General features: G+C 41.5%; 1 protein-coding gene across 2 annotated transcripts; it reads right to left on the bottom strand.

Annotated features, from left to right (window-relative positions):
- Positions 1 to 63,855: 63,855 nt before the first annotated feature.
- Positions 63,856 to 127,086, bottom strand: LOC140464456 (interleukin-21 receptor-like). Of its 2 annotated transcripts, none has more exons than XM_072559523.1 (9): positions 126,851 to 127,086; positions 124,514 to 124,595; positions 120,814 to 120,928; positions 110,141 to 110,337; positions 107,353 to 107,504; positions 103,367 to 103,535; positions 97,017 to 97,122; positions 91,194 to 91,278; positions 63,856 to 66,423 (listed from the first exon to the last, which is right to left on the bottom strand). In XM_072559523.1, the coding sequence occupies exons 2-9, from the start codon at positions 124,581 to 124,583 to the stop codon at positions 65,467 to 65,469; spliced, it is 1,851 nt and encodes a 616-aa protein (XP_072415624.1). In that variant the 5' UTR covers positions 124,584 to 124,595; positions 126,851 to 127,086; the 3' UTR covers positions 63,856 to 65,466. The 2 variants fall into 2 exon arrangements, with proteins under 2 accessions (XP_072415624.1, XP_072415625.1); XM_072559524.1 differs by having other exon boundaries at positions 120,814 to 120,922.
- Positions 127,087 to 141,121: the final 14,035 nt, after the last annotated feature.

The raw sequence follows: 141,121 nt of genomic DNA, 5'->3' as shown, positions 1-141,121 counted from the left end.
ACTTCATCAACCTGTCTTTGGCCCATATCCCTTATAACCTTTGCTTAATAGTTCAAAACTTTGTTTTATATGGGCAAAATATTGTGGATGCTGCAAATCTAAATCAAACAGAGAAAGTACTGGAGAAACTCAGTAAATCTGGCGGCATTTGCGGAGAGAAAGAGTTAACATTTTGAGTCAGTTCTTAAACCAGATTCGATACATTAATTCTGCTTCTCTCTCCACATGCTGCCAGACCTACTGAGTTTCCCCAGTATTCTGTGTTCATTTTAAACTTTGTTTGGCTGTCTATGTAAAGATTTTTCTAAACTGTCGTATAAACAGCTTTATTTTATTTTTCTGTTGTAGAATAAACTTACTTTTTTTGGTGAAAAGTATTTGCAGCCTCATTGAATATGTTTAGTGATGAACTATCACTGTCGTCTAGTGCAGAAGTTAAACTTATGACCTATCCAGCCAAATTTCACTTTAGAATCTGATTTATCCAGTATTATCATTAACTGAGATCGTACTCCTGTGTCCCATTACTGCCCTGCCCCCTGTAAAGATGGCGATCAGGATTTTTTTTGTTCATGTGAACTGATGAACAGCAGCATAATTATGTAGCACCAGGATACCAACACTCAGCTCTTCACTTTTAGTCGATAGGAGATTAACCACCTGTAGGAGTTTAACTTCTTTTACAGATCCTTGCCATTCTTACTATCCTAAATTTTAAAATCATCTTTGATCTTGAAGCTCTCAGTGGCTTCTTTTTTCCTTATCACTATTACTTCTTTCTCCCTGACACCTTCTCCAGTTCTGCCCTCTTGTGTACAGTCCACAAATGGCTGCATGTTTCGCTGTCCTAACCTTCACCACTGAAATTCCCTACTTAAAACTTTTCTGCTTCTTGGGCCTCTTTTAAAACCTACATGTGGAATCATATACAGAATTGGTATGGATTATGGCAATAAATCTGGACGAATCTTGTTAGAAGGCCTTTCTTAATGTCAGAAGCAACCCATTACATTTTCACCAGAATTTTGGGCATTGAGACAAGACTCATAGAGGAAACTTGAGATAGAACATAGAACAATACAATACAGGATTGTATTGGCCCATGATATTGTGCTGAACAATATCATGCATATTACAGGGATTATTTCTTGTTAACAGTCTCATTAATACTGATTTTCTGTTTCAACAGTGCTTCAGCCAGAGCCTGAATGCTCACTGTTCTGTCATATCAACTTGCTATTAAAAATCATTCTTACATCTATAGCATGTGTCAGCGGCCTGTGCGACACACACACTACATGATATTTGAAGCAAATGGCCATGTCCAATGTATGTGAGGGTAAGGGTGTTTTGCTACATAGGAGAAGGTGATGGCCCACTAAGTTATTAATATAGGAAGCTCAGCTAGTGTTCTGGGGACCAGGGTTCAAATCCTGCTACAGCAGATGGTGCAATTTGATTTCAATAATAAATATCTGGAATTAAGTATCTACAGATGACCATGAAACCTTTGTAGATTGTCAGAAAAATCCATCTGGCTCACTAATGTCCTTCAGGGAAGGAAATCTGCCTGTTCTAGCTTACATGTGACTCCAGACTAACAGAAGTGTGGTTGAGTCTCAGCTGCTCTCTGAATTAGCCTAGCAAGCCAATCAGTTGTATCAATCAATATGAAGCTCAGCACCGTCCTCATGACCTGTCCTACCTGCCAATCTTCCTTCCCACCAATCCACTCCACCCTCCCCTCTAACCTATCACCCTCATCCCCACCCCCATCCACCTATTGTACTCTTTGCTATCTTCCGCTACCCTCCTCTCAGACCTATCACCTCCATCCCCACCCCCATTCATCTATTGTACTCTTTGCTACCTTCTCCCCAGCCGCTCCCCCCCCCTCTCCATTTATCTCTCCACCCTGGAGGCTCCCTGCATCCATTCCGGATGAAGGGCTTTTGCCCAAACGTCGATTTTCCTGCTCCTTGGATGCTGCCTGACCTGCTGTGCTTTTCCAGCACCACTCTAATCTAGACTCTGGTTTCCAGCACCTGCAGTCCTCACTTTTCCCTCAATCAATATGAAGTCTCAACAAACAACTGAAACCAGACAGGCCACCTGGCTTTGACCCAGGCATTGAAAAAGACAATAGCAGAAACAGTCCTGTCGACACTGTAAAGTCCTCTTCACTAGCATATGGGGCCTAGTGCCAAAATTGGGAGAACTCTCTCACAGACGAGTTAAGCAACAGCCTGACTTTTTACACTAACAGAATTACAGCTTACAACGTCCAGGCACCAGTCCAAACTGGTTGCCACATAGTGGTATGCAGTTAGGGGGGAGTTGCCTTGGGAGTGCTCATCATTGACTCCAACAATGTTATAGCTTCAGGTTAAACTGAAGGATTCTGGTTCTAATATTCAGAAAGGAGCCCTGGAAGATGGAAGGCATATCAGGAGGAAACAATTTGGAGATAGTGACGATAACTTGGTTAGGTTTAGGGTAGTTATGGACAGGGATGAGGATGGGCCAAGAATAAAAGTTCTAAAGTGAGGAAAGGCTAATTTTACAATGAGAACATACAAATTAGCCCAAGTGGACTGGGAGCACTTAAAACTATGTCAGAACAGTGAGAGGCATTTGAGGAAAAAACAGCAAGAGTACATGGCAAATATATTCCCATAATGACAAAAGAGTGGGACCAAGACTGCAGAACCCTGAATGTCAAGGATAATGAAAATTAGGGTTAAGATAAAAAGAGAAACTCATGTGGATATTAAAGTTTCAATACCACAGGGTCCCTAGACGAAATTCAATAATGCAGTGGGAAACCTACAAAGGAAATTATGAAGCAAAGAGTATACATTAGAAAGCATTTGGATGTAAAATAAAAGAAATCTTCGAGGGTTTTTAAAATTACTTAATGATCAGGACCCTAACTAGCGACAGAGTACAGTCATGGAGATAATATGTGTCTGGACCTAGAAGATGTGGGCACGGTTCTCAATGAATACCTTACATCAGTCTTCACAATGGAAAAGGATGACACAGGAACAGAAATCAGGGTGGAGGACTGTGAAATGCTAGAAGAAATTAACACAGAAAGAGAAGAGGTGCCAGCAGCCTTAAAAGTGGATAAATCTGCAGGCCTGGATATGTTGTATCCCAGGATATTAAGGAAGCAAAGGAGGAGATATCAGGGGCCTAGGTAGTTCTTTTCTGGCCACAGATGAGGTACCAGAGGCCTGGAGGACTACTAACATTGCCCAATTTTTAACAAAAGAAGAAAGTGATAGGCCCAAAAACTACACGCCAGTCAGTCAAACCTTGGTGATGGGAAAGTTATTGGGAAAGAATTCAGAGGAACAAATACATCTGCACTCGGAGAGACATGGATTAATCAAGAATAGTCAGCTTGGTTTGTTAAGGGATGTTGTGTTTGACAAGTTGGATCACTTTTTTTGTAGAGGTAACCATGAGTGTCGGTGAGGGTAATACATCTGATTTGGTCTATATGGGCTTTAGCAAGGTGTTTGACAGGGTTTGTCATGGCAGACTCATCAAGAGTTTAAGAAACCATGGAAACTGAGGCAAAGTGGCACATTGGAACCAAAATTGGCTGGAAGCCAAGAATCTGAGTGTGATGATAGAGAGATATTTCTGTGTCTGGAAGTTGGTTTCCTGTGGGGTTCCAAAGGACTCAGTGTTGGGTCCCTTACTGTTTGTCGTGTACATATTCATGATTTAGACTTAAAACATCATGGGTTATGATCAAGAGTTTTCAGGTGACACGATAATTATCTAGCCCTAAACTGAAGGAGGATATCAATGATCTGTCTGCATGATTGCCTGTCTGTCATGGTCTCCCATTGGACAATGACAGGATGCTGATCTGCAGAGGGCTCTGAAGACAGAGCAGCAGGGACTTAGAGAGTTAGTTAATGAGATGTGGCTCTAGACAGATAAGCGGTCTGGCCTGTTGGTTTGATAGCGACTGGGGAAAAAAAGTGACTGGGGCTGCTTGTGCCGGGTAGTGTCAGCCATGCCCGCTATGTGCCATAAGCTGTGTGAATTTGGGATTGAAGTGCCATTACCTTGTTGGTAAAGAGCAATTCCATAATGCCAATTCTTGGCTAGGTGCTCAGCTGAGATTTAACAATGGTGTTGATGCCAGCAGTGATGGCCTATTCTGTGATATCCAGTGAGTGGCGAGCTCTTCTAGCTATGGTAAGTGGTCAAATCATGCTAGGATTGGACAAGAAGGGAGATAGTTAATGAGGAGAGTTTGGGACAATTGGGCAAGAAATTGCGCAAGGCCTCATAAATACAAACTGTCTGTGAAACTTGACAAAATTGAAGCAGACAAAATATAAGATTCAGCCCAACTTCTTTCACTTTAGCTTTGAATAAGGTCTTCTGCCCTAACACATTCCTTACAAAAGCCAGCGTCATATTCTTTCTTGATCATGGGGTGCAAGAGTCTCTGGTATGGTCCACATATTAATGCCCATCTACAATTGCCATTTTGAATCACTACGGAGCTATGCTGGAACACACACAGTGCTGTCAGGGAAGAAATTTCTGCATTTTGGTAAAGCCCTAGTTAAATGATTTGGAACGTTTAGCTATGTTAAAGAGGCTACATAATGAAGTTGTTTTTGTCGTTATTGTCCTTGCCTGTGTAAGCATGTGGGTTGCCTGACTCTTTCATGGTCTGTGATCCTGCATGTATAGGAAATACCAGGCAGTAATCAGAAATGGAAATCTGAGGTGATCCTGCTTTCCTTTTTGCAACTTGAGAAAATGCAGAGCCCTTTACCAATCCTCAAGCAGGCAGGTCCAGTGTGAACAGATGCCTGGAACTTCCACTCCCAGACAACACTACTCAATAAGCTATGGCATTTAGGAGAAAGTAATCTCAGGTATGAGCATAATTACATAGAGTATTACTGTATTTACCTTGAAGTTTCCATTGTGTTCACTGTAGAGTGGCTGGAAAAAGTTGCCTGGGTTTGGAATATGAATCCATACCTTATTCACAATACTTGAAATGGACAAAAAATTAAAACAGAAATTAATGCATTCAATTTACATCATTAGGATAAAAAAAATTGTATATTTATTGTTGGAAGATGCAGAAAAAAAATTCCTCTAAGAAACAGGCAAGTGAGAGAAAACATCAAGTCATCAAAACAGAAAGAGAGAATGAGAAACAATGTTGTGCACAAAGTGACTGGAATATGGGATCCTTTCCCACTGAGCATGATGGAAGTTGAGTCATTTGTTGAGAAAGTTAGAGAATAACTTTCAAAGGAAAAATAGCAAAGAGAAAGAGCAAGAAAGCAAGACAAGATGGTTGATATGAGGAGGTTAAGGCAGTGAGATTACTATTCCCCTTTATCACCTTTCAGTTGCTTGCAACAAGCTATATTTTAGAAGAAATATTTGAAATGTTGTGTGTTGTGATTTTCAGTTCTAAATGTGAAGGAAGCTTTCAGGTAAGTTTAAATCAAAAGGAAGAGTAGTGTATATTTCTTCAACACCTGGAACCATAATGAAACATCTGACTATCTCATCGACACAGAAATATATAGGCAAAGATGGATTCTAGAGGCAAAGTTTTACGCTATTGACAAAATAAAGTACAAGGAGTAAACCACTTGTTCAAATCTCATGTGTTTAAAAATATACATGTATGGATCAAGCCCACATAGATGTTGTTTTGTGGTTCTTTGGATGAATGAAAGTTGTAAACCTCTAAGTTCTTGATGAAGTTATGGCCAGGTTTCACTGGGATAGCTGGTTGCTGGCAGTGTTCTATGTGTCTTGCTGCAGGAAAGTCAAATCCTTTAATTTAAAAAAAACTGATCTATCCCTTTCAATTTCTGGAAGCAAAAGAATTTGACATCTGGTGTTGGTATTGGTCAAGTAATTTCTACAATGCTATATCTCCACTTGCTGTACAGCTGGTTTGATGTTAGAAGCCACTGCTGCACAACAGGATTTTAATGTTGGCCATTGGGGGGTGTACTATCATTGAATATATTTAGAACAGAGATAGAAAGATTTTTTATTCTCCCAAGGAATAAGAGATATGAGGAGAGGATGGTAAAGAGAAACTGAAACCTATGATCTGACATGATCATATTGAATGGCAGAGAAGGCTCAGTGAACCATATGCTCTGCTGCTCCTATTCCTGGTGTTCTTATGGGACCAAAGTAAAGAGCTGTCATGTGACAGAAGCTCTAAAACAAGCATGTAGTGCTGAATAGTCTCTGTTGTGCTGTGATTTGTGCATTTACAAACATACTGACCCTAATAGTCACTCAATGTGAGGAGTTGATATTGACTCCAAAAGCATGGAAAAACTGTCAGTGGTTCCAGTGACACTGGGATAGATTGTTATCAGTTATAGTGACACTGGGAAAAACTGTAACTGACTCTCGTGATAACAGGGAAGAACTGTTGCTTGCTCCAATGATATTGGGATGAACTGTTACCATTTACAATGAATACTGGGAAAAACTGCTACCAGTTAGATTACTTACAGTGTGGAAACAGGCCTTTCGGCCCAACAAGTCCACACCGACCCGCAACCCACCCAGACCCATTCCCCTACATTTACCCCTTCACCTAACACTATGGGCAATTTAGCATGGCCAATTCATCTAACCTGCACATTTTTTGGATTGTGGGAGGAAACCGGAGCAAACCCACGCAGACGCAGAGAGAATGTGCAAACTCCACACAGTCAGTCGCCTGAGGTGGGAATTGAACCCGGATCTCTGGCGCTGTGAGGCAACAGTGCTAACCACTGTGCCACCGTGCCGCCATAAGAACCGGGATAGACTTTCCAGCACCAATAGCATGAAGAGAGACAGTCACTAGCTCCATTGACGTTGGAATGGGCTATTTTGGGCTATTTCTGGCTACAGATAGCATTGGAATTGTCTATTATTAGCTGCAGTCAATGGATATGGGTCAAATTATATAGACTTACCGTATGTGAATTCTGAAGTACAGAAGTATGGAAATAATGATAGCCAATGAGATTGGAAGCAGCACAACAAACAACAAGCTGCTCTGTTTGGAAGGACTGTCCGTAGCTTTAAAAGGAAAAAAAACAGAAATAAAGTTTATTATTCGGGTAGGTCATGGGCCAGCTTCACAAGGTAGAATATTTTAAATTGGGCTTCGAGAGAAGTTGTGATGAGAAGTGAAATTGTGGATTTTCTTGAGACACTCTGTGAACGGGTAATCTGCCCCATATTTCATTTGTGACTTGGGCTGCTACTGTGATGGTTTTGAGAAATTTCAGATTTCCAAGAAACATTCATTAATTTCAGAACTCCACGTGTCAACATTCAAGTGTGGCCTGAAGCATCTAATAAAACGTCCTTAACATTGTCCCATCAAGTACCTTCAGGACAGAAGCATCAAAAAGTACATCGTGAAAAATTCTATCACTACCCATTCAATCTTCCAAAGGCAGGAATACTACGGGTTAGATAAAGAGTAAAACTATCCCTACATTATTCCGGCATGAATTAGATACAGAGTAAAGTTACCTCTGCATTGAATTTTGAAGGTTACCTAGGTATAGAAAGGAAGGTGTGGAATATGTTAAATACAAGGTAAAGTTCATACAAACATAGAAACCTAACCAGGAGCAGGCCAACTCGCCCCTCAAGCTTGCACTGCCTTTCAATAAGATTACAGCTGATCTGATTGTAACCTCAAATCCACATTCCCACCTATTGCCAAAAATCTTTCACTTCCTTGCTTAACAAAAATCTATCTACCTCTGCCCTAAAAATATACAAGGGATTTGCTTCCAACACTTTTCCAGGTAGAGAGTTCCAAAGACTCATGAGCCTTAGAAAAAAATTAATCTAATGTGTTTTTAAAAAGTGGAATCCCTGATTTTTTTTAAACAGTGATCATAGTTCAACATTCTCATATAAGAGAAAATGTCTTCTCCATATCTACCATGTCAAGTCAGCTTTAATGTGCCCCTCATTGATAAATTATGTGTTTTACAATATCATGACCTCATTTAATTTATTTAATTGCCTTATGCAGTCTTGATTACTTGTACCCCAGACTCAAAACCCAGGACCAAACTCCCATTACACAAACTCAACCTATTGCCTAGGATTTCGATGGTCAGTCAACGCACTTCAGGGCTACATGAGTTAACTATTTTTACTTCATATTATTGGAGCTTTCTTTTTTATTCACTCATTGACTTGAGCATTGATGGTCAGGCCAGTATTTACTTCCCAACCACTGCAGTTTATGGTATTGTTAATCATAATGTGTGGTTGGGGGAAATTCCAGGATTTTAATCAAGCGACAGTGAAGGAACAGTGATATATTTCCAAGGTGGGATGGTTTGTACCTTGAAGGGAACCTTGCAGGTGGTGGTATTCAGATTGTTGTGGACTAAGCCAGACAACTCAAAACATTCTCAAGCAGGCAGTCCAGACCATAACTTTGCAATTTGTTTCAGTAAGTGTACAGTGAAAATTACCTGGAGTAAGTTAGCTAGGTTTTAAAACAGACAAAAATTTATTCGCAAAATTACAGAATGGAACACAAAGAACAGAATAAAGAACACCTACAGAACTCGGTCTATCCAAACTAGACTTAATTATGATGTTCCAAATATGCACAACAGTCCCAATAAACAAACCCCTTAAACACGGAGCAAAAAATAAAACAAAGGCTTCTAGGTCAAAGTTAGAAGGACAGAAGGAGCGAGAGTCTAGCAGCCTGTTTCCATCCATCTCCACAGGTGAACTTCTCTAACTGAAATTCTGAACTGAATGGCTCAGCTGGACAGCTAGCCACGCCCCTTTGACTTATACAGGTTACTTTTAAAGACTTAAGCTTTGGACTAAAGTCTCATCTGTTTACGTATAAACCACAAGACTTTTCATCTCTGTACAAAACCCAGCCGATTTGGAGCCCAGCCTGTTTATGATCCCTCTGAAAAAAACCAAGGACACAGTATCCTTGATAAAATGAACAGCTTTTAGAAAAAAGGACCAGCTTTGTGACAAGATGCAGTTGCTGCCTTTGTCCTTCTCGGTGGAATAGGTACCAGGTTTGGAAAGTGCTGTTGATATAGTCTTGATGAGTTGCTGCATCATGTAGATGGTACACACTGTTGGCAATATGTTGGTGGTGAAGGGAGGGTGAATGTTTAAGATGGTTGATATAGCGTCAATCAAGTGAGGTACTTGGTCCTGTTCTGTGTTCCTTACTGTTGTTGGAGCTGCATTCATCCAAGCAATTGGAGAATCTTCAACTGTGCAGACTTCTATGTTTGCATATTTCTATCCACACAACATGCTGTATTCTGTTAAATGTTGATTCACCAACCCACTGAAAAGCTCTGACATATTTAAACAGATTTTCAGTGTGTAACTAAATGTATGCCTGCTCGAATTTGCTAATGCTGTATAAAAGAGGACATGACCTGTCCTCCCATTGATGATTCAGTGCTGTATAAAAGCTCTCTATAGGTATACTGCTCTACATTTTTGAAGAAACTGGCATTGGAAGGCCCCAGAAATGTAAATGTTGTAGGTTACAGAGAGACATAGATAAGCTGCAGAGCTGGGCGGTGAGGTGGCAAATGGAGATTAATGCGGAAAAGTGTGAGGTGATTCACTTTGGAAGGAGCAACAGGAATGCAGAGTACTAGGCTAATAGTAAGATTCTTGGTAGTGTAGATAAGCAGAGAGATCTCAGTGTCCAGGTTTGTAGATCCTTGAAAGTTGCCACCCAGTTTGGTAGGGTTGTTAAGAAGGCATGTGGTGTGTTAGCTTTTATTGGTAGAGGGATTGAGTTTTGGAACCATGAGATCATGCTGCAGTTGTACAAAACACTGGTACGGCAACATTTGAAGTTTTGGTCACCGCATTGTAGGAAGGATGTGGAAGCTTTGAAAAGGTTTCAGAGGAGATTGACTAGGATGTTGCCTGGTATGGAGAGAAGGTCTTATGAGGAACTTGAGGCTGTTTTCATTAGAGAGAAGAAGGTTGAGAGGTGACTTAATTAATCAGAGAGTTAGACAGGTGGGACAGTGAGAGCCTTTATCCTCAGATGGTGATGGCTAGCATGAGAGGACACAGGTTTAAATTGAGGGGTGATAGATATAGGACTAATGTCGGAGGTAGTTTCTTTACTCAGAGAGTAGTAGGGGGTGTAGAACGCTCTGCCTACAACAGTAGTAGACTTGTCAACTTTAAGGACATTTAAATGGTCATTAGATAGGCATATGGATGAGAATGGAATAGGGTAGGTTTGATGGGCTTCAGATTGGTTTCACAGGTCAGTGCAACATAGAAGGCTGAAGTGCTTGTACTGCGTTGTAATGTTCTAGGTTTTATAACATCTTCCTCTCAAGGTAATTAGAAAACATTCTCTATCAAAGGTACCTTTTCATGTGAAACATACTCATAGTAAAAAGAAAGATGACGATCCAGGGAAATCAGCAGCTGAAAGAGTGAAGACACAGAAGAAGACAGAGACTGTGTAATTTTGAAATTAAGTTAATGTACACTCATGGGATCTCCGCTATATTCATAGCAGAAGCGGTAATGCAAAGGCTAGAACAAACCAATCATCAAACCAAAAATCTGGGTTCGCTACGTAGATGACACCTTTGTCATCACAAGACGAAACAAGATAGAAGAGACATTTAACATCATCAACAACACCCTCACAGGCATAAAGTTCACCAAGGAGGAAGAAACCGACAACAAACTCGCATTCCTGGATGTCACAGTAGAAAGAAAGGACAAGGGAGAATTACAAACCTGCATATACAGAAAACCTACAAACACTGACCAAATACTCAACTACACCAGCAACCATTCCAACACACACAAACGAGGCTGTATCAGAACACTATTCCAATGAGCCACCACACACTGCAGCACAGACGAACTTCGAAAAACAGAGGAGAACCACCTATACGACATATTCAAGAAGAACGGATACTCAAAAAATACAGTGCGCAGATTCCTCAAGAACAAACTACGACAAGCAGACCAGACAACAGCCAGAAACCCTAACTACCTTACCATACATCAAAGAAGTTTCAGAAATGACAGCCAGACTACTGAGACCCCTCGCAATCCTAGTAGCACACAAACCCACCAACACTCTCACACAAAAACTAACAAACTTAAAAGACCCAGTACAACCCATGGACAAAACCAACGTCATCTACAAAATTCCATGCAAGGACTGCCACAAACACTACATAGGACAAACAGGAAGAAAATTAGCCACCAGGATACATGAACACCAGCTAGCCACAAAAAGACACGACCCTCTTTCCCTCGTAGCCCTACACACGGATGAAAAAAAACACCATTTCAACTGGGACAACACATCTATCCTGGGACAGGCTAAGCAAAGACATGCCAGAGAATTCCTAGAGGCCTGGCACTCCAACCACAATGCCATAAACAAACACATAGATCTAGATACCATCTATCAACCCCTCAGAAAACGAACAGGAATGACATCACCACAAACCCCAGGAACCCCATCCAAGAGAAAGATATAAATAGAAAGCAGGAGACAACAGCTTTGCTTCACTCGGAGGTCGCCACTGATGATGTTACCTAGCCAGGTAATGAAACGTCTGGATATCAAACCTACAGCTCAGCGAGCAAGCCTACACCCCACCCATAATTTTAATAAGTGTCTTATTGGAACAGCATATTATTTTTATCAAGTTGGAATCAAATAGCAAGTGGAAAAGAGAAGGAGGGCTTGGATTTGTGAAGTTTTTTTGTTGTTTAATGCTCTCTATTAGAGTTAGAAAAATAAATTGTTCTTCTTTTCTTTAAATAGTGAAATTTAGGAGTTCTCTGTCACTCATATTTTAATAGATAGCGAGGTGAGCTTTTCTACGTGTTTGGTTTAATTGACAAAGAGGTTTGACCACCACTTGTAACCATGGGAAAAGTCTGAAATTGTGCTTTTTTTTGGTTTGGAGTAGTATGTTTCTTCCATCAAAAATGTGTAAAGATTAGGTTCCACTTCTATCTTTCACCACCTGGCTATCTGTGATAGAAAAGAGAGAGTGAATTAAAATGACAGATAAACCAAGTAAAAGACAAAGAAGCAGAAAGCGAGAAATAGACATAGCTAAAGTGAGGGAGACAAATTCAGAAAGATTGAGGGATCAGTCAGATAGTATTCTAAACATAATTTCAGCAGCAGTATACTTGCCAGAGTTTATCTTCCATTTTATTTCTGAACTCCACTTGCTCCATCTGCCGTTATAACCTCTACTCCTTGAAGGTATACTGCGAACTCTTGCTTTATAATCTGTTACTGGTTTCAATTCTGACTCCTCAATAGCCAGATGCTGGATATCATTAACTATCTTTTTCACCTTCACATCCTGCTAAGGAGAAAAGAGTTTCATGTAGGATGTATGATGGAACATAGCATAACAAGATATTTCTAAACAGAAAATGTGGATATCATAAGTTATACTTTTTCAGAGCAGTGCTGGGAGGTTTATTCCATGTGAAAAATTTACAGAGGGTAAAATTGAATGTAAAGGTCAAACAAAGCTGTAAAGCATATTGACAAGGTGGGGAATGGTCTAATAAGTGGCAGGTGGATTTCTATATCTTTTAGTCTGAGGCAATAAATTTACACTGTAAAAAATAACTCAGTAATGATGTCCCTAGGATGTTGATGTTTTAACGTATATTTACCAGGATACTGCTTGGTATGAAGGGACACAAATAACTCTTGAAAATTGTTCCTGTTTGTGTTTTGCAAATTAAAGGGCAACATAGCAGAATTTTTAAAATTATGACATGGTGTTCCCACCTAACTGTAAAGAATGCAATAATAATTGTGTCCACTGTTTCACAGGCATCCCAAAGTGTACAAAATCCCAAATAGCCCATCAAAATGACCAGTTTGCCTGACTGACTGCTATTCAGGACTCAGTAACAGAAAAATAACTATTTACTGTAACATACTTCACTTTCCCAAACAGCAGAAAAAAGGATTCCTAAACTATGACTATGAAACTTTAACTATACCCCTTCAAAAACCCTGAATACATACACAGGATCAATCATGAAGATGGTCAAAAGACAAATGTTTTACCGTATGTACCTTGGGTGGTAAAAGAATATAGATCAAGTAAAAATTATTCAAATTCAAAAATCCACATCGCAAGGTGGAAATTTATTTTTATCACAGTCCTTTTAATCTTATCAATGATACATTGTTATCTGTAACATGACAGTCACTGTTGGATTCAATAGTTGATCAGGTGAACCTAGTTTTTTTTTGTTTTAGAATTTTTTTCTTTTAAACTTTCTCGGTTTTTCTGACCTTTCCACATGAGACAGCGAGAAAGAGAGAGATGAATAAATGCATGCTTTCTGTTTGCAGGGTCTGAAGGTCCTTTCTTTGCTACCCCAGCTTTAACATTCTGCAGCTCACTGAGAGGCAGAATTTCTTAACTCAAAAAACTCTTCAATGCTGCTTAATTCCAAATTTTCCCTCTTACTGCTTCCAAAAGCAATATTGTAGTGCACAGCGCAAAAACAATCACTTGATTTTGCAAATATCTCATGGTACTTGGGCGCAGTGGTTAGCACTGCTGCTTCACAGCGCCAGAGACCCAGGTTCAACTCCCACCCCAGGCAACTGTATGTGTGGAGTTTGCACATTCTCCCCGTGAATGCATGGGTTTCCTCTGGGTGCTCCAGTTTCCTTCCACAGTCCAAAAATGTGCAGGTTAGGTGAATTGGCCATGCTAAATTGCCCATAGTGTTAGGTGTAGGGGAATGGTTCTGGGTGGGTTTCTGTTCGGCGGGTCGGTGTGGACTTGTTGGGCCGAAGGGCCTGTTTCCACGCTGTAAGTAATCTAATCTAATCTAAACAAGTACTTCAGTTATTATGTCACAGTCTAATCTTCAGTTCAGTTTATAGTCTTTAAATTGAAAATATATGGTCTCTTATGTTTTCAGCGGTTGAGAGGGACCTGACTGAAGCATGCAAATCCTAAGCTCCAAAGTAAAGTGTTGAAGGGCTGAAGTGGTGTTTGAATTGGTCCAAAAGTAGCATGATAATGTGGTGATTTGTCAATAACAACTTTTGTCGATGAAAAGTCAAGGAGGGTGATGGCTATGCAGCATGGAGGGACATTGTGCTGAGGTCACAGTTGGATGATGACCAGGACATCCCAGATCTAACCCTCCAACTCGACACCACCCTCTTGAGTTATCCTACCTCTCCATCTTCCTTTCCATCTCTCTGCCCCAACCTCCCCTCTGATCTATCACCACCCCTCCAACCTGTGTCCACCTATCACCTTCCCAGCAACCTTCCCCCAGCCTCACCCCTACCCTCCTACTTATCTCTCAGTCCCCTTTATCCCCTACATTCCTGGTCCCAGATGCTGCCTCATCTACTGTGCTTTTCCAACGCCACACTATTCAACTCTGATCTCCATCATCTGCAGTCCTCACTTTCTCCATGATGACCAGGACATGCAATTGGAAGACTGCAGCCACCAGGTATCTGCTCTGACTAGTGTGTCAAAGTAATTTGCACTGTCTCGTTTCTCAGGGAAGGAGAGGAGAATTGGGAATGGCATATAACTGAGACAAGTTGGGGTATTGATGAGATACAAATACTTGGAAATAAGCTGATTGTGATGTTCTGAAGTTGTCAGTTAAAGAAAAATTCAAAATATTTTCTTGATGATGTTTAGATTCTGATTTTTTTCATTTTTGTCATATTCCCCCAACCTTTTCACCATTGTTTGCGCTATTCCAGGGGGAGGAAAACTTTACCCCAGGGTGACATCAAAAAGTAGAGCAGATGAAGAAAGACAATATAACCAGTTTCAGAAAGATGAACAACACTTAAAATATCAGGTAAATAAGCAGCAGATTCATGGATACAAAAATGCAGAATAACATAGTAGAAATTTCTATGAGCTGCCAGGGAAAGTGGTGGAGGCTGATACAATTGCAACAGTTAAGAGGCATTTGGATGGGTATATGAATAGAAAGGGTTTGGAGGGATATGGGCCGGATGCTGGCAGGTGGGACTAGATTGGGTTGGGATATCTGGTCGGCATGGACGGATTGGACCAAAGGGTCTGTTTCCATGCTGTACATCTCTATGACTATGACTCCATAAGTTCACTTGATATAAATACTCTAGTCAGGGCAGGGGATGACTTTTTTGTGCAAATCTTTCTCTTTTTCCCAACAATTATGTTGGATAATTTGTCATGTGTAATGAATGAGAATGTGGGATTTTATTTATAGAGATGTGAGCATCATTGACAAGGCTAAAATTTATTACCTCCTCTTAGCTGCAGATAACATGACAAAAGTGCTCCCGCAGTGTTTTTATTCAGGAAATTCTTGGATTTAGACCCAGCAACAATGAAGGAATAGTAATATATGTCCAAATTACATGAGTGTATCTTGAAGAGGAGTATGAAGGTAATAAAGTGCCATGTGTCTCATGTTTTGTCCTTTTAGGTGATGCACGTTGTGGGTTTGGGAGGGGCTGCTGAAAAAGTCTTGGCAGGTTGTTATAATGTATTCTGTTTACAGTTGAAATTGCTTTGAGTTGATGCTGGATGGAAGGGATGTTGAAATGTCTCGGGCTACAGGATAGAATCTCTGGGGTACTTTGTGGGATGGTAATTGGCACAGGGTTGAAGCCAGAGTCATTCACCTCTTTTGTTTCTCTGCTCCAAAATTCGACTTCATGCTCCAGACAGTTTTTCAAATACTGGCTTACATGGTTCTGCCATGTGATGATAACCTTCCGTGTTGTTGAATTAACTGTCACAGACAGTTGCTGAGGTGCTTTCAAATATACTACAAAATAAGAGTTATCCAAGAGTTACACAATGAGATATCACATTGTTATAAGAAGATGATAATATCCTGTTCAGAATGAAATGGAGAAAAATTAACTTGTATATTGTGGGAATAATTGATAACAGTTGAAACTCTTCCCCTTTCAGTCAGACACCTCCAGAGAGCACTTTACACTCAGAAGTGTGGTGTATCTCTAAAGCTATGATTCCCTTCAAATATACACCTACGGTTACATTATACCCCTATAAATACACAGTTATGGAGATAGTACTACTGTGCTATACACAATACCCTTTTGAGCACTTATTTACTCATATGGAGGGATTGCCATTTTAAATACACAATGTTTTGGAAGGAGTACCCTTTAAATATTTGCCATTATGGAAACAGTGCCCCTTTAATTACACAGTGTTATGGAGGGAGTATCTATTACAATACACACTTATGGACAAGTGCCCCTTTAAATACACATTTACAGTTTTGGAGGGAATGCCTCTTTAAATACACAATTAACACTTACTGTTCTGAGATGGTATGAATTCCTCAATGATGCAAGTTTGCGATGTGTTAGCTGGGCTGTTTGACTTAAGGGTGATTTTAAATTTATCGATACTCATGAACATCTGAAAGTGCATGATACAAGTGTAGTAGTGAACCCATCTCTCGTCCTCCATTGGCAGCATGGAATTTCTTGTGAAAGTACAATTATTCTCATGAGAAAAGCGGTTTGACACAACCCTGTTTGGAAATGGATTGATTAAAAAGTCCATTAATGCTTATAATAAGGCCTAGGCCATTTTCAGCCACCCATCCACTGACATCCATCACTGCCTCCACTGTGGAGCATTTTAGCTGAAGTGTGTGCTATCTATAGGATGCACTGCAGGAACTCACCAAGACATTTTAGACACATTACACAAACCTCTACCACTTAGCAGGACAAATTCTGCATGCATTGAGTAGGTCAACTGCTTTACGTCCTTCTAAGATTTGTTAATTTCCTCTGTGGCTGTGCCATTTGACCAGATGATTCACTTCAGTCTCCTACTCTTGTTCTCCAGTAATAGATAAAATTATAGTATTGGATGCAGGGTTGACTTCATGTACAACATGTGATCAGGTGCCATTAAATCCAATTACTGTACTGTTTTGGCCTGACTACTGGGAAATTGCAGAACCAATAAGACAACTAGGGATTGGATAGAGAATAAAGGTTCTCTACTTTGTCCCATGAAACGTTCCCAGGTCATGGTCAGCACAGGTTAGATACAGTGTAAAGCTTCCTCAATACTGTTCCATTCAATGTTCCCAGCATGTGTCCAGTACAAGTTTAATGCTCTGTCTGCACTGTAGCATCAAATACTCCCAGTGTTAGACAGAATGCATTAAGTACAGAATAAAACTCTCTTCTCAGATGTGTTTCAGGAAAGTGAGGAGGACCATACATTGGTTCCTGAAACATGGCACAGCAGCAGCAAAGAGGTTAATGGCTTGGGAGAAAACAAAATTGCAGAATGACTTCACAGTACAAAGAAGTACATAATACTTGAAGCTAGCATGTAACATTAAATCGTAAGGTAAGTTGACTTAAAATTGTGTGCCAGTGTTCTTCCATTCGAATGTATGTTGAGTTCTTGCTTTGCATCTCAATTTCTAAAATGGAAGAAATGCATCTGTGCCATTTCTGTGTTGACCCAGAGGTGATTAATCATATAGTGGCTAGTTAGCTCAGCTAGTGCATGACTAAGGACCTTCTCTACTGTATCAAAGGATTGGTCCTTGGATGTTATGTAGATAACATCAGCGCAGAAGAAACTTTCAGTTTGTGAATAGATGGGCTTGCCTTTGAATCAAATATTGAACAAGAAGGGCATGTGAACATTACCTCGAGCTAAGCCACCTTTCTGTCTGGATCAATAGTTTTGCTGGTCATTGGGGTCAACAAAACAAAATCTGTTGGCCACCAATTTACTTTATCAATCTGGTATGATTGCACAATGTTCAACATCATTTGCAATGTCTCAGATACTGAAACCATCTATGTCCAAGTTCAGTAAAACATGATAATATTCGGGCTTAAGCTGACAAGTGGCAAGTAATAATTGTGCAATAGAAATGCCAAGCAATTACTCTCTCCAACAAGGGAGAGTCTAACCATAGCCCCTGAAATTCAATGACATTGTCAATACTGAATCGCCCATTATCAACATCTAGGGGTCACCATTGCCTAGAAACTGAACTGGATAAGCCATATAAACACAGTAGCTGTAAGAGGAGGTCAGTGGTTAGGAACCCTGTAGCGAATATCTCACCTTCTGACTCCCCAAACCCTGGCTATACAATCTACAAGGCAGAAGTCTGGAGAATGATGGAATACTCCCCATTGCCTGGATTTCTAAAGCCCCAACAATACTAAAGAAGCTTGACACCTCCTTGTTGGCACCACATCCACAAACATCCACTTGGTCCACTACAGGAGCTGCAGTGTATACCAAGCACAATATGCACTGCAGACTTTTATCAAGGTTTCTTAGATGGGCCTGCCAAACACACAATCACTGCCATATCAAAGGATAAGTGCATCAGATATGGGAACATCGTCACTTGCAGATTCTTTTCCAAGCCATCCACCATCCTAACTTGGAAATATATTACTGTTCCTTCAAAGTTTCTGGGTCAAAATACTGCAGCTTCCTTTCTGGAATTTTCCTGGCCCTCTAAGTAAGACACACAACTTCTCCTCTTCTATGTTTGCACTTGAGAATGTGAATTGAAACAGCCTAAGCTCTTTTCACAATTACAGATTAATGCTATCTATATATTTGATTTGAACCCAGCTCTCCAAGGTGAAACTGGCTTATGACTAGCTATCAGTTTTAGGGGTAGTGAAACTAAATGCTATGGGATTGCACAAAAGCTGATTAGTCAGTGGAAAGTGCTTACCTAAAGACTTGCAGAGTGATGTGGCTGTTGTTGTTTCTCTCTTTCCATGTGCAATCCATTGTCTGTATATAGTCAACATAACAGCGCAGTGGACCTACATAACAAAAGATATTCCCAGTAAATACAAAAAAATATGTTTGGGTGATTAATACATTCAATATGCAAAGTCCAATGAAGAAAATATTTGTAATTAATCTACGTTCAATCAAAATTAATCTACCTTTAATTAATCTACCTTCAATCTAAGCTTTCTCTTGCTTAGCCCCAATCTGTGAAATGAATAGGTCACTTTAAAGTTTGCTTCAAAATTCAGTTGCAGACTGTATGGTGTAACACTCTGATTAACAGTATGTTGAAACTTCCTTTAGGCATTAAAGAGCCTTTAGTGGTATTTTTGGTTGTATAAGGTAATGGTTCTGAAAGGGTTAATGTTGGAGACTGGCATTAAGATCCACCAGAATTGATGATTTCATCAGGGCAGGGAAAGGAAGAAAATCATAGGATCTTGTAAGGGGAAAATCTATATCCACAAATTTGTCAATAGCTTTAGTATTTGATTGCTAAAATGCGATAAAATGCACTTGTTTTCTTTGACCATAAAAAAAATGATCCTTCGACCAAATCGTCAAAAGAGGATGGTGGCAGCACAACACCATGGGGATCAGTAGTAATGTCACCATACACATGGTATCGGAAGTGGGCTTCATTGCTTATTCTACAATATAACAACAGAGGATCCAGGAGTAGAGAATTTCAGTGGACTCAGGAGCAATATTGGATATTTAAAAACAGGACTAAATTTAACTTTTTTTGACTATGTACAAGTTGCATTGAGTTTGCTGGAATGATTCTTGCAGCAAGACAAGTGAATTTTCTCATTAAATCTTACCAAACTCACAGAACTAATTGCCATTCTTGCTCCTGCAGCATGTATCACGATTTCTGGCCCATCTTACTACATATTGTTCCCAGAGCAACTTACTGCTCAGTGGATAACCCAGAACTGGCCAACCTCCCTGAAGCTAACATCACCTTTAAAGGACTATTCAACATTGAGACAAGCACTGTCAGTCCAGAACTACACGGTACGGTTTGCAACATTTGCTCCAGATATTGCAAATTAAGAAAATCAACACCCTGCTTTTTGGGTAAAATCGATGGGCTCTGCTTAGACAGGGTAGTGCACAGGACCAACTAATGTCTATGGATTCAGGACATGGTCAGAAGGAAATTGCCTGGTCTTAGAAATCCAGAATACTAGAAGAAAATACCTATTGTATCATTTGCAGCTGTGTTTGATGAAGGGAATTCATGAGATAAAAGAATGCTAGATGATGTTAGGGGCATCTATCTAATTCAACAGGGAAGAGTTCCTCTGTAAAAGAAATTCAGGAGATTAAGGGGTCCTCCATGTATGGGATCCTGCATTAAACTCCACTCAATTTGATGACGTCATAGAACATTGGCAAGGAGAGGCAGAACAGCTCTGGATCTTGGTTATGTGAAGACCTATATCCACAGGACCCCAGTAGTTTTAGTAACCATATTCATCTCAGTCATGTAACTGATATCTAATTGCTGCCATGCGTGAAATAACGTCTTATGGAAGAAGATCGTTTTGTTCAAACTCACTAGTGCTTTTCTTGCTACCACTGTCAACCATGTAGGCCCTTAGACTCAGTCAAGGAAAGAGGATGGTGGCAACAAAACACCCCAATCACGAGCTGGTGGTGGTTAGCATCACAACAAAAATGACAAATACATTTGAACCTATTGGGAACAGTAATATGATGGATCAGAACAATTACTAGCGATAGATATCAATGGGAATGAAATCAAGTAGGTTCCACCTGAGGGCTAACACAGTGGCTCAGTGGTTAGCACTTCTTCCTCACAGTGTCAGGGACCTGGGTTCGATTCCTACCCAGGAATCTGTCTGTGTGGAGTTTGCATGTTCTCCCCGTATCTGCATGGGTTTTCTCTGGTTTCCTCCCACGATCACAAAGATATATAGGTTAGGTGAATTGGCAATGCTAAATTGCCCATAGTCAGGGGTGAGGGGAATGGGTCTGGGTGGGTTACTCTTCAGAGGGTCGGTGTGGACTTGTTGGGCCAAAGGGCCTGTTTCCATACTGCAGGTAATCTAATCTAATCAAAATTATCCACTTCATCTGTTTGGCACTCAAGTGATGAAGGTGAAAATAATCCCCTCTTTGTGTCTGTATGAGGTGATTGATTTAGGAATAAGCTCTTTGTACCCAAATATAATATGTTAATTTTCCTGGATTAATTAGTAAGGGTCTTGACACTATTTACATTCTGATTATTGTATTCTGAAACAGTGGGGAAAGAAGAAGAGATGGTTGTAGTACATAACTTTGGACACTTCTGGCCTCTCAGCAGTGGAAATATGAAATTGACATTGATATAGACATCCAAAGGAACTCAATGTCACTTGCATAACCTTGCTTCTCTGCTCTCTCACCATTTGACTGCTTCCTTCTGTCCAGTTTTGTGGATTATAGAGATGTCATCTATGCAAGGACAGACTGATTAGTTAATACTTAGACCGACAAATTGTTGGAACATCTGTGGGTCAACTGATGGATTGATCTATGAATGGCAAATGGATCAATCGATACAAATACATGGACAGGCTGATCAATTTAAATGTAGAGAAGCAGTAGATGAATAATTTTCAGGTCATTGTCAGTATGATTTTGATTTTGAGTGTATATCTGGCCCTTATACATGACTGAAGACTTCTGACTTACCTCAAATTTGGCCCCAAGATACTTTTTGAATGGTCCTGGTTCATTGTTCAGTTCATGTTGACTTAGCTGATTTTTGTGTTTGCAGAGGTGAATGATTTGCAGTGTTGGCAGAAATGGTGCGACATTAGGACTTATTGTTCAGGGAGGAAAATGATAGTTGCCATTCCTGTTCCCTACAGTGGCAGGATCAGACAGTCAGCATGGCTTTATAAAAGGGAAATCATGGTCAACAAATCTCCTGGAATTCTTTGAAGATGTATCGAGCAAAGTTGATGAGGGGTGACAGTGGATGTCGACTTTCAGAAGACTTTCAGCAAAGTTCCTCTTAAGAGATTATCTTATAAAATTAAAGCATATGGGAATGGATAGTGTATTGAGATGGACAGAAAACTAGTTGGAGGCAATGACTAGTGGGCTGGAACCCCAGGTGTTCACAATGTATATTATTGATTTAGATGAAAGACCTAAATAAAACATTTCCAAATTTGCAGATGATACAAAACTGGTGGAAGGATGAGCTGCAAAGGGAATATAGAATGCTATTTGAACAAACTGAGTGAGTGGGCAAATGCATGGCAGATGCAGTGTAATGTAGATAAATGTGAGGTTATCCACTTTGGTGGCAAAAACAGTAAGATGTTATTATTTAAACAGCTATAAATTGAGAGAAGGAAGTGAGCAATGAAATCTGGATTCCTTGTGCAACAGTTACTGAAGGTAAACATGCAGATGCAGCAGATGGTGAAGAAGACAAATGGTATGTTGGCCTTCATAATAAGAGGATTCAAGTAGAGGAGTAGAGATGTCTTTGGCAATTAGACTACACTTGGAATATTGTGGTGTTTTGGTCTCCTTATCTGAGGTAGGATGTTCTTGCTATAGAGGGAGTGCAGTGAAGGTTTGCCAGACAAATTCCTGCGATAGCAGGACTGACATATGAGGAGTGGTTGACTTGATTGAGATTATATTATCTGCAGTTCAGAAGAATGGGGAGGAATCTCTTTGAAACCTATAAATTATAACAAGACTGGATAGGTAGATGTAGGAAGGATGTACCCATTGGCAGGGGAATCCAGAACCAGGGAAGACAGTCTAAGGATACAGGGTAAGGTATTTAAGACTGAAATGAAGAAAAGTTTTTTCAGTCAGAGTGGCAATTCTGTGGGATTTGTTCTCATAGAAAGCAGTCGAAGCCAAAATATTGTATGATTTCAAGAAATAGTTGGATATAGCACTAGGGCTAAGGGGATCAAAGAGAATGGGGGAAAGCAGGAACAGTTTAGAGAGTTGGCTGGTCAACCGTGATCATAATGAATGGCAGAGCAGCCTTGATGGACAGAATGGTCTACTCCTGCTCATATTTTGCATGTTTCTATTTCCTGAATTATTGGGTCAGCTTTTCATATAAGTCAGGTCTAAATTTGGAGGTGTGTAGGTGTGCAAGTTCATGCTGGTGGCTAGTTCCGTGCTATCATCTCAACCCCAAGCCATTTTCAAAAGGGTGACTTCGTGTTGGATTGCTTGTCTGCTGCTTCCCAGTAAGCAGCCAATTTAGGGTGCTTATTGTCAACTAAAGACTACTATGGCCTCAGTTTTTTGCTGATTGAGATTTTCAGCTGGCAATGCAGGCCTGTGCTCCTCACTTTCCATTACACAGCGGCAGCTCTCATTTGGCTGGTAGGGCTGCTGATAGGTCAGTGTGAGAGAACCACCCATTTATCGTTAAGTGTTGGGAGCCTACCCTTTCATAGAGATTAGAGTCTTAGAGTCATAGAGATGTATAGCACGGAAACAGACCCTTCGGTCCAACTTGTCTATACCAACCAGATATCCTAACTTAATCTAGTCCCATTTGCCAGCATTTGGCCCATTTCCCTCCAAACCTTTCCTATTCATGTATGTATCCCGATACCTTTTAAATGCTGTAATTGTACCAGCCCCCACCACTTCCTCTGGCAGCTCATTCCATAGACGCACCACCCTCTGTGTGAAAAGTTGCCCCTTAGATCCCTTTTATATCTTTCCCTTCTCACCTTAAACCTATGCCCTCTAGTTCTGGACTTGCCCACCCCAGGGAAAAGACCTTGTTGATTTATCTTATCCATGTCCCTCATGATTTTATAAGCCTCAATAAGGTCACCCCTCAGACTCCGACACTCCAGGGAAAACAGCTATCCTTCATTGGATGGCAAACCTGATCCCTCCCCATTAACTTGGCAAAATTTCTGGTGATCATGTATGGAACTCATCACGTGGGGTTGGGTTCCAGTCTGAATCACTGCCCAGGATCTCAATCTGGCATTGAGAATCCATGCCATGGACTCCCCTGGAAAACTGATATCGGGCACTAAGAAGAGGGCTTAGCTGTGAACATATCACTAGCCAGCTACCATTTATAGCAGAGGTTCCAGAGGGTTGTCAGACTGAGAAACATAATTTGGCATAATTCAGTGGTTTCAGGGGAGATAGGGATCTAAGTCAAGAAATAAGGGGAGGAAACTAGGAAAGAAACAGATAAGTTGAGGATGGATTCTGATGACGACAAAACACTGAATACCTACATTGTTTCTGAGCTTTGGCAATAAAACACAGAAGTGGAAGAAGGATTAGCTTCATTCTGATGGTTGCCATGGCAAAAGCAAATCTACGGAATAAAATTTAAAAATATCAATAAGCATATGAGCCTACAGAGTAGAACAGCCCATAATTAGAACAACAGTTAGCAATATCACTTCGAAATTCCACAGATCAAGAGCTGGGAATGTCACATGGGTTCAAACATTACTGTACCTGCCCTGAGTGTCCTTGATGGAAACAACATAGAGGGTGCTCTACACTGTACTGAACACACAATGTATCTGCCCTAGGATTGTTTGATACTTCAGTGCAGAGGGATATTTGTTCTGTATTTAACCTGTACTGTAGCTGTGCCAGGAGTGTTTCATTGAACAATTTTGGGTGATGAAATCTGGTTTCTAATCCATACTGTACCTGCCTTGAGAATGTTTGACAGGACAATGTAGATGAAGTATTACTCTAACTTGTTCTGTATAGGGTTGGCCAGCGGGTGGAGGTCCTACGGTGGGTCAGGGTGGCGGGTTTGGGGGCGGGTGGGGCACGGAAGGGGGTGGCAGGTGGGTGGCGGTGTTGGATGGGGGTGGGACAGACAGGAGGGGTGGGGTGGGGCGGGTGGGGACAGACGGGGGCAGATGGGCTTGGCTTTGGGCGGGGGCGGAGGCGGACAGGGTGAGGGGCGGGTTGGGGCTGAAGGGAGGCACGAGCAAGGGTTGGGGTGGGGGCTCACGTGTGGTGTGCTGCTTCCTAGCCTCCTGAACAGGGAGCAGACTTCACAGAAAACTCCGAGCCCCAGTGAAAAATTAATTAACCAAATAATAATTAATTATCCAAACGAAATAGCGCCCGCCCATCTCGTTCAGATAATCGAAGTTCCACTGTATATGTTGTAAGCACTGTGGTATTTGTATTGACAAGGGATTAGAAAATGTTACCTTTAGTTGCAAATGTCTCCCACACCATAACCAGTTATGCAGAGCTTGAGTTTGATCTTATCTAGGAAGTGCCTGCATTTGAAACCAATGTGATAGTAATCAATAAGAATGCATGGAATGACTAAATCTGATTAATTATTATCAGCTATGAATCTCAGAACTGAGCTGAATGCTGTTGCTGCATATTGCAGCATACAGATCTATCTTTAGTCCATAGAGATTTTACTCTGTTTGTTCTGTCAAGGATTAATTCTGAATTCAAGCTTCTCACTGAGGCATGACAGGTAATAAATAAATTCAATGACCTTTTTAGTTCTCTTGGAATGTGATTCTAATTTAAAGCTGCAGTTTTTACAATATCTTTTCTACCAGTGACAGTTGAAAGTAGAAGATGAGGGCAGATTGGCTGCACTCTTTTGCAATGCTGATGGAAGATATTCTATCTGATTTAGAAACTGCAACCTGCTGTTCAAATCTTGATAATCAATTACATGTGAAGGGAGGAAATAGATCTAAATACAGACACCTAGCACTCTCCTCTTTCTCTCTACTCCTGCCAATATCCTGACAGAGTTGCATTATTATGTTTTAACACTTGTGCATGGACTTTGTCTTGTATTTTAAAGAAGGAGGCCTTCACCACTTCCGCTGGCAGCTCAGTCCATACACACACCACCTTCTGCTTGAAAAAGTTGCCTCTTAGATCCCTTTCAAATCTTTCCCCTCTCACCCTAAACCTATGCCCTCTAGTTCTCTACTCCCCCAACTAAGAGAAAAGAGCTTGTTTATTTACCCTATACATGCCCCTCATGATTTTATAAAGCTCCCTAAGGTATTCTGCTGGAGTTGTCTAAAATAGCAGAGAATGATCTTTTGAATATGGAGGCTGTTGGGGTGGAAAGTGAGGATAAGGGGGACCTGATCAAGCTGTTGAGAGTGATGGGAAGGGACAAGGTACTGTATGGCCTACGTATACCTAAATCATGTTATCTTATATGTGTGGACAGTACTCAGTGAGTAAAGGGAAGTGTTAGATTCCCACCTGGTATTTTATAGCTCATGTACAGTGCTCCACAGCCACGAACAAATCTCAGCTTCTGACATGCCAGAAAAACAGCCCCAGCACATTCAGCCTCTCCCTACAGCTCAAACCCTCCTACCCTAGCAATATTCTTGTAAATCTTTTCTGAACCCTTTCAAATTTCACAATATCCTTGCTATAGGAGGGAGACCAGAGTTCTTGGATATGTTCAAAGAAATCCTGACATCTTCAATATCATGCAATTTAAAAACTCAGGTTAACTCAAAAGATGTTTATTATACGAGGTTAAGTCATGCATATAAGAAATAAGGATTTGTGTTGGTTTTATATTCAGAGTTAATACAAGAGTGGTGTCCTTGATATTGAGATTGGAATAGACTTGTGTGATGGTGATGTATGTAACATGCACTTTTGCATGCATCTAGTCTGAAGCTATGCATAGAGAGAAGAAGCTCAAAATTCCTTTCTGCCACATGGCTGATAGAATCTCTCCTGCTCTTTCCACATCCTATTAGTGGGAGTTGGAGCAATTTACATGTTGTTAATTACCCTGATTGATCCATCTTGAAAGAATAAGCACTACTGCTGTTAGGTGGTAGTGGGGAAAAGTTAAAAAAAAACACCCTCCTTGACTATCAAGTCCTTGGATTTGATTTCAACTGAAGTCTTTTACTCTGAGACAGGGATGCTGCCCACTGTGCCACAAGACTGGCCATAGACATGTATTTACTATAAATTTACTGCTCATGCTCAGGGTTATCCATAATGTTCAAATATATATGTAAGCAAGTGGCAGATGGAAATTAATAAGAAGTGTGAGGTGATCATCACTGAATTGTTATGATGCAAAAGGAGGCTATTCAGTGCATTGTGCCTCTACTGGTTGTCCTATCATTTTGACCTACTGCCAGTCTCCTGCCATTTTTGTGTAACCCTGCACATGGGGTTTCTATTTAAACAATCATCCAATGCCCCTATGAATGTCTCAATTGACCTTGCCTCCATCAAACTTTTCAAGCAGTGCATTTCAAATTCTAACTACTCACCATGTGAGCAAGTTTCTTTCTCACTTAACATTGGCTTTTTAAAAAATAAAATGCTTTAAAACCAAACTCTCTAGTTGTCAATCCTTTTCTGAGTGGAAACAATGTTTCATCATGTTGAAAACTGCTATCAAATTTCCCCTCAGTCCTTTCCAAGGAAAATATGTCCAACATTTCCAATCTTTTCGCATAACTATCTCATCCCAAGAAACCTTCTGCTAAACATCTTCTGCACTCTCTGCAATGTAATCAGCTGCTTACTAAGATGTAGGCGGAAGTGGGTACCACAGATGCTAGAGATTAGAGTCAAGATTAGTGTGGTGCTGGAAAAGCACAGCAAGTCAGGCAGCATCCGAGGAGCAGGAAAATTGACATTTCAGGCCCTTCATCATTCCTGATTCCTGATCTCTGCTTACTAAGATGTGGCATTTTCCTAAATGAAAATACTTAATGATAAACGTCCAAACAGTACAGGGTATTAGAAGGTTTGTGTGCACAAATTTTTGAAAGTGGCCAGATATATTGAGAGAATAATTAGAAAAGATTTCACAAATACAGGTATTGAGTACAAAAACAGTGATGTTCTGTTGCACCTTTATAAAGCTCTTGTTAGGCAACAACTAGAGTATTCCGATCACCACATTATTGAAAGGATGCAAGAGACTCAGAGAGTGTGCAGAGAGTTTTTAGAATTCATTTTTGATCTTTGGCTGGGCTAGCATTTATTGCCCATCCCTAGCTTCCCTTGAGAATGTGGTGGTGAGCTGCCTTCTTAAACCATTGCTGTCTATGTGCAATAGGTAGCCCCATGTGACATCAAGGAGTAAGTTCCAGGATGTTGACCTAATAGCAATGAAGAATGGCGATATATTTCCAAGTTAAGATGGTCATTGGCTTACAGGGGAACTTGTAGGTGGTGGTGGAGTTCCTATGTATATGCTGCCCACAGCAGGTGGGTTCAAGAAGGCAGCTCATCATCATCTAATCAAGAGTGTGCTGCTGGAAAAGCACAGCATGTCAGGCAGCATCCGAGGAGCAGGAAAATCAATGTTTCAGACAAAAGCCCTTCATGAGGAATGAGGTTGGGAGCCTCAGGGATGGAGAGATAAATGGGAGGGGGCTGGAGCTGGAGTCAGGTAGCTGAGAGGGCGATAGGTGCGTGAAGGTGGGGGTGGAACAGATGGGTGGGAAGGGAGATGGACAGGTAGGACAGGTCATGAGGGTGGTGCTGAGCTGGAAGTTTGGAACTGGGACAAGGTGGGGGAGGGAAATGAGAAAACTGGTGAAATCCACATTGATGCCATGGGGAGGAGGGTCCCGAGGCGGAAGATGAGGCATTCTTCCTCCAGGCTTCAGGTGGTTAGGGAGTGGCAATGCAGGATGCCCATGTCCTGCATGTCCTCGGCTAAGTGGGAGGGGGAGTTGGAATGTTCAGCAACCAGGCGGTGGGGTTGGTTGGTTGGTGCTGATGTCCCAGAGATGTTTTCTGAAGTGTTTTGCAAGTAGGCGTCCTGTCTCCCCAATGTAGAGGAGACTGCATTAGGAGCAACGATTACAGTACGTGACATGTGTGGAAGTGCAGGTAAAACTCTGATGAATGTGGAAGGCTCCTTTGGGGCCTTGGACGGAGTTGAGGGGAGAGGTGTGGGCTCAGGTTTCACAATTCCTGTGGTAGCAGGGGAAGGTGCAGGGATGGGAGGGTGGGTTGTTGCGGGGGTATGTGGACTTGACCAGGTAGTCATGGAGGGAACGGTCTTTGCAGAAAGCGGATGGGGTGGGGAGGGAAATATATTTTCCTGGCATCAATATGGATTTCACCAGTTTCCTCATTTCCCCACCCCCACCTTACCCACTTCCAACCTTCCAGTTCAGCACCACCCTCATGACCTGTCCTACCTGTCCATCTTCCTTCCCATCTATCCGCTCCACCCTTCCCTCCAACCTATCACCATTACCCTACCTCCATCCACCTATCGCACTTTCAGCTGCCTTCTCCCCAGCACCACCCCGTCCCATTTATCTCTCCACCCCCGAGGCTCCCAGTCTCATTCCTGATGCAGGGCTTTTGCTCGAAATGTTGATTCTCCTGCTCCTCGGATGCTCTTGACTTGCTGTGCTTTTCCAGCGCCACACTCTTGACTCTAATCTCCAGCATCCGCAGTCCTCACTTCCACCTATCATCTTCTCAAGGGCAACTAGAGATGGGCAAGAAATGCCGGCCTAGCCAATGACGTCCACATCTCATGAATGAATTATTAAAGTGGTATGGCAATGGTTGGGATTGCAAAATTGATCATGGAATTAATTATAACAGTGAGGAACAATGATATCTTGGGAGGATCATCAAATGAAGGCCATATATGTTGAGGTTAGAAAACACAAATGCCAATAATGCTGTTGGGAGTGTGTTGTAGGCCACCCAAGCTATCAGGGAGAGATAATGGATCCATCAGGGAGACTGATCAAGACAACAAAGAGCAAAGTGGCACATTGGATCCAATACTGGCTGAGAGGCAGGAAATAGCAGTGATAATTGAGGGTTGTTTCTGTGACTGGAAAGCTTTCTACTGTCATTCTACAGAGCTTGGTACTGGTAAGAGGATTTCAATAGACTGGTCAGGTAGGAGAGCAATGGCAAATGGAATTTAACCCTGCAAATGTGTGAGGTAATACCTCAAGGAGGGCTAACAAAGCAAGAAATTACAATATAACTGGTAGGAACCTGGAAAGTACTGAAAATCACAAGGGTCTTGATGTATATATATCTACAAGCACCAAAAGTAAAATCCTTAAATTGCATCCAGAGAACCCTTTTAGCTCGCATATAAAGAGGCTAACAAGGGAGGGGTCAGTTCTCAACTTAATATTTGAAAATGGACCTGGGCAAGTTGCGTGAAGATAGCACAACAGGTAGATACAGTTGTTAAGGCGGAATTTGGGATACTTGCCCTGATTAGTCGAGGCATAGAATACAAAAACAGGGAGGTTATGCTGCATCTGTATAAAATGTTATTTAGGTCATACCTGAAATACTGTGGGAGTTCTTGTTTCCACATTATCGGAAGAACATGATTGCACTCGAGCAGGTGCAGAGGAGATTTACCAGGATGCTGCCTGGACTGGAGGGTCTGAACTATCAGGAAAGGTTGAGTTGTTTTTCTTGGAGCAGGAAAGGTTGAGAGGGGACTCATCTGAGGTGTTTAAGATCATGAGGGGCATGGATAGGGTAGCTAGGAAAGCATTTTTTCCACAAGTAGAGGGGTCAATAACCAGAAACTATAGATTTAAGGTAAAACATAGAACATTATAAAGGAGAGTTGAGAAGAAATGTTTTCACCCAAAGAGTGGTGAGATTCTGGAACTCACTACTTGAAAGGGTGGTTAATTCAACATTCTTGTAGTATTGAAAAAGTAGTATTTAGATATTCACTTTCATTGCCAATATCTTGGAGGCTATGGGCCAAGAGCTGACAAATAAGCTTAATGTAGTCAGATCTTTGTTGACTGGTGCAGATGTGATGAGCTGAATAGTTTCTTTTTTCTATTTTGCTATAAATATCTGAGTGTATGGCTACATCCATTTACAATCCCCTCACCATCCAACACTGGAGAGAAAGAATATCTATCCCTTTACACCCACTCTGAATAACTGCAAGTATACTGAAACGCTTTATTTACATCAGTGTTAGCCTACTCTGGCTTACTAAGTATAAATAAAGGGTTGGACAAATACAGATACAAGATATCCACAGATACAAGAACATCTGTGAAGAGAAAGAGTCAGAGTTCACATTTTCAGTTCAGCGAACCTTCAGAAAATAATAATTCAATTATTTCTGATATGCTTTGTGTTATTGTCTCCATGGACTGTGCTGCTCCCATGGACTCAAGTCTGCATTATTCTGCATTCCTGGATTCTAACTACCTTGGGGTCAGAGCTATAGGTGGCTGTACTGCTTGAGGCTGTTCTAAAAACTAGACCATTCCTTCTGAGTCGGCTGCGTTGCTGTTTGTAATTTATTGAAAAGTGATCATTAACTAACTCTCAGGAGATCCTGTAATCTCTGTTTATCTTGTGACATTGGTAAGAGCCCTCTGCAGTTTTTCTCTCTCTTCCACAGTTCATCTGCCTTAGAGTCTCAATAGAATATGACTGTTGAGATCAGAGTTACTTCATGTTTGTTAATATCAGCAAATTCATTTCCATTATATACAGTTTTTAATGTGAATGAACCCTCTCTGAAAACACAGATTTAGGCAAATCAGTGAAATATTTCTGATGGGGGTAGAATATCTCAGTCAATATCCTGGTCATTGAAGAGTAAGATCTCTTAACAAGCCTTTTTGGTTTCACACACTCACTAATGAAAGTGACCAACCACAGGAAAGGCCATAAATGAGAGAGAACTCTCAGATCCTGGATTACAAGAACAATGCAAACTTGAGCAGCTTAAGTGAAGACTCTCTGTTCATCATGAAATGAACAATTATCTGAAGAAAAAAGGTTATGTATTTAGACTCACAAGATTACACGACACATTCTAGAAAAAAAGACCCCTGTTAAATTCACCTTACGGTCACTTCACAAAATAAAAGCTAGTCTTCAAACATGAGCCTTGTTCTGACTCCTCACACACAAACCATTTTATCTCAGTATTACAGAATTATTATAGTGCAGAAGGAGGCCATTCTGTCCATTGTGTTTGCAAGGACTGTCTGAAAGATTGTCATGATTTAGTGCCATTTTCTCACGCTTTCACCACAACCCTGCAAATTATTTCTATTTAAATAAGCATTTAATGCTCTCTTTAAAGCCTCAGTTGAACATACTCCAACAACAATTTCAGAACTGAACCACTCGTTGTGTGATAACATTTTTTCTAACATTGCCTTTACTCATTTTGCAAATCATGACAAATTATACCCTCTTATTCTTGAGTGGGATCAGTTTCTCTGTCTGTTCTGTCCAGAACTGTCAGCATTTCTATACAGCCTCCCCTTAGCCTTCTCTTCGGGAAAACTGTACCGACTGGGATTCAGATTTTTAGATCATTGGGGTCTTTTCTGGGGCAGAGGTGTCCTGTTCAAGAGGGACGGGGTTGAATCTGAACTGGAGGGGAACAAATATCTTGGCGGCCAAGTTTGCTAGTGCTGCAGGGGAGGGTTTAAACTGGATTGACAGGCAGGTGGGATCCTTAACAGCAGGGAGGCAAGTGTGAGGCTGGAAGGAGATACAGTAATCAGAAATAGTAAAATGAAAAGAAAGATCAGGCTGGAAAATGACAGGGAGCAAGGAATGCCTTTTTTATTAAATTGCATCTATTTCAATGCAAGAGGGCTCACAGGTTAGGCCAATGAACTGAGGATGTGGATAGGTATGTGGGACTGGGATATTATAGCCATTACAGAAACATGGCTAAGGGAGGAACAGGGCTAGCAGCTTAATGTGCCAGTGTACAGGTGCTTTAGGCAGGGCAGTGGTGGTGGGAGGGGGGAGTTGCATTTTTGATTAAAGCGAATATCACAGTGGAAATCAGAGATGAAATAAGTGAAGAATCATCCAGTGAGGCTTTGTGGGTGGAGCTAAGAAATAAGGGGAGGTAACATTTTTGGAGTTGTACTATAGGCACCCGAATGGTCAATGGGAATTAGAGGAACAAATACGCAGGGAGACTGGGGAGACTTGCAGGAGCAATAGAGCTGTCATAGTAGGGGATTTAAATTTTCCTAACATTCAATGGGACTGCCATTGCGTTAAGGGCTTAGATGGGGTGGAATTTGTTAAGTACATTCAGGCAAATTTCCTCAAGCAGTATATCGAGGGTCCTACTCAGGAAGGGGTAAAACCCGACTTACTCTTGGGAAAAAGGGCAAGACAGGTGTTTGAGGTGACAGTAGGGGAGCAATTTGGGACCAGCGATCATAGTTCTATTAATTTTAAAATACTTATGGAGAGGACAAAACTGGTCCACATATTCAAGTTCTAAATTGGGGCAAGGTGAATTTTGATGGAATTAGACAGGAGCTTGCAGGGATTAATTGGAATAGTTTGTTTACAGGTAAAGGAACCTCCAGCAAGTGGGAGGCCTTTAAAAGTGAGATAGTTAGAGTTCAATGTCTACATATTTCTGTGAGGGTGAAAGGCAAAGTTGACAGTCATAGAGTCATAGAGATGTACAGCATGGAAACAGACCCTTTGGTCCAACCTGTCCATGCCGACCAGATATCCCAACCCAATCTAGTCCCACCTGCCAGCACCCGGCCCATATCCCTCTAAAACCTTCCTATTCATATACCCATCCAAATGCCTCTTAAATGTTGCAATTGTACCAGCATCCACCACATCCTCTGGCAGCTCATTCCATACACGTACCACCCTCTGTGTGAAAAAGTTGCCCTTTAGGTCTCTTTTATATCTTTCCCCTCTCACCCTAAACCTATGCCCTCTAGTTCTGGACTCCCTGACCCCAGGGAAAAGACTTTGCCTATTTATCCTATCCATGCCCCTCGTAATTTTGTAAACCTCTATAAGGTCACCCCTCAGCCTCCGACGCTCCAGGGAAAACAGCCCCAGCCTGTTCAGCATCTCCCTGTAGTTTAGATCCTCCAACCCTGGCAATATCCTTATAATTCTTTTCTGAATCCTTTCAAGTTTCACAACATCTTTCCGATAGGAAGGAGACCAGAATTGCATGCAATATTCCAACAGTGGCCTAACTAATGTCCTCTATAGCCACAACATGACCTCCCAACTCCTGTACTCAATACTCTGACCAATAAAGGAAAGTATACCAAACGCCTTCTTCCTATCCTATCTACCTGCGACTCCACTTTCAAGGAGCTATGAACCTGCACTCCAAGATTTCTTTGTTCAGCAACACTTTCTAGGACCATACCATTAAGTGTATAAGTCCTGCTAAGATTTGCTTTCCCAAAATGCAGCACCTTGCATTTATCTGAATTAAACTCCATCTGCCACTTCTCAGTCCATTGGCTCATCTGGTCCAGATGCTGTTGTAATCTGAGGTAACCCTCTTCGCTGTCCACTACACCTCCAATTTTGGTGTCATCTGCAAACTTACTAATTATACCTCTTATGCTTGCATCCAAATCATTTATGTAAATGACAAAAAGTAGAGGACCCAGCACCGATCCTTGTGGTACTCCACTGGTCACAGGCCTCCAGTCTGAAAAACAAACCTCCACTGCCACCCTCTGTCTTCTACCTTTGAGCCAGTATCCAAATGGCTAGTTCACCTTGTATTCCATGAGATCTAACCTTGCTCATCAGTCTCCCATGGGAAACCTTGTTGAACGCCTTACTGAAGTCCATATAGATCACAACTACTGCTCTGCCCTCATCAATCTCCTTTGTTACTTCTTCAAAAAAACTCAATCAAGTTTGTAAGACATGATTTTCCACATACAAAGCCATGTTGACTATCCTGAATCAGACCTTGCCTTTCCAAATACATGTACATTCTGTCCGTCAGGATTCCCTCTAACAACTTACCCACCACCGAGGTCAGGCTCACCAGTGTATAGTTCCCTGGCTTGTCTTTACCACCCTTCTTAAACAGTGGCACCATGTTTGCCAACCTCCAGTCTTCCGGCACCTCACCTGTGACTATCGATAATACAAATATTCTCAGCAAGAGGCCCAGCAATCACTTCTCTAGCTTCCCACAGAGTTCTCGGGTACACCCGATCAGGTCCTGGGGATTTATCCACTTTTAACCATTTCAAGACATCCAGCACTTCCTCCTCTGTAATCTGGACATTTTGCAAGATGTCACCATCTATTTCTCTACAGTCTATATCTTTGATATCCTTTTCCACAGTAAATACTGATGCAAAATATTCATTTAGTATCTCCCCCATTTTCTATGGCTCCACACAAAGGCCGCCTTGCTGATCTTTGAGGAGCCCTATTCTCTTCCATGTTACCCTTTTGTCCTTAATATATTTGTAAAAACCCTTTGGATTCTCCTTAATTCTATTTGACAAAGCTATCTCATGTCCCCGTTTTGCCCTCCTGATTTTCCTCTTAAGTATACTCCTACTTTCTTTCTACTCTTCTAAGGATTCACTCGATCTATCCTGTCTATACCTGACATATGCTTCCTTCTTTTTCTTAACCAAACCCTCAATTTCTTTAGTCATCCAGCATTCCCTATACCTACCAGTCTTCCCTTTCACCCTGACAGGAATATACTTTCTCTGGATTCTTATTATCTCATTTCTGAAGGCTTCCCATTTTTCAGCCGTCCCTTTACCTGCGAACATCTGCCTCCAATAGTTCTTGCCTAATACCATCAAAATTGGCCTTTCTCCAATTTTTTAGATTACTTTACTTTACTTTCTTACAGTGTGGAAACAGGCCCTTCGGCCCAACAAGTCCACACTGACCCGCCAAAGCGCACCCACCCAGACCCATTCCCCTACATTTACCCCTGCACCTAACACTACGGGAACTTAGCATGGCCAATTCACCTAACCTGCACATTTTTGGACTGTGGGAGGAAACCGGAGCACCCGGAGGAAACCCATACAGACACAGGGAGAATGTGCAAACTCCACCCAGTCAGTCGCCTGAGGCGGGAATTGAACCCGGGTCTCTGTTGCTGTGAGGCAGCAGTGCTAACCACTGTGCCACTGTGCTGCCCACAATTTAGCGCTTCAACTTTTAGATCTGGGCTATCCTTTTCCATCACTATTTTAATACGAATAGAATAATGATCGCTGGCCCCAAAGTGCTCCCCACTGACACCTCAGTCACCTGCCCTGCCTTATTTCCCAAGAGTAGGTCAAGTTTTGCATCTTCTCTAGTAGGTACATCCACATACTGAATCAGAAAATTGTCTTGGACACAGTTCTTCTCCATCTAAACCTTTAACACTATGGCAGTCCCAGTTGATGTTTGGAAAGTTAAAATCCCCTACCATAACTACCCTATTATTCTTACAGATAGCTGAGATCTCCTTACAAGTTTGTTTCTCAATTTCCCTCTGACTGTTGGGGGGTCTATAATACAATCCCAATAAGATGATCATCCCTTTCTTATTTCTCAGTTCCATCCAAATAACTTCCCTGGATGTATTTCCAGGAATATCCTCCCTCAGCACAGCTGTAATGCTATCCCTTATCAAAAGTGCCACTCCCCTCCTCTCTTGCCTCCCTTTCTATCCTTCCTATAGGAATAGAGAACACTGGGTGACAAGAGATATGGAGGCTTTAACCAAAAAAAAAGGAGGTTTGGCTCAGGTACAGGCAGCTGGGATCAGAGGAATCCCAGGAGGTATATAGGGGCTTACTGAAGAAGGAAATCAGGAGGGTGAATTAGGGGCATGAGATAGCCTTGGCTGAGAAAATCAGGGTGAAGCCAAAGAAGTTCTTTAAGTATATTAAAGAATGACTAGAGAGAGAATAGGACACCTCAAGGACCAAAGTGAACATGTATGCGTAGAACCGCAGGAGATGGGTGAGGTCCTCAATGAATATTTCCCCTCTGTATTTAGCATGGAGAAAGACATGAAGACTTGGGAACTTGAATAAGTTAGTGGTCATATCTTGGTGACAACCCATATCACAGTAGAGGTGGTGTTGGATGTAGGTGGGGGTTTCATGGTGAATGGTAGGGCCTCAGTGAGTGTAGTAGAACAGAGGTACCTTGGAGTTCAGGTTCGCGGTTCTCTAAAAATGAAGTCACAGGTAAACAGGGCAGTAAACAGGGATTTTGGCCTTCATTAGACAGGACAGAGTATAGAAGTTTGGAAGTTATGTTGCAATTGTACAGGACTTGGCGAGGCTGCACTTGGAGTATTGTGTTCAGTTTTGGTCACTTTGCTATAGGAAGAATGCTATTAAACTGGAAAGAGTGCAGAAGAAATTTAAAAGGATGCTGTCTTTTCCCCAGGCTAAGGGAGTCCAGAACTAGAGAGCATAAGTTTAAAGTGAGAGGGGAAAGATTTAAAAGGGACCTAAGGGGCAACTTTTTCCTGCAGGTGTGTGTATGGAATGAACTGTCAGAAGAAGGGGTGGACATGAGTACAATTACAAGGGTCTGAGTTTTAGGGAAAGATTGGACAAGTTAGGACTTTTCTCTAGAGCATAGGCGACTGAGCGGAGATCTTACAGAGGTGCATAAAATCATGAGAGACATGGATCAGGTGAATGACTCAGTCTTTCCCAGAGTTGGGGAATCAAGGACTAGAGGGCATCAGTTCAGGGTTAGAGGGGAAAGAATAAAAGGGAACCTGAGGATGGTACGCATATAGAATGAGCTGCCAGCAGAAGTGTTTGAGGCGGGTACATTAACAACATTTAAAGGCATTTGGACAAATACATGGATAGGAAAGGTTTAGAACAATATGGGCCAAATGAAGGGAAATGTGGTGAGAGTGGATGGATATTTTGGTTGGTATGGACCAGTTTGGGCCAAAGGGCCTGTCTCCTTGCTGTAGGACTGTATGACTCTATAACTTATCCAATCTATTTTCATAACTGAATCTAAACTCTGAAGCTATTCTCTTACATCTGCATTCTCTCCAAAGTGTTAACATCATTCCTGAAGTGTGGCATTCAGAACTGTACAAAACATTCGAATTGAGGTTTAACTGGTATATTGTATATGTACAGCATAACCTCCCTGTCATTGTACTCTATGTCCCTATTAAAGAAGATATACTACACTTTCTTATCTTCCACCTGTCCATTCAGCTTTATTGCACATGTATACCTAAGTCTGTGTGCTCTTGTCCTAACTTTAGAATATTACCTTTATTTTATGCTGTATTTCATGTTCTAACTCAATGTATATCACCTCAAAACTTCTTTACACTGGACTTCATCTGCCACCTAATTTACTAGTCCACCAACCTGTCAAAGTTCTATACAGCCTTCCTCATCACTTACAATGCTTTCTAGTTTTGGATCACTTACAAACTTTGAAATTGTCCCCTCCACTCAAAGACCTAGATCATCAATTAAAAACAAAATCAGTAAAGGCAAAAGATCTTAACATCAACCTTTGGGGAACTCGATTAAACCTTCCTCTAGCCTGCAAAATATCCATAAACAACTATACTTTGATTCCTTTCACTAAGCCAAGTTTGTATTCATGTTGCAACTCTCCCTATGATTCCCTGAATTACAACATGCTTCCAAGTCTCTTGTGTGGCATAATATTGAATGCCTTCTTTAAGTCAGTGTACACCATATTAACAGCATTACCTTAAGACCATACTGTGAAGGAGCAAAAGTAGGCCTTTCAGCCCCTCAAGTCTCCATCACTATTCAATTAGATCATAGCTGATCCAATAATCCTCAACTTCACATTTCCTCACATGCTTTGATTCCGTTACTGCTATTGGAAAGATGTTGTTAAACTTGAAATGGTTCAGGAAAGATTTACAAGGATGTCACCAGGATTGAAGGGTTTGAGCTCTGGAGAGTCGGCTAGGGCTTTTTTCCCTGCAGCAGCAGAGGCTGAGGAGTGATCTTATAGAGGTTTTTAAAATCATGAAGGGCACGGATAGGGTGAATAGTCAAGGTCTTTTCCCCAGGCTGGGGAGTCCAAAACTAGAGAGCATAGGTTTAAGGTGAGAGGGGAAAGATTTAAAAGGGACCTAAGGGGCAACTTTTTCATGCAGAGGGTGAAGCGTGTATGGAATGAACTGCCAGAAGAAGTGGTGGGCACTGGTACAATTACAACATTTAAAAAGTATCTGAATGGGTATATGAATAAGAATGGTTTAGAGTGATATGGGCCAAATGCTGGCAAATGGGACTAGATTAATTTAGGATATCTGGTTGGGATGGATGAGTTGGATTGAAGGGTCTGTTTCCATGTTGTACATCTCTATGACTTGATTGATTAATAATGTGTCTATGTCTACCTTGAATTGGCGCAGCCTCAACAGCTCTCTGTAGTAAAGGATTCCACAAGTTCATTACCCTCTGACTAAATTCCTTCTCATCTCTTTTATACAGGCAACTCCTACTTGGAGATTTTTCTCTCCAGTCCTAGATTCTCTCACAAGAGGAAACAACTGTTTTTAACCTCAGCGCACTCATCAACTCTGTTATATCTTTTAAAAACTGCGGCAAGTTAGTTTAAAATGATTTTCCCTCTAGAAATCCACACTGGCTGTCTCCAGTTAATTTACATTTGTCTATGTGACTATTAATTCTGCCCCATTGTTTTTAGAGGTTTCCTTACTATTAAAAGTTGAACTGACTAAGTTGGACTTATCCTTACAACCTGTTTGAACAATGACATAATGTTTGCAATTCTCCAGTCCTCTGCCCTTCAACCTCCTCCAAGTCCAGGGAAGACAAAATTGATAGTCAGTGCCTCTGCAATTTTCACTGAATTCCTGGTACATCTTGGCTGGTTCTGAACTGAATCTTTTCAACTCAAATAACTAGCAGCTTATCTAAACCCTCCTAGTGTTGGAGTTTCTTCCTTTGTCAACATGGCCTTGGTAGCATCTGCTTCCTTGATTAAGACATGTAAAGTATTCCTTTAGTACTTCAACCATTTCTCCTGCCTCTGTATGTTAAAATCTTTTTTGGTCCCTAATCAGTTCTATTCTTCCTTTTACCATTTATGTGCCTATAGAAGAGTTTTTGGAATCTCCTTTAGGTCAGCTATCAGATCTTATCCCTAATTCCTCATAGCAAAATGTTACCAAAGAGGTGGAAGAAATGAATGATTAAAGCATTCAGCTTGGTCTAAATTGTATTTTCTCCCTGAAACAAGAAAACCTTTTCTTGTTTATCTTAATATGTATCTCCTCCTTCATCCAGGAAGGTCTGGGTGTGTTTGCCCTATCTTTCTTTCAGGTGTACGCAGTATACCTTATTTGTACCTGAACCAGCCATTCTTTGAAGGTAGCCCATTGTTCAATTACAGTTTTCCAGTCAACCCTTTGCTGCAGCTTATTCAACTGGGCTCTATTCTTAGCCTATTGAAGATTACCTTTCCCCGGTTAATTAATCTTGCGGTGGATTATCCATTGCCCTTGTCCACCTTCACACGAATCCTCATGATACAATGATCAGTTTCTCCTATATGTTCTCCACTGCCACTTGGTCTACCTCATTCACATGAACCAGGTCTAGAAGTGCCTCCTTTCTTTTTGGACTTGATACATAACTGTTATAGCAAACTGTTGTATATATTCCACAATCTAGCCTCTCTCTGCTCCTAACATTACCACTATTCCAGTCTATATTTGAGTATCAATGTCCCCATTATAATTGCTTGCACCTGCAATTTGCTTACAGAATTGTTCCTCTGCATTCTTCCCAGTAGTTGATAGACCAGGCCAAACAATATGGTTCCATCCTTCTTGTTCTTTAGCTGTAGCCAAAGTGATTCTGTCCTTGAACCTTTCGAGACATCATCTTTCTCCAGTAATTCGATGCTGCCAGTGCAGGAGACTTCCCTCCTGCATATCAGTCACCTATTACCTACCTGCCTGTATTTCCTTAACCTGACTATCTCCCTGGAAGTGTTATCCCTGTAGCCTTCAGCCTCACAGATACATCAGCGACCCCAGTGAAACCCAGAGCTTTATTTTCCAGTGCCAGTGACAGTTCCTGAATGTGTTCATCCAGGTCACGTGAAGAGTTCATGTTTTGCCACATGCTACAGAATGGATTCTGCACATTGCCAAGCTGCATTAAGCTTATTTTTGTACTATTAAACAAACTAACGATTAAATATAAACAAAAACAAATAGTTCTGTGATGTCATTTTTATTTTCCTTTCCAAGCTCAGCCCTATTTTGCAACTTTTCAATTCCTGATCTTTTGGAGACTAACAAATGCTGAATAAAGGAAAACAAAAAGAACCTTGCTCACCAAGATTTCATTCTGTCTCGCTGACCTAAAGCTGTCTTATCGAGAGAACTGAACTTTAGATGTGCTTGCTATCTGGCATTATAAATCCAATTTTGGGAAGTTATTTGTAGTTTCTAATCAACCTGTTCAGAAATGTTTATGATACACCTCTGGAGCAGGTAAGACTTGAACACAGGCTCTCCTGGCTCAGAGATAGAGACATTACCACTGTGTCACAAGAGCTCTCAAGCAGTAAAATAATTTAATAAGCTGATTTCATTTCCTTGGCACATTTGCTCTAAGTTCCTCACATGCCTTTAATTGTTTTTAAATCAACCTGTTCAAGTAAGTTATGGCATGTCTTGAGAGAAGGTGGAACTTCAACCCAGATCCTTTTGGTCCAGAACTAGTGACACTACCAATACACCACAAGACCCCTCCTTGTGCCTTTATCCAGCAAGACTACACTTTAATTAGACCCCTCAATAACCAACACCCTTTTAGTAAATGAGGTTTTACTTTAACTGACCCCTTAAATAATCAGACCTTTTACTCAGATCCCCCTTTAATGTGATCCATTTTAAACAGTCCCTTCGTTCATCTGACAGCATTTTAATAAGCCCCTCCATGAACCAGATCCCTCTTTAATCAGACTTTTGACGGGTGAAGCATCTCAGATTATTTTATTATGATCCAAGCTGTAACCTTATTGTTCTCTGTATAATATATCAAGGCTGAAGTCTCTTGCAACAAATACAAATTTGTCTGCGAGTTGCACAATACATTGTCAGTTTTGTAAATATTAAGGGGTTCTTCTCTTCCTCCCTCAGGTTGAGAAAGTAGACACGCATCACACTCCACTAACACACCATGCACAGGACAAACACCCTTCATATCCCCTCAAGCAGAAGAGAAACCTTTCATATTCCACCACCCTTCATGCACAGACCATTCACCATATTACTCCCAGAGTAGATTCCTGTTGCACTCCAGTATATCCTCACCCATCATACAAGAATACTTCATACAATATCAGCCACAGAACTGACATCCCTCATACCCAATCACCTCCTTATTTGGGAAGCAAACATCCCTCTCACCATCTCAGCACACAGCTCATTGAACAGGCACCCCTCTCAGCCCATTGTCACTCAACTTACAAATCCCTCTCAACCCCTCAGCACATTACCTACAGGGCACAAGGTGATGCAATTCCCATAGCCTCCCACATTCCATTGATCCCCAATCATGAGAGTGCTGTGGGTAAACCTGAAACAAGCCTAGGTGCCTGTTTATATGGGGAGGTGGATGGACATCAAAGCAAAGGATAGGTTCTTACTCCTCTTGGAGGACAGGCTGCTGAGCTGGAGGCAGGAGATCAGATCATTGCCTGCAAAGGGAAGGTGTGGGAGAGGTAGGTGGAAACATTAAAAAGAGTAGGTAGAAATATTCCCTTTTCAATTCAATGTCTCTTGTTGTTGTCAGCGAATAGCACAGATTACAAAGAAACTAGGGGAATATCATTTTCTGAGAAACTATGACCAATACCAAACAGTGAACGTTTTGTCCATCACAATCTGTCGGACATACCTGCTGTCACTGGCTCCAGATTAAGACCTTCAGCCGACCCACAGATCTGACAAGCTCTGATGTTGCACCGTGGGATACTTTCTGTTGTAACTACGAATAGGTTTTACACACATTAAGCGAAAAACAACTGAGTTTTTGATAGTGAACTATCTGCCAAACTTCTTTCATATCTCACTACCACTGTATATCTGATAAAAAATTGAGAAACCAATGAACACTGGAAGGTGTGGCCAGCTCATCCAGATATGGCTAGTAATGAACTGCTTTCTCTCTTCACCTCTTCTTTCAGTTTCATTGTACTTTAATTTTTGAAGGTTTATCACTCTATTTCTGCATATTTTTATTTATTTACTCTTAATTTTTGCATCTGTCTCCCTCAACCATTTTTCTTACTTTTTTTACTTCTTCCTTTTTCCAATTGCTCTTTGTTCTCTACTTTTATTATCTCTCTCAATTTTCTTGCAACTTCCTTTTTTACTCCTTTCTTTTTGACTTCATATGTTTCTTGTTTTCCACACCCCTTTGTTTTCTTTCTTCCTCATTATTTTCTTACTTTGCTTTTTCTTCCTTCCTTTTCACAGGATGATTCTCCATCCCATCCTCTATGGTTTGAAGGAGAGCCGTGGATTTCTGGAAAAGATCACTGAACACTAGTTATGTATTTTTCCATGATACTGCTGGTTCTTTTGTTTACCAGGAACAAGAGGAAAACTGTGTGGTGAGAAATGCCCAATATCATTTTCCAGCATCAGAGGAGAATTTTTGGGTGTTGCTTTGTGCTCAGTCTCAAAAAGAACTGTCCCATCAGTCCCAATCCCCACTCTTTTTTCAAATGGTACATTGCTTCTAGATTGTTTCTTTAAAAGAGCACCTTTTGCCAATGCTTTCTTTATTCTCTCACATTTGAAAGAAAGATGGTTATAATTATTGAAGGTAATAAGCTAAGACCCAGGACATCATGATTGGAGTTCTTCAGGGTAGATTCCCAGGCCCAATCAACTGAGCTGTTTCACCAGCGACCTTCTTTCAGTCATAAGTCCAGGAGGTGAATGATTGCTGATGATTACAGCGTGTTTAATACCATTCACAATTCCTCAGATACTGAAGTATTCCTGTTCCATATGTAGCAGGAGCTGGATAACATTCAGACTTGGGCAGAAAATTACATTCATGGTGCACAAGTGCCATCTCAAACTAGAGAGAACCTAACCCTCTCCTCTTTACATTTAATGCCATTATCATCAATGAATCACTCACAATCAATGTCCTGGGGATTACTATTCACCAGAAACTGAATTGGAAGAGCCACAAATATACTGTGACAACAACAGAATTTTAGAGGCTGAAAATTTTTGAATAGAGTAAATTGCCTCCAGAATCCCCAAAACCAATCTACCATCAAGACACAAATTAGGCTTGTGATGAATACTCTCCACTTGACTGGAAGAGTGTGGCTCCATCAACACTCAAGAAATCCAACTCCATCCAAGACAAAGCAGCTCACTTCATCCACCAGTCTAAATGTTCACACTCTCCACAACCCAATGCATGCTGTGAAGAAGTGATATTATTTATAAAATGTGCAACAGCAATTCAGGAAAGATCCTTTGACAGCACCTTCAAATCCAGAACTTCTACCATCTGATAGGACACCGCTGCACACCTGGAAGATCCCTGTCCAATCTATGCATTATACTGACTTGGAACTATAATCGCAGTTCCTTCACTGCGTGCGGATATAAATGATAGAACTCCTTTTAACAGCATGTACAGCTTGTGGAATCCAAAGATTCAAAATTTTCCACCTTGTCAAATGCAACTTGGAATGGCCAACAAATGCTGACCTGGCCAATGACACCTTCATCCCATGAAAGGATAAAAATTAATATCCCTTTCTCTTTGAAAAGAAATTTTGGAAACTGCCTCCCCCACTGCTTGTGATCAGCCATTCCATATCTTACAAACCATCAGTACATATGAAAAAAAACTCCCCTAACCTCTTCCTTTGCTCTTCATGATGACCTTTATTTTGTGTTCTCTAGTTACTGACTCACCAGCTAATGGAAACAGTTTTTCCCTATTTACATCACTGTAGTTTCATATATTCTCAGCACCCTATCACATCTAATCTAAGTTCTCTGTTTGAATGAAGAGAGCCATTTTGTTTAATTTATCTTTAAAACTGAAGCCTGTCATTACTGGCATTACTTCAGTGAATCACCTTTGTACTTCATAACTTTGACAAAAGTTAGCTGCCCAAAATATTTTACCTTTGGTTTTAACCAGTGATATCTTTTTTTTGTATTTATAACATGTTGACTCCCAGATGGTTTTATTTAATAGTGCCAAATTCACACAATATGAACTTACGGATTTGTGGAGATGATCACTTTACTTTAAATGTGTGGGAAATAGACCCTTTACTCACTAAGAACAAACAAAGGTTAAGTGGCAATTTTTCCCCTGTAGGACACATGGAACTACACGAACACTGGAGCTAGCTTTGCTGTCTGGCGAAGACATTAAAATGGAAACAAAAATTAAAAAAGGTGTTCAATTTAAAAAAACTTTTCTTGTGGTTTAATGGCTTTTCTCATCTAAATGATTAAATAAATCTAGTTTACAATGCAATTTGCAGAATTTTTTTTAACTTTGGATTAGAATTCCAAAGAAAGTGTGAAAAAAATCCCATTCCAATTATATTTGGATAAGTGAAAAGCAGAACCTATTATGTCAGTGGTCAAATTGTCAGGAATCATTTGCGATGACAAAGAACTAATACATTGCTCACATGATCAAAACCAGGAGTGGGATTGAAATAACAGCGGAGGCCAGTATCCCACCCCTGTACAATACATGGACTCTGACCAGCTAGCTCAGAGCCAGTTTCTAGAATGAGGAGACTTTTTGAATCTCCTGTTTATATATTTCTTTTCCTTTTTTTTAATAACCCCAACACTACCGCCTCACAGCAGTAGTGCTTATTTTTCCCCAGCACCCATACGGTGTAGGACACAGTAAATGAACAAGTGCATAAAACTTTATTCATGTTCCACCACCAGGAAGAAAGGAAACACTCGAGTTGCCAGTGACAAGCAGTGCCCTTCTCAGTAAAGGGCAATACCGAGTCATCAAAAAGTGAAAGGGGAGGGCAAGGACTCAATCAAAATAGAGTCAGAGGGAGAACTAAAGCATTCCACACCCCATGGTGCCCACCTCTCCCTGAAAACCTCGAGGGTGTTCTCCAGGGACACCCGGGCACAGACGTAACCACGGAAGAGGGGCAGGCAATCAGCCATAATGACCCCATCCATGGCCCACTGCCTGGACCTGTTTATGGACATCCTGGCCAGGCCCAGGGACAGACCAATGAGGGCATCTTCTGAGCTGCCCTCACCCCTCCGCATTGGGTGTCTCCTGTTATTTTTTTAATTTTCTCAGTTCTCAGAATGTCAGGATGCCTGACAGTCCTGTTTAGTTGGGGTGTCATTGTGGCTCAGTGGTTAGCACTGCTACTTCACAGTGCCAGGAACCTGGGTTCACTTCCTGCCTTGGGTGACTATCTGTGTGGAGTTTGCCCATTCTCCCTGTGCGTGTGCTTCCTCTGGGTGCTCTGGTTTTCTCTCACCATTCAAAGATGTGTAGATCCGGTGAATTGGCAATGCTAAATTGCCCATAGGGTTAAGTGCATTAAGTCAGGGGTAAATATAGGGTAGGGGAATGCGTCTGGGTGGGTTACTCATTGGAGGACCAGTGTGGATTTTTTGGGCCAAATGGCCTGTTTCCATACCGTAGGGCATCTACTCTAATCTAATCTCTTTTTTTCCTCCCTCCACACTACCGCCTAACAGCGATGGTGCTTATTTTTGTGTGTGCAAGTGTAGGACACAGTGAAGAACAATAGGCTTATAAATCTTTATTTATATTCCACAGCGAGGAAGAAAGGAAACACCCGAGTTACCAGAGACAAGCAATGTCCTTCTCATCAAAGGGCAATGCTACGTGATCAAAGGTGAAGGGGAGGGCAGGGATTAAATCAAAATAGAGTTGGAGGGGGAAATAAAACACTCCACTTCCTGCGGTGTCCATCTCTCCCTGAACATCTCAAGCATGTTGGTGGACACCGTGTGCTCTTTCTTCAGGGGCATCCAGGCTCAAACATAACCGCGAAAGAGGGGCAGGCAATCGGCTCTAACACCCCCCCCCCCCTCCATGGCCGGCTGCCTGGACCTATTTATGGCCACTTTGGCCAGGTCCAGGAGCTGACCCACGAGGAGATCCTCTAACCTACCTTTCTCCCCTCTGCACCAAGTGTCTCCTGTTTATTTATTTATTTTCTTTTTAAAAAATTTTTCTTCCTTTTTTCTCTCTTTTTCCCCGCTGCCCCAACCCTACTGCCTAACAGTGGTAGTGCTTATTTTTCCCCAATGCCCATGTCATGTGTGTGCAGGTGTCGGACAGTGTGTAAATCTTTATTCAATTTCCACCACCAGGAAGAAAGAAAACACCCGAGTGGCCAGTGACAAGCAATGCTCTTTTCAACAAAGTGCAATGTTGCGTAATCAAACAGTGAAGGGGAGGGCAGGGGTTAAATCAAAATAGAGTTGGAGAGGAAATAATACACTGCACTCCCTGCGGTGCCCACCTCTCCCGGAACAGCTCAAGGGTGTTGGACACCACGTGCTCCTTCTCTAGAGACACCCAGGCTCTGACGTTACCGCAGAAGAGGGGCAGGCAATCAGCCCTAATGACCCCCTCCACGGCCTACTACCTGGACCTGTTTATGGCCAGTTTGGCCAGGCCCAGGAGCAGATCCATGAGGAGATCCTCAGACCTGCCCTTTCCTCCTCCACACCAGCTGTCTCCTTTTTATTTTTTTTAACTGCGGTCGTGCTTATTTTCCCCCAGCACCCATGTTGTGTGTGTGCAAGTGTGATACACAGTGAAAGACACACGGTGTACAAATCTTTATTCAATTTCCACCACTAGGAAAAAAAGGAACATCCAAGTGGCCAATGACAAGCAGTGTTCTTCACATCAAAGGGCAATGCTGTGTGATCAAACAGTGAAGGGGAGGGCAGGGATTAAATCCACATAGAATTGGATGGGGAAATAATGCACTCCGCTCCCTGTGGCGCCCACCTCGCCCTGAACAGCTCAAGGGTGTTGGACACCACGTAATCCTTCTCCAGAGACACCCGGGCTCTAACATAACTGCGGAAGAGGGGCAGGAAATAGGCCCTACTGACTCTGTCCATGACCTGCTGCCTGGACCTGTTTATGGCCAGTTTAGCCAGGCCCAGGAGCAGACCCATGAGGAGATCCTCTGACCTGCCCTTTCCTCCTCCACACCAGGTGTCTTCTTTTTATATGTGCCAGCCAGGGCTCCCTGGTTAACAATCGTAATCAAGGATCTCATTTACCTGGCCCTCACTTCAGTGATTTTCCATACTTTTTCTAAGTGTGGAAGCATGTGTGTTAGCCAGTGATTAATGAGCCACCACCACAGCCAAGACAACTCTCTCAATTGTCTATCAATCAGTTCATTAAGAGCTGGTAGGCAGATCAAGGGTGAGTATCTTACCCTCTCTCAGGTTTTAATTCTGGTGACAAGCTGCCAGCCATTCAATGGTTGTCAGCTTCTGGGTCCTAAAGTGGGCTGGTCAGGGCCTACTCCCCAGAGGATCTAAAGGCAAGAAGTTTCATCATTTTTAGCTCATTGTTGTGAAGTGGGAGTAATGGGGAGAAGTGTGTGTCAGGGAATCAGAGAAATGGGCAGGGGAGGAAACACCTATGACTTGACCATCTCCAGATTGGGGCAATTGGAGGCAACCCCCAGTCCAGTCGACAATTTGCATGGATTTCTTGTCCAGTGTATTGTCGCCTTTCTTGTTTGTTGGGATACAGGTGACTAGGAAGGTTGTGAATTGAGGCCCTAACATTGTTGTTGATTGACCACTTAAGGAACTGAGTTGCTGGTGAGCTGAGTTGGTGAGAAGGGGCTGTGTTTCTCTCCAGGCCCAATGCATCCTTCTCACCACAAAATAAGGAACCTTATTTTCCCCTTGCTGGAAAAGGTTCAAAAGGTGTCAAGAAGGGGAAGTAATGGAATAGTTGGTCCTGGACAGAAAATTGACTCCTTCCTGCTATGTCTTTCGCAACCTCCAGGAAGGGGAAAGTTGTTGGGTATTTAGCTGTTAGATCTGTACTTGGCTGTTTCTTTTAAGTAACTTACAGTCCATTCCCAAGTTAACCATGCTGCCTATTTTTGTGTAACATGTAAATGTTATTGTGTCTCTGAATCCAAACCTATCTCATTTATCTCCAGTGCAAAGAGTAATAATCCCAAAACTAATCCATTGACACTTCAATGTTTAAAACCCTCCATTCTGAGAAATGTCCTATTCTAGGATCCAAACTATTCTTTGTTGCATTCATTCTTACTGCCTATTCCCCATGCTGACCTTTATATTCGGGGACTTATTTTTATCAGCAAGCTTATGCCATCTTATCAAAAGATCTTTGAAAAACCGTATACATACCATTCACAGTAGTTCTTTCAGCTTAGAATTTAGCAGGCTTTATATTGCCAATATTTTTTCTGCCATTTGTAAACTTCCTTTCAGCTCTCCTCTTCATAGCCTCTCATCTTTCTTCTGTCTCAGGTTTATTTTTCCTATTCTTTCCCTGTTTTATGTTCTTTCCATTACTTTTCCTCTGGTTTTCTACCCACTTATCCTCCTTGTCCGCTCCTTTCGGGATATCTTTATCTATTTTTTATTGTAATCGTCTTATTCCTGCCATCTTTCTTTGTTCAACTTTTTTTCATTTTTCTTGGGTGAGCTCTATGATACTGCTCATGCCAACAGTAAAAGTGCTGAAAGTGAGTAAGTTCAATCCTGGCTCATTGGTGATACTTACATATTTTAATCAGTGGTAAGAAATGGAGAGAACATCTCCAGAACACTTGATGCTTGCTTATCTGAAGGTAAATTGTGTGGTTCCTTCTAAATTTACCTAAACCATTGAGAATGAAGAGCTGGTATTTCCCCAATAGCTGTAAGATCACAATGATTAATTCCCAGTGAGGAGGAGATACAAAACCCCCTTTGGGGCAGCAAGGAATGGAAATGGGCTGATCAGTTCTTAAAACTTGATGTGAATTCTTTGAGATCACAGAATCCTAACACCATTCATCCATTTTGGCCCCATATCCCTCTATTCCATAAGCTAAAAAAAAGTCTATTAATCAAAGATTGAAATTAAAAATCGCATAACACCAGGTTATATCCAACAGGTTTATTTGGAAACACTAGCTTTCAGAGTGCCGCTTCTTCATCAGGTGATGAAGGAGCAGCGCTCCGAGAGCTAGTGCTTCCAAATAAACCTGTTGGACTATAACCTGGTGTTGTGTGATTTTTAACTTAGTTCACCTTGTCCAAAACCGGCATCTCCAAGTCAAAGGTTTGAATTAGAAATTAAGTAAACAGCTACTACTTTTAATGGATTAGAGTTTCACGTTGTAGCACCCTTTGTGGGGAGAAGTGTTTTCCAACTTTCTTCCAAAATGACCTCGATATGATTTCAAACTTATGATTCATGGTCCTAGATTCCCTGACCAGGGGAGAGCAGTTTCTCCTTCGACACCAGGTTATAGACCAAGAGATTTATTTGGAAGTATAAGCTTTGGGAGGGTGGATCCTTTGGCAGCTAGCTACCTGACGAAGAAACAGTACTCTGAAAGCTTGCATTTCCAAATAAACCTCTTGGACTATAACCTGGTGTTGTGTGATTTTTAACTTTGTCCACCAGCACCTCGACATCATCCTTAACTCTTGCATCAGGTCCTTTCAAAATCCTAAAAAACTCATATTAAATAATGCCTCAACCCTTTATAGAAAAGAAAGACTTGCACTTCTATACTATGCCTGAGCATTTTACAGCCAACAGCATGTTGGTAATGACTATAAATGACTATTAGTTACATTGAAGGCAGACACCAGGCAGACTCCTTTGATCTTCCTTGAAATAGTGTCATGGGATATTTTGCATCTACCGGAGAGAATACACAAGGCCTTGATTTAACACCCTCCCCAAGAGATGACATCTTCAATTGTTCAGCAATCCAGCAGAATTCCTGATGAAACGCTTATGCCCGAAACGTCAATTCTCCTGCTCCTCAGATGCTGCCTAACCTGCTATGCTTTTCCAGCACCACACTCTCAACTCTGATCTCCAGCATCTGCAGTCCTCACTTCCTCTGGGAGACCTCAGTCTGACTGCTCTCGCTGTCACTCTGGGTGGCCTCCTTCATTGGGTTCACTTTTCCCGCATTTCCCGTAGGACATGATATCTGACCATCAAAGTCCCAATCCAGGCCTGCAGCTGCTGCCAAGCTCAGGACGGCAATGCCATCAAAATGATTTGTTAGTGATTCATTTGTGTCGACTCTTTCTGGAGTTTTGTTGTTCCGAGTCATTGTACTGGAATTTATCCATTTTTGATTCAAAATGGACAAGCTCACACTTGTCTACCTGAAATCCATCTGCTACTATCTGTCCTACATTTCATCAAGTCAATGAAGGGAGTACTGGGATTCTCTTGGGAGAAAAGGTGGTTAAGGCATACAGGATCAATCCCTCAGCTGGTTCAGAGACCTTTTCTTCCGAAGAACATTGAGATAGGTGTTACCTTGAAAGGCTTAGACTAATCAGGGATAGTCATCATGATTTTGTTGAGGGAATTTCATGCCTTACTTAACTTGCCTAACTTAGAGTCATAGAGTTATACAGCACAGAAACAGACCTTTTGGTCCAACTCATCCATGCCAACTGGATATCCTAAATAAATCTAGTCCCATTTGCCAACCCTTGGCCCATATCCTTCTAAATCTTTACTATTCATATACCCATCCAGATGCCTTTTAAATGTTATATTTGTACCAATATCCACCATTTCCTTTAGCACCTCATTCCATACACGCATCACCCCCTGTGTGAAAAGGTTTCCCCTTAGATCCCCTTAAATCTTTTCGCTCTCACCTTAAACCTATGCCCTATAGTTTTGGAATTCTCCCACACCAGGGAAAATCCTGGTCTATTTACCGTATCCATGCCCCTTATGATTTTATAAACCTGTAAAAGGTCACCCCTCAGCCTCCGAAGCTCCAGGGAAAATAGCCCTAGCCTTTTCAGCCTGTCCATATAGCTCAAGCCTACAAACCTGCAATATCCTTGTAAATCATTTTTTAAACCCTTTCAAGTTTCACATCATCCTTCCTATAGCAGAACTAGAGAACTATGGAGACCAGAACTCCAATATTCCAATAGTGGCCTAACTGATGTCCTGTACAGCCACAATATGATCTCCAAATTACTATACTCAATGCACTGACCAATAAAGGCATATGGACTTCAGTTAGATGTTCAACAAGATTCCTCATGGTCTCCTGGTTAGCAAGGTTAGATCATATCAAATAGAAGGAGAACTAGCTAATTAGATTCAGAACTGGCTCAAAGGTAGCAGACAGAGGCAGGTGGTGAAGGGTCACTTTTCAGACTGGAGGCCTGTGACAGTATTGTGCCACAAGGATCAGTGCTGGGTGCATTTTTTTTTTGTCATTTATATAAATGATTTGGGTGTGAACATAAGTAAGTTTGCAGATGACACCAAAATTATGGTTAGTAAGTTTGCAGATGACACCAAAATTGGAGGTGTCGTGTACAGCAAAGAAGGTTACTTCAGAGTACAACAGAATCTTGATCAGATGTGCCAATGAGCCTCAGAATGGCAGATGGGGTTCAATTTAGATAAATGTGAGTGCTGCATTTTGGAAAGGCAAATCAGGGCTGGACTTATACACTTTATGCTAATGTCCTGGGGAGTGTTGCTAAACAAAGACACCTTGGAGTGCAGGTTCATAGTTCCTTGAAAGTGGAGTCGCAGGTAGATAGGATAGTGAAGAAAGCGTTTGGTATGCTTTCCCTTATTGGTCAGTGCATTTAAGCATTGGAGTTTGAAGGTCATGTTAGGCAGTGCATGCTAGACCTGCCATCATTTCAGAGGTACAGCAGGTCAGGCAGCATGATTAGATTAGATCCCCTAGAGTATGGAAACAGGCCCTTCGGCCCAGTAAGTCCACACTGCCCCCTCCAAAGAGTAACCCACCCAGACCCATTACCCTATCCTCTATTTACTCTTGACTAATGCACCTAACACAATGGGCAATTTAGCTTGGCCAATTCACCTAACCTGCACATCTTTGGATTGTGGGAAGAAACTGGAGCAAACAGAGGAAACCGACAAAGACACAGGGAGAATGTGCAAACTCCACAAAGACAGTTGCCCGAGGTGAGAACTGAACCCGGATTCCTGGTACTGTGAGGCAGCAGTGCTAACCACTGAGCCACCATGCCGCCCCTGTGAAGGAGGATCAGAGTTAACGTTTCGGGTCCAGTGATTCGTGCTCTGAAATGTTAACTTTGATTTCTCTGCACAGATGCTGCCAGACTTGCTGAGCTTTACCAACAAATTCTGTCTTCGTTTCTGATTTACAGCATCCACAGTTCTTTTGGTTTTTACCATTTTAATGTGATTTGATTCAAAGCAAATCTATGAGTTCAAAACTTCGCATCAGCAGTATTATACTCAACTGCAAAATGTCTCTTAATTGCTTGGCATATGCCTCATTTGAGACCGTCAAGGATCGTGCAGGTCAACAGCTTGCAGAATCTGAAGTTATTCATCAGTACACTGACTGGTCTATGGTGGCCACCAAGGTCAATGCAGTCTCAGCCTTGGAAATTGCTATTCACTCACAAAAATATCAGTTGAACTTTACCCTTTGTTTCCTATGTCCTAATCCTATCACTAACTATTGATTTGAGTAATTTGCCCACAACTGAGGTCAGACAGATTTGCCTCTAAGTATTTGGATAACTATTTTATCTTCCCGATTCTCTTTTTGAATTGTGGTACAATGTCCACAGACCTTCAATCCTCTGGTGACTTACCTATATTTATTGAAAAATGATCCTCAGACTGTCTGCCATTCCCTTCCTGGGTTCCTTTAACAGCTTAGGGTGCAATTCATTGAGCCCTAGTTATCCACCTTTAAGGGGATCAGTCCCTTGAGTACTTCCCTTCTCATTATATTGATTTTCTATAACATTTTGTTTTGATTAGAAAGATGAGATCTCCTTCGTGAAGTCAGAGACACAATACTCATCTAGAACCCTGCCCACATTGCATCCACATGCCAGTTCCAATTAATCCTGTATTCCCCTTGTACTCCCCACTCAGGATATCTCATTACCTTTCCCTAATCTGCACTAACACTAACAGCAATGCCGGTTTTTTTCACCACACTCAGTCCTCCCTTTGTTTCATTTCAGGAGAAAACAATAGGGAGGAGCGAACCAAGCCGGGTATTGGAGTGCCTGGCAGTCATCTCTTCACCTCGTTTGAGGACGGAATGCTTACCAGGAGAGGTCTATGACTGCTCATGGTGAAACTGCCGACACCTCCATGCCTCAGCTACCAAATAAGATTCATTATAAAGCTCTGTGCTGCTCTCCTGTTACTATCCCTGTGAATCTATTCTTAGTATGCCCAAGTTTCTACCTGTACTTTGCAACTTAATTCCATCTTTTGTCTCTTGTGGACATGGGAGGCATCCGACAATCCCCACTATGAGCAGAGCAGCTTCTGTCTGGACATAAGCTCCTTCTCCATCTTGGGCAAAGAAGACACAGATCCTTCTTAGGATTCACCAGCAAGTCTCTGCCAGCACGAATACTGATATCTGGGTAATGTGACTAGATTGGAATCAGGAACATGTCACTGCCGCATCTTCATAGCTGGCCAAGGAAGAAATGCCCCAAGGGACTGACAGAGACCAGAATTCTGCCCATCCCTGGGCAGGAGAAGATCCCATGCTGTCAGCCATTACTAACTTCATAGAAATGCACAAACAGAACAGGATCAGCAGTCAAGTTTGTCGGAAACACTCGAGAAACTGGGTGCAAGTTGAGGAGCACCATCTTCACCATAAGGTAAGAGCCCATGGTGTTAGGAATAGTACAGTTGCATGTACAGAGGTTTGACTAATGAACAGAAGACAGAACATTGCAATAAATGGGGCATTTTCAGAATGGCAACTTGTAACTAGGGAACAGTATTGAAGCCACGATTATTTAGCATATATGTTAATTACCTTGATGATGGAAGTTAACGTACAAATGCCAATTTTGCAGATGGCGCAAATCTATGAAGGGGAGAAAGTGGCAGTGAGGTGAAAGTCACTGATCTATTAATCCAGTAACCCCAGGCTAATGTACTGTCAACACAAGCTTGAATCCCACCATGGCACACAGTAAAATCTAATTCACCTCCACTCTGCATGCCCCCACTTCGACATTTGGAAGGTCAGGCACCCCAGAAGTGTCAACATGCATCTAACAAGACCATTGATGTGTTCGGCTTATCCAGACCCCAAAAAACCCTGGGGGCTACCTGACCAAGCTTCCAGAGCTAGTCTCCACTTCAGAGCAAGCTCCCTCCACCTCAACTACAGAACAAGCTGACTCAGTGCAGTGCAGTGGGAGAGAGAGGAGAAAGAAATTGTACTGAGGCACATGGGAGACATGACTGACACTTGCGTAAGTAGTTTGTTTTGTGCAAAAATGCTTGTTCTTCAAACCATTCATGTCATGGTCTGTGTCTCTGCGTAAGGCCTAGATGATTCATCGTTCCCTATAGCATCACTCCTTGAGCAGTATTGAGTTAGCATGATAAAAGCAAATTACTGCGGATGCTGGAATCTGAAACCAAAAGAGAAAATGCTGGAAAATCTCAGCAGGTCTGGCAGCATCTGTCAAAGCTCTGACAAAGGGTCAGTTAGACTTGAAACATCAGCTCTTTTCTCTCCTTACAGATGCTGCCAGACCTGCTGAGATTTTCCAGCATTTTCTCTTTTGGTTACTGAGCCAGCATGGTTGGGGATCTACAATGAGTACTAATTACAGGGTAGAAATGCGTGTAAGTGTTATTGACTCACTCAGTTACCTTAGGTCACCCCACCCCTTCAACATTGTCGACTGTTCAGCTGGCTGTGCGTGCAGGAGTGTATAAATCATGTAATTTCCTAATAGTGTCAGTGCCAAGCAGATACAATACACAGAGAAGGTTAATGCTGCAGGATGGCCAGGGAGTAGAGACCTACCATGCATGAGTCACAAATGTATGTGTTTCCAGCCAATATTCTTTTGCACCCCCATTCCCTCACTTACCTCACCCATTACAAAGAAGTTCATGCCCATTCTCCTAACATTGTGCACTTTTCATTTGCTTCACAACTGAGATGATAGTGAATGGTCCTCTGTCACTTATTTCTGGCATCAATGTTAACATGCCGCTAAGTCACCTAACGTCATCATGTCCTTCCTAGATGTCTATACACGACCTCATAGGCTACACACCTCCCCAGGTCAACTCCCAAGCCATATACATGTATGTGATTACCAGGCTACCTGTCACCCACCTCCTTGAGTGAATTGACCTACCAGCACCGGCCCAGACCCCTGACTGGTGGTCACACATGACTGGTGCTCATTGAGCATGCTTGTTCCATAGTTTGACTGTGGGAAATTTTTAGGCATCTAAGATTCTTTTAAATTAGAAACACATGTTTTCTGAAGAAGCAATGATATGAGAAAATGGGTTTGATACTTCAAGATCAGAAAACTGTACATCAGTCACTAATGACCAATATATAACACCAAAACCAACGTTTGCTGATCCCTGAGTTAAGAGAATGGTGGGGTCTGACTTTGTGATAGAGGGCATCATGAGCATGGAGCACATTCTTTCCGCTGTTGAAGTGGTGGTCACCGCCATAGCAGCACTATCAGACTTAACCACGATGGAGTTCCACTACAGCAAAAATTGATGCCTTGATTATTTCAGTCATGCGGCGAAGTTCAAATAGAAACCACAGAGACTGAATTCAGGTAGAATGTTGGTATTGTGGATTTTAATCCCAGTGCTTGTTGGTAATGCAGGCTCTCTCAGTATTTAGGTAAAAACAAGGACTGCAGATGCTGGAAAACAGAGTCTAGATTAGAGTGGTGCTAGACTCTCTCTCAGCATTCAATTCCCCAGTAGATTAAAAGGATGCTATCTCATGGGAATGTGCAGTGGGAACCTGCTATTTTTTCCCTGATCAAGAGCACTTATGCTCCAACAACTGTCAATTAATCAGAGCTTTTGTCCTTACCTCTCAATTGTCAGCCTAAACTAAAGCAATCCATGTTGAGGTCCAATGCCATCCCTCTAGACCCAGGGCTGCCTCCTACTTATACTGCAGTGAGTAGAGTGCATGAGAGCATGAGAAATTTGAGCAGGACTAGATCACATAGTCCCTTGAATCTGCTCTCTCGTTCAATAGGATTATAATAATCTATTTATCCCAGCTTTAAACATATTCAATAGTTTAGCCAATACAGTACAGAAACCATGCTTTCTGGTCCTACATTCTACAATGAGAGGAAACATTAACTCAGTCTCAACTCTGTCAAACTTGGAAAAGTACTTATCTGCTTCAATAAGACCACCTTTCATTTTTCTGAACCCCAATAAGCATAGTTCAACATTCTTAACATATCCTCTTAAAGCAATCCTTTCAACCCAAGAATCATTCCAGTAAACCTTGTCTAGACTACATGCAATGCAAGTATACTCCTCCTTAAGTAAGGTGACTAAAACTTTAGGTGTAGTCTCATTAATGCCCTGTGCAACTTGCAGTAAATATTCCTTCTATACTTCATCTCCTTTATAGTAAATGCCAACATTCCATTTGCTACCTCAATTACTTGCTATATTTTCATGCTAACATTTTAAGTATGAGGGTCCCAAATCCTTCTGTGCCACAATTTTCTGTAGTCTGAGTACCAAAGTAGATAACCTCACATTTTCCCACATTATACTCCATATGCTAAATTTTTGTCCACTTACTTAACCGACATATATTGCTTTAGAAACTCGGTGTGTCCTGCTCATAACCTTTTTTCATAGCTAACATTGTGTCCTCAACAAATGTGATTAGATCACACTTGATCACTTCAACTAAGTCAGTAATACAAGTTTCAATTGGAAATAATCGAAGCTCCAGCACTGCTTCTTGCGCTGTCCACTAGATGATGTTTACTAACTTGAAAAAGACACATTAATCCTAATTCACTGCTTTCTGTTTCTATGCTAATTTAAGATCTTGTTCAGTAATCTCATATGTAGCACCCTATTCAACACATTTTGGGAAATTCAAATACCTATATCTACTGATTCTTATTTATCTATGTACTCACTAAAGAAATCTGCTAAAGTTGTATTGTCTTGTATTTGTAAATAGTAATAAATGAAATATTTCGCTTTCATAAACCATATTGTCTGTCCTTGTTTATAGTTTCTTTAAATAATTGGCTAGTATTTATTTATGTATTTTGCGATGACATGTATTAAGCTGAATGTCCTCTAGTTTCCTGTGTTCCTCCTTTCCTGATAGGTGCATTAAATATTTTGCTTTGTACTCCATTGGACCCTTTTCAGAACTTAGGTTATTTTGGAAGAAATAAACTCTATTACAATAAACTCATCCACTATGTCTGCAGCCACTTCTTGTGGCTGCAAGCTATCAGGTTCCTGGCACTCAGCGACCTTTAGACCCATGAGTTTTTGCACTACTTTTTCTGTAGTTGGAATAATTGATTTAAGATCTTCCATCCCCATTGTATTACTTATTAGGATGATTTTGCTGTCTTCTAACATGAAACAAATATGAAATCTATCTTAAATATCTTTCTTTTGCATGTTCTCGATCATTAATTTCCCAATCTCTTGTCTAAGCAACCAATGTTTACGTTAGCTCTCTTTTATATACCGATAGAAACTTGTATTGTCTGTTTTTATATTTCTTTCTGGTTCAGTCTCATAAACTATTTTATCTCTCTTTCCAAGCATCCAAATACCAAGTACTTTTCAGTATTAAGTTTCTCGTCTTGGTCACTTTCTAACCACTTAGCTGCGATAACTATCATTTAGACCATTTATTTCTGTTGGAACTACAGATAATGTGTGTTCAAATAAAGAACCTTTATTTAGTCTTTTTACTATATTTACATGTTTTTTCACTCTTATGATTGCACATTCTTTGCTGGGGTTACTATTACCGACATCACTACACAGCATGATAGCTTGCCTTGTTTAACATTTCAAATTTGCCCTCCTCATCCATACACTAAGTTTAAAAGGTATAGGAACAGGTGAGGGCTCTTCCACAATAGGCATTGGGGCATGTGTAAGGACAATTTTTGCTTTGTATTATGTGATGCTGGATGGAGTTGTTGAATCAAGGTTTTTGCTGTTACTGATCAAGAGGATTTTGTGATGGTAGGCCTGATATGGACATACCTTTCATAGAAGTCATAGAATCCCTTCAGTGTGGAAACAGGCTATTTGGCCCACTGAGTCCATACTGACCCTCCGAAGAGCATCATACTGAGACCCACCCCCCAAACCCTGTCCCCATTTTGTTTCAGGATGTTTATGATTTTCTCTGCAGTGTTATGTAACTCAATGGCTCTTTTTGTCAACCTTCTTACCTGCATATTATTAGGGAGTCATCTGCCATGTACATATGCATTAGTCTTTGTTGCTGAGAATCCACCTTCCATGCCTTAGTAAAGAACTAAACATGTTATACTGTTGAGAGATGTAGGATAAACGCATTATAGTTCTTGCCAGGATGGTGGGCATTCACCAAGATTGACATCTTAGTGTAGCCACGTACCAAGTACCTACTCAATAAGTGAGAATCCTTATGGATGCTGTCAGTTAATGGAAAGGCTTGCAGAGCCAGTTACATGCAGTTGATGTTGGGAAGTCCACTATCCTGGCAAAATCATGTGCCCTTTCATTTGTGTGTTCCTTCTGTAGCAAGAAGAGAATGAAGTCTTTCCTTTTTCTGTATTTCACTACCCTTCCTGTGATGCTTCTATAAATGGTAAACTATGTCACCTGCTCCTGGCTAAATAGATTCATTGGCACAGAATGTACCAGCAACAATCACCTTCACAGTCACAGAGAGTGCTGTCTTCACTCTGCTTTGAGAGTGCAGGCTAGCGGGATGGAGCTGGCCCAAAGTCATGATGACTTGTTTTGCAAAGTGTGGCCTCTTCAGGCACTGTTGCCAGCTTATGGCTAATTAGAAGAGGTATTCACACCAGATTCGATAAGGTTAAATCCCCCTATACAATGACTTCCTTCCCTTCCATCGTCACATTACTGCCCTTCTGTAAATCCTCTTTTCCATACATATAAAAAATGATGTACGAACAAAAGTAGGCCACTTGATCCTTAAAGCCTGTTCTGCCATTCAGAAAGATCATGGCTGATCTGATTTTAATCTTAACTCAACATTCCTGTATGCCTTGCTTATTTTGTAGATATGTACCTCAACATCCATGGAGGACACTAACTTTCCCTCAATGCCTGTATGTAGTGAAAATATGGAAATTAAACCAGAAATTCACAATAGTGCTTCTATGAACTTTGCTTTTGCAAAATAGGTCAAAAGCACCCTCGAATTTAACTGGTTGTTGGGTCTTACACTTCATTTCAGGAAGTTGCCACCAACATATTGCGCACATGGAAACTTCTGCTAGGTTTCTGCATCCACGGAATTGAACTTTTGCACAATAGAAGTTGTAAAGAGTACGAGAAAAATGTCAATTAAGTGCTTAGTTATGCTTTGTGGTCTTTTCTTGCATTTTGACTTGAAGTTATTTCAGCTGTTCTATCTTTGATCACCTCCATGTGTAAGATACCAAGTAACATGTACAGAATAATCCATCAGGTAATTGCCGATGAGCATCTGGAGAGTCACTGGATCTATGTATTGCATTTACAGAACTGCTTTGAAATGAGATGGGACATCACACTATTCAGACTTTGCCTTAGTTTAAACCTTTAGCAAATTTATTCAACAATTGCAAGCATGGACATTTTGTCGCACAACTCAGTGGATGATGCTTAGTGAAATATTGCAGCTTAAAGGGCTGTACTGGTGCTCAAGCTTTCAGAATAACCAAAATTTAATAATAAAAACCTTAATTTCAAAACCCGGAACACATCAGACATCAATTGTGCAGCAACAGGTCTCAAAATATTTAAGCTGCCTGCATGCCATCAGTCTTTACATTTCCCCACTATTCTCAAGTTTGAACACGGGAAAATTTAGCCTCATCTTGTGTTAAACATATGCACTAGATCAGAGGACTGAGTGGTGCAAAAACATTGCTGCTTGATTTGTTAATCAACCAGTTGAAGTTTGGTCTTCCAGATCCAAACAATTGAAAGGGCTCCTGCAGAGTGACTCACTCGGGAATCCTTCTCCACTCTAATACTTCTAGTGGGTTTAACTACACTTTGGTTCAACTCCAATTGGCTTTGTGTATTTAAAGAAGACATAGGATTTGTTTGAAGAAATTTATGAAGATACATAGTTCGAGATCCTGTTGTACTGTTTCTGGGAACTATCTAAGTATTAACTGAAATTCATTTCACAACATGAGTGTTGCAGAAGTGTGAGTTTTGTTTACATGATGTTCGAGATTTTGCAAGATTAAGCTAATTAGCGAAATTTTTTAAAAAATTAAGCAGGAAACTTATTCAAAATGAGTTAATATCTCATTTCTGGAAATAGTCGCATGTTTCTGAAATTAAGTTTTGATGACAGACTGCCATTCATGACATCTATATCCAGAAATAAGATATTGACTCATTTTGCTTTCAGTCGATTCTATGTGCAGTAAAAGTAGAATGACCACTTTTGGACAATACTAAACACTCCCACAAAGTGCTCTAACCTTTAGTGAAGCAAGAATGTCACCAGCACAAAACACTTGACACCATCATATCAAGTGTATTCCTCATTGAGCCATACCTGTCAGATGAGCTTAGAAACCAGCCAGCCCCAGTATCTGAGACTGTTGCAGTCCATACAGGTTTGATTCTGGAACAGTCTTTGCAGACTGGAGGATGACAAATGTAGCCCCACCCACACTCCAAAGGAATGTTATAACTCACTGGGGTAACGTGATAAAAACCAAGCCTTGTTACTCTAAAGTTATGATAAATGCAAAGGTTTCATGAAACTTCTTAATGATTTCATGAAATATACCAAAAATCTAATTTTGCATCTGATCAACTGCTTGTTAAAACACAAGCACTTTCTTGTGTTCAAGTGCAACCTCACCAATCAGGGACTTGTTGCTATTCTGATCTCTGCTGAACCCATGGCAAATAGTGCTTTATTTCCTGGATGAAATGACCTTAAAAAGTAAGATTATTTAAATGCACCAGTTAACGTCACTGTTTTTTCTCTCAAAGCTCCAAGTCCCTTATGCTTTCCTTTCTAAAGCCTGGTCCATTTTTCACTCATTTTCAATCCATAGTCCGAAAAATAAAAAATGTGGTCTCCTAAAGGAGGGAGGCAGAAAAATAGGAATTAAGACTGGTTAACCTAGCATTGGTAGTGAAGAAAGTACTGTAGTTTATTAAGGATGTGATATCAGGACACCAAGAAAGTACCAATGGGATTACAGGAAGTCCACATGGATTCATGAAATGGAAACCATGTTTTACAAACCTACTTGTGTTTTCTGAGGACCTGATGAGTAGTACAGGTAAAGTCACCATCATCTTACTAGAACATAGGGCTGCTCTCTTATTAGAGAAAGAAGACTGGTGGTGGTTTAATATGAAAATTGGGAAGGTGAATCGTTCATGATAACCTCAGCTGGTACAGGAATTCAACCCATGCTGTTGGTGTCACTTTGCATCGCAACTAGCTAAATGAACTATATTGACCCCCAGAATAAATAAGGGAGAAACAATGAATGTGGTGTATTTAGATTTGCAGAAAGTTTTGATAAAATTCCACATAAGAGGTTATTGTGCAAGGCAACGTTCAAGTTAAACAAGTAATGTTTAACTTGTTAGACCACAGCTGGAGTACTGTGTACAGTTGTGGGAGCCACACTATAGGAAAGATGTGAATGCATTCAAGAGAGTGCAGAAACCATTTACAAGAATGATTCCAGGAATGAAAAACTTCGGTTATGATGGTTGTTTGAAGAAGTTAGGACTGCTTTCCTTGGAGAAAAGACAGCTAAGAGGAAATGCGATGGAGGTTTTCAAAATCATTAACAGGCTGGATAGAGTAGATAGGAGGAAACTGTTTCCACACTTAATAAGAAAAAGGAGAAGGCACAGATTTGAAGTGATCCAAAAAGGCAAGGGAAATTAGAGATTTTTTTCACACAGTGAATAGTTAGTGTATGGAATGCTTGGCTTGGAAATGTGGTGGAGGCAATTTCAATTGAGCCATTCAAAAAAGCATTAGATGATTATTTGAATAGAAAAAAACGTACATGAATATGGGGAAATAGCAGATGATTGTTTGAAGAGCTGGTGTGAGCATGATGGGTTGAATGCCCTCTTTCTGCTCCTTAGCAATCCTGTAATCCCCTAACAAACTCCCCTTACATAAACACATACATGGTGAAATAGTTTATGGACAGAAGGGAAAATCTGGAAAGACAGTTACTTCGTCTTTGTCCCCAGATGTTGTTTTAGAGATGATCTTTATGACTGTTTCTATTGGCCAGGACTTTACTTCAGTGATCTTCTTCCGGTTGCTTCAACTTGTTGGTAAGGGGCATAAAGTGACTGGTTCACGCATAAAAAAAGTCTCTGACTTACCAATTAAAACTTACAGCTTCCAAGAACTATTGCAGGAAAGATAAAGTAGTTTTCATCAAGTTTATATTGAAATTCAATTGCATAAAATAGAGAGACTGCTGCTGAGCTAAGGAAGAACTGAACACTTCTCTCACTCCATCTGTAACTTGTTCCTAGCTCCAAGCTGTTCAGTTACCTGAGAACCAATCACACAGTTGTGAGCAGGTTAAAGAGTCTTTGTTATGGACGAATCAACAGTTTCTTGCAAGCAAAAGCCACATCTATCCACTGCTTTGTCCTGAAATCATTTGAAACTCAGACTCCAATCACGGCCTGTTCAGTTGTTTATGATATTTGCAAAGGTGTTTGGTTACTTGCTTTCAGCACTACAGACACACTTTCCATCGTTGGTTTTTAAAACATGCTTTATCTCATCTCAGCTCAGTTTCCAAAAGCATGAAATGAAAAGACGATGAGGAGGAAGGAAGTGAATGGGAGAGTGTTACGCCTTTTGTGATTGCATGGGAAGATGCCATGGGTGAGTAAGGAAGCATTATGAGTGATGGAGGAGTGGACTAGGGTGTGACAGTTGGAAATATGGCAGCAGCATGTTGACAATAGACAGTAGGAGAAGATGCTTTTGGTGATGGCATCTTGCTGGAGGTGACGGAAATGGTTAAGGATTATTCTTTGAATGCAGGAATTGGTGGAGAGGAATGTGATGACATGTTGTTCGGGGCAGAAGGCAGGGGAGAAGGTGATTCCTGATGAAGGACTTTTGCCCGAAACGTCGATTTCGCTGCTCGTTGGATGCTGCCTGAACTGCTGTGCTCTTCCAGCACCACTAATCCAGTATTTGGTTTTCAGCATCTGCAGTCATTGTTTTTACCAAGAAGATGAAGGCAGACATGTGGGAGAATGGTTGGACACAGTTGAGGAAATCTCTAACTTGAGGAGAAAAGAAGGATGTGAATTACAGTATCCACAATATTTTGCTTTCACTTGAGCTGTGCTTTCAATCTTATGAATTCCTCACAGTGCAAGATATTTGGGGGAAGGCAAAGGAGTCACAGCAGTCAATTATCATGATTTAATAGTTTAGCATCGGAGACAGCCACTTTGACTCTCCTATGAAAGAGTCAGTATATTAGATAAATGTGATTTTGGGTTGCTGAAGGGCTGAGAGCTGGTAGGAAGGTTGCCAGGAATGTTGGTTGCCAAATGTGTAGGATGCCAGACCACAAGGTTTGAAGGGGTCGGGTAAGTAATGAAGTGTTTAGGGTAGATTGGGGTGGGCAGGAGCTACAGGGTCCCGTCATGGGGCAGGGATGGGAAGTGAGGTGTCTTAGAGTCATGGAAGTGTTGTGTCCTGGGGGAGTGTGGGAGTGGTATTTTAGATCCTGGACGGACATAGTCAAAAGGGAGGGGGTCTGGCAGCAGGAGAGAGGATGGAGGGTTTGGTTGTAGAGACTTTGGTTTCTGAGGGGAGAGGAATAATTTCAAGTCTGGGATGGGGGTGGGGAGGTGATGGCAAGGGTGGGATGTGGATCCAGGTCCAGTGTTTGGAGAGTGTGGTGGGGGAAAGGGGTTTTGTGAGGGGAGAGTGGAAAAGGAGGTTTCAGGTGGCTAAAGGAGTGGATAGGAGTTGGGTTTGGCGATGGCGGGGAGGGTGTCACATCCCAACCAGAAATGAGAGTGTCCTGGGGTGGGGGAGGGGGAGGGGGTGTTGTTGGGTCCTGGGAGGGTAAAGGGGGTCTTGGATCCTGGGTCAAGGAGTGTATCAGTTCTAGTGGCAATTGACTTCAGATCCCAGGAATAGAGAACAATGTGTTGATCCCAGGCAGAGATTGGGGGTTGTCAAGTCTTGGGAGGGTGAGGGGTTGTCGAGTATAGGGCAGGATGGAGGAGGGGTGGTGGTGATACGTCAGGGGTCTGGTATTTGGAGGGTGTGTCGTAAGTTAAACAGTCAGTTTCATAGTTATTCCACTGCAGAAATGATTATCTGGCCATTGGAACATCTATGTAGAAGTGGACTTGGCCCACTGCTTCACATAGCTCCCATAATACTGCTCTTCCTGCTCTGAATTAACAGGACTATTACTGTCCAGCTCTTGCTTGTGTTCTGCGTTGATTATTCCAACCATATTTATGTTAGTCTTATATCCAGAATCTACGGCTGTCATAGAATCAGTGTCAGTCTCAGTGAAACCACTGTCAACAGTATCTAAATCCAGTGATATCTTCGGATAACCAAGGTCTGGTTCAAGTCTGCTACATGATGAGAGAGTATCAAGACTTCCATCACTCCAAGAACCACCTTCACCTATATTTCTGTCATTCCAAGAGTCATCTTCCCCATCATTCAAAGAAAAAGGTTCATTTTCTTGTCCCCAGTCAGTCATGTTGAGGCACTGAAGATCCAAAGTATCTTCACTTCTCCCTTCATGGGCGCAAGAATACTGTAACAGGGGCATCATGGTGTTTAGTGATGCATTGTCACAATGTTGAGATGTTTCTGATGTAACTGGGTGCAAGTGGTGGAATTGTTGGTTGCTGGTAGGATAATCCTGCTCATTTGAATTGTCTACAGTAGAATTACTATTACATTGGGTCAAGTAGGGTAGTCTGGTTGACTTGCATTTGTAACTGCATTGAGAACAACAAGGTGCAACCTCGTCAGTTACTGTGACAGTGTTGATAGATACCTGTCCATAGGATTTATCCTTCCATTGTTGGATGTTGTTCCCAAATTGGCCACGAGACTGCGATGAATGGCGGGGACTTGGGCCACATAAGGCCTGCCATGAGGAATGAATTTCAGACTGTTTGTCCCATGTTTTCAATCCCATTTTCAATGGTTTCTCAAGAGCAACAGGTTCAGTGTATACCTGAACACTGTCCCCCTTTTCCAGGACCATTACATTTTTCTCATTGACTTCATAAAATGCATCTTGACGTGGAGCATTAACCCAGCTCTGAAACAGTAATGAGAGACATAGTTAAAAGCAACGAAAGATGGAAAGTCTTGTTGATTTGTATTTTCAATATTTTTACATGAAAACTTTGAGATAATTTGGTTAGGGGATTATTGATATAGAGTGCACTATTTGGATCAATAAAATAACTGTCTACTATACAATGGGTTAAACTAGATTCTTAATAAAAAATCAACTGACATTGATTAACCAATATGATCTGTTCATTGATATCTCAAATTCAACAGAATTACATAACACAGAATGGCTCTCTTCACTTCCATGTTCTGCTGCATATGTGGGACAAAGGGAAAAAGTTAACATGACAGCAGTAACTACTATTGAAGGATATTGCAATCTTATCTGCCTTTCTAAACTATAGAAACCCAAATTAACAGTACTGTCATGATATAAATTAAAAATAGAACATGCATATCTGAAGCATGTTTTTTATGATTTAGATTTCCCTGGAAAATAGAAGGTATGACGATCAATGGTGGAGCAATTAAAAGTGGGCTGCTGAAGAGGCCAGAATTAGCAAAGCACAGATAACTCAGGATGTGATAGGAGGAGGAGATTTACAGGGTTCGTATGTGTGAGGCCATGGAGTGATTTGAAAGCAAGAAAATCTTAAAAATCAATGTGTTGCTTGCCTGGGAGTCAATGCAAGTCAGTAAGTACAGTTTGAAAGGGGAATAATGCCAGCTGTGAGTTAAGGCATGGATGACCTGAAATGTGTAGAAAGTGGGAGACTAAGCAGGAGTATGTAAGACTAGTTGAGTCTAGAAGTAACAAGGGCACGAGTGAAGATTCCAGCAGCAGTTGAATTGAAACTGGATGAAGTTGGGAGATGTGGAAATAGATGGTCTTAATGATGGAATGAATGAAGACAGAAACTTATCTCAGGATCAACTGCGACACAAGGTTGTGAACAGACTAGTTTAACCTCAACTGTTTCTCGAGAGAGGGATATAGGGTGGGTAATGAGGGAATGTGTATGGATAGTGTTGTGGTCAGAAAAGAATGTCTTCAGTCCCTTCTTTATTGGTGGAAATTTCTGCTTGCCCAGAACTGGATGTCAGATAAACAGATTGATAATTTAGCAACGGTGGAGGAATTGAGAGAGGTGGTGGTGAGATAAAGCTGGGCTTCATCAGTACAAATTTACCTTACAATGATGTTGCTGAGCGGCAGTATTGTCACATAGGAGGGGCCAAGTATAGATCCTTGATGGAAAGCCAGCAGTAAAAGTGCAGGAGTAGGAAGAGAAACCAATGCAGGCTTTTCCCCAGCTATGATTAGATAAGATTAGAATGACGTGACTGCTGTCCTATTCAGCTGGACAACAGTGGAGAGGTGTTGAAGATGGATGGACTAGTCATCTTTGTCAAAGACCGGTCAAGGAAAATGAGAGAAGGAAAGTTTATCTTTGTCACAGTCACTTGGGATATCTATTTCCAGCACCTCCAAGCTCAGGAGAGGATACCTAAGGAAGAGCTGTTTGGATACTGTGGCAGAAATAGAAACCTGATTAAGGATTCACAAGACTTATTTCCCAGGGGAGATTGAGTTGATGTAGAAAACTGATTGGATTGGAGAGATCACATGACATTTGGATCCATTGTTCTCAGAAAAAACAAAGCTGTCAAGCAAAGAGAAATACTGAATTTGACATTATCAATAATGTAGAGTAACAAGTAGAGAAAGAGACTACTGCTGAGGTAAAGATTATGAAAAGTAAAAATTCCTTTCCACCCTCAAAGAGTCCCAAACAGGTACAGCACAAGCCCTTTTAAAATTTTCTTGAAAATTATGTCTTAGCTTCAGTAAGCATAAGCAATAGGAACAGGAGTAGACTATCATTTATTCCTTTGATTGTGTTCCACCATTAAACAATATCATGGTTGATTTTGTTTCTCTATTCCAACTTCCTGCAGAATCCCAACACACTTCCCTTAGTATCTAACAATTCTGTAAAGCCTTTTATCTGAGCATGCTCAGCAACTGAGCATTGACAGCTTTAAGGAATAGAAAATTGTGAACATTTAGAAACTTTTGAGGAAATAAATTTCTCTTCACTGGTTCCCTGCTACGCACAACCTCAAGCAGAATTTTGTTTTCGTAAGCCCATGTCGATTCTGCTTAATCGTAATATGGGATTCTAATATTTCTAATAAAACATTCTAATAGTTTCTCTGACACTGATAACAGATTAACTAGGCTACAGTTCTCAGTTTTCTTTCTCATTCCATTCTTGGTTCAGACTTAAACTTACTGCTTTAGAATTTATTGGAAAATTTCTAAAACCTAGAGAATTCTGGTAAATCAAAACCACATCATCCATTAACTCTGTGGTCATCTGTTTTAAAGTCCAGATGCCAGGTGGGTATTATGCCAGGGAACAAGATGGGCGCCTGTCATGAGGAGTGTTAAGAGTATGTGGGGGTAGTTTGGGGTGGGTTGGTGCTCAGGTCTGGTGGGGAGAGATTGGATTTTATGTCTGGCAGTGGTGAAAAGGAGGGGAGAAGAGGTGATGGCAAGTCCCAGGAAGAGGTGGAGTGTCAAATAAAGTGAAAAGATTATCAGGTCTAGGTTTGTGTGGTGTAAGGGGTCTGGGAGAGGTGTAGTTGGGGATCTGTATGGTAAGTTGAGCTCAGTTAGCCAAGCAGAGCTTAACAGAGCTTTTTTCCCTATCTTACTGCACCTTCAGATTGCTCATACATAGTAGCTTCTTAGAAAACAGAGACAGTAACCTGGAAAGAGGAGCCCCTGGAATCTCCTTCTGAATTTAGATGCTGAAAGCAGTGGAGGGAGCGCTGGAGACAGGTGAGCCAGAGGAAGATGACCCACCACCAATACAGAGCACAGACTAAATTATAGCCTTTGATTTTATTAAAAATCAATTAAAGACTGGGAAATGTAGCTATTATGGTCAAATTTTACATCTGTTTATAATACTTCCATAAGAGCTGATTGTTTGGATCATTTTTGACCACCTTCTTGGCAGAATATCCTGTTATGGGCACATTATACATCTGCCTTTTGGACTGCTCTGATGTCTTGTAGCTTCTTAAAAGCTTTAAGGATTTATTTCGACTGAAGGAAATGTTCCATTGTCTTAAATACAGACTACATTTTCTGCTTCAACTTGGTCCACTATAGCCTGAGACAAGGTGTCAGCTATGGTCCGTGTTTTTCCTGGTATATACACTGCTGTGTAATCATAAAGTGTCAGCCTCTGTCTAAACCCCTAGATATATAAAGCCATTTTGACTGTCTCCTTCGAAACCGATTGTGTGACCACTGCTCTGTGGTTTGTCTCAATTTGAAATTTCAATCTCATCAGGTAGTCTGAGAATCGCAATTATTCCCACATTACCATCAGTATTGAAATCTGTTTTTCTTGTTAATGTTGTTTGATTTCAGTTAATGCTATGGAGGTGAAGTAGATCAATTTAATTTCTAACATTCCAACTGGTCCCAGAACTGTTGAGAATGTATCTGTGTCCACTGTCATGGAAATACTAGGATGACTATGTATCAGCACAAAGGGAAAACAATTATGCCTAGAAACGCTTCTTAAAGATTATGTATTTTGAAATTAATAATTCTACCCTGTTAACCATTCTCAGAAATCTCTGGGCACCATTTATACTCTTTGATTGTGGGAGTCACTTCTGACTCGTATTTTTTGAATTGGAGGTGCCAGTGTTGGACTGGAGTTTACAAAGTTAAAAGTCACACAATGCCAGGTTATAGTCCAACAGGTTTATTTTGAAGCATTAGCTTTCAGAGCGCTGCACCTTCATCAGGTGGTTGTGATGAAGGAGCAGTGCTTCAAAAGCTAGTGCTTCCAAATAAACCTGTTGGCTATAACCTGGTGGTGCGTGATTTTTAACTTTGTTTTTTGAAGTTTGTTCCTTTGTTTCCCAAGAATCTAACTCTCATTCTTACAAATTCACATGTCTCATTCAAGGTAGGACCTGCATTCTGTAATTCTTTTATAATTTCACAAACATTGTGGTTATATTCCTGTTTTATAGTGCCTTTTATAAATATGTAATTTATTTGACAAATACCTCCTTTATTCTCATCTAGAATGTGTGACATTGTCTGCTGATATATCACTGGAGCTGATCATATCCCAAAAGAAAGGCAATTAAAACACTACTTCTTAAAAGGTGAATGGTTCTAATGACATTGACCCATAGGGATATTTGCCAAAAACAATGAAGTTCGCATCTAAATTAGTGAAGAACACAGCATTGATAAATTTTGCCAGACTTTCATCTACTGAAGACATTAGATGAACTTCTCTTTGTATTGTCTCATTTAATTGTGTCAAATCTATACATAACCTGAGCTCCCCACTAGGCTTAGGAACTGTTACAATCCCTAAACGCCACTTATTTTGCTTTGTAACATATAATATTTTACACCTTTATGTAGCATTCTGTCAAGTGTTTCTTTAACTTTCTGCAGCAATGGATGTGTTCCCTTTGGGACAATAGCAATGTGATGTGATATTCCTTGTTGAGCATATCCGCACCCTGAGAAAGCTTGGGAATTCTCAACAGAATTCAGTCCCATTATTTTGCTGTCGGGCTTTGTCCACTCTTTTCAGAAGACTTAGTTGTCTCTCTGCATTCCTACTCAATAAATATTTTGGATCCTTGAACAGAGAGAGTACCATTGCTCTCTTGCCCCTTGTAACTAAGTGTTGTTGTGATCTGACCTTTTACAGTGTCCTTAGACTTTGTTTGTTAATTCTACGTAGTTAGATGTCTATTGTTGTGACCCATTGCAAATGGTTTGCCAAGATTGTAACACCTATGCCACTGTGTAGCTTAAACTCTGTTTTAAAGCCTTTGACTTGGAATGTGACTGATCAGATTATCACTATGGATTTAATCAAATCTGAGGCAGGAAAATGGTGGATACCGCTGTCAACCTTCCACCTGATTAAATGCAGCTCCTGCCACCAAATCTGGTGTGATAGAAGGCTCATGATTCTGCCTATGGACTGGGGGGAACACTATATATATAACTTCAGAGCTTGCAAATGATACAAGTGGGAAATGTAGTAAACAAGAAGGAGTTTAGTAACAGCTTCTAGGAAAATATAGATGCACGAGTAAAAAGGGCAGACACATAGCAAGGAGAGTGTCACGGTGGCACAGTGGTTTGCACTGCTGCCTCACAGCGCCAGAGACCTGGGTTCAATTCCCGCCTCAGGCAACTGACTGTGTGGAGTTTGCACATTCTCCCCATGTTTGCATGGGTTTCCTCTGGGTGCTCCGGTTTCCTCCCACAGTCCAAAAATGTGCAGGTCAGGTGAATTGGCCATGCTAAATTGCCCATAGTGTTAGCTTAGGGGTATGGGTGGGTTGCGCTTCAGCGGGTCAGTGTGGACTTGTTGGGCCGAAGGGCCTGTTTCCACACTGTAAGTAATCTAATCTAATAAAAAAGTGTAAAGTAATTTTGCTAAAAAAAATGAGGGCAAGAACATAGGAACAAGGCTTCTCGTCAACCAAACTCCAAATATCTTTGTTCATTAAAATAGAGATTGAATCTGGAAAAGAGACAAAGGGCAACAAAGATGGAGATCCACAGAGATCCAAAACAATAACAATTTCAGGACCAGGAATCTTTTGAGAGTGATGTGAAGAAACGCTTTTACAAATGTAACCTTTGCCACCCTTTCTCTGTAGCTCATTGTGGGCTCCAGAGATTACATGACCTAGGCCTGTATTCCCCACATTTTAAAAGGTTAAGGGCTGATTTGATGGAAATCTTTCAAGAGACATGGGGATTCAGTTATTGCAGATCAAAACTATTTTCACTGGTGGAGAGTCTAAGACTAGGGCAATACCTAAAAAATTAGAATCATATCTTTCAGGAGCGAAATTAGGACATTTAAGGGTAGTGATTAATTGATTACTCTCTTCTGTAACTGACAACTAATGCTAGATAAATTAGTAATTGTAAATTAGTATTGAAATGCTTTTGTCAACCAAGGTATTTAGGGATATAGTTCAAAGGCAGATTTATGAAGATAGGTCATAGATTAGCTGCATTCCCAAAGAAAAGTGGAATATTTTCAAGCAACTAAAATAATTAGTCTGATCTTTTTTTTAGTATCTGAAGCTGCTATCATATACAACTGAAGGGCTTTTCCCATCACCAAATCATCTGTGGCAATTTCCTACTATAACCGCCACCATTAAATCACTCATGTTTTATAATCAGTTAATTTACATGCAAAGCCCGTTCAGGGCAATGCAGACTTCCAAAGATAAGGGTCAAGATTAGAGTGGTGTTGGAAATGCACAGCAGGTCAGACAGCATCCGAGGAGCAGGAAAATCGATGTTTCGGGCAAGAGCACTTCAACAGGAAGGTCTCCTGCCTAAAACATCAAATTTCCTGCTCCTCAGATGCTGCCTGACCTGCTGTGCATTTCCAGCACCACTCTAATCTTGACTATAATCTCCAGCATCTGCAATCCTCACTTTCTCCTACCAAAGGTGAGGGACAGGTCAGGAGAGAGGAAGGGGGTTAAATCAAAGTGGACTTGGAAGGAAAGATAAAGCACTCTACCCCCTTTCTATTCTAAAACCAATTATCAATCAAATGTATTTTAAAAATCAAAGTAATTTGTGGAGGAACACTCCAAACCTGGTCAGAAGCAAAAAGACAGCAGTTTATCGCTGAGTACAGCTAGAGAGAGTGTGACTTTTGGAATTTGTACAGTAAGGGAATTCGATGAGTGAGGTGGTCAGTCTAAACAATAGGCAGATTATAAATTATAAAGATTAAGTAGCTATAAGAAGTAGCAAGTGAGTAGTTGATGAGAGAAGCAAACTTCAGATGCATAAGATAGTTATCCACTTATGGTAATTAGTTAGTGCATATTTTATCTGCTTCTTTCAAAGCTCCTGTAATTTATTAATAATTACAAGAAATGGACAGTGTAACGAGACACAGAGACCTCATGGCAAAGTCATTAATTGGTGAGTATCTATTGTAAGAGTTGGGTGTACAAGTAACTAGATTTATTTTCTACTTTAGAAAAAGTGTGTATATTGCTGGATTACAGAAAAATGTAAATCTTTTATGTCGTTGTTAACTGCCTACCTCATATGTACATGAGAGGTAGCTGATTGGTAAGGGTGAGTAATTCTACTTTCCTGTCTCAATTTTATAGTCCATTGGTAGATTAATGTATAACTGAGCAGGTCAGTTGAGTAGAAATTTAGCATGTGGGCAGTTGTGAGTGTTTCGTGTGGCCTAGGTGAACACATATAGGGAGTGTCACCATTTGCGGCAACCTGAGCTCCAGGTTTCAGAATCCAAGTCACTGTGGTACATTCAGATAGCCGACATAGACAGCACATTTAAGGAGCTGATCACACCTCAGGTTAGGAGCATGTCAGCTGAAAGGGAACGGGTGACCATCACAAAGTCCAGGAGTAATAGGCAGATAGCAGATGAAGTCCTGCCTTCATAATGAAGATACCCTCCATTGCGTTGTATGATATGCTCACTGTGGTAAATGAGCTAGAGTTTAAACAGATCTCTCACTCAAGACTGAACATCGATGAGATTCTGCAAACCATCAGCAGCAGCAAAACTGTATTCAACCATAATCTGTAACTGCATTTCCTTGCTCTACCATTACAACCAAGCCAGGGGAATCAACACTTTGATAATTAAAAATGCAGGAGTACCTGACAGGGACAGTAACACACATACCTGAAAGTGAGGTATCAACCTGGGGAAGATACAACACAGGACTACATGCATGCCAGGCAGGATAAGTAACTTGCAATAGACTTAAATAAGTGATTTTATACCAAAAGATTAGTTCTCAAGTCACCATAGTCCCAGTGGATTATAGGCTGCTCCCCCACTAAAAGAGATGACTGGTGGTGACTTAACCTATGCCTCAGGTGAAGGGCAAGGTTGAGAAGGTGGGATCTTCATGGTGACCTCAGCCAGTATATGAATTAGACCTGTGCTGATAGCATCACTCTGCATTATAAACCAACCATCCAGCCAACTGAGCTAACTAACTCCTTTAAATAGTAGCTTTATATGTCAATGGTTCATAATTGATGCCTGCAACTTGTTAATTACAGAGATCTTGTCTGTGTTTACTATTAACTTGGTTCTAAAAGACAAGTAAACGAAGGAATTCTACGTATTTTGATAAAATCCTTTTAATTTTATGATGAGCCCAGGAATAGCAGATGCTTGATTTCCAGTGTGCTATCCCAGTGAGCATGTTTTTTCATTGACTTGTGAGACATGGGGATCACACTTCACATGCTGTACATTGACCCACAATGCTCTAAGGGAGGTAATTCTAGGGTTTTAACTCAGTGACGGTGGCAGAACAGTAACATACTTGCAAGTCAGGATGGTGAGTCATTTGGAGGGAATTTGCAGGTAGTGGTGTTCCTATGTGTCTGTTGTCCTTGTCCTTCTAGATGAAAGTGGTTATAGGTTTGGAAGGTGCTGTCTTAAGGATTTTTGGTGAACTTCTGAAGTGCATTTTGTAAATAGTACATGCGTCTGCTACTGAGTGTTGGTGGGTGTAGGGAATGGATGCTTGTGGATGTAATGCTAATCAAGCAGGCTGCTTTGCCCTGGATGGTGTCAAGCTTCTTCAGTGTTATTGGAGCTGCACACATCCAGGTAAGTGGGGAGTATTCCATCACACCCATGACTTGTGCCTTGTAGATGGTGGGCAGGCTTTGGGGAGTCAGGCCATGAGCTACTTGCTGCAGTATTCCTAGCCTCTGACTTGTACTTGTAGCCAGTGTATTTGTATGGTGAGTACAGTTGAGTTTCTGATCAATGGTGATCCCAAGATGTTGATAGCAGGGGATTCAATGACTGTCTTTTATTGAAGATGGTCATTGCCCAGCATGTGTGTGACATGAATGTTATTTGCCACTTATCAGCCCAAGCCTGGATATTGTTCAAGTCTTGTTGTATTAGAACATTGACTGCTTCAGAATGACATCAAATCCATGGAGATGCATGTGCAGTATTCGTCCTCTCACTTAAAGAAGGATATATTTCTTTGTGTATTGGAGGTACACTAATGTAATTTTTGGGAAGGACAAACTGTTCTACATGGAGAGATTGAGGAGAATGGTCCTGTATTCTTGGGAATATAGAAGAATGATTTATGATCATATCTAAACATTAAGAATCCTGTAAGGGCAAGACAGGGTGGACGTCGACTGGATGTTTCCTGTGTTTGCAGATCGAGAACAAAAGACTGCAACTTCAGAAAAATGTGCAAACCTCTTAAACTGGGATAACATGGAATTTTTTTCATTTAGAAGGCAGTGAATCTTCAGAATTCTCTACTTCAAAGCACGATGGATACTCAGTCATTGAGAATGTACACAATAGAGATTACTAGATTTCTAGATACTAATGATGTCAAGGGACAGGAAAGGCAAGGAAGGGACATTGAGCTAGATATTCACCCATGATCTTGACCTGTTGGGCAGGCTCATTGGGCTGAAAGGCCAATGCTCCTACGCTCCTAACTTGGACCACCCTTTGAATTTAAAAGTGTTTACAAATCTCATTCTTGAAAAGACTGGATCCAATTATAGGTCAATGTCTTTCAGTCCTAGACTCCACAACCAATGGAACTATTTTTCTCTCTTTGCCCTATCAGATAACGTAAGTTTGGACTGTTTTCAACTTTTCACTATTTACAAAGTAGTGTGATATAACCTTCTTAGACTCCATGTGGTCTCAGTCTAAACCTGTCGGTCAAGACAGTACATTTGGATCGGCTCAGGCTTGGAGGGTCGGAGAGCCTGTTCCTGGGCTGTAAATTTTCTTTGTTCTTTGTTCTCTTCTTTGTAACTGACTATGATCTCAACTCGCTGTCTTCTATTGCAGAGGAGTTCGGTGGAAGATTTCTTAAAATTAATCAAAACACAAAGATCTATGGTGACAGAGGTAGGAAGTGGGATGAATTGAATAGCCATTTCAAAGAATTGACACAGGGATGATGAGCCAAACATACTCTGTCATTATCATTTTGTGATTCTCTGACAGTTAGGAATGGGTTGTTGAAAAAAAAATGAAAGCTGGTGTCTGACACAGTGGAGTGCTGATATGTTCACTCGGTTAGCAGCATCACCACAGTGATAAGAAGTCCTGCATAGCTAAGTCCTGTCTCTTCCTAATATGATCTGCTGATCTGCTTTGCTCTAAAGAGGAAACTGTTGTGGTCCCTCTCATTCTCTATGAAACTGTCGAGCTAGCTTCGAGGTTTTCTCACTTGCTCTTGCTCTTTTGACAACTCTGGTGCTGAATTATCACAGCATCTCAAAGGACCACCAAACAGGAAAAAACATGAACAACATTTCATGGTCTCTGTTCCAGAACTGACCAGTATGTACATGCTCACATGAATGTGAAGTGCAATGTTGTATAACTTTGCCTTTGCGTGAATTTGAGCCTTTCAATGTTCTTTTGCATATGCACATTCATCCAATTGACCCATACTCTGATCTTATCCATTTAGAAGTAGATGAGACATTCTGGCTTTGTCTATCTCAAAAATCTTATGCAGTTTTATTCATTTTTTAAAAAAAATTCTTCCTCTTTAACAAATAGGATTTTGCAAATGGTATAATTTATTGGCTACTTGCGGAGATGCTCACTATTCTAGTTGTAATCCAGACTTTAATTTTTGGTTGGTCACTTCAAGACAATTCTATTCTCATTCAGTGCTATTGTATGCCTTTTTCAGCAGGATTGAGGAAATGTACTCAGCACAGAGCTGCTAATCTGCCCCGTTCTGAATATTCAATACAGAAAAGACCACCTGGAGATTGTGTGCAGATTGTGATATTACTTTAAAGGGGATCTTTCCCAGACAGTAACATTGGTTTTATTGGTTAACTGAAAAAAGGAAGGCAAGTAGTACAACTTTGTAAAAGTCATGTTGTATCTACCAACATTGGTATTTTAGAGATGGAAACTGACACAGTTTTGTTGGATCAGAACTATGGAGCAAAATCAGGTGAACACAGGTGAGTCAGGGATCAACCATGATCTGAGAGCAGAATAGTTAAAGGAGTAAAATGGCCCACTCCTGATCCAATGTTCATGAGCTTGAAGTTAGGAATTTCGGAAGAATATTAAGGCCATAGAGACAGCACAGAAGAATTGGCCAGGATGATTCGAGGACTGAAAGACTTTGTTACGTGGAGAGATTAGAAAACTTCAATAGAAATGATGAGAGATTGGATTCAGGAGGTCAGTTATGAGGAGTTGTTAATAAATAAATCAAGAGAAGCTGTTCCTATTGATTAATGAATTGGTAAACCAGTGGACATAAGTTGAGGGTCAAGAACAAAGGGAGAGGGTCATTAGAACTTGGATCAGAAAAGCAGGAAACAGAATCTGTATCAGTTTTTAACAAGCAAGTGAACCAATATTTGGAAAATAAAATGCAATAGTAGAGGACAAGAGAATGGTTAATAGGATAGAACTCTTTAAAGGGGTAATGGGCTGAATTGTCTCGTTTCGGCTATAAAATTCTATAGTGAGACCTTTGAAGGAGATCCAAATTGTGACATTCAGTCATTTCAAAAATGGGTCTGAATGGGGAGAACTGATGTTTGAAAAGGGACCTAATGTAAAATTCTTCTTCTCTAACTCAAACTAGGAACAACGATGATGTTTTCAACTGACCCCCACCTATACTATGCCCTGTACCATCTCTGGCTGTCAGTTCTCTTCCTGAATTTGATCTGGAACATAAGTTCCCTTTAGCTGACCAAGGAGCTGATCCCTAAAGTTCAATTAGCGAAGAGAGAGTCATGGCATATGGACTGTTTATATTCAGAATGCTTATTACTTTGGCATATTCCTATATGCAACATGCTGTGAATCTTGTTGTGTTCACAATGTGTTATTATGTAGGTCAATCCAGAACTGAATATTGTTTCATGATGCAAGTTGTTTGAATGAAACGCCATTCTGAAAGGATGTGTTTTGTTTTCCTATGGGCTTCAGTACCCTGACATCAGGATCAAAGGGGCTGTTAAGTCCTTGAAATAATTCAGCGCAACCTTTTAGGATGATGACCTTACTGGGATTCATCAGGGAGAGGTGGTTACCTGTGTATACTCCTCCATTAACACTAGTCCAGTCAGAAGACAAGGAACCAACTGGGAGAGCTGAGACAGGTAGGTAGGTTAGTGAGAGAAGTTGAGAGTGACTCAGAGGGAGGAACTCTTGGAAACATAAATCTAAACTATGTTCAGAAGGACCAAAGAGCAGATGCCTCAGAGCAGAGTGGAAACTCCTCCATGTTAGCATTGGGATGTGAGGTTAGCTTGCTGCTGCTGGCAGTCCTTCTCTTTGTGTGGTCAGCCTCTGATGGCCCTTGACCCTGATGCAGGAGTACTGCTTTAGTTGCTGTGAGAAAGCGGATGAAGTATAGTGGTGAGTCACTGCTACTGGAAATATTCTGGCCCTTTAAATTGCTCCTAATATGAGCCTTGAAGATTAATTTGGCTGCACATCTCCATTCATTTGTTCACCCATTCACCTATAGGCCTTCTCCTAGGTGTCCTTCCCAGCTATGGGAATGCATTGCGGAGCACTGATAGATTTCTTCCTTTCTCACCACCACCCTGCACCTTGAGTCTGCTGGGAAAATTCCATCCATTAATCCAGTTTCTCTCTCCACAGATGCTTCTAGATCTGCTGTATAATTCCAATGTTTTCTGTTTTGATATCAAATAATTGACTTGATCGAGGGTGCAAAGTTAGCCAGGCCAACAGGAGAATCTCTTATGCACTGGAGTATCAATCTGGATTATAAACTGAAGCTTGAGTGCTGGGCTCAAACCTTTAGCTTTCATTGACACTGCTGTGCATTTATTGGTAATCAGCCCATTTAATGAAAAACTCAGCCAATGAAGGAAGCCAACTCAGTCAAAACTTTCTTTTAAACTTGGAACTCCAAAATGCAATGCCCACTAATAAACTATATTCTCTGGCCTGGATCTATATACCCAAGCTAGTTAGTAAATTACATGACACATTCTGGGGTCATTGCATGTATGTTAAAACTAATGGTATTAAAAGACTTCGCCATTGATAGGGTGGGATTGTTTATTCCATGTACTGAAAGACCTTCTCAATCTGATCCCTTCTTTTGCAAATTACCTTGAAGGCCAATTTTATACATATTTTCCCTGAACCTGCTGACTGTCATTGGTTTCAGATTCCCATCTCCCCGAAGATACCAATTTTTCCTTGGGTATGGGTCCCTTCCTCTCCTGAAACTGTAATGGGGTACAAATTTTCATTAGTCAAGAATGGAAAGGTTTTGGCCTATTGAGGTTCTGTATGGAGGACTTGTTGAGAAAAGGGTTTGCAGAATTTGAATTCTATGCATTGGAAATGACCGGGAAGAGTCCTGGTCCATTAGCTAAATGAGAAAGGTTTTACATCATTTGGATTTCAGATAGGTCAGGTACTTATACATTCATCTATTTAACGTACTGACTGCTGTCAGGTATCATAAACAGTTACTGTTGAAATACAGAGCCAGATGTGAGTCTTGATCAGTGTAACGTTGAAGGGGACAGGAAGTCTATCTCCTTAATCTTCAAGTATCTGAAAATGAATCAGTTTGATGCAGAACCTACTTCAGGCAGAGTTTCCTGTCACTGCAACAAATACCGGATGTTTTCATTCTCTTTGTCTTAATAAGGTCAACATTTGGCATCTGTGGGCATCAAATTTTTTTTGAACATTCCTTTTGTTCAAAAAAAATGTTTGGTGATGCTTTGGTCAGATACATTAGGGACATTTAAGGACTTTTGGATAGGCACATGGAAGATAGTACAATGAAGGGTATGTAGGTTAGTCTGATCTTAGAGGAAGATAGAAGGTTAGCAAAACAACAAAGGGCCGAAGGGCCTGTACTGTGCTGTACTTTTCTATGTTCTATGTTAACCAATAATCTATTAAGATTCAATGCAATGCAAGGAATTTTGTGTCGGCAATTGCTGCCCTGTAATAACTTATGGCAGGGGTTGGTTGGGACCTGGCATTGACATTGATGCAAAGCTATGGAGATACCTTGGGGTGGAAATTGTACGAGATTGCCCTGGAACAATAGGGAAGATAGGGTGTCCGGTGCGGGGGTGCACCATGTAAAATCTTTGGAAGTTGCAAAATTGTAAAAATGAGTTTTTCCCATTCTACTCTGTATCCAATCTGTTCTGTGTGTATCCTGCAAGTGTGTGTTGGGACAGGGAGACCCCTACTCTGTTCAGTCTTATGTATTGAGCAAAGGGCAATTTACTCTGTTCAATCTTATGTATTGCACCATGCTATTTAAAGCCTGTCCATTACCTACAAGTCAGGAGTGTGATGCAATGGATGAATGTAGTTTCACCAATATCTAAGACGCTTGATTTCATCAAGGATGAAGCAGCTCACTTGATTTACAACCCCTGTTTATCTCTACCATCTTTAACATTATTTCTCTCCACCATTGGTGTACAGCAGATGCAGTGTGTACCATCTACAAAGATAAACTGCAGCAATTCACCATGGCTCCTTTGTCAGTTTCTTCCATACCCATGACCCCTTTTTACTTATGAGGACAAATAGCAGACGTCTGTGAATACTGCCACCTGATAGTTTCCTTCAATCCATATTCCATTTCAACTTTGAACTATATCACCATTCCTTCACTGTTGCTGGGTCAAAAACTTGGGACTGCCTCCCTAACAGGTAGCTGCACCTACATCAGATGGACGGCAGCAGTTTAAGAAGGCAGTGCTGCTTCTCCTTCTCAAATGAATTGAAGGACAGCAGCTACTGGCACTGACATCTTTCAGAAAAATAAAAGAAACTTTTCCTGGGAGTATTGATTGGTCAGATTAGAAGGTGTTTTTTGTACTCTAGCAGTTATATTTTGGCAGCAGTCTTCAGCCTCTCTGTCTATCCTCTCATTCGATCAATTGCAAACAGTTCTCTAATTAACAGCATTCATTGTACTGTATGTCAGCAAATAAGTATCAGTGTGTGGTGAGAGAAGCAGCTGAATAGCAATGGCATAGTTGCAGAGCACCTATGCCATCTGGTGGTGAAACTGAATAGTGTAGGCAGCAGAAACATCACATTTAACTATAGGCCAGCCAGGCAGCTCATGAAGCACTTGTTCTTTGTTCAAACTCATACTTCTAATGTGAATGGAAATTCCTTAATGGATACTGAAATAACTCAATTGAATACTTAATTGGAGGAGAACCAATTTCAATGAAGTAAGTATAGATAAATTGGAATCACAGAATGTCAGGGGAAAATATAATGAGCAATGGAGGAAGTGAGGACAGCAGATGCTGGAGACCAGAGTTGAAAAGTGTGGTGCTGGAAAAGCGCAGCAAGCCAGGCAGCATCCAAGGAGCAGGAGAATTGACGTTTCGGGCATTCCTGAAGAAGGGCTTATGCCCGAAACGTCGATTCTCCTGCTCCTCGGATGCTGCCTGGCTTGCTGCGCTTTTCCAGCACCACACTTTTCAATAATGAGCAATGTGCTGCCTTTAAAGAGGAGATCTTCTGCGTACAGTTAACCTACATTCCCACAAAGAGGGAAATGTGAGACAAACAAAGCTGGCGGCATCAGGATGAAGAAAGGCATAGAGACTAGAGTGAAGCAGAGAAAAGATATGCACGACAGAGCCCAGGTTGAGAATACAAGATAGAACCAGATTAAATACAGAAAGTTCAAACGGAAAGTGAAAAAAATACCAGAAGCATAGAAATCTAGAGTATAAGACGAAACTGGCAGCCATTCCCAAGTCTTTAATGGGCACGCAAACAGTAAAAGTGTGGTAAAAGGAGTGGAACTAATTCTGGGGTTAGAGGACTGATGCATGGCAGCAGAGGGCATGGCTGAGATACTAAATGAGTAACTTGCATCTGTCCTTACCAAAGAAGCAGGCCCTCCCAAAGTAATTACAAAAGAAGAAGTAGTTGAGATGGTGGATAAAAATTAGGCTGGCTATATTTAAAGTAAAAGGAAAGAAATCACCATAGTCCTACCAGACCAAAGGGCTGCTCTCATTAAAGAGAGATGACTGGTGGTGGTTTAACCTGAGGGTCACCATATCTCAAGTCAGGGGAGAGGCTGAGAAGGTAACCTCAGCCAGTGAGGGAATTGAACCCACACATGTTGGCATCACTGCATTGCAAACCAACCATTCAGCCAATTATGCTAATCAAACAAACTCATTTATGCCATCACTGAACCCACCTATTTCTACTTCCTCAACATCGCCCAATGTGATACACCTCTGTTGTAGCCTATCTGCTACTAAAATGCTCATTCATGCTTTCATTAACTCTAGACTTGATTATTCCAATGCACTCCTGGTGTACTCTATCCTAAGTAAATTTCAGATCATTTTAAATGGTGTTGCCTATGTCCAAACTTGCAGCAAACTCCATTCATCGATCATCCCTGTGCATATCAACCAACCACTAACCAAAAAACTTCTTGATTTTAATACTCATTTTTTCTCCCCCAAAGACCTCCACAGTCTCACCCTTTCCTATCCCAAATCTTCTCCAGCATCTCTGAGATGTTTGTGCTCCTCTAATTCTAACCTATTAAGCATCCCAGATTTTAGTCAGTCTACCACTGTTGAACTCAATTGTCCAAAACCTTGTAAATTTCTTTCTATTCCTCATTACCTCATTTTGCTCCTTTAAGATTCTCCTTGAAATCTATTTAATTTAGCATTGTTTTGATCATGTGATTTTTAAACACTTGGCATCAATTATTTTATAATATTCCTTTTAAGCCCCTTTACCAAATTTTGTAATGTTAAGGGCACTATATAAATATAAATAATTGTTTTTGAAGTCACTAGTGTTAGATCAGATGCATCAGAGGCACAAAGTAGAGCTGAAAATTGAGGCAGTACTGGATTTTAATCCCCTTGAAGCCAAAGGTTTGGAGAAATGTACATGACTAAATAAAGGCTGTAAAAATGAGCCCAGCATCTCCATGCCAGTTTAACCTCCGTAATGGAAAAAATTTAGAAGTTATACTCTGGACAAAATCACTTGGGTAAAGGTGGATTTATTAAGGAAAGCTTGCTCATATTTGTTCAGTGAACTTTATTAGGTTTTTCGATGAGGTAACACTAAGAGTGATAAGGGTGCTGTGGCTAATGTGGTTTTATGAACCTCTAAAAGGTGTTTGATAAAGTGCCAAAAAAATGGGCTTACAAGCAATGTTGAACCTCATGAAATAAAAGGACAGTGACAGTATGGATATGAACTTGTCTGACTGACAGGAAACAGTAGTGAAGAACAGTTACTTTTCAGATTACAGTAGGTTTCTTTGGAGATTGATAATAGGACCACTGCTTTCCTTAATGTATAGTAAATATCTAGACTTGGATGTGCAATATCAAAAATGACAGATGACACAAAAGTATCATGAACTGTGGGGAGGATAATGATAGATTTCAAGAGGAGTTAGAGAGTTTGGTGGATTAGTGAACATGTAGCAAATTAAATTTAATGCAGAGAAGTGTGAAGTGTTATATTTTGACAGCAAGAATGAGGAGAGGAAATGTAAGAAATGGATACCATTTTAAAAGTGTTGCAGGAGCAGAGAGACCTATGGAATATGTGTGTAGAAAACTTGTGAGGGCAGGTTGAGAAAGAGGTTATTAAGGTAAATGGGATCCATGACCTTATAAATAGAGGCAAGAAAGTTAGAGTGAATCTTCAAAAACACATTGGTTCTGCTTCAGCGGAAGCATTGAATGCAATAATGGACACTGCATTTTAGGAAGGATGTAATGGCATTAGCGAGTTATAGAAAGGATTTGGGGTGGCATGGTGGCTCAGTGGTTAGCACTGCAGCCTCACAGCACCAGGGATCTGGGTTTGATTCCAGCCTTGGCCGACTGTCTGTGTGGAGTTTGCATATTCTCCTCATGTCTGTGTGGGTTTCCTCCCACAAGCCAAACATGTGCCAGTTCGGTGAATTGGCTATGATAATGCATTTGCCTAGAGGTGCGAGGGAGGAGTGAAGGACTTCTGGGAAGTTTTTAAGTGGGTGAGATAAGGATAAGGACAGCTGGGTTACTGTCAGGGGGGGGGGAAAGGGAACCAACGGTCAGAGCAGGGATCCCCTGTAGCTGTTCCCCTCAGCAATAAGTATACCGTTTTGGATATTGCTGGTGGGGATGGCCTACCAGGGGAAAGCCATAGTTGTTAGGTCTCTGGCACTGAGCCTGGCACTGTGGCTCAGAAGGGAAGGAGGGGAAATAGAAAAGCACTAGTGGTAGGGGACTCAATAGTTAGACGGATTGACAGGAGATTTTGTGATCAGGAACAGGATTCCCGGAAGGAATGTTGCCTCCCTGGTGCCAGGGTCTGGGATGTTGCTGATCGGGTTTACAATATTCTGAAGGGGGAGGGTGAGCAGCCAGAAATCGTGGTACATATTGGCATCAATGATATAGCCAGGAAAGGGATTGAGGCTCTGAAAAGTGACTACAGAGAGTTAGGTTGGAAGCTGAAGAGCAGGACAAGTAGAGTAGTGATCTCAGGTTTGCTACCGGTGCCACGAGATAGTGAGGTGAGGAACAGTCAGCGAATGCAGCTTAACATGTGGCTGCGATGCTGGTGCAGGAAGGGCGGGCTTCAGATACCTAGGCCATTGGGATAGCTTCTGGGGAAGGTGGGACCTGAACATGAAGGACAGGTTGCACCTAAACTGGAGGGGCACAAATGTCCTGGGTGGGAGATTTGCTTGTGTGATTCAGGAGGGTTTAAACTAGTTTGGCAGGGGGTTGGGAATCGGAGCCACATGTCTGAAAGGGGATCAGTTGCAGGCGAGACAGTGACAGGATATATTTAATCTATCAGGAATGTTTCTCACGCGATGAAACAAAGGGATCGGTTAAAGTGTGTCTCCTTTAATGCAAGGAATGTCCAAAATAAGAGTGACGAACTTAGAGCATGGATCAGTACTTGGGGCTGCGATGTTGTGGCCATAACGGAGACGTGGGTTTTACAGGGGCAGGAGCGGTTGCTTGATGTTCCAGAGTTTAGAATGTTTAAAATGACCAGGGAGGGTGGAAAAAGAGGAGGGATATAGCATTGCTAATCAGAGAGTGCAACACAGCTACAGAAACAAAGATTGTTGAGGAAGGTTTGTGGACAGAGTCAGTATGGATGGAAGTTAGGGACAGCAAGGGATCAGCCACCACACTGGGGGTTTTCTACAGACTACCTAATAGCAGTAGAGAGATTAAAGATCTCATAGGCGGGCAGATTCTGGAAAAAATGCAAAAGTAGCAGGGTTGTTGTTATGGGTGATTTCAACTTTCCCAATATCGATTGGAACCTCCTAAGTGCAGATGGTTTGGATGGAGCCATTTTTGTCAGGTGTGTTCAGGAGGGTTTCCTTACTCAGTATGTAGACAGACCGATGAGGGGAGAGGCCATTTTGGATTTGGTGCTCGGAAATGAGCCAGGACAGGTGTCAGATCTTGTGGTGGGTGAGCACTTTGGTGAAAGTGATCACAACTGCCTCACATTTAGCATAGCCTTGGAGAGTGAAAGGTGCAGTTACCAAGGGAAGATATTTAGTTGGGGAAAAGGAAATTATGATGCGATCAGACAGGAGTTGGGAAGTACAGATTGGGAGCAATTGTTCCACAGAAAGGGCATAGCAGACAGGTGGAGACTATTTAAGGAGCAGTTGTTGCGAGTGATGCACAAATTTGTTCCTCTGAGACAGGTAAGAAGGGGTAAGATTAAGGAGCCTTGGATGACGAGAACAGAGGAACTTCTCGTCAAAAGGAAGAAGGCAGCTTATGTAAGGTGGAGGAAGTAAGGATCTAGCACAGATTTAGAGGATTACAGGCTTGCTAGAAAGGAGCTCAGAAATGGACTGAGGAGAACCAGGAGGGGGCACAAAAAAGGCCAGGCAAGAAGGATTAAGGAGAACGCAAAGGCGTTTTACTCATACATGGGGAATAAGAGAATGATCAGGGAGAAGGTAGGGCCAATCAGGGATAGCGGACGGAACTTGTGCGTGGAGTCTGAGCAGATAGGGGAAGTCCTATATGAGTTTTTTGCTTTGGTTTTCACTAAGGAAAGGGAACTTGTTGTAAATGAAAACTTAGAGGAGCTGGGATACAGGCTTGATCAGATCAAGATTGATGAAGTTGATGTGCTAGAAATTTTGGAAAACATTAGGATTGATAAGTCCCCAGGGCCAGACCAGATTTTTCCTAGGCTGCTCCAGGAAGTGAGAAAGGAGGTTGCTCAGCCGCTGGCGAGGATCTTTGCCTCCTCACTCTCCACGGGAGTCGTACCGGAGGATTGGAAGGAGACGAATGATGTTCCACTTTTCAAGAAGGGTAATAGAGAAATTCTTGGCAATTACAGACCAGTCAATCTCACGTCTGTGGTCAGCAAAGTTCTAGAAAGAATTCTGAGGGATAGGATTTATGACTATTTGGCAAAGCATAGCATGGTTAAAGGCAGTCAGCATGGCTTTGTGAGGGGCAGACCATGCCTCACAAATCTTATTGAGTTCTTTGAGGAGGTGTCAAGACAGGTCAACAGTCTAGCAGTGGATGTGGTGTATATGGATTTCAGCAAGGCATTTGATAGGGTTCCCCATGGTAGGCTTGTTCATAAAGTCAGGAAGTATGGGATTCAGGGAGACTTGGCTCTCTGGATTCAGAATTGGCTGGCTGATAGAAGGCAGAGAGTGGTTGTAGATGAAAAGTTTTCAGCCTGGAGGTCAGTGTTGAGTGGGGTCCCACAGGGCTCTGTTCTTGGGCCTCTGCTCTGTGTAGTTTTTATAAATGACTTGGATGAGGAGGTTGAGGGGTGGGTTAGTAAATTTGCAGATGATACAAAGGTTGGAGGTGCCTTTGATAGTATCGAAGGCTACTGCAGGCTGCAGCGCGACATAGACAGGATGCAGAGCGGGGCTGAGAAATGGCAGATGGAGTTCAACCTGGATAAATGCGAAGTGATGCATTTTGGAAGGTCAAACTCGAATGCTGAATATAGATTAAAGACAGGATTCTTCGCAGTGTGGAGGAAAAGAGTATATAGATCCCTCAAAGTTGCCACCCAAGTGAGTAGGGTTGTTAAGAAAGTATATGGTATTTTGGCTTTCATTAATGGGGGTATTGAGTTTAAGAGCTGCGAGGTTTTACTGCAGCTCTACAAGTCCCTGGTGAGACCACACTTGGAATATTGTGTCCAGTTCTGGTCACCCTACTATAGGAAAGATGTGGAGGCTTTGGACAGGGTGAAAAGAAGGTTTATCAGGATGCTGCCTGGACTGGAGGGCTTGCCTTATGAAGAAAGGTTGAATAAGCTCAGACTTTTCCCTCTGGAGAGAAGGAGGAAGAGAGGAGACCTGATCGAGGTATACAAAATAATGAGAGGAATAGACAGAGTCAATAGTCAGAGACGTTTCCCCAGGGCAGGATTGACTGGTATGAGAAGTCATAGTTTGAAGATATTAGGAGGAAGGTATAAAGGAGACATCAGAGGTAGGTTCTTTTCTCAGAGAGTTGTGAATGCATGGAATGTGTTGCCAGCTGAGGTGGTGGAAGCGAAGTCTTTAGGGACATATAAGTGACTGCTGGACATGCACATGGATAGCAGTGAGTTGAGGGGTGCATAGGTTAAGTTATTATATTTTACATTAGGATTAAGTCTCGGCACAACATCGTGGGCCAAAGGGCCTGTTCTGTGCTGTACTTTTCTATGTTCTATGGTCTAAATTGCCCATAGTGCTCAGGGAAGTGTAGGTTAGGTGCATTAGTCCGGGGTAAATGTAAAGGAATGGGTTTGGGTGGGATACTCTTCGGAGGGACAGCATGGGCTTGCTAGGCCGAAGGGCCTGTTTCCACACTGTAGAGATTCTATTCTATTTGCAAGGATGTTTCCAGGGGTAAGATTACATGGATAATTTGGAGAAGCAGGAGAGAAAAGAAGGTTAGAACTGAGATTTGATAGATATATTAAAAGTCATAAGAGATTTAAATTGGGGAGTTGGAGAAACTATTCTCATTGGCAGAAAGCCTGTGAACTGGAGGTCACCGATGTAATCTGATTGTTTATATTGGCATGAGAACCAATGGCAACATGAGGAAAAGTTGTGTTTTAAATGAAGCGCAAGATGAGGTATGGTGCCACATTTGGGGAAATGAAGCCCTAGCCTGAAACATACAGGTACACCTGAAAAATAACCAACTGATGCTAGGTTGGACTGTTTTTCATTAGGCATTGGGTCATAAGCAGTTTCAGAGTCTGCTGTCAAAATTGGGAGGTGATCAGAAGAGCTGAGAAAGAAACCAGAACTGACTCTAAGGAAGTGTCACTCGATCTGAAATGTTAACTCTGATTTCTCTCCATGGATGCTGCCAGACCAGCTGAGTTTTTCCAGCAATTTCTGTTTTTATGTCTTATTTAAGGTGGTCTCTCCACATGTGGAGTCCATTTCAAGCCCAAATATCTCACAGAATCTCATAGAACCCCTACAGTGTGGAAACAGGCCCTTTCACCCAACAAGTCCACACTGACCCTCTGAACAGAATCCCACCCAAACCTATTCTCCTACCCTATAAGTCGACATTTACCCCTGAGTAATGCATCTAACCTGCTCATCCTTGCACACTCTGGGCAATTTAGCATGGCCAAGTAATTCCTAACCCTGTGTCTCTCTACACTATACTTAGGTGACAGTGTCACTGGCACTAATTCTCTTCTCTGTGTCAGAGCAAATTACTGCAGATGCTGGAAAATACTGAAAACAAAAAATGTTGGAGATCACAGTGGGTCAGGCAGCATCCATGGAGAGAGAGCAAACTAATGTTCCAAGTCTAGATGACTCGTCATCAGGGTTGGCGTGAAGTGTGGAGGGGGCAGCATTTCTGCTAATTGTCGGCTACGTAGAACAGTCCATCTTCCATAGTTACACTGGCACCACTCCCCCCTCTTCCTCCGCTACATTGATGACTGCATTGGCGCCACCTCGTGCTCCCGCGAGGGGGTTGAGCAGTTCATCAACTTCACCAACACATTCCACCATGACCTTAAATTCACCTGGACCATCTCTGACACCTCCCTCCCCTTCCTGGACCTCTCCATCTCCGTCAATGACGACCAACTTGGCACTGACACTTTTTACAAACCCACCGACCCCCACAGCTCCCTTCATTACACCTCTTCCCACCCTACCTCCTGCAAAAATGTTATCCCTTATTCCCAATTCCTCCGCCTCTGCCGTATCTACTCTGAGGAGGACCTGTTTCACCACAGAACAAACCAGATGGCCTCCTTCTTTAGAGACCGCAATTTCCCTTCCCACGTGGTTGAAGATGCCCTCCAATGCATCTCATCCACATCCTGGAGCTCCGCCCTCAAACCCCACCCCTCTAACTGTAACAAGGACAGAACCCACCTGGTCCTCACCTTCCACCCCACCAACCTTCGCATAAACCACATCATCCGCCAACATTTCTGCCACCTCCAAATGGACCCACCACCAGGGATGTATATCCCTCCCCACCCCTTTCCGCAAAGACTGTTCCCTCTGTGACTACCTGGTCAGGTCCGTGCCCCCCCCACCGTGCTCCTCCCCTCCTGGCACCTTCTGCCACCGCATGATTTGCAAAACCTGCGCCCACACCTCCTCCTTCACCTCCATCCAAGGTCCCAAAGGAGCCTTCCACATCCATCAATGTTTCACCTGCACATCCACCAATATAATTTATTGTATCCGTTGCTCCCGATGTGGTCTCCTCTACATTGGGGAGACCAGATGCCTCCTCGCAGAGCGCTTTAGGGAACATCTTCGGGACACCCGCACTAATCAACCCCATCACCCTGTTGCCTAACATTTTAACTCCCCCTCCCACTCTGCCGAGGACAAGCAAGTTCTGGGCCTCCTCCACCGCCACTCCCTCACCACCCAACGCCTGGAGAAAGAATGCCACATCGTCTGCCCCAGGGCATCAATGTGGACTACACCAGTTTCCTCATTTCCCCTCCCCCCACCTTACCCCAGTTCCAACCTTCCAGCTCAGTACCATCCTCATGACCTGTCCTACCTGCCAATCTTCCTTCCCACCTATCCACTCCACCCTCCTCTCTGACCTATCACCTTCATCCCCACCCCCATCCACCCATTGTACTCTTGGCTACTGTCTCCCCAGCCCCCACACCCTCCCATTTATCTCTCCACCCCAGAGGCTCGCTGTCTTCATTCCTGAAGGGTTTTGCCTGAAACATCAATTTTCCTGCTCCTCGGACGCTGCCTGACCTACTCTGCATTTCCAGCACCCCTCTAATCTAGACTCAGATTTCCAGCATCTGCAGTCCTCACTTTTGCCTAGCATCTATGCTATAGTCAGGGTGTGGGGCAGGTGGGGAGTACTGGGGGAGAAAGGATGTTGATGGTGCAGATTAAGTGATTGGAATGTGAGAATGGCAGAACAATGGTGTGTCCAACCTGGAGAGAACAGATAGTCCCACTGGAGTAGGTGGGGGGGGGGGGATTGTGGAAGAGGACATGGTGACAGGGAATACAACCAGTAAAGCTAAAAGAAAGGGAAGGAATTGGGATATGTCACTTTATACCACAGTTATATTTAAATGTTACTGCTATTTTAATTTGCAAAGAAAAATTCATTACCGTGAAATTTCCTCCATGATCCTTAAATAGTGGTTGAAAGAATGGAGCTGGATTGGGAGGCATCACCCACACTGTCTTCCACAGTCTGTAACAAAACAAGGTGAATTAGTGAGTGAGAGGGAGGTGGAGTCAGGCTCAAATACAACCACATTGCCAATGCAGCCATTGTTGATTTGTATATTGAAAACTGCATCCACCAGGCTGCCATACACATGGACCTATAGAAGAAACCTAAGGGTATTATGATTGTTTTAACAGTGCATGCCATTCTGAATTTGATGTTCAGGCAACGCCTGGAGAATGAACACCTCATCTTCCATCTTAGGATCCTGCAACCACACGGGATCAATGTGGATTTCACCAGTTTCCTCATTTCCCCTCCCCCCCACCTTATCCCAGTCAGAAGCCTCCAACTCAGCATTGCCCTCTTGATCTGTCCATCATCTTTCCCATCCATCCGCTCCACCATCCTCTTTTCCCTATCACCTTCTCCCCTAACCTCATTAACCTAAAGCACTCTCAGCTACCATCCCCCCTCTATTAATCTCTCAGCCCCCTAGGCCCACAAGTCTCATTCCTGATGAAGGGCTTATGCCCAAAAAGTTGATTCTCCTACTCCTTGGATGCTGCCTGATCTGGTGTGCTTTTCCAGCACCGGACTCTCGACTTTGATTTTCAGGTGTTGAGTGAATGCATGGAAGATCTGATAGCTCCATAAATGTCCGGCCTTTCCTCTTTATCTATTCAAAACTATCTAATCCATGGGGTCTCAGCACTGTCCCAGTGGCAGATATTTACATCAGTCATTTCTTCACTGAGGTTGTGGGTACTGAGAGTGATGTGGGAACCTGGGAACAGTTTCATTAGATGTTGCAACCAGGTCTCAGCATTCTCTAACCCTGATGTAATTGCTCTCCACAACTCTTTCACTCTTTGCTTGGTATACATTCAATTCTCAAGTACAGTGGAGAGAGGGTGGACTATCATGCATTTATCTAGAATTCAACACCAGTTGAGAAAACATAGGATCCAGAATTTATGCAAATAGGTAAGTGGACCCTATCCTTGGCGTCCCATGTAACATGCACAGCTACCTCAGTAATGCACCTCACTACTGTAATTATGCTCATGTTTAAAGTGAGGTTTGACCCTATAGCCTTGAGTCAGAGGTACCAAGTGCATAAGCTTTCATAGGGAGATATTGAATTTTTCAGCCTTCCATGTCCTCACTGGCTTTTTTCTAGAGCAATTAGAACTAATTTCATTGCCATGCCCTCTCCCCATTGTCAGTAAGTTGTTTGGCTGCAAAGAGGAAATTTCGAAGGGACATACACTGAGAACTGAAAAAGCTATGGCAGGTGGAATTCAATGTTGGGAAGTGTGAGGTAATCCGCTGAAATTTAGGAAGTTAAATTCAAACAGATTCTTAATAAGAAGAGAATAGAAACTGTGTCATAAAAAAGGTGTTTGATGTCCAGATATTTAAATTACAAAAGGCTTATGCATAAATACAGTCATCAAAAAATACTAAAAGCCTTTGTCACAAGTTTTGGAATTAAAAAAGGGACATTGTGATGCTTCAATTGTATAAAACCTTTGTTTGACGTAGCTGGAATATTGCATTCAGCTCTGAGCATGGCATCTCAGTAACGATATATTGATCTTGAAGGAGTGCAGCATACACTAATCAAAAAAAACCCACAAGGACAAGAGCAGCAGATACATGGAAACACCAGCACATACAAGATCTCATCAAAGCCACACACCATCCCACCTTGGAACGAGATCATTGGTCTTTACTGTCAAAATTCTTCCCAGCGCTGTGGGTATTCTTACATCCACAAGACCCAATCTTCTCAAGGCAGCAGGACACCACCACAAATTCTAAGGTAATTATGGATTGGTAGTAAATACTGACTGAAACAGTGATTCCTGCATCCCATAAATTAATTTAAAATTATAATTCAAGGATAGGAGTCAGTTGAAAGTGAGTGCCAGTACAATCCAAGAGAACGGCTGATAAATGGCCGGTTTGAAGTTGATGCCACAGCTGCATATATTTTTATTTTTAGAGACTGAGTGTACCCTGCTTGCATTTTTATATTTTTAGCTAAACTGACAAGCAGCTTCCTGAGGAAATGTGATTGAGTAAAAGCGAGAGAAGGCAGTCAAGGACACCAACAGAATGTCTCTGGCATAAAGATGGCTATGCAGTCTCTGTATATTTTTCCACATTATGGAATATATCCACAGTCTTCCTAAGACCCACACAACCTGGTTTTAGATCATTAGTTCCTCTAAACAGTGATTTTCATTCTGTTGATGTAACACGAGCCATGCACAACAGACTAAACCCAAAATCTACGTGATGTTAGTTCCTCTAAACTGCAGCAGAAGTCCGGGTCTAACAATGCCTTCAGTTCCCCAAGAATCAGCAAGAAACTAACTCTAGTTTCTGGTCCTAATCATTTCATTTGTCCCTGTTGGAATTTGTGCATCTTTCTTCAAAGATTTGAATGAGTTTTGTACTGGTATGACCTGTAAAGCTCCCATGGTAAAATATCCTGCCAACAGTGGCTGTTAGGATCACACATGGGGAGCAGAAGGGATTTAATTTGTTGGCACCTTTCACAATGGGAGGTGATGGGAAAGTGTTTAATCTACTGGAATTCTGGACAATATGAACAAAGAAGGGCTTAGTCAATTGGAGTTCTATACAACAGATGTGAATTGGTAGGCTATTGAGATCTGCTTAAAACTGTGGAGATTCTGGTTTGATTTGTTTATTGAGATTGAACATCATGATACCCTGACTGTTTTTCATTCTGTACAGTTTTGGAATACTATGTACAATTCTGGTCTCCTGTTAAACTTGAAAGGGTTCAGAAAAGATTTAAAAGGATGTTGCCAGAGTTGGAGGGTTTAAGCTACAGGAAGAGGCTGAATTGGCTGGTGCTATTTTCCCTGGAGTGTCAGGCTGAGGGGTGACCTAATAGAGGTTTATAAAATTATGAAGGGCGTGAATAGTGTAAATGAAGGGTGTGGGAGTCCTTGACCAGAGGGCATAGGTTTAATGTGAGAGGGGAAAGGTTCAAAAGGGACCTATAGGGCAACATTTTCATTCAGAGAGTAGTGTGTATAATGAATGAGCTGCCAGAGGAAGTGATGGAGGCTTGGTATATGAATCTGGGTATCTGGGTATATGAATAGGGAGGGTTTGGAGGGTTATGGGCCACATGCTGACAAATGGCACTAGATTTATTTAGGATATCTGGTTGGCACAGACAAGTTGGACCAAAGGGCCTGTTTCCATGCTGTACATCTCTACGACTCTGTGAATGAACAGACTTTTATTAGATAATGGATTAACAAATCTATGTGAAGTTGCCAATCCTGATGTGTACAAACATTCCAGTAGGCATAAACAATCATTGGATAGTGATCAGAACTGGGAATGTGTTAGACATTGTGGAGAATGAATTAACAAATTGTTTGAATGGAGCGATAGACTTCCCAATATATAAACGGAATGCTTGGAAGTGTCCTGAGAGGAAAGTATGGCATTGTGTTGTTCCATAAATTGCTGTTTTAAAAAAGTATATGACAGTAATGACATCAGTCATAAGTAACTTGGACTGTAACTTATGGGTTAGAGTAATAAAAATGGCAGACGTAGAGCTCTGAAAAAATACCAATTGATGAAGTCCATTTTAAAAAAGTTTTTTAAGAGTTACATCAGAAGGTCTTGGTTCAGGGAAATAGATTGGAGTAAACAATTACAACTGTTTTCACATGAATAGACTTTCTTTAAAAATTTGGGAATAGATACATTGTCATGCACCTTTTAATTTGACCAAAATATGCTGTTTCATGGAGCATGTCTTTCATTAATTCAATGGGCTGATTAGATAGAACTTGAGTTCATCATTCAAAGTCTGATCACGCACAACACAACAAAGTGGCTTGTAATCACACAAAAATATTGTTGTAAACTGTAGAGGGAAGGAAACTGACTGCTAAATGGTACTTTTATTTCTCATTCTAACTCAAGGATCCTGAGGCATAAGATCTGCTAACGCAGCACAAAAACCCCACAAGAATTAACCATTCCATGTCCGAGTCTGACTACGTAGTCAGAATGATGCTGTCCTGTTGGGGGAGAGGACATATCCCAGGGATGATAATGATGTAGCCTGGGACATTGTCTGTAAGTTATGTTTCTATGAGAATGATTGTCTCAGATTGTGCTTGACTCATCTGTGGGACAGCTAATTTCATACAATAAAATCATGACTAATATGATTGTAATCTCAAATCTGTATTCCAGATAATCTTTCAGTCCCCGTTTAACAAGAACCTATCTCTCATGGCATTAAAATTACTGAAAGACTCTGCTACCCTCAGTTTTTCAGGACAGTCTTCCAAAGACTCTTAGTTCTTACAGAAAATCGTTTATTCTCATCTTTCTCATCTCATCTATGTTTCTCATTTCTGGTTTAAATGGATGACCCCTGATTTTTAAAGAAGGACCCTGAGTTCTAAGTTATCCCATAACAGGAACAATCTTCGCCACATCTACTTGTGAAGACTTGTATGTTTCAATCAAGTCATCTCTTATTCTTAAAAGCCTAGACTGCCCCTACCTTTCCTCATATGGTATCCCTTCAATTCAAATATTTATCTAGTAAACCTCTCTGAAATGCCTCCAAAGCATATCCATCCTTCTGTAAATAAGCTGACCAATACCATGTACAGTACTCCAGATATAGTCTGCTCTAGTTTTGTAATTAATTCCCCTCATGATAAATGACAACATTCTAATAGCTTTACCAGTTTTTAATTAAGACAGGATTAGGTTTGACATTAGAACAAAACAAAGAACTACAGATGCAGGATATCTGAAACAAAAACAGAAATTGCAGGAAAAACTCAACAGGTCCAGCAGAATTCGTGGAGAGAAAACAGAGTTAATGTTGAACCACTTCTGAAGGAAGATCACTGGACTCAAAATTTTCACTCTGCTTTCTCTCTACAGCTGCTGTCAGACCTGTTGAGTTTCTCCAGCAATTTGTGTTCCGTTTGTCATTGTTGTTGCTAGTGTCGTGCTCAATGCTGGTGATCTGTCAGATTTTATTCCTTTTCATAGCTTTCATAGCTGTTTGGTACAACTGAGTGGCTTGCTAGACTATTTCAGATGGCAGTAAAGAGTCATCCATGTTACTCTAGATCTGAAGTCACATGTAGGCCAGAGCAGATAAGGATGGCAGATTAAAGAAGCATAGAGGATTTAGGAGAAACTACTGGAACTGGTGCATAAGGAAGAGTAGGAGAAAGTTTAGGAAAGAGCTGGCGAGAATTTAAGAGAAAGAAGGATTGAAGGGCACCAGAGAGCGAGGGTGCAAGAGAGAAAGAGAGCAAGAGCGCAGGCACGAGAAAGAGCAAGGGCGAGGGTGTGTTAGAGTGATGGCATAATGGAGTGTGAGGGCTTGAGAGGGAATGAGGGCATGAGAGAGAGACTGAGGGCATGAAAGACAGTGAGGGCATGAGAGTGTGAGGACATGAGAGAGCAAGAGAGAGCAAGGACGTGAGAGAACGTGTGTGCAAGGGTATGAGAGAGCGAGTTAATGGGAATGAGGGCATGAGAGAGCGTAAGTGTTGCTGAGTGTCCATTGTGTGATATTCACAAAAAATGAAGTAGCATAGGTTTCTTGGATGTACATCAAGAACGTACCATCATTCCAGTGTTGTCCCTAGTAAATAGGCTATGTGGATTGTAATAGAACAAGAGCACATGACGAGAGAAGGTACTGTCAATGGTCTTACCTTTGAGGTACATTAAACTTCAGCACTGCCACAAGAAGAACCATTGTAGGGATGAGGCCACAGATAATTGGAAGCCATTGTACCTGAAGAGGTGTCTTGCACTGTGCTAAAGAACACAATAAAAATCTAGATTATTATATTAATAGTGGCTTTTCCAAATTTTAAATCAAGTGTGTAGTTTTAGACGAGTTTTCTCTCTTGAAAGCTTGTACCCAGATCCAAGTCTACGCCAGCGTGACACTAGCTGTACATATATATTCTGATATATGGACAGGAGCAAAGCAGAAAAAGCAATGAATACTCAGCTGGTCTGGAAGTGCCTGTGAATAGACAACTAGAATTAACATTCCAAGTCAATAACTTTTCATCAGAACTTGGAAAGCTTTGGGATGTAACAGATTTTAGGCAAGATAGGGAGAGAGGCACAAACTGGCAGGTGATAAAGATGGAAGGCAGGAAAGACTGAATGACAGAATAAGTGATAGTGCAGAGCAAGAGGACACGATAATGTGTTTTTTAATTAATTCACGGTACTTGAGCATCATGGCGCGGCATGGTGGCTCAGTGGTTAGCACTGTTGCCTCACAGCTCCAGGATCCCAGGTTCAATTCCTGCCTCAGACAACTGCCTGTGTGGAGTTTGCACATTCTCCCTGTGTCTGCGTGGGTTTCCTCCAGGTGATCCGGTTTCCTCCCACAGTCCAAAGATGTGCAGGCCAGGTGAATTAGCCACGCTAAATTGCCCATAGTGTTAGGTGTCAGAGGGAAATGGGTCTGGGTGGGTTCCTCTTCGGAGGGTCGGTGTGGACTTGTTGGACCGAAGGGCCTGTTTCCACACTGTAAGGAATCTAATCTAATCATCGTTGGCTGGCCAGCATTTATTGCTCATCTCTACTCTTACCATAGAAAACATCCTATACGGATGCATCAAATGAACACAGTCCGCCGATTTCTCAGCAACAAACTCCAACAAGCAGACAAAACACGTCCAGAAACCCTAGCCTATGTCAAAGACATCTCAGAAATGACTGCCAGACCACTCAGACCCTTGGCATCATGGTAGCCCACAAACCCACCAACACTCTAAAACAGTACCTAATGAACTAGAAATACCCTATACAGACAAGAAGCAAAACTAATGTCATTTACAAAATACCTTGCAAAACTGTAACAAACACTACATTGGATAAACAGACAGAAAACTAGCCACCAGGATACATGAACACTAACTAGCCACAAAAAGACATGACCCACATACAGATGAGGAAGGACACCACTTCGACTGGGACAACACATCCAACCTAGGACAAGCCAAATGGAGATAGGTATAAGAATTTCTAGAAGCATGGCATTCCAACCGAAACTCTACCAACAAACACAATGATGTCACCAACCCAAGGAAACCTAAATACATAAATAGAAAGCAGGCTATGCCACCAGTGTGTCATCCAGGGGCTCACTGATGATATTACCTAGTCTGGTGATGAAACGTCTAAAAATGAATCTTCCAGCTCAGCGAGCAAACCTACATCCAGGATGCATTCAAAGTATGTTTTGGCAACTGCTGTTCCCAAGACTGCAAGAAACTACAGAGAGTCATGAACACAGTCCAGTCCATCATGCAAACCAGTGTGATCTATTAACTCCATCTATACTGCTCGCTGTCTCGAGAAAGCAGCAAACATAATCAAAACTCCGCCCACTCTGGAATCCTTTTCAATTGGCTAGAGGTTGTAAAGATTTGCATACATGTGTGAATATCTTCAAGAACAGCTTCGTTCCCACTATATTAGATTTCTGAATGGACCTCTCAAATTCTAAATTTAATGTTGATCTTGCTCTCTGTGCACCTTCTCTGCAGCTGTAACATTGTATTATTCGCTTTGTTCTACCACCCTAATGCACTTTATATTGTTTGATCTGAGTGCATTACATGCAAAACAAAACTCTTCACTGTACCTAAGTACATGTGACAATAATAAATCAAAAAGGTGGTGTTGAGCTGCCTTTTTGAACTGCTGCAGTCCACCTGTGCAAATATCTGCCACTACATATCTATTGACCTGTTTTTCAACTTAATTTGGCAATTCATTTTAGCCAGGTCTGCTCTAATGTCCTTATAATTGCCTTATTTAAGTTTTAAAAAAATAATGTTGGATCCACTACTCTCTCCCTCAAAGCAAATACAAACTGCTACCATGCAATGGTCACTGCTACATGGGGCACCTTCACTATCAAATCATTAATTGTTCCCATCTCATTGCACAATATCAGGTCTAGAAAAAGCTTGCTTCTAGTTGTTTCCAGACCTGCTGTTCTAAGAAATTATTCCAAAAATATTCTATGAACTCCTCTGGTCGGCTATTTCTCCCATTTAACTTTTCCATTCTATATGTGGATTAAAATCTGCCATGATCATTGCTTTGCTTTTTAACAAGCTACCACAAGATTAGATTACTTACAGTGTGGAAACAGGCCCTTCTGCCCAACAAGTCCACACTGCCCCGCCGAAGCGCAACCCACCCATACCCCTACATCTACCCCTTACCTAACACTACGGCCAATTCACCTGACCTGCACATCGTTGGAGCGTGGGAGGAAACCGGAGCACCCGGAGGAAACCCACGCAGACACGGGGAGAATGTGCAAACTCCACTCAGAGAGTCGCCTGAGGCAGGAATTGAACCCGGGTCTCTGGCGCCCATGAGGAAGCAGTGCTAACCACTGTGCCACCGTGCCGCCCACAATTTCTTCCTTTTAGCTCCACACTACATCCTTGTTTTCTGAACTTGGGTCATTTCTGTCAATTGTGCTAATACCATAATTAATGAACAGAGCCACCTCTCCACCTTTTCCTAGACACTTGTCTTTCTCAAAGGTCTTGTATCTTTAATATTGAGGGACAAATATATGTCATCCCGCAGCCATATTTCTATTATGGCTACGAGTTTGCACTTAATAATTTCTATTTATTAGTTTCCTTTTGAATGCTATGCATACATGTCCAGTCTTCAGTTTTATTATTTTGTAACCTCTAGCTTTATCTATTGATTTGCTCTGGGACTTGTATTCCCTATTCGTTCTTGTCATAGTTTGTTTCTCATTTTCCATATTTATGCCATCCTCTTTTACCTTGTCTTTACACCGTGATTTGCCACAGTCCTTTACTCTTGCCAGATTTGATCCTTTGCTCCAACTGTTTAGTTTAAAAGCTGCTGTACTTCCCTATTTACACAGATAACAAGAACCCCAGCCCCAGCACAATTCAGGTGAAGACTGTCCCAATGGTACAAATCCCAAATTCCCCAGTACCACATGAACTGGAACTCACTTCCCTCACACCAATCTTTCAGCCACATGTTTGTCTCTCTCACAAAAACAGAAATTTCTGGAAAAACGCAGCAAGTCTGGTACTATTTGTGGAAAGGAAGCAGAGTTAACATTTTGAGTCCAGTGACCCTTCTTCTCAACTGATGGTAGCTGGGAAAAGATTGGGTTTTTTTGATAAATACAACCTTTTCCTAGCTACCATTGGTTCTGAAGAAGGTTCACTGGACCTGAGATGTTAACTCTGCTTCCTCTGCACAGGGGTTACCAGACCTGCTGGATTATTCCAGCAATTTCTGTTCTTGTTTCTGAATTCCAGCATCCACAGTTCTTTCCGTTTTTTTGTCTCTAATTTGATTTGCCTGCACCAATTTGCCTTTTCCTCAAGTAATAATAATCCAAGATTAGATTCCCTATGGCGCGGAAACAGGCTCTTCGGCCCAACAAGTCCACACTGACCCTCCGAAGAGCAATCACCCAGACTCATTCACCTACTCCTTACTAATGTACCTGTCACTATGGGCAATTTTAGCATGACCAATTCACCTGACCTGCACATCTTTGGACTGTGGGAGGAAACTGGAGCACCTGGAGGAAACCCATGCAGGCACTGGGCGAATATGCAAACTCCACACAGACAGTTGCCTGAGGCTGGAATCGAACCTGGTTCCCTGGCACTGCGAGGCAGCAGTGCTAACCACTGAGCCACTATGATTATGACCTTTAAGATTCTGCTTTTTAATTTGATGCCTAGCTTATCATACTGACAACATAGAACCTCCTTCTTTGTCCTACCCATGCCATTGCCCAACTGACATGAGCAACAACTGGATCCTTTCCCTTCCACTACAAGCTTCTCGCAGTCCCGAACCCTGGTACCAGACTGACAACACAGCTATGCGGAGTCATACTCTTTGCTGCATAGAATGGTGTCAATCACTTTGCCTAGACTTTCCCTTACTATTACTACATTCCTTCTTAACTCCTTCCATTTCAATGGTTTCATATAACATGCTGCCAAGGGTAGTTAGCTTATCCACCTTGTAGTCCTCACTCTCATACAGACAAGTTGAAAGAACCTGAAACCTGTTAAATTATTGCAAAGGCTCCTGCACTCTTGTTTCTGGATACCCTCACCTGCTTTGCTCACAGTCACACCCTTCTGTAGCTGAACCCCACCCAACGCCAGTCAAAAAACCCTGTCCCAAGACTACTTCCTGGAACAAGGAATCAAGGAAATGTTCTCACTCTCTGCAAACATCACAGTGCCTGCAGTTCAACTTCCCACTCAGTAACTCAGGGCTAATGCTGCTTGATTTTACTGCAGACAGGTCTGTCCTGGCTAAAACTGGCATCCAGGAGTTCCCATATGTTGCTGTGATACATCATTTTCTTCCTTAAGTCTCCCTCTCACATTCGCAGACATCCATCCACTTTATGTCCTATTGTTGAGATTTCATTACTACCGCAAGATGGATTTCAGCCATAAGCAGAGTGGTGCAATACATTTGAGAGAAGAAAGAACGTAAAAGCACACACAAAAAAACTGTTGAGTTCCAAGAAGATGGAGGAGCATGCAGAGGCAGGTTAAAACCTAATCAAGGACTACAAGATACTTTCCTGACTGAATCATAACAGCAGGAAGTTTATATGGAAGATTAGTTTGTCTATACCTCAGAGTACTGTGTGTGGTTCTGAACACCACAGTACAGGAGAGATGTGAGGGTCCAAGAGATTTACAAAGGATGTTATTAAAATGCAAAATTTTAGCAAAGCTTGGTGGAAGATGCCTCTTGCATTCCACCGTGTCATAGATTTTTTTTTTGTCCTTTCCTCCCCTTCTCCCTTTCCCTGCATTGCTTATAACAATTGCTTTTCAGAAAATGCCCAATTCTGATGTCAGGGCATCAACCTAAAGATCAACTCTGTTTTTCTGTCAACAGATCTTGTCAGACTTGCTGAGAATTTCCAGCATTCTCTGTTTTTATTATGCTCTCTTACTTGGCCTGAGTAACCGTGAGAAAAACAACCAGCCCCTGCTCAGTATTTAAGCATCTGTAAATCTTGGCAGGCTTAGAACTGGAAGAAGGTGGTGATACGAGTGTTCCATTGACTATGATGGGCATTACAGCTGTCCAAAAGCAAGTAGAAAATCACTGCTTAGGTTTATACATGGATGATGCATGCTTGGATGTGGATTTGGCAATTGTGTCAGAATTTTCAGTAACTTCAGCACCAAGATGGAAATGGAGGATAGATCAAGGCTCCTGTACAAGGCTGTCATCAGTCAAGGAGGTCTAATTAACTTCTGCACTTATTGACATTCCTATAATGCACTGCTGACACTTAGAATGGACACTTGATGCTGGAGGAGCCAGCGAAACTGAAAACCAAAGCAATTGATAACTCTCAAGAGCAGAGGGGAATTGGGAGGGAGGGGAATAAGGTTAACATGTCCCAGTGAAAAGTGATTGATGTCTTGAGAGCTTATGTGGGTTGTATACAACAGGAACCAGAATTTTATCAGTCGTGACAGAAATAACTTCACATCACAGTATTAGTGATGCAGGTGAGCAGAGTGAGATCCCCACAATAGAAACCCTCCTCACGTTAACCATCACCCTGTCTCTTCTATTTCCTCCTCATCCACCTTTTCTTGAAGAGAAAAACCAGCACTACTTGGAAATGAACATATTGGACTTCCATTTTGAAGTTTATGCGATGCTTCATGTCTCATTCACTAGTTTTAATATTTTATTCCTTCTGGGCAACCTTTTTACTGTTCTCAATGTTCCTCTTCATCCCCTCTCTACTCTTCACATTCTCCTTCCAATATTCTCTGTTCTTCCCTGGATAGGTCCTCGCCTTGCTTACCAATCCAAATCCTTTCCTCTATGTTTTGCTAACATGTACTTCAGATCTGTGAGAACTTGGCGTTGTCCAATTCTACTCAGTTTTGGAATTGAGACCCTTTTAGCAAAGAAATCCATTGATTGACCCATAATTTTTGAATGGATCACTGACCTGTCTTCCACTTCACCTTAGGGCTCCAGTCACTCCAGGTCCCTGTATAATCAGAGTTTTCTGCAGGGCGAATGCGGATCTGTGCTGAATGCTCTGTGCTCGAATCTAACTCGGAGGCCACTAGTGCGAAAACTCTCTGGTTATTTCTGATATGCTTGACTTTCTGTTGCTGTAAATAAAAATCAATAATATCATTACTCTTTGAAAATGTAAACCCTTCGGTCTACTGAATCAGTGTTTCCAGCAGATAGATTGTGCTCACCAAACTCTTACTCTCATGATCTGGTCTCCATGGTACCAGTATTCAGCTGATTGAAATTCATTATGGAATAGGATTAGCTTGGGGCTTATTGGATATCATTCTCATCCGAGAGTCAAAAGTTTCTGTTTCAAATTATATTCCATCAAAATTTGAGCCAAACCAGCATTACAGTCTAGAGGGAAAACTGCACAGATGGGGAAATCACTGAAGAAATACTACACTGGTAAAGTAACAGTCCTAAGGGAGAGCTGTACTTAAAGGGTCAGCACTAAGGGAGTTCTGCAGTATAAAAGGGGTATCATTGAGAAAATCACAGTGGCAGAGGGTAGTTGAAGAACACTGCACAAGCAACAGGGAAGTACTGAAGGAACATTGCATTGTAGAAGGATCAACATTGAGGAAGTGTTACACTGTAGAAGAAGAAGTACTGAGGGAGTGATGAACAAATGAAAGAGCTTCAGTGGGAGAACATTGCACTATAGAAGGGACAAGAAGGAAGGAGTATTACAGTGTAGAAGTGGCAGTATTGAGGGAATGATGAACTAGTGGAAGAGCTGTACTGTAAAAGGTGCAGTAATAAACAAATGTTGCACTGGCAACAAACATCAATGACATTCAGGCTAGGTTTGAACTGAAAGCAAGGCAGTGAGGAGACTGCAACCACAGGAGGTTAGTCTACTATTCTTCAGCACTTGCTACATGATCCATGGCACTCAGGAACCATCATCTGACCATGAGAGGGAGAGCTGTTAGCAATCTGTCTGGAAAAATCTCCCATCCCAGCCAGCATTCCCTCTTTAAGTGGGGTATCTTCCTTCATCTGAATACAATTTTTAGTTTTAATGTTAATGGGCTGTCTCTTGTACTGAGACAGAAAACACAACAGAAATGGGAAAAGAATACATGAAAGATTTTTAGCCTTTTCCTCAATACTTGATATGGAAGGAACCTCAATTTGTGGGAAATGAGGTTTATCAGCAGAATGAGGAAGTTCATTAGGCAGTCACTAGAGGGCGCTGCGAGATGACATTGCATGAGGAATAAACCTGAGAACTGCAGGATAATAGAATATTCCAGGACACAATCCCATCTATATTTCACATGAATCACACAAACTAATCCCACCCCCACCCACACCCCATACACTGCAAAATCTCACCAGCTTTAACCCATTCTCCCACACACTGCCCTGATCCTTTAATATCTCACCCAATACAATCACACTCTCCTGTTCTCTTGTCCCTTTATTGTTTATCCAGTTCAAACAACAACCTAATTCTCTTCTTATGAAATTCCTGAAGTTTGTTCTAATCAGTCAGGGTTTCAGAATCCTATTTCCTGTGTTAAAGTGTTTTCTTAGCTTATTTTACATTACGATTTAACCTCTTAGAATTGTACCACTGACTAGAAGAAGCATTTTTTTTTGTTGGTTCATGAAATGCAAGTGCTGCTGACTCAGCCGGAACTTCTTCTATCCCTAAATGCCCTTGGGAATGATATTTAAGAGTCTCATTCTTCAATCCATGCAGTACAACTGGCGGAGCCACACACACAGTACTCTGTGGAAGGGACACTATGACTTTGACCGAGTAATGGTGAAGGAGAGATGATACAGTTCCAAGAAAGGATGTTTGTGTGATATGGAGAGGAACTTGCAGGTGATGATGTGCCCATGTATTTGCTGCCATTGTTCTCCCAGTTAGTATGTTTGGAAGAAGTTGTTGAAGAACTCTTGGCAAATTGCTACAGTACACCTTGTAAATGGTACCTTTGCGACTGTGCTTCAGTGATTGAGAGAGTGAATGTTTCACGTACTGGATTGGATGCCAGTCAACAGGTTTTTTTGTTCAAGGTGACCTGAAACTTCTTGAGCATTATCAGAGCTGTGATCATCCAGGCAAGTAGCGTGTATTTCATTCGGTTTGTGCCTATAGATGGTGGACAGCTCTAGGGAGGCAAGACATGATTATTCATGTCAGTGCTTCAGCTTTGTGTTTTGCATTGTCATCTGAGGTCCTCTATTGTTGAAGATGTTTGTGGAATCTCTATATTTAGTTGTCTATCACTATTTATAATGTAATATGACAGGACTGCTGAGCTTTGATCTGATGTATTCACGGTGGGATTGCTCAGTCCTGTCTAATGCATGATGCTTCTGCAGTTTATCATGCAAGTAGTCCTGTTTTTGTAGCTCCACCCAGTGTGCACTTCATTTTGAGGCATGGCTGGTGCTGCCCTGGTATGCTGTCCTCACATTCCTCACTCTTTACTCTATATCCTTCCCTTTATTCCATACATCCCTCACTAGTGAGAGTTAGTGAGTAGCTCAGTGAGAGTTAGTACCTAAAGAAAATTATTACAGTGCAGTTCAGTCTCTGTAGATCCTGCACAACTGAGAGCCAACTTGAGTGCAAGTTGTGCCCTAGCAATAGTCAGTATTTGTGGAACATGTACTCAGTGAGTGTAACTATATTCAAGTGAGAGTAAAGGTCTATGTGAATGTATCCTACTGATGGTCAATCCCTTTAGAACCTATTGCCCAATGAGAGTCAACATGTGTGATGCTGTAAACCAATAAGAATCTAGTGCCTCCAGCATCAATGAAGATTCTTAGCTCTGGTAAATCAAATTAGAAGAAAGTGCCTAGATATTCTTTTGTTTTTATTTAGGTTGGGGAAGAGTTTTGGGAGTCATGCCCACCACATCTTGAAAGAGCTCAGAGGCAGCTACAAGAGTTGCTGGATGCGGAAACATTTGTTTGGGGGAAAGGTGGATGTTGGTGATCTGGGTCTTTGTCCAGTTGTTAACAAAAACACTAAAGTACCTCCAACTTCCATTCCTGACAGCCTCTCAGCCACACCCCATTCATTGGCCATGCCCCTTAGATGCCAACCTGTGCCACCTCATGTTCTGCACTTACCCCTATGTTCCTGTATACGTTCCAAGTTATCTCAAGGCTCCTCTAATCCCCATAGTCGGTAATATCCTCTATCCTGACCTATGCCTCTGTACCCATCCATCATGGTCTGTACAGTCCCTGTAGTGCCATTCTATGCCAACCAAAATGCTACCATCCATTGCTTTCCCATGACAACTCATCCAATGTCCAACATGGGCAGACCTCAGAGACATGTTGGGATTGAATAATGTTTACTGCAGACTGTTCAATGGTTACCCTCAGGCTTCTGAATTTGATGAATGAAATAGCTAAAGCACTTTTTCTTTTAAGACTGCAGTTTTAAAAAAAATGAACAGCCAAGAGGTTTAAATGACTTGACAGTTTGGTAGGTTCAATGAAATTTAAAAACATTTTACGTACATTTATGTCTACTTTCAACAACCTTGAAAAGTATTTCACCACTCCCAAAGCAGATTTGAAGGGTCACCATACTTTTGTTTTTAGTTTTATTGTCACATGTACTCAAATGAGCATAGTGAAAAGTTTACAAGTCACCACGCATCTTAGGTACAAAGATACTCAGGTAGAGCTTCTTGGGATGCTAACTCATCGCAGATGCTGTCAGACCTGCTGATTTTCTCTAGCAATTTCTGGTTTAGTTCCTTTAAATCCATACTCCAGTGATAACCAGCGCTGCTTGAACTCATCTGCCACTGGAATCAGTGTCTCTAGAACCTTAATGAACGTTTTCAGTACAGTACAGAAGACAATAATGCACAAACAATTCTGTATGAGTACAGTGAGACGATTAGGCCATTTTCTTACCTCCCAGCTATCTTCTTTCCTCTTGTACCTCAACTCGTATTCAAAATCATCTAAGTAATCCATCTCATCATAGGCTATTTGCCAGGTGAAGTTGTACGATTCACATGGAGAGATATACGAAACATTCAGATTGAATGGTGGAAGAAGTTTTACTGTAGCGACAAAGATATGTTTGGCAAGTTTGAATAATGAAATACAAAATGGACACTACTTACAAATCAAAGTCCTTACTGGGTCAGGATTGTGGAGCAGACACTGTAACTGTAATTGAGGTTTTGTGAAGGCTGTATGTAGTCAAGTGTATTGACAAGATTGATGCTGATTATGCAAAATACTGGACATATACAATTTAAATCAGTAATGATGAAGACAAGTCACAGGAGTCACGGGAACATTTCTACCCAAAGGTTAACAGGGTTATAGAATTAGTTTCGGGAGTAAAGCCTTGAAGTGGAAAGAAATGGAATGAAGGTGCAGTAGGTTTGAAAGAGAGTGGATGATAAAGGAGTGCAGTGAAAATGGTGTTGGTGTGATCAATTGTGATAACTAGGGAAGTACATGATCTGTACTTGGGCAATTATCTTCCTGGTAAGCTGGCCCTATTTCTGTTTGCCTGAAACCTGTTCTAATTTACTACCTACTGAAAGAAAACAATAGTTATTGAATTAAAATAATTAATCTCCACAAGCATGTACAGGTAGTTTTACTTTGTACTTAAGCTGTGCAGGACCTGCTTAACTGTTTAATAAGGCAGTGCATGAGACAGCTTTACAGTAAATCCACACTGAAAGGAAGTTACTGAAAATCATGACTTGAAGCAGGTTGCTGTAAAAATTGGTCATGGTTAGATCAGCTGGCTAGCCAGCTGGTTTGAGATGCAGAGTGATGGCCACAAAATGTGTTCAATTCTGGACCAGCTGAGGTTATGATGAAGGATTCTCTTTCTCAACCTTTTTCCTTACCTGAGGCATTGTAATCCTCAGGTTAAACCACCACTGGCTAATCCTCTCTAATAAGAGAGAAGCCCTATGGTCTGGTAAGATTATGGCAACTTTAACTTCACCTATAAAAACCAATGTTAAAGTCAGAGTTAGAACTTTTCTTGACTGTAAAGCAACGCACAAGTTACGAACATATGAATAAGAAACAAAAATCGTAGAACCATTGAATACAGAAGTGGTCCTTCAGCCCATTCTGTCTGTACTGCTCAAAAATATAACACTACATACGCAACCTTTTTAAAGGTTGTGAGGTTACCCACCTCAGCTACCACCTCAGGCAGTGCATTCCAGATTCCTGCCACCCTCTGAAATTCCTGAAATCCCCTCTAAATCTTGCTGCATTTCCTTTTAAAATCATGCCTCCCCTGTTATTGACCCTTAAACAATTGTCCATTTTAAAATCTGTCAAAACCTCCAATACTCAAGTCTGCTCTGCCATTCAATGGCTGATCTGAGTTTAACCTCAACTCTACATTTCTCTGTATCGCTAATAATCTTTCATCCCCTTGATAATCAAGAATCTATTTATTTCTGCCTTAAAAATATTTAAAAGATTCTTCATCCACTGCCTTTTGAAGAAGGGAATTCCAAAGATTCTCAACCCTTGAAGAGAAAAATATCATTTCTTCACTTCTGTCTTACTTGGACCATGTCATTTTAAAAAACTATTACCCCTAGTTCTTGATTCTTCCTCAACTCCCACAAGCTGAACTATTCTATCATATGCATACAGCACTTTGTATTCCTAGGTGAAATGACTTGCAAAATACACATAAATAAAATAAATACAATGTAAACATAAAGATAAATTTAGCACACAGTACTTTCAGATTGGGAGAAAGTGAGGACTGCAGATGCTGGAGATCAGTGTTGAGACTATGATGCTGGAAAAGCACAGCCAGTCAGGTAGCATCTGAGGAGCAGGAGAATCGATGTTTCAGGCATAAATCCTTCATCAGTATTTTCAGATTGACCAGGCTCCATCTGAGGTAAGAAGGTGGTCCAGTATTGACAAATTGAGGACTACCTGCACTAACAGTTGGAACTCAGGATTTCTGTGAGTGTCAAGAGTGGGTCAGGCCAGCCACTGGGCGAAGACAATGGGGTTTAAAGGCAAAATGAAAAGGCCTTGGCTAGGAGGGAGACAAGGCCAGAGTGCCAGGGTGGAAGGGAAAGCCCAGAAGGGAGGCAAGGCCAAAAGGAAGTGTCACCAGTAGCCAGGGCAGCACCGGGAGGGATAGGGATTGAGGCAAGGGTGGAAGCCCAATGGGAAAAATCATGCAGATTTTGCTCACAGAAGAGCAAAACTGTGGCCAAAAAATGTTAAAGTGAAACTGCAACGTTATATTGATGTCTTTAAGCAAAACGACATTAAGTGAGTCAACATTAAGCAAGAATTTACTGTAATCTTTGTCTAAACTGTGCAATGCTTGCCTTGTGAGTGTTTGATAGATCTGACCAAAAGTGACGAAGTTATTATTCCCCACACTAACATTGTTCCCATGTCAATTCTTGTGATGACTAATTCACACCGTTGTGATTTCACACATAGTCATACAGCTGTACAGTGTGGAAACATACCCTTCAGTCCAACTCATCTATGTTGACCAGATATCCTAAATATCCTAAATAAATCTCATCGCATTTGCCAACATTTACCCCATATCCATCTATTCATATACCCATCCTGATGCCTTTTAAATGTCATAATTGTACCAGCCTCCACCACTTCCTCTGGCAGCTCATTCCATACATGTGCCACCATCTGCATGAAAACAGACACTTACTGTTTTGCGTTACATCAAAGTAAGGACATATTTCAATGTACTTTTCTTCTCCTCTGTGTTTTGCTTTTATGCTGATATTGTAATTATCCACTGTGATTCCATCTTTTTCATAGAGTTTACACTTGTACTCAGTCAGACCATTATCGCCATCAGAACAGGGAATCTGATCTAGATTACACGAAATCTCCTCATCCATCCTAGATTGGAAAATAGAAAGAAATAATACATGATTTATTGTGTGGTTTAGGAATGTTATAGTGAGCATGTGACTTAGCCCTGCAGATCATGAAGTTTTGGGTACAATCCATGTCAGTTGGAATCTCAAACAATAGAATGCTTTGGTTCTGGGACTGCATACTCCAGAACCTGGAAACAATCCCTAAGGATAACTGACCCTGTTCACGAACTAGTGTTCCCTGATGGAAAATATGGGGTCTTAGTGGGAGGACAATCTCATTTATGACCCTGTCACCTCTGACACCATTTACTATCTAAACACACACATAATGGATGACCAGTAAAGACAAGAACTTTAATTTAATAGTATTTTTCATGACCAGAGTGCTATATCACAAGCAAACACTTGATGTCATCACTTTTGTAATGCTGGACAAGTATCAACCCATGATATGCACAATATGACAGTATGAAAGTACACACAGCAAGATCTGACAAACAGTGGTGATCTGATCATCTGTTTTTGTGACATTGTTTGAGGAACAAATATTGACAATGTCACTGGGAGGTTTCTCCAGAATTAATTTGAATAGTGCAGTTGTTTTTTTAAAATAATTATTTTTGTTCTCTCTTAAACAATGGAGCATTAGAAAAATTGTGCTGGCTGATTATGAACTTGCTTTGAGCTCTGTGAACGGTCTTTTTGTGTCCATTGAGAACTAGCACAGAATTTTTCCAAAGGCAGGAATCCCCACCCCACAGCTGGAAAAATAATTGAGAACTGACCACACAAGCAGCTCCCTAGCAGTCAGTTACGTTTTTGTGAAGCATGAGTTGGCTTAATGTGGAGCCTCCATCTGTCCCCATCTCAGGACAAAGTCTCACTGGTCAACAACTCTCTAGTCCACGCCAAAAGAAACTTGGATTGTAACAAGTCCTACAGGACAAAGTGTCAGGACCCAGGGTGCAGGCTGCTTTAAGAGTTGGATGTCTGCCAAGGACCCCACATGACCAATTGCCAACTGCAGTACAGCAGAAATACGCTAGAGGGAGCAAAGATACATAATTATCTGTAACTGCAAATTGGAGTCTGAGCTGTGAAGTAAATCTGCACAACATCTGCAAGTAAATTGAATCCTTGTGACTTAATTTGCACTATTCACCAATAAACACAAGCAGTAGAAAAGATGTGGGGTGGTGATGGTCTTGTGGTATTAATCTAGAGACTCAGGTAATGTCCTGGGGACATGGGTTCAAATCCCGCCATGGCAGATGGTGGAATTTGCATTCACTCAAAATCTGGAATTAAGAATCAAATGACTATGAATTCATTGCTAATTGTTGGGTAAAAACCCATCAGGTTCACAAATGCTGTTTAGGGAAGGAAATTGCCATTCTGGCCCACTTGTGACTCCAGACCCACAACAATGTGATTAGATTAGATTACTTACAGTGTGGAAAAAGGCCTTTTGGCCCAACAAGGTAAAAACAATGACTGCAGATGCTGGAAACCAGATTCTGGATTAATGGTGCTGGAACAGCACAGCAGTTCAGGCAGCATCCGAGGAGTAGCGAAATCGACGTTTCGGGCAAAAGCCCTTCATCAGGAATAAAGGCTGATGAAGAGCTTTTGCCTGAAACGTCGATTTCACTGTTCCTTCGGCCCAACAAGTCCACACCGACCCACCACCCACCCATACATTTACCCCTTACCTAACACTACGGGTAATTTAGCATGGCCAATTCACCTGACCTGCACATTTTTGGACTGTGGGAGGAAACCGGAGCACCCGGAGGAAACCCACACAGACACAGGGAGAACGTGCAAACTCCACACAGTCGCCTGAGATGGGAATTGAACCCGGGTCTCTGGCACTGTGAGGCAGCAGTGCTAACCACTGTGCCACCGTGCCGCCCATGTGGTTGACTCTTAAATGCCTTCTACATTCCTGCTTACTTCTGATATCTTTTCACCCCTCCTTGCTTATCAAGAATCTATCTCTTCCTTTAAAAAAATTCTCAAATACTATGCTTCCACCACCTTTTCAGGATGACAGTTCCAAAGACATACAGCCCTCCATATCCTTAACACTTTCTAAAATGGGTAACCCATTTTTAAAAAAAAGTGGCCTTAGGTTCTAGATTTGTCCACAAGAGGATTCAGTTCTTAACCCTATCAAGACCCTGCATGATTTTACACCTTTCAATCAAGTCACCTCTTCCTCCCCTAAACTCCAGTGAATACAAAAAAGACTGTCCAACTTTCCACTTAATACAATCCACCCATTCCTTCGGCTCAGAAACCCTTTCTGAGTGTTGCTGAGAAAAGATGTTTTATTGAAACTTTTCATCTGGCATGCATCAGGATAATTTGCAAGAATGCCAATTAAATGCAAAGAACAATATTTGTACCGCAGGAAAGGAGAATGATGACAGATTGACCAGTAGACTCTGATTGATTGAGGTGTTGCCATGGAAAATGCCACAATTACTGTTTCTAGACCTTGTTTAAATTTTAAACTAGGCAGGGTTTTTGCTGTTTGGTCAGGGTATTGCCCTGAGAAATGAACCAGCAAATGTCATTTATTTTGTTGAGGTGAAATAGGCGCTGTGTGTGTGCACATCTTTGTCTGCAAGGGACAGATTTCTGTTAATAATAAATGTAGCTTCCAGTACAAGCAAGTGCATCACACTGTGAACCTATGAATCCTAAATTAGTTGATGGTATAATTCTTTGCACATTCAGGAGTATCCAGGAAGTGTTGTCCAATTTCAGAATCACTTCTAATGTTGGGAAATGTGGTAGTTGTTTTTCAAGAGTGAACTGCTTGTGTACCTTGCATGCTGTAAACAACCGAAGGGATTTTTTTTGGATACAATCCAGCAGTGTTTGGGATGTACAACCTACATACTCAGCATTAAAATTCATATCCCACATTACTCACGTGTGTGATAGGCAGAATGTCTTTTTGGCTTGATGGCAGTATTCTGTTAATAACTGTGTTCAAACCCTGCCATAGCAGATGGAGTAACTTGAATTCAATAAAAGGACAATCTGGAATTAAACCATTGTCGAATGTCGGAAAAACCTATCTGGTTCACCAATGTCCTTTACTGAAGGAAATTGCCATCCTTACCTGGTCTCGTCTACATGCAACTCTAGAACCACAGCAATATGATAGAATCTTAACTGCCCTCTGTGCAATTAAGGAATGGCTAGCGACACCCTCATCCCATGAATGATTAATACAATGTTCACAGGTATTTCTGTGGAGTTCCTCAACAGGGCCAGGAGGGTAGCCCTGGATGAGGGGAGTGGTTTGGGGCCTAAGTTTGAAAGGGTCACCATGGGGATAGACCTTAGAAAGTCAGAATTGAGGAAGGGGATCTACCTCTTTCCACCCAAGGCATTCAACAGGCTAACCTGCCATTCCTCCCCCACCACCCCAACCCCCCCCAACACTGTCTCTGACTTCCTTCCACTAACTGAAAGATTCGAGCTGTGAAGTCGTTGCCAAGTTGGAGTTGAGTAGCCGGATGCACATCTACAGAATTTTATGGGTTGCCCCCACTGTTGGACCAGCAGTGTGGACTGTAACATTCTGCTCCTTGAATGGGACTTTAATCCAAGGCCTTCTGGTTCAGAAGCAGGACTGCTATCAATGAACCACCTGGGCTCCTTTGTTTGTATGGTGCAAATGCTCACCTTTTCTGTCCACTGCAAACAGCCAACCTGTCTAATCCAAACAAGGTGTGTCACCACTTGACTACTGCCAGACTTACAGGGTTAATTGTCGGTTAGCTCGGCTGGCTAGATGACTGGTTTTCAACACAGAATAATGCCATCGTGGGCTCAATCTCCACACTGGCTAATGGAGGGTAATGTTGAAGGAGTCTCCTTCTCAACCTCTCCCCTTTCCTGAGCTGTAGTGACCATCAGGTTAAACCACTGTCAGTCATCTCTCTCTCTCTGTTGAGACAGCAACCCCATGGTCTGGAAGGCAGTGGCGACTTTATCAGCTCAAGTCTCATGGGACTTGGTTATAGTTTTTTTGAGTCTGAGGCACATGTGCTACCCACTGAATCACAGTTGATAGTAGAAAGCTGCAGTAAATTCTGCTGGAACTGTTTACTGACTGTATATTCAAATAGTAAGTGATAGTGATGGCAAAAAGCAAGATGTAAAGGGAAACTTTCTTTCTTTTGCAAGTTCAATAGTGTGAATATTTGAGTAAAGAAATAACTCGCAATACTCAAAGAAAACTGAGAGTAATATAATTAGCTTCAGCTAAGACATTTTTAAAAATGAACTGAGGAGACTGGAAATTCCCCAGGACCACAGAAGTTTTAAAAACTTCATTAGCAGTTTTGTATTTTTAAGCCTGAATATGTCAATGGAATGTTTAATGATGTCACTTTATTTGTACAATATTACATCTGGGCAAGTTTCTGTAAATTTTTTTTAAACTAGTGGTTCTCTAAGCAAGGTTTATAAATTGACTTGTACTAGATGGAGAAAGGTACTTGGGTGGAGTGTGACTGTGCTGCACGGTCCACACCACAATGACATTAACTCTGCAAAAGCAGTATTTCAAGCTCAGTTTGAGATCTCAAGGGAAACCGCAACATCAGAACTCATGCCTCTAAACAATTAGCCTGACTTCAAATATATTAACAGGATCAGTCTCTCTACCAGATTGCCAAAAATCTGCTTATCAACAGCTTGTGTGATCTTTTTTATCTGTGTCCACCTACACACTCATCTGTTGTCTCCCACTTTCTCTCGCTATCCATTGCTGCCCTTCAATTATTCTGTTGCTCTCTGTCCATTCATTCCTCCTTTCTGTTTGTCTCCATTTTTATCTGTCTATCCCCATCTTGATCCAACTGCTGCCTAGATATTCACATGTGTATTGGGTGTGCAGAATTCAGAGCTCCACAAACCTTAAAAATGTTTCCCTGAGTATTTAGTCCAAGGGATAGACTACATTAGAGTCAGGCAGTAATCTTGAATGTAGTGAGGAAGATGTCAGGTGCAGAGGGAGGCAGGGCAGAAGGCTTGATCAAAGCTCCAGTATTGAATCCAAAATTTGAAAAGAAAGAATAAAATATCAAAAGTCCCTCCATCTCTCACTATTCACACCCTCACACACTCCCCATGTCAATCCATGCCTACATATTCCACCATACATGCTGTACTAACCATCTATCATCCTTTGCCAGCCCATACTCCAGTTACCTTCCCCCCCACCCCCACCCACCACTTACAATCATTCATATCTTCCAAGCTAATCAACGGCCTGTACTTATCAACCTTTTGGCCATTTATAGCTCTTAGGTCAGCCTGGTTTCAAACCATTACAATCCAGGGAAAAACTCAACAGGTCTGGGAGCATCTGTGAAGAGAGAAACAGAGTTAACCTCTCAAGTCTGCAGATTCAGTTCTGAAGAAGAGTCATAGCTGACTTGAAATGTTAACTTGGTTTCTCTGCATTGATGCTGCCAGACCTGCTGGGTTTATCCAATATTCTCTGCGTTTTTGTTTAAACAGATTTCTCATATCCACTGTATTTTGCTTTGACTTATGAAAATTCATGATATCTATCCATCTACTATATCAATTTTCCCATTATTCACCAAGGGCAGATTCAATAAACCATGCAGAGATGAGATAAAAATAAAGATCTCATAAATAAAGCTCCAGTTGTCTATTGCAGACTTCACTATATTGAAAAAAACTCACACATGAAAGCACATTTCTTACATTTGCATTCCTTTGATAACAAAGCCATATAACAACAAACATTCAAATGTATAGTGCTCTTTAAAGCATCTATAAACACTTATATCATTCAATGTAACAATGTAGCAAGCACCCCAGCAATAATGGACAGTTATGAACTCAGTAATGCAGCTGTAATTTAATTATTGAACCCTTCAGGCTATGTTAACAAAGTGAGAAAACAAGCATTGTTTCAAAAGAAACACTTCAGACCTTTTTTGCTTTTACAAAGATCTGAGGGAGTTTCAAAAGCTTGACAGCTTCCTTTGACAGTACTTTTGAAAATTCTCTGACATTTTTGATTAAGTATTTTGACTTGTTTGTTGATAATTACAACGAGCTTTACAGTAAATGAGTTTATGTACTTTTTACATGCATTCACGTCTACTTTTAACAATTCCAAAAGGCACTTTACCTCCCCCAGAGGGAACATGACCTTTTCCACATTCAACCTGGGACCACATTCAAAATTCTATTTACTCTTTCCTTAAAGTTCTTAAATGACACCACTTAAAACAGTCTTTTGGTAAGCATTCCAAAGACTTACAAACCTCAGAGAAAATATTACCCTTTGTCTGTCTCAAATGAAGACCTCTTATTTTTGCACTTTGTTCCCTAGTTCTGTCATCAGCAGAACGAATCTTCTTTAAACTACTTCTAAATCATTTATATCCTTTGTTAAGCAAGATATTGACTCACTCATATGCTGCAGAATAGTATGAAAATATTCCTACATTTATCTTCCATTCCTTGAGCAATAATATTCCACTGGCTTTTCTAATCAAGCACTGTACTTGCATTCCAAACTTTTTTGATTCACGTAGCAGGATGTCCAGATCCCTGTGCACCTCAGGGTTCTACAATTTCTCTCCATTTAACTAATCTGCTGCTTTCCTATTCTTCTTGCCAAAGTGGACAAATTCACAGTTTTCCACATTCGTCACCATTTACCAAAGTTTTGCTGACTCACTTATCCTAGCTACATCCCTTTGTCCACATGCCTTATGCCCTGTTCACAACTTGCATTACTAACTATCTTTGTATCATCAACAGGTTTAGCGACTGTATATTTTTTCCTTCATCCGGGTAAAACTCGAGTTGAGGCATCTGATAATTTAAATGGCCAGCTGCTTCTGTGAAATGCAGGTAGATGAAATATGAACTGGCCTACCACATGAAAATGACAAGTAACATGCTCTAGGTGTAGGGGGACATTTGTACTTTCTGGGCTCATCTCTAATTTAGCCAAAATGGAGAGGGCCTCCTTCAGCTCTCTCTGTTGTGGTGAAAAATCTGGGCCTTGGCATCACTGCTTCCTGCTTTAGCTCAGTTACTCCCTTATCTTGTGGTCTAGGTGATGTCCTCAGCCCTTCACCTGGTGCCTTATTGCAATGGGTTTCAATTGATGTGCTGCTGCAGCTTAAAAAGGTGATAAGTGTCCTGCAAAATCTTTGAGAAGTAGCACTGCTTTACTTTAAGCATCAAGGCTGTATCCATGCTTCTGATCTCCTCTGGAGCCTCGTTGTCTATTACTGAAGGTAATATCTGCTGACCCTGTCGACAGCACTTGGAAACTTTCCAGAGCTTTGCATGCATAGACTTCCAAGATTGCACTAGCATGGAGATTTGACACCGTTCACGTACAGGAGAAGGAAAATCTGCTCAGTTATGCAGTCCGCTTGCACATATGTAGGGCCAAAGCATTAGGCATGCACAATGATGTTGGGCCATATCTTCGGGATGAGAAGAATTTGCACATGCACAATAAAGAGGTGTGCAGTTGAAATGGCTGATCTGACAAGCTGTCTGCTCACATTTCCTTGTTAGCACAATTTTACAATTAATATTTTTGGATTTTCTTTGAGTCGTGCTACGGATATAAGTGTTAGATTCTAACAAAATAAGACCCAATTCTTGCCATAAGACCCAATTCCCCTGCTAATTCAGTCAATGAAACATCTCAACCCAAAGATAAAACAGCATGGACTGTTCAGAGACAGTTTAATGAGAGCTAACTGGCAGAGATGAGGGCTGAGTATCAGAATTTACTGCTACACACTGAGGCACTTTAGTTATTGGGGTGGTGGGGCAGGGGGGATTCACAAACTCCGGTGAAAACTGAGAGTTTTCAACAATGCATGAACTGCTTTATGAAGAGTTACTGTCTGCTGATTACCGTTGGCAAATCTCAATGCCATTTGAGTGAGCCAAATTACTTAAAGATGCAGGGCAAAAATGAGACGATCTTGACCATCACAGATAAATTTCAAGATTTCAGGTCAGAACTGGGACTTTGGCAAGAGACAATGACAGGGGGTTCACTTGAGATGTTCCCAGTACCTTCAGCAGTGGCCAATGCAGCTTTCATGGTGCACACCCTCCTATTCAAAAACCGCAAAACATTGCAAGAGAAGTTCAATTTCTACTTACCCTCAACAAATATATAAGACTATGACTCAACACATGATTTGTTAGTACACGATCTACTGATTCATCACAAAAACTAATGGTAAAATAAAAAGAGGAATATGCACAGCTACAGATGGACCACACATTGAAGTTGAGGTTTGGAGAGGTGGCTTTGTATGTGTTTTGGCTGACTGTGGCACGTGATTATCTGATGATCCCTGACCATACTATTGCTGTACTCTTGCCATTTGCAAACACATATGTCTGCGAGGTAGTATTTTCAATATTGGCACATATGAGAAACAACATGAGAGAGTGCGGTGGAGCAAGATCTGCGGGTGGCCCTCTCACCAATCCTTCCCTGGATGTGAAAGCTCTACACACATCAGCCCAAGTTTCCCACTGACTCAGTAAATTGCAATTTACTCAAATTTGTGTTTTGCTGTGATCCATTGCTTGTGAATAGTTAGAAATAATTGAGTTGAGCAGGTTTTGAAAATGTGTCGGTGCTCACAGTTGAAGACAGTATGATTTTGCCAGTGGATTTTAAACATTAATGCTTTTGATCCTTCTTCAACTTGTTGCATGTACTATGTTGCAAACCTCTCTAGTTAGGCCATAACCAGAGTAAATGAAAAAAATGTGATGTTTATGAACAACCAATTCAGATGAAAAATATGGGTGCCCTATGGAATTGTTTGTATCATTGAAGTGTGCCCTGATATTGAAAAGGTTAGGAACTGCTGCCATATTGGACCGCTGATTATCAGATGCCCTATGGGTTGTTCAACTGGAGCCCTGTGAAGTTGGTTGCCCATCCCTTTATGCTGAATTGCACTGTGGCTGTACCCTGCTGTCCTATGGGACAATGCCCATAATCTGGTGGTATTCTGCATTATGTGTTAGCCTTCTACCCATATACAACACTGTGATACATGGCTTTTCCATGGGTTTCTTGCATTCTGCAACTGCACCTTTCTCCTGCTTTCCAGTACTTTGGGTCTGGATCTATTCCCTTGTTCCTTACCATGGTACCATGTGAGACTGGATCCTTTCTCTGGTGTCTTGCCATATGAGACTGGGACCTTTCACCAAGGGTTTTGGGCTTTCACCTGATGCCTGTGTGGGGTTGTTTCCATTCCTTGATAACCTGTGGAGCTGAGCCCTTCCCCTGTTGGCCTGCCCTAGAGGTAATTGCTGTTTCTTCTGGTACCAATTCTATTGGATTGAGTTATTGTCTGGTGTGTGTACTTTAACTGGTGTCCTGTATTACAGAACTGTGCTTCTCTGCTGATTCCCAGAAAACTGCTTCCTGGCATTCTGCCTTCAAGACTGGACTACATCACTGGTACCCCTACACAGGTGCTCTATCTGTGGATCTGGCCCTTCTCCTTGCTGTATTAGGTCACCTCTGAAATTATGGCATTCCTCAGCTGTCCTTTGAAACTGGGTGCACTGTGGGGCTGGGCCCTTTACCTGGAAGAATGGGTTTGACAGGATGAATGGTGGTACACAGTCTGTGTGTGTGCCTATTCAAAGATATTAAACTGACAATTAAACTTAACAAAAAGTTCAATCAGCAGCTAATGGCTCTGGGAGTCTATTGCTATGAAAAGGTCTGCTGCTGCCTGATTTCATCACAAGAATGAGTGCAGATGATTGATATATCAGTGTGCAAATTAATAGCTAGTAACGGGGCCCTCTTGTGGCACAGTGATAGCAGTCCTTATCCTGGATCAGGAAGCACAGGTTCAAACCCAACCTGCTCCAGAGGTGTGTAATAACATCTCTGAATAAATTAATTAGGAAAAATAGGTTAGATAAAAATAAAACTAGTGATGGGGCTATTGTGGCTCAATAATAATGCCATTACCTCTGAGCTAGGAGACATGGGTTCAAATCCCAACTGCTGCAGAGATGTGTGATAACAGTTTTGAAAGGCTGCTTAAGGGGGAAAAGTATCCAACAGCCAGTGATGCAAGAACAAATGCTGTAACAGCCAGCAGAGTAAAAGTATGTGAGGCAGCAATGAATTACAAAAGTGTAATTAACGTGACAGCAAGTGACCATAACAATAAGCAACACAAGTGTGCTCCACCTGACAGTGAGTGGTGTGTAAAAGAACGAGCGAATGGAAGTGAATGATGCAACAACAAGTGATATAATAAGGAATTATGTAATGGTGATGGAAGAGGGAGTGAGCTATCAGTATGTAATGTGTAAGATTTCTTTGCTGCTTAATTTATTATTTGTTCCACTACACCAAAGATGTGACTACTGTGAGAGGGAATAGTTCTATACTTACGATACTGCAGTAAGATGGTATGAAACTCGAGGCTCAAGTGGGACTGGAACTTTCCAGGTGCATGTTATGTGCTCCAAGTAGTCAGTGACACAGGTTAGACCACCACAACCTGTAGCTTGGAAGGAATAATTGGAAGAAGTTATTATTAGGGACTTAATTTCCATTCACCTCTGACTTTATTGACTCTTATTGGGATACAGATTCCCCCTTCCATTAATACCTCAGATGTTAAGGATCCATTGTTATTTGTAAGAGTCTGTTATACATATGATAGCTGCTGCATTTGCCAACATGACAGCACCCTCTGCAAAAAATAACTCATTGTGTTTGAGGGACCCAAGAAGATAAGGGGTTTATTTATGCAAATAAAATATTTCATACAAATTGACTTTTCTCTGTAACTGTCATAAGCAGCACATGAACCAATTGTTTAAATATCTTCTACAATTATGGGGCTTAAGTGCTGGCATCCATCTCCCACACTGAACAGTGCTCCCTCAAGCAGGAAACTTGGTCCTCAACCATGACTAACGTGTATTATTATCCTGTTAAGTTCATCATTCCCCTATTTGTATGAAAGATCATTTACTGGAAGCTCCTACAGTGTCAGGGTCATAACATTTTACAGCACAGAAAGAGGTCATTCACCCCATGTCTGTACTGAATCTCTGAAATACATATCCAATTATTCCCATTGATTTGTCTTTTCCCCAGTTAGCCCATTACACCTGTGATGGCTCTTTGAAAATGAATGCTTTAACAATATTTCCTCAATTTTTCATAACACGCCTGTTCAGATAACCTAGGATCCTTCATGCTTTAGAAAAACTGACTTATTACCTGTCCTAGGTAAAGACAAGGACTGCAGATGCTGGAAACCAGATTCTAGATTAGAGTGGTGCTGGAAAATCACACCAGTTCAGGCAGCATCCAAGGAGCAGGAAAATCGACGTTTCAGGCAAAGGCCCTTCATCAGGATTGCCTGTCCTCCCAATGTTATAAATTTATGTACCGGACCCCATCATTCTTTGCTTTTTTAGAGTTTTAGCATCTGATAAATCTTTCATCTTATTTACATTTCACACTGCATTAAATTTTATGTGCCTTCTATATTTCCTATCAAACATTTATCCCTCTACTAATGTTAATCAGATATGATCTGGTCCATTATCTCATTGCCAATATGGGAGTTTTGTGTGAAAATTGGTTGTTGTGATTGCCTGCAAAACAGTGATGAATACATTTCAAAAGTACCTAATTGGCTGTGAGGTGCTTTGGGATATGTTGAAAATTTCAATATTACTGTATAAGTGCAAAATATTTATTTCTTTATCTATCTCATCTTTAGTTAACCATATTCTTTATTCTTCTGCAACTGTTGGCTTCATTGAATACCCGCTATAGCCCAAGTCCAGATCATTTACTTATATTGAGATGAGCAATCATCCTAACATGGACCTTTGAGCAACACTGTTATTTATATCTTCCAATCTGAAAAACATTAATTACTATTATTTAATGTCCTCAAATTTACATCCTACCCTCATTGCTTAAATTCCTTCTATAATATTACACAACTTGTTTTTAACATGTGTCCAAGGTGATATATCAAACATCTTTCCCCATATAATTCCATCTCACAAACACACTCTTCATACCCCTCAACCATACCTGTTGATTTTCTTCTTATATCCCTTAACTCTGATGGCCACCTTATTTTCATAAGCACAATCTCATCCTCACCTTTCTGAAGAAATGAAGGGACAAATAATCTTTTGACCTAACTTGCTTCTCCAATAACCTATCATGATTGTTTTTCTGTTGCATTAAAATGTCCCCAGACTTTCTTAATTCAAACCCTGTAATGCAGTGAATAAATAAATGAAGTGATTTAGAGGCTGAAGTACAATTGATAGGTTAGTATTGCTTATATATAAAACAGCAAATATAAAGAATAAGCCATCAGCTGGAATCTAATTGAGGAATTTGGAAGTTTATATGTAGCAAACTGCCTAACCAGTTGTGAGTTAATGGTGGGAATATAATCAAGGAGTTCAGTAATTTCTCTATAGAATAATAGATACCCAGAAGTGAGTTACAGGCTGGAATATAATCAAATAGTTTGGGGACAGGATACAGAATTAAGTATTAAATGATATCCAAGAATGGGTTAAGGGTGAATAGAGGGGCTTGTGTGATTTTCACAGAGCAGCACATTCCCAGGAATGAAGTACAAACTGAATTATTTTGGAGAGGTTTGGGAGTTTGGGTAACAGATAACCAGGAATGAGTTCTTGACTGGAATAAGAGTGAATTGAAGTGTTTATGTATAGAGTAATTAATTCCCAAAGCTGAAAATGTGTTGCTGGAAAAGCGCAGCAGGTCAGGCAGCATCCAAGGAACAGAATCCTGTTCCTTGGATGCTGCCTGACCTGCTGCGCTTTTCCAGCAACACATTTTCAGCTCTGATCTCCAGCATCTGCAGTTCTCACTTTCTCCCCTCATTAATTCCCAAAGTGAATTAAAGTTGGCACTGTGACTGGGGTGGTGTTGGGCTTTACATTTACAATAATAACTAGATGGAATCCAGTTGAGTGGTTTGACAGGGGTTTGTGAAGGATAGTGTATCAGAATGAGGCTCACAGTACATTCTTAATAGGGAGTTGGATAAGCTGTGTGTAGGTGATAATAGAACTAATATGTGTGAATGGAACAGGCTAAGGTGAATGATGGTAAAACTGGTGTCTAAGAATGGGCACAGTATATTCTATTCAGAATATTAACCACTACTGTTTGTTTAAAACATGATTGCTGAGTATTATTGACTGAAGCGCATTAAACAGAGTAAAAATATGATTGTTTTAATTGGAGCACAAACACTGGTGTTTCAGCTTTGGGAATTAATTACTCTATACATAAACACTTCAATTCAATCTTTTTCCAGTCAAGAACTCATTCCTGGTTATCTGTCGCCCAAACTCCCAAACCTCTCCAAAATAATTCAGTTTGTACTTCATTCCTGGGAATGTGCTGCTCTGTGAAAATCACACAAGCCCCTCTATTCACCCTTAACCCATTCTTGGATCTCATTTAATACTTAATTCTGTATCCTGTCCCCAAACTATTTGATTATATTGTGTGATGAATATAATGCTGATGGTAGAGTTAATACATTTTGTTCTTGCAAAAACCATTGACCTAGTAGTAACAGAAGGCAAGATTCCAAAAATTGCAGTAGTTTGATTGTCAATTGTATATATTAAGGTTATGTGAATACAGGGGGTTATTCACTGGATATAAAGAGACAGTTCTGTCATTGAAATGAGTTGTAAGATTATGATCTATACATTTGTAATGTTTAACTTTCTGAATAAATCTAAAACTATGTAAGGATTGGCTTTAGGTCTCCTCCTTCAACTGTTGTCACATATTTAAGAATTGCATTCACAGTGCATTGATTTTATTTCCCTCAGAGGTTTAACATTAGTTACCACTCTATCCTCTCCCACCAATATATTTGTGGGCCTCCTAGAGCACTGCTCAGACTCCTATATGTTTCAGACATGAACAGCCCCATAATTGGGAAGATCCAATCACATTATTGCCATGAGCACTTCTCATGGACCCATTAAGATCTACCCACCAGTGACAGGATAGCACAAAGGAAATTCAATCCAAAATGATATTTGTCTAAACTTACTGCAGTGTGACCATTTACACAGGAGAAGGAAGGGGACTAAGGCCAGCAGGGTACTCCAGGGACAGCTCATTGTGGGGACTTCCTGTGGAGGAAAAGCACAACATTTAATACCAGGGTCATCTGCTTGTGAATTACAAATCAGTCACAACACCAAATCATCAGGCAATAATTAATGATCATAAAATGACACACACACAAACACACACAAGATGATTGTCAAGCAGCAATGAGGCAGCAGTACTTGGAGACTTGAAGAGAACATAAGATTTGCAAACAGGCATAATACTAGCAGAAGGATATGATTTTGAATGTGAGTTACATAGAATGGAGAGAGGTGAGGGTAAAGTTTATGAAGGATACAAGGCTGTGTACATTAACAGACTAATACAGTGATGTGTAATAGAGAGTGGGACAAGCTATTTGTGGAACTAGTATGGGTGAAATGAACAGGCTGTATGAATTTTGTAAAACTGATGTCTAACAGTGGGATGTGCTGAGTGTAATAATGCTGGAGGAGTTGGTACCTAAGAATGGGACAGTGTGTGTGTGGTTGACAGGGAGTTGATATCTGGGAATGAGATAGGTTGTATGTGTATATAATGGAAGTGGAACAAGCTGTGTGTGTTTGTAGTGAAGGAATTGGAACAAATGGATGGAACTCATGACTCTGGACATTTAGGTTTACTGACAATGTCTGCCAGCTCTAATAAGATTGTCTATCATTGACATAGCTACCTAAACACAGCATAATATAGAATTCATAGCTAAGTAATTACTATTCCTGATGAAGGGCTTTTGCCCGAAACGTCGATTTCGCTGCTTGTTGGATGCTGCCTGAACTGCTGTGCTCTTCCAGCACCACTAATCCAGTATTTGGTTTTCAGCATCTGCAGTCATTGTTTTTACCTAAGTAATTACTATTGCCGAGTTGTATGAGCATATCAGACAGTGTCTCTTTACTTAACTTACTTAAATCTGGAGTAAAGTATTTGAAAGCTTGGTCTAGAGTAGCAATGGGACTGGGGAGTTAGGTATGACAATGGTAGCTGTCAGGGGTATTGGGAGTTGAGCCAATCTTAGGTTTGATTTGGTTTCACCCTCTGTTCAGAAGGTTTTGCAGCTCATTTCGGTATTGCTGCTGTCTTTGAATTAAAAGCTTAGTGTTTAAATCTTAATCCAGGACTGGTTAGCCTTGATGTTTTAATAGGTTGATAGTCAGCCTATTAATCCTTCCAGAACTCCTCAATATTACCCAAACGGGGACAATATGTGTGACTATAGCAAATAAATAACTCCCCCAATTTATGGTAGTGGAAGAAGCTATCTGTGGCCTTTGCTATTTCTCCATCCTATGGACAATAATAGTCGAACAATGGTGTTGGGAACGATTCGGCGTGCAAATTGCTCACACATGAAATCTGCCAATTTAAGCAAATGGCAATCCGCTCTCCAATGTCGAACAGTGGGTTGCTGGAAAAGAACAGCTGGTCATCCGAGGAGCAGGAGAATCGGCGTTTCGAGCATAAACTCTTCATTAGGAATGAGGGGGCACCTAGTAATACAACCTCATCCTCTCACGGAGACTTTTCCAAAAAAAAACTCCCAGGCCGTCGGTGCACAAAGTGCACACCACTATAGCCAGAACAGTCACAGATGTTTGTTCCAGCACGGGCCTTTCGGCCCGTCATTAAACATCTATTCTAATTCCATTTTACTGCACTTGGCCCGCAACTGTGTAAGCTCTGGCGATTCTCGGTTTTATTTAAAGAAACCAAAGCAAATTAATCTCCTTCCCTGACCTCCAGTGCGATTCTATCTACTCTCCCAGTTTTCCCAGGACCCCACTGGGGCTCTGAACTGAACATTTGTGTACATTTATGACTCAAGTCGATTCGGCGGTAATGTGTCAGTTTGAAATTCTCTGGTCTGGCTCACTTTTAGAATCGCCGTCAGGAAATTCAACTTGGTGTCAGCACAACCTGCCCTTACTGAATTACCTATGGATCTTCTCCAATTTTGTTGGTGTCACTCACTCATCCTTCATTCGGGGAAATTAAAAAAAAATTCCAATCAGCTTTGTTGGTATCGGAAATTGAGACATTTTTTGTACAGAAAAATCTTTTGTAACATTGCTGATGAAAAGATGACAAGGCTCATGCAGAATGTTTACATTAGCAGTCTGTAATAACTCAGCTGGTCGGATCAAGGGAGTGAAAGCAGGGATTACGGAAGCTTTTGAAAGCAAAACCACTGCGATCTCTGGTCAGCAGCCTTGGTCTCTGCGGTGAGGGGCCGACTGGAAATACAGCCACATTCCAGTTCCTCGGAAACACTTACCAGATTCCGAATCCGTCGTCAGCGGCCAGTGAGTCAACAAAGGGTGCCTCACTTTCCAAGTCCGTTTTTGGGCGGCAGTTTGCAATTCCAGAGGCATCTGCACGGGTCGCTCGAAGCTCCAGTTGTGTGTTGCTGATGCTGAATGGCCATAATCTCCTTCGGCCAAGAGTGAGAGCAAGGGGACTGGTCAGGTGCCAGCATGAGCAGAGCAGAGCAGCTGAAGCCCTTGCCTTTACATTTCACACTGTACACTACAGTACGAACATGGAACATTGAACTCGTTCTTACAGATCATTGACGTCACCTGTCATTAGATTGATCAAAGGTCAGGATGTGGTTAAAGGTTTAAACATGAGAAGCGGAGTGTCACAGGCCAGCTCGTGTCATCATCATCTTCATTATGAGTGCAAGGCAATGGGCTGAAAGGGTTTGATTTTATATGCTGCGGCGCTTCAAAGGTTGTCACTGTTACATTTTAGCCTTTCAGTGAGAGTTTTACTGGAACCACACTTCCTTGATTCTATACTGAAAGAACAGGGGAGTGATCTGGCTAAAGCATTGATACCATTTCCATTTTTGTTAAATCTTTCAGAAGAAACTGCAAGGAGCCTCACCCAAGTTGAGCTGTTAGTGCCACTCTGGGGACCTGATAGGGTAGTCAAGCTGCGCACAGCATGATCCCACAAGCACTAGCAACCTGAAGAACGATTTTGTTTTTAGTGGGTATTAATTGAGGGAGGACGTCAATCTGAACAAGCCGTTGACACACAGCCTTAAAGAGGTGTCTTTATGAAGCCACCAACTGCACCTAACGACCCCTCCCCCACAAAGAAGCCTGTACTGTGAAGATGTTTAACCTTCTCCATGTTGTAACTGTGGTGCAGTGAGTTAAAACAAGAACTGTTGCACCTGGTGAAAACAAGAAGCAACGAAATAACTTGTTGCATTGGGCAATGAAGGATGATTCCAGTAATGTTTACAGTAATCTTTACAGTAATACTCAAAGCTCGATCCACGGCGGTGCTTCTTGAATCCAATGAGACCCGCCCCTCACTGAAGGCGCTGTCCGACAACTTGAATGTGAAAGACCCAGTCGGAACTTCACCCATTCCGCCTCCTTCCTCACTCATTCCCCCCTCCCCCCACCACCTTCCATCAGCATGTGCACCGCACAGTGCAATGGGACTCAGGAAAGTCCTTCCTGGTTAAATGATCTCAGTCCAGATGGCAAAAAGGGAGGAGGAGGAACTTTCACTGAATGTGTATCTCTGGCCCAGGGAAAATGGGAAAGAATCAAAATCCGTCCACCCGTTCCTAACTATTCACCCCCAACAGAAACTATGTTGGTTGGGGTGGTATAATGGTTGTGACTGTGACCAGTAATCCAGGGAATTTACATTCTCAAACCCGCCATGGCAGTTTGATTATATAGATTCAGTGATTACGAAGTTTCATAAAATAAACAGTGACTTAGTCCTGTCCTTTCGGCCTACGTAATGACGTTAGTCCTAAACCAATGTGGTCAATTCTTAACTGCCCTCATGTCATGTTCTAGCTAAGTCACTCACTTTGTGTTGGGGTAACGAGATTAACCAACAACCCACATCCAACAGTGAGGGTGAGGTGAAGGACTGAGGGTGGCTGTGCCTGAGGAAGAGGGCAGAGGGAGCAGCAGGAACACTGTTGGCCTTGTATACTGTTGTGCAGCTGGCCAACTTCGTTAGATACAGCTGCACTAATTCTGCACCGGCACACACATACACACACACTGCAGCTCTTTGCACAACTTCTCATTGAAGAACTGTAAGATGTTCAGCACCGATAGCTCGAGAACTCACTCGTCTTTGCAAAACCGCAGCAACATAAAAAATAAGCCCACACAAGTCCTAATTATAGTTTTAGAAAGTCAGATGGAAAGACACAATCAGAGCCAGTATTCTAGGGGATTGCAGGACGGGGGAAAGCCAATCAACGTGAGAACAAGTTAAAATGGCTTATCATCTATAAATGGAACAGACAAGACCATCTGGTAACGGCAGTGCAGCCGTTCATGTCACAAACACGGACTCCAACTGTTCCCCCATCGCCTCTTTCGAAACCCCCGCTCCATATTGACAAAGGATATCAAGTGGGCGTTTCTATCCTTGGACTCCCTGCATGGACAGTTTTGTTTAGTCAGAGCTGACCGTGGGTGATCGAGGGAAACCTTGACTCGTGGTTCCTCCGCCAGACATGATGGCTAGTTGCAGGACCAATGTCATTTTCCCCCATGAACAATAGGGAGGTTCAGGAAGTAAACTGGGTGGATCCCGGGGTAAAAACAGATGCTGGAAACCAGATTCTGGATGAGTGGTGCTGGAAGAGCACAGCAGTTCAGGCAGCATCCAAAGAGCAGCGAAATCGACGTTTCGGGCAAAAGTCCCGGCCTGTTCGTACTCTCCTTTGACAGTCTACACATGAATGCAGGAGGTTATGATCAATACATTCTTAGATAACACAAAAATGGGGCTGTAAATAGCCAGGAGGAAAGTCTTAGAATACAGGACAATGTGGATGGACTGGTCGGATAAGCTGAACCATGACAAATTGAATGTAACCTTGAAAAGTGTAGTGTGATGTATGTTTGGAGAAAGTAACAAGTTCAGGAAGTAGGTGATAAATGCTAAGAGGTAGGGAGGGTCAGGGGAATCTTGATGCGCATGTCTATCGACCCTTGAAGGCAAAGGACAGCTAAGCAAGGTGGTTAAGAAGCTTTCTGGAAACAGCTTTATGAATCAAGACATTGAATACACTTAGCAGGAGGTTATGATGGCGCTCTATAAAACATTATTAGGCCACTGTGTGCAGTTCTGGTTACGACACGTTTGGAAGGATATAATTGCACGACAGAGGGTTGCACCAGAGATTCACCAGGATACAAACAGAAACATGGAATCTAGGAGTAGGTTAGGGCTAGGCTATTCAGCCATTTGTGTCTGCTTCCTATTCATTTGGGCCATTGCTGATTATTTAATTCAACAGACTGTTCCTGCTTTTCCCCCAATATTGTTTTATCCCTTTCGTCCCAAGTGCTATATCCAACTCCTTCTTGAAATCATACAATGCTTTAGCCTCATATTTCAGAGGCTCAACACTCTCTGGGTAAGGAAATTTCTCTTCATCTCATAACTGGTTTATCCCTTAGCCTTAGACTTCAACTCTTGCTTCTGGACCTTGCTGTCATCAGGATCAGCCTTTCTGGATCTACCCTCTGTATGAGTTTTGGAATTTTATAGGCTTCTAAGGGATGTCCCCTCATTCTTCAGTACTCCGGGAAATATAATCCTAATTAGATTAAATTAGATTCCCTACAGTGTAGAAGCAGGCCCTTCAGCCCAACTGGTCCATACCAACCCTTCAAAGAGTAACCCACCCAGACCCATTACCCTCTGACTAATGCCCCTAACACTCTGGGCAATTTAACATGGCCAATTCATCTGACCTGCACACTTTTGGACTGTGGGAGGAAACCGGAGCACATGGAGGAAACCCACGCAGACACGGGGAGAATGTGCAAACTCCGCACAGACAGTCACCCGAGGCTGGAATCAAATCTGGGACCCTGGTGCTGTGAGGCAGCAGTGCTAACACTGAGCCATACATCAGTCCTGCCAACCCAGGAATTAGTCTGGTAAACATTGTCTGTATCCTCTCCATAGCAAGAACATTTTTTCTCAAATAAGGGAACCATAAATATACACAATATTCCAAGTGAGGCCTCACTGAAGCCCTGTATAATTGTAGCAAGACATCCCTGTTCCTGTGGAGAAAGTGAGTACTGCAGATGCTGGAGATCAGAGTCGAGAGTATGGTGCTGGAAAAGCACAGCAGGAAAGGCAACATCTGAGGAGCAGGAGAATCGGGCATAAGCCCTTCATCAGGAATGAGTTTTGTGGGCGGGGTGTGCTGAGAGATAAATGGGAGGGGAATGGGGCTGGGGGGAAGGTAGCTGGGAATGCAATAGGTAGATGAAGGTGGGGGAGAAGGTCATAGGTCAGAGAGAAGGGTGTAGGTGATAGATGGAAATGTGATGGACAGGTCAAGAGGGCAGTGCTGAGTTGGAGGCTGGGGACTGGGATGAGGGTGGGGGGAGGGGAAATGAGGAAACTGGTGAAATCCACATGAATCTGGTGTGGTCGCAGGGTCCCAATGCAGATTCTTCCTCCAGGTGTTGGGTGGTTAGGTTATGCTGAAGGAGGAGGCTCAGGACCTGCATGTCCTTGGTGAAGTGGGAGGGAGAGTTTAAGTGTTCAGTCAGGGGACAGCGGGGTTAGTTGGTGCAGGTGTCCCAGAGATGTTCTCTGAAATGATCTGCAAGTCGGCGTCCTGTCTCCTCGATGTAGAGGAGACAACATCGGGTGCAACGGATACAGGAGATGACATTTGTGGAAGTACAGGTGAGTTTCTGTCAGATATGAAAGGATCCTTTGGGGCCTTGGGCAGAGGTGACGGGGGAGGTGTGGGTGCACATTTTGCACTTGTTGTGGTGGCAGGGGAAGGTGCCAGGAGGGGGGATATGGCCTGGTGGGAAGTGAGTCTGCTTCAGGACTTGGCCCACCAGCCTACACCTGATGACATGATAAGCAAGATCATGCCTTAAAAGCTGTATCAACCTTGAAATCTGTCCAGTATCTAAGGCATAGTACATGGAGAAATGATAACTTTGAGCACAACAAAACTCACTGCCTCATCTTCAGTAGTGCTAGTGTTTCACAGACATCAACAGCTTGGGTCACTATTAAGCAAATGTTGAATGGCCAGTCACTTAAACATGTGGTTGCCAAGCAGATTAGAGCCTGAATGCTCTGAAATAAGTAGATCACTTTAAGATCTCTGCAAGTCTCCGACCATGTTTCATGGTTCAAGTCAGAAGTGTGATGGGATAGGTTTTGCTCACTAAAAGTAACAGCAACATTTTAAAATCATCTCTAACAGAGCATTTGCTTGTTTGATGTCCCGGCCACTATGGTTAATCTTCACTCTCTCCCTGACTGGTACACTATGGCTGTGATCTTTATGATCGACAGGATACAGAGCACCAACTCATCAAGTTCATCATACCTGGTTTCTAAAACTGAAAAAAAAACCATCCTTCAGTACATAAGATATTTGGGCAGGGGTAGGCCATCTGGCCCCTCAAGCCTACTCCATCATTCAATAAGATTATGGCTTTTCATGGACTCTATTTACCTGTCCACTCACCATAATGCTTAATTCCTTTACTGTTCAAATATCTATCTATCTTGGTCCTAAAAACATTCAATAAGATCGCCTCAACTGCTTCACTGGGCAGGGAATTCCACAGATTCACAACCCTTTGGGTGAAAACGTTCCTCTTCAACTCAATCCGAAATTTGCTCCACCTTATTTTGAGGCTATGGTCCCTAGTTTCACCCCTCAGTGGAAACAACGTCCCTGCTCCTATCTTATCTATTCCTTCATGATTTTATTTGTTTCTATAAAACTCCCCCCTCACTCTTCTCCAGTGAGAATTCTCAAATTCCAATGAGTATAGTCCTGGTCTACTCAATCGCTCCTCATAGGCTAACCCTGTTAACTCTGGAATCAATCTAGTGTACCTTCTATATTGTGTGTTCAGCAGGGGGGAAGGCAGTTTTAGTTTCATTTTGAGTTCTGAGTGGTAACAGGATGTTTTGGTTGTTTACGTGCATTTTAATTAAAATTTTTAAATCCTTGAGGTGAACAGTTCAGTGCATGAGAGAAAAAAAGGTATAAGTAAAATTAACCGTTGTTACCTAGTAACAGGAGTTCAGTAAAGCAGAACCATTCAGCACAAAGGGCAGTGCGGCAAAAAATGATTTCAGTTAGAGAGAAGGGGTCTGAAATAGCAAGAGTGCTGTGAGTAGTCGTTTCCCAAACATTTGGGGATGGTAAACATGTCCTGAGCTGCTTAGAAGAGAGAGAGAGAGAGCAGGATAGTTTATGGAAATGGAAATTAACTGAAGGTTGGTGTCATTCATTTGAACAGAGTGAAGGTGTTGTGCAAAATTGTCACCAAATCTCCATTTGGTCTTGCCAATATAAAGGAAATTGCATTGTGAGCAGCAAATCCTAGATTGAGTGAAGTACAAATAAATTGCAGCTTCACCTGGAAGGCCTTGAACAGTGACAAGGGAGGAGGTGAATGTTTTCATATTAAAGTTTCTGTCCTGGTTTGCTGCAATATTGCAACAAAGCACAACACAAGCTCTAGGAATAACAACACATTTTCTGTTTAGGCACTTTCCAGTTTCTCAGATTCAATATTGAAATCCACAACTGCACAGCCCAAGATGTCTACCATCTCTTTTACATTGATTCCCCCTACCTCCCCAACAGCTTGTCTTGTTTACTTTGCTCTCAGCCAGATGACCCATTTTCACCCTTCCACACCTAATTTATATTCATTTTACATCCCATTTTTCTTTCATCTCAATTAACAACCCCTTTGTCTTTTGCACTGAGCCTCCACACTATCTGTTCCCCTCACTCTTCTTCTGCCTCTGTCAAAAGTATAAAATCATCACTTTTCAACCCTGTTCAGTTCCGAAGAAGTCATTATCATGACTCAAACTATTAACTCTTCCTCTCTCGCCACAAATGCTACCAGGCTTGTTGAGTTTCTCCAGCTTTTTCTGTGTTTATTAACACTCGACTGCTTGTAGCAAGGCAGCTTAAAGTTACTTTCACTCTTTGTTTCACTTAAATAGGATCTAAATGACCTATTTCCAGTGTAAGCAAATTGCTAATATTATGACCATGTTGTAACAGGGTGAGGGAAATTTCACAGCAGATGGATGCTAAATTCCACCTTTCAGTCCAACCCCCCCTCTCTCTCTCTCTCTCTGATAGACCCTTTAATTGTCAACATTTTGTGACTTTTAGCAAAGTCACAGTTCCATCCCCAGTCTATATCACTTCAAATTTTTAAAGTTTTCATTTTCTCACATTCAATATTGATAACTGTTGTATGATCTCCCATTATTTTTCTGAGGGCGAAAGCGTATTTCGCACAATTGGGATAGCTCACACTACTTACCACTGCACCCTGCAGACTCACTTACATCTGAGTTCATCTGACACACTTCATCTGAAAGACTTGTGTCCCCGGAGCCAGGATTAGTGTTGGGATCCTTCAGGCAGAAGCTACTTGCAGTTTGACAATATTTATATTTTGGTTGTCAACACACATGAGGAAATCATGTGAAAGAAATAAAATAAATTCTTCCTTGGTTTCTTTGAAGTAAAACCTCTCACTTCTGCTTTGGTTGAGGCATTGGTGGAGACTCACAGAGTGAAACTGTGTTTTTTCCTCTTTTCAAATCCAAACATTTTAAAATTCTGTGTACACTTTAGCTGCTCTGACTTTAGTTGGAGGAACCTTGGATTCGTTTAGCCTCCTGAACACCTCTTTTACTGGTCCAGTAACTTCAAAACCCCACCATTTCTTTCCCACTTCCCTGAATGTGGTATGTTTCACATGTCAACTGCCAGATGTAGAGTCATTGAGTCATACAGTATGGAAACACATCCTTCAGTCCAATCAGTCCATGTTGACCGTAATCGCAAACTAAACTAGTCCCATCTGCCTGCACTTGGCCATATCCCTCCAAATCTTTCATGTGCATGAACTTATCCAAATGTTTTGTAACCGTACCTGCATCCATCACTTTCTCTGGCAGTTCATTCCAAACACGAACCACTCTCTGTGTAAAAAATTTGCCACTCATGTTCTTTTCATAACACTCTCCTCTCATAAAAAATATAAACATATTAAAAATATGCCCCTTGGTTTTGAACTCTCCCACCCTAGAGAAAAGACCTTTTTCATTCACCTTATCTTTGCCCCTCATGATTTATATATTTCCATAAGGTGACCTCTCAACCTGCTACACACCAGTGAAAAAAGTTTCAGTCTATTTTTATAATCAAACCCGCCATTCCTGGCAACATCCTGGTAAATCTTTTCTGAACCCTCTCCAGTTTAATAATATCCTTTCTATAACAGGGGGACCAGAACTGCACACAGTACTACAGAAGTGTCCTCACCAACATCCTGTGCAATCTCAGCATCATGTCCCAACTTCTATACTCAAAGGCCTGAGCATGCTGACTATCTTTATTCAAGCCTTGCTTCTCCAAATGTGTGTAAATCCTATCTATCAGAATCACCTCCAACAACGTACCAACCACCAATGTCAGACTCACAGGTCAATTATTCCCAGGCTTCTCCTTACAGCCTTTTTAAAACAATGGCACAACATTAGCCACCCTCAAGTCCTCTGGTATTTCACCCATGTTTACAGATGATGCAAATATTTCTTCAAGGGCCCCATAATTTCCCCCCTAACATCCCATAACATCCTGGGATAAACTTGATCAGGTCCTGGAGATTCATCTACCTTTAAATTTTCTAGCACTTCCTCTTTTGTAATGTGAACTATAACATTTATTTCCCTGAATCCTCTAGCTGCCATTTCATTCTCAACAGGAAAAGCTGACATGAAAAATCATGAAAATTCAACACAAAGACAACCTCATTGATCTTTAAGGGATCCTACTCTCTCTTTAGATGCTTTCTTCCTCTTCTTGTATTTGTAGAATCTTAATGGATTATCTTTAACCTTATCTACCAAGGCCATTTTATTTCTCTTCTTTGCCTTTCTGATTTCTATCTTAAGAATGCCCCATATTCTTTATAGTCTTCAAGAGATTCAGTTGATCTCTGTTGTCTATATCAAATATATGATTCATTTTTATTCTTGACTGGAACTTCAATATTTTTATTCACCCATTGTTCCCTAATCTTATCAGCTTTGTCTTTCACTCTAACAGGAACATAATGCTTCTGTACTCTCGTTATCACACTTTTGAAGGCCTCTACTCCAATCAACTTTTGAAAATTCTTGTTTCATACCCTTAAAATTATGACATCCATGGACAAACATTGGGCAAAGTTTTACTGTGTGACAGAAGTGTGAAGAGAGGGGGGTGTTGGACAATCTGTTCACTGATGTCTTCCTGACACTGACCAATTTTGCCCATTGCAAACAGCAAAATGGATCAGTGGCTGCCAAATCACCAGCAGGTTGGTAATAATATCCTCGAACAGCCAGTTGTCAGGAGGTTTATTGGCAAAATTGAAGTAATTGTAAATTGAGGGAAGCATTCCAGCGATTGGAGCTATAACTGTATAATGGAAGATGGTTAGAACTGTTGGAGACCAATCATCTCAGCTCCAGGATTTCACTGCTAGTCTTTCTCAGGGTAATGTCCATGCCCATACATCTTCACCTACTTTATCAATGCAACACAAGATGAGAAATGGGTGCCTTTGCTGATCATTGCATAATGTTAAACACCATTCACATTTCCTTACATACTAAAGCAATTTATGTCCATGTGTAGCAAGAATCAGATGCACAAATACCTTCTCCAATGGGAGAGAATATAAATATCTTCCCTTTGAGGATTTTACTATTGCTGAATGTCTCACCGTAAACAGGTGCTGCCTGAACTGCTGTGCTATTCCAGCACCACTAATCCAGAATCTCACTGTAAACATCCTGGGATTGCCACTGACCAGAAATTTAAAAGGACTTTCTTTTTATTTGGTTTGAGATGTGGTTGAAAATTTTGGGCCTCAAACAATGCAAGGGGAGGAGAAAAAGCAACAAACCTGAGAGATTCACAGCAGAGGAGGGGAGACAGTGACCAGACTTTAGGAATTCACGCAGGATGGAGTGGAGAGAGAGAGAGAGCACTCAGACTCTGGGGCCTCAAACAGTATGAGGAGGGGAGAAGGGTTATTTTTAAAATTTCTAAAATTCATTCTCTGGATATAGCTTCATTGGCTGGTCCAGCATTTACACTGAGTGGCTTAGCTACCCTTAGTACTTCCTCCAGTAGAGTTCAGCATGGAAGACTGCTGACTCATCAGCAGAAGGGGGATTATTGTGGGGAAGTGGTGCATGTCAATCAAGTGTTATCCACTATCTAATCTGTATTGGATCACCACTTGAAAATTCAAAGTGTGATATTGTAGGAAAACAGGTAAATGAAATTTATTAATAATTGTAAAAGAACACTAGAAAAGAACAGTGATATCACAACAAAGTTGCAAGTTGTTTCATTGGTGCATATCAACTACAATGGATTTATCTAGATTAATTCACAACTTTAAGAAAGGTGTATAAATAATTGGATTATAGAAAATGTAGCAGTTTTACATATGCACCTTGGATGTGCAGGCAAAATAGCTGATTGGTAAGTGAAGGTGAGTAATTCTACTTTCTCGTCTCTTGTTTGTAGTAAATAGTTCAAAAGGACGGAGAGAGGACATTCTTGAGGGTTTGTCCACTGAGTCCATGGGAGTAGCACTGAGAAGTAACGTTGATAGTATTGCACTATAGGCCCCTCAGTAGTCAGCAGGAGATTGAGGAGCAAACATGTCAGGAAATTGCAGATAGCTGCAAGAATAATATGGCCATAATAGTAGGGGATTTTAACTTTCCTAACATCAACTGTGACTGCAATAATGTTAAGAGCTTGGATGGAGTGACATTTGTTGAATGTGTTCAGGAAGAATGTTTCATGCAGTTTGGAGAAAAGGGGCAAAGCTTGACCTCCTCTTGGAAAACAAGGCAGGGCAAGTGACAGAAATGTTAGTGGGGGACCATAGAACATAGAACATAGAACAATACAGCACAGAACAGGCTCTTCGGCCCACGATGTTGTGCCGAACTTCTATCCTAGATTAAGCACCCATCCATGTACCTATCCAAATGCCGCTTAAAGGTCGCCAATGATTCTGACTCTACCACTCCCACGGGCAGCGCATTCCATGCCCCCACCACTCTCTGGGTAAAGAACCCACATCTCCCCGATACCTTCCACCCTTCACCTTAAATTTATGTCCTCTTGTAACACTCTGTTGTACCCGGGGAAAAAGTTTCTGACTGTCTACTCTATCTATTCCTCTGATCATCTTATAAACCTCGATCAAGTCACCCCTCATCCTTCGCCGTTCCAACGAGAAAAGGCCGAGAACTCTCAACCTATCCTCGTACGACCTATTCTCCATTCCAGGCAACATCCTGGTAAATCTTCTCTGCACCCTCTCCAAAGCTTCCACATCTTTCCTAAAGTGAGGCGACCAGAACTGCACACAGTACTCCAACTGTGGCCTAACCAAAGTCCTGTACAGCTACAACATCACTTCACGACTCTTGAATTCAATCCTTCTGCTAATGAACGATAATACACCATAGGCCTTCTTACAAACTCTATCCACCTGAGTGGCAACTTTTAAAGATCTATGTACATAGACCCCAAGATCGCTCTGTTCCTCCACCTGACTAAGAGCCCTACCATTAACCCTGTATTCCGCATTCTTATTTGTTCTTCCAAAATGGACAACCTCACACTTGGCAGGGTTGAACTCCATCTGCCACTCCTCAGCCCAGCTCTGCATCATATCTAAGTCCCTTTGCAAACGACAAATGCCCTCCTCACTGTCCACAACTCCACCTATCTTCGTATCATCTGCAAATTTACTGACCCACCCTTCGACTCCCTCATCTAAGTCATTAATAAAAATTACAAACAGCAGAGGACCCAGAACTGATCCCTGCGGAACTCCACTTGTAACTGGGCTCCAGGCTGAATATTTACCATCTACCACCACTCTCTGACTTCGACCGGTTAGCCAGTTTTCTATCCAATTGGCCAAATTTCCCTCTATCCCATGCCTCCTGACTTTCCGCATAAGCCTACCATGGGGAAACTTATCAAATGCCTTACTAAAATCCATGTACACTACATCCACTGCTCTACCCTCATCCACATGCTTGGTCACCTCCTCGAAGAATTCAATAAGACTTGTAAGGCAAGACCTACCCTTCACAAATCCGTGCTGGCTGTCCCTAATCAAGCAGTGTCTTTCCAGATACTCATAAATCCTATCCCTCAGTACCCTTTCCATTACTTTGCCTACCACAGAAGTAAGACCTGTAATTGCCGGGGTTATCCCTATTCCCTTTTTTGAACAGGGGCACAACATTCGCTACTCTCCAGTCCCCTGGTACCAACCCTGTTTCCAGTGAAGACGAGAAGATCATTGCCAACGGTACTGCAATTTCCTCTCTTGCTTCCCACATAATCCTAGGATATATCCCGTCAGGCCCGGGGGACTTGTCTTTCCTCAAGTTGTTCAAAATGTCCAACACATCTTCCTTCCTAACAAGTATCTCTTCTAGCTTAACAGTCCATTTCACACTCTTCTCTTCAACAATATGGTCCCTCTCGTTCGTAAATACTGAAGAGAAGTACTTGTTCAAGACCTCTCCTATCTCTTCCGACTCAATACACAGTCTCCCACTACTGTCCTTGATCGGACCTACCCTCGTTATCGTCATTAACCATAATTCTAGTAGTTTTAAAATAGCTCTGGAAAGGAATAAGTCTAGTCCATAAATTGAAATTATAAACTGGGGCAAGGCCAATCTTGATGGTCTTAGCCAGGAGCTTTGAAAAGTTGACTGGGGGAAGCTGTTTGCAGGCAAGGGGATGCCTGGTAAGTGGGAGGCTTTCAAAAGTTAATGCGTTAATGAGGGTTCGTGGCCAGCATGTTCCTATTAAAGTGTAAAGCTGGCAGGAGTAGGGAACCCTGGATGACTAGATTTATTGAAGCCCTGGTCAAGAAAAAGAAGGAGGCATATGATATCTATATGCAGCTGGGTTCAAGTGAATTCCTTGAGGAGTACACTTAAGAGAGAAATCAGGAAGGCTAAAAGGCTTTGGCAGATAAGTTAAAGGAGAATCCAAAGAATCTATAAGTACATGAAGGGCAAAAGAGTAATAAGGAGAGAGTAGGGTTTTTTAAAGATCAACAAGGTCGTCTATGTGAGGAATCACAAGAGATGGGTGAGATCCTAAATGAATATTTCTCATTGGCATTTACCATTCAGAAAGACATGGATACTAGGGAACTTGGGGAAATAAATAGTTATTTGGGAAGGCAATGGCTTAGTGGTATTGTCACTGGACTGTTAATCCAGAGACCCAGGTAATATTCTGGGGACTTGAGTTCAAATCCTGCTATGGCAGATGGTGGAATTAAGAGTCTAATGATGACATGAATCCATTGTCAATTGTTGGGTAAAACCATCTGGTTCACTAATGTCTCTTAGGGAAGGGAACTGCGATCCTTACCTGGTCTGGCCTACATGTGACTCCAGACCTATAGCAATGTGATTGACTCTTAAATGCCCTCTGGGCAATTCGGGATGGGTAATAAATGCTAACCAGTCAGTGATGCCCTCATCCCATGAATGAATGAAGTTATGTCTTGAAGAGAGTTCACATTACAGAAGAGGAGTTGCTGGAAGTCTTAAAATGCATTAAGGTAGATAGTTCCCCAGGACCTGATGAAATATATACAGGGATATTGTGTGAGGCTAGGGAGGAAATCGTGGGCTCCCAGTAGAGATATCTGTGTCATATACACGGGTGAAGTGCCCAAAGGTTGGAGGGTGGCTAATGTTGTGCCATTATTTAAGAAAGGCTGTAGGGAGATACCTGGGAACTGCAGACCAGTGAGTCTCATGTCTATAATGGGTAAATTGCTAGAGGGATTTCTGAGCGACAGGATCTACAGGTATTTGGAAAGGCAAGGACTTATTTGGGATAGTCAGCATGGATTTGTGCATGGGAAATCATGTCTATGAATTTAATTGAGTTTTTTAAAGGGATAACCAAGAAAATAGATGAGGGCAGTGCAGTAGTCATTGTTTACATGAACTTTATCAAAGCCTTTGACAAGGTACAGCATGGTAGTTTCTTGAATAAGGTTAAATTTCACAGGATCCGGGAAAAGCCAGCCAATTGGATATAAAATTGGCTTGATGGTAGAAGACTGAGGGTGGTGGTATAAAGGGTTATTTTTCAGACTGGAGGCCTGTGATCAGGGGTGTGTTACTGTGATGGCTGGATCAACTGTTATTTGTCATTTATATAAATAATTTGGATGAGAATTTAGGAGGTATAGTTAATAAGTTTTCAGATGATACCAAGGTTGGTGGTATCATGGACAGTGAAGAAGGTTACCTGGGAATACAGTGAGATCTTGATCAAGTGGACCAGTGGGCTAAGGAATGGCAGATGAAGTTTAATTTAGATAAATGTGAGGTGTTGCATTTTGATAGGTCAAACCAGGGCAGGACTTACAAAGTC

The sequence above is a fragment of the Chiloscyllium punctatum genome, chromosome 40 (assembly GCF_047496795.1).
Source record: "Chiloscyllium punctatum isolate Juve2018m chromosome 40, sChiPun1.3, whole genome shotgun sequence".
In the NCBI taxonomy this organism is placed as follows: Eukaryota; Metazoa; Chordata; class Chondrichthyes; order Orectolobiformes; family Hemiscylliidae; genus Chiloscyllium; species Chiloscyllium punctatum.
Note: the sequence above shows the minus strand (reverse complement) of the source record. Positions and strands in the feature narration are given on the sequence as shown.

Bases quoted from the DNA above. Each gene is read 5' to 3' on its own strand.
- LOC140464456 (XM_072559523.1), bottom strand. From the start codon at position 124,583: ATGAGCTGTCCCTGGAGTACCCTGCTGGCCTTAGTCCCCTTCCTTCTC. The intron at 103,536-107,352 runs GTAAGAAAATGG...TTTTATTTACAG, and splicing joins GGAAAGAAGATAGCTGGGAG to CAACAGAAAGTCAAGCATAT. The intron at 97,123-103,366 runs GTCAGTGATCCA...TGTGTTCTTTAG, and splicing joins TAAGGTGAAGTGGAAGACAG to CACAGTGCAAGACACCTCTT.